The sequence below is a fragment of the Vitis riparia genome, chromosome 7, assembly GCF_004353265.1.
Source record: "Vitis riparia cultivar Riparia Gloire de Montpellier isolate 1030 chromosome 7, EGFV_Vit.rip_1.0, whole genome shotgun sequence".
Taxonomy (NCBI): domain Eukaryota; kingdom Viridiplantae; phylum Streptophyta; class Magnoliopsida; order Vitales; family Vitaceae; genus Vitis; species Vitis riparia.
This window is the reverse complement of record NC_048437.1, coordinates 22,811,829-22,933,374: the sequence shown is the minus strand read 5'-3', so window position 1 is coordinate 22,933,374 and position 121,546 is coordinate 22,811,829. Positions and strand designations below refer to the sequence as shown.

Sequence of the window (121,546 nt, the reverse complement as noted above, 5' to 3'; positions counted from 1 at the left end):
ATTATTAAATCCATATGACCTTGTTTAGTATGTAAGAATGAAAAGCGGGAATGATCGTCTCATTCATTGTCTTGTCTATTCTTATTTTTTGATAACTCAAGTGATGATGAAAATGAAATAAAATATAATTTCAATGGAAATGGAATCTCATTTATAAGTGAGATAAATTCATCTCTAATGTAAGGCATTTTGATTCATTTGATGTACATTGTTTTATAAAACACTTTCCAGTAAATAAAAAATCAAAAACTTGTTTGATAAGTTATTTTTAAAAAAATTTATTTTTATTTTTATTTTATAAAAAATTATAAATTCAATTTAAATAATATAAACCACATTTAGTTTAAGTTTTATTAAAAATAAAAATAATTTTTTAATTATAAATAAATTAAAAATAATTATTTTAATAAAATATGAATACTAATGTTATAATAAAATAACAAATTATATATATATATATATATATATATATATATATATATATATATATTATAAAAATATGGATATTAACATCCTCACAAAGACATAATTGATGAATTTGGTTAAAAATAAATAATGATGATTTAAAATTAATAATTGCTAATAATATTTTATTTTAAATGAATAAAAATAAATAAAGTATATTTTTTTAAGGTACAAATGAGCCAAACAATTACAGACAAAATATTCTATTTTTTTTTAATCCGTAATTAATTAATCAATTTTTCTAATTTCAAATTATTCTTACAAATTAAAAGATTCATTAAAGAATTTTAAATATTAATTATGTCTCAAATAATTATCCTTCAATTTTTTATTATTTCTTTATATTTTCCCTTACTTTTAGAATAATTTCTACTTGTTCATTAAAATTAGTACTATAAATTTTTTTTAAAAACTTTTTGTTTTTAAAAGTAGAACATTAGTTTTTAAGTCACATTGTCAAACCAAATTTTATTATTTAATTAACAAAACTCTCAAAGATGTTATTTTTTAATGAAAATAAAAATTATTTAAATCGTGCAATTTCAGAGGTTTTTATATAAAAAATTATTTTAAATTATGTGTATGAATATTATTGTCAATTTATTTATTTATTTTTTCATGTTTATTCCATGTGTTAGCCAACATTAAAATGAAAACAAATAATTATTCTAACCTTACATTCCTTGGTGCATTAAAATATAAGAATTAGAATTACGTAATTCATTCTCATTCAAGAGAAATAAGAATAAAAACAAAATATTCATTCTCATTCTCCCATTCACATGCACCAAATATGATCTATATGTATTTAAAGCTTGTATTAGTTCTTGGAGAGGCTTTGAGGAACATTTTGTATTAGGATTGATTGTAAATACTGTTATTTTTGTTTGTCCCAACTAAATGTTGGATTGGGAATTAGATTGTTTGGGACACCACTTAGTTGAACTTTAAATTGATAAATGATATCTAAAATTAAATTTTTGATTGTATAAAAAAATATAAATTGACTAATTGACTGTCGGTCTAGATTAATGTGACTCTTAGGGTCAAATATTTGATTTAAGCTCACAAGTCGAGTTTTGAATCACTAAGATCCAGGTGATGACAAATTAAATAGTAGCATAAGAGCCAAAGGTTGTGATAATACCTTAATGTTTGTATGGGTGCTTGTGTATTTATTCACCCTTCAACATGAATTTAATAACATGTTTAATAACATAGATTTGGTTGAGATTGATTGTAATATTATGGCATATGAGTGTATGCTATGCTATTACATGGATCTGGTTGTGATGTTGTAACTACTAAATTGTTGTACTTGAATCAATTTTGCTTGCCTTCGAGGGTTAACTAGTTTAGGCTTTGGTTGATAATGGAAAAATGTTAGAAAGAACATGAAGGGGAAGGTCAAGGGTTACAAAGATATCAAATGAGATGGATTTGCATAAGAGAAAGTTAGAGAAGTGAGACGAGAATTAGATAAATGACCCAATTTCTTAGGGATCAAGGTCTCAGTAGATTAAGATGTTCCTAGCCACAAGATGATTCAAGTGATACTCAAAGAAACCTCACTCAACAAAGGCAACTATGAATAAGATGAAATCAATAAAGAAGTTCAAGGGAAAGCAACTCTAACCATTTAATGAGGCTCCCAATGCAAAGGTGGTTATGAATTTGCTAAAATAAGAGGATATTAGGAGGGTTACATATTATGGAGGAATATAAGGTACCTTTGGTGCATATATGTTAGTGGATGAGGCTGATTTTTGGTGGGGGATTATAAAGAGGATCTGTAAATTAGTCTTTAAGTACAAACTAATACTTGAGGGGGAAGAACTAGAGAAATAATTGTTTATTATTCACTTGCTTATTAAGAGTTTTAAACTTATCTAAGGACACATTTAAGGAGTGTAGCAAGATGTTTTAGATTACTCCTCAAACATGGAACTAACATTTTTTTTGAATCCTATTTCCAAAGCTTCTATCTCTACTATTTTGAAGGCTTTGGGATGATAACCCACTAGGTAAGAGAAAAAAACATTTTTTTTGTTTAAGTTTAATCTTTTCTACTACTATGCCCTTCTAAGTTTGTGTGATAGTTCCTCTTGAACATGAGGTTTGCAATCTTTTGCTACATCCTTATCAAATCAGAAATATATTTTAGACTTCTTAAGAATCTCTACAATTGTTTTTGGTAGTTTATTTTGTTGAAGAATGTGTCTGCAAACTCTATCATCTTATTTATTGGGCTAATGATTCCCTTACGAATGTAGTGTTCTAGAAATTTGCTTTTCTTTGAAACAATTTTAGGGTCAGTATGCCCATGTTTTTTGAAACTTTTTTTTTTAAAAAAAAAAATTGTTTTTAAGTTAAACAACAAAAAACAATTTTCTAGTATTTTATAAAAGTAATGGTGTTTGACTAGTTGTTTTTTAAAAACAAAAAACAAAGAACTTATTTGAATAAATTGTTTTTAAAAATAAACTTTTTGTTTTGATTTTGTAAAAACATTGCAAATTCAATTTATATAATATAAATTAAATCTAATTCAAATCTTATTAAAAATGAAAATAGTTTTATAATTAAAAAATAAACTTTTTTTTATTAAAACATGAGTAATAATATTATAATAAAATCATAAATTACATTTTTTAATAAAAAATATATATACTATTTTAGTATATGTTAGAAAGATAAGAATATTGTAAATTTTTTTCTTTAAAAATGAATAATAATAATATTTTTAACAATATTTTATTTAAAATGAATAATGAATAATGAATAAAATTTAGTTTTTAATATGTAAATGAGTCAAGTTTTTCATTCCGGGTATATATTTAGTACTAAATTACGAACATAATATTTTAGAATATTTTAATATACGATTAATTAGATTGATTTTTTTGGATTCAAAATTATTCTGAAAAAATTTAAAATTTAAAATTATTAATTGTGTGTTACTTAATTTATAATTTATTTACTTAAATTAATATATATAATTGTATGTATAGGAGAAACAATAAAGTTATGATTCATAATATATCAATTTTGATATTATTTTTTTTAATAATTAGATGTATTTTTTCAATTCCAAATTATTTTTAAAAATTATTAAACCCATTAATTTATTTAAGACAAATTGTCACTTGATTTGAAATTCATTTTTATAGTAAGAAAATTTATGAAAATATAATTATGTACAAAAAAATAATAAAGCCATTGTGAATAAATTTTTATCCATAAATTTATGATATTAATGAGTTTATTATTTAAGTTTCAAATTATTTTTGAAAATTACTAAACTTGTTAATAAATCCAACACATTAGGTTTTGTTTAATTTATAGCTTATTTGCCTAATGAAAAAAAAAATAGAAAATAATGATTTTATGTAGAAGAGAAACAATATAGTTATTTTTATCAATAAATTTTTAATATTAATTGAATCATTATTTGAGTTTTAAGTTATTTTTAAAAATTACTTAAATCATTAATGAATCAAACGTATTAAGTTTTGCTTAATTTGTAGTTTATTTTCCTAATTAAAAAAATTGTAAAAATAGTAAAGAGAAAAACTAACACAAATATTTAAAATAAATTATGATATATGACTTTCTAATGTTATTGAGTTTCATGACTTTTTAGTACTAATTAAATTATTTTTTGAGTTTCTTTTTAAAAAATAATAAATTTTACATATCAAATACAATTTGACTTGAAATTTATTTACTTAATAAATTTTTTTAGAGAAGTTAAAAGAGATTTAGAAGAACATGTGTAATTTGAAGTAATATCATATTTGAAGGTATCACCAATATTAAATCATGGAAAGAGAAATGAAATGATATTATGTTAAATTTTATTTTATTTTTTAAATTTATATGTTTTCCTTTTTGTTTTTAAAAATGAGTGAAAGTAACTTTTGCTTATTCTTTAAAAACTATTTGTGGACCCCGCATTTCGGCTCATGCGTTTCCCACTCGATGGCGAGCTCGATTTTTATTTGAAAATTTGATTTTTATTGATTATTTGAAAATGACTTGAAATCGCCACTTATTTTTGTTTTATTTTTAAAGGAAAAACAAAATAAGAAAGAAAAACCCTAAGTGTGACTCCTTATTTTGGAAAAGGCGGTCTGTGGAAAACCGGATCGGGTTCGGGGGTCAAGTTACTTATCAGGAAGGTACGGTAAAGACCGTAGCACCCCTCTAAGTCCCTAAAGTCGGGTCTCTACTAGTAAAATGAAGCTAACATGGCAACCAATGAGAAAGTCAATGATGCACGTATGAAAATTAAAACAAGTATAAGGAGTGATCATGATGTGAGAAAATACGTACCTGGGTGGCGAACCAATATGCTCTATCAAGAGGGGGGTTAGTAAATCAATATAGGATGAATATATACGTATCACAAAGCAGAACAAATCAATCTCGCATAACAATTCAATCAATCAATCAATTAATCAAAGAATCATATATGTCGGGCCCCCACCAAAGCCCATTTATTTTTGCATGAATTAATTCCACAAATTCCATCACTTGAAATTATGGAATTTAATTCTTACTTATTTTAAAACATTTCAAAAACAGAGGAAGTATGAAAATTACTTGCCAAAAAGAAAAGTGGCAACAAAAATTCTTTTTTTATTGGGAAGTGAGACTTTTGAGACCTAAAAATTCCAAGGAGGAAATATGGGAGAAATGGGATTATTTGAAAATCAGATTTTTGAGAAAATGCTTGCAAAATGGGATTAGGAACAGTTATTAAAACAGAGAATGAGGAAGTAAAAGGTGGTGGCACATGGTCAAAGGCTGCATGTCCTAGGTGGCCATGCAGAAAGTGCGGTCTCCTGTAGCTTTTGTAGGATCCATTCTCTCCCCACTTCTCACCCCATGAGTTCTTTACGATCCAGTAAGGCCTTCTAATCATGTGATGACTCCACTGCGGACTGTTTGACGCATTCTCATATAAGCTCTTAAACACCTGTTGAGCTACAGTCAATGCAGCCTCGTCTCGGCACATATATTTGAGTATTATTTCGGGAATCTGAATGATAAACCCCTGAATTTCAGCATCCCCTGAGTCCTTAGTTAGCAAAGCTTCGAACTCCTGTGCAGCAATTTGGTACTTATCCAATGCATCTCCAGTATTCAACAAGGGTTTAGAGATACACTCCACGGATGTTCTGTGGTAGAAGCAGCAGGCAATGATAGTACAGCAGCTCCCAATCCTTTTCCAACATTAGAGGCCTCCACTGGATGAACTTCAGGGGTAGGAGCCATTGGTATTCTGAAGTACCTTGGGGAAGAATACTATTTTTCAGACTTTTTAGCTTTTTCTATTCCTATCTGCTGCAGCCATTTCTGCCTCTGTTGGCCACGTCTGTTCTCCTTGACCATTTCAATACCCGAAGACAAATCTCCATAAGGTGCTTTCAGCACTGTTGTCCTCAGTTTGTACTCGGAAGAAGCAACCGTAGAGAACACGGATTCATCTCCCCCAATGTAAGAGGATTCAATGATGCCAACTATTTCTTGTAAAACAACAATAGATTATTCACCTATTTTCCTTATCGAGTGCCTTGCCTTCATACTGTTGCTGAAGGAAACATCTGCCACGTTAACTAATGGAGTGTCTTTACCTTCTTTCATGTTGTGTCACAATAGTGACATCTCTTCATCACATTCAGAATTCAGGCATCTCAGCATCTCCATCCTCAATGTGACGTTTCTGCTACATGATCCAACTCTCCTATCAACCCATATCTGAACTTGGCTGCACCTTAGCAAGATGCTTCACAGTGAAATTCCTTAGAAGGTGGGTGATCTTGGTTTGGCTGCAAACCAGAACAAAGGAAAGAACCCGATTCTGTTTCGGCAATGGTTGCAACGTCCTTACCTTGTAATGCAATTCACCTTGATTATGCTTGAACTAAGGTAGAAGAAGAGAAATTGGCACTGTATACTTCTCTTGCAATCTCGGATGGAAAACCCGTAGCTTCAGATGATGCAAGAGAGTGAAGAACATCACTTCTTACAACGGTTGTTTCATGTCAGTGACAATAAGACCCTGCTGATGCGCCACTCCTTGAATCGGATGATCCATATTCTTTAACGGATGTCTCTCCATTCCCATGGTTTCGATTTTTAAGCCCTAGCTTCACTAGCAATTTGGCCATTAGACGCTGACCCTATACCATCACTTTCAGCATTATACTTAACGGAATGCCAGTGGGCTGTTCAAACGTACCATTGAGAAGGTCCTGAGAACTCAGTATGAAAGGAGAGACCTCGACCTGGACTATCATGTTCTCAAGTGAACTGATAACCTGACTTTTGCAGTGCTTCACCCGTTTCTTGTTGTTGCTACCAGATGTAACTTCAGTTTTTGAAGTTAACACTGCAACATGATAAGCACCACAAGCCATCTCCTCCATAAAACCCTTGGCAAGTTTTCCGCCAACACGGGTTGGGAATTTCTCATCAGTACCACTTTCGGCATCCTAAAGTGGAGGGCAAACGGATATTGAGTGCCCAACAAAACCACTTGCAGCTGTCCCTTCAAAGACCGCAATATTCGACCCTACTTCCCACTTCTCATCCTCAATATATGGGTTCATGCATGGAAAGTAGGGTGGTGAACCAATCAGCGAGAGGAGGAGGAGTTGGTGGTGTTATTCAAAAATGGCATGGATGATGGGAAGTGTAATGTGAAAGATGGGTTAGTGAGGCGGTTAGGGAAGATGAAGATATGGGTATGAAGGATAGAGAAACGGGTTTGGTAAGGTAGGTTTAATGAAAGGTGAATGAATTCATGAGAGGAAATGGGTATAGGATAGGTGCATGGAGTTAATGGAAAGGGTAGTGGGTACTGACTGTCCACTTCAGTGGCTGCAATCATGACCAAAATGGTGTACACTGCCATCACAACATCAAACGGCGCCAAGGAGAAGCTATTATAGTTAACGTCCATGGTACCAATTCTTTACTGTGTGAGTACTTAGGCTTCCATCTCTTGCTGCACAAACCACCAAAATCCTATGTGCCACAGCATGGAGTGGACCAATAAAGAAACCATCAAACCCAATATTTTCTATGGACCGGATGTCTACAAAACGGAGTGGGATTGATAACACACCCATTCCGTCATGCATGGCATTATCAAGAAATTTCAATATATCAGCTTTTGGGCAGGATTACCCCCAAATTCCAGCACACTTCATACATGGCCAATTTCTCCTCTGTGAAGAATAACTTCAAAAATCTCAATAACATTCCCATAGTAGAACTAACTTCACTTCCATCCCATGTAATGGAAGAGACTTTCCTCACTTTGCCAAGATGATGAACTTTGGAATTAACTTCTAAGGAACTGATTAGGCTCAGAGACATCATCCCCTCGGGTAGTCACAATAGGTAAGCCATGTAACCTACCATAGGTCATGGCAAACACTTCTGCACTAGCTTTGTTGCTGAGCATGAGTTTGGACTGCAAAGAGGCATTGTGGCGTCAATGGACCCAGTGATGAAAAGGAAATTAACAAAGTCATCACTGTCAATGCTTCCCTTGACAATCATAAGGCTCAAAGTCACATAGTGGAGTCCCCAGATGCCGTGTCATATATCAATCTAGGATTATCAATAACAGAGGTCTCTTCGCATCATCAGGAATGACTGAATCACAATACCCTAACAAAGAGGATATGCTTATACTGTTTGCCTAGCCTCGGTTCACACGCCCCAGCCATTGTAACCAACATCTCTGAGTGATCAACTAGAATGGGTCCTCTCTTCAATGTGAGCCTCAGCAGAAACCTCAAAATCTTCAAATCGCGAGCCTCTTTTCATGCTGCTGCCACACACCAACTTCTAGGCCATCTTTTCCTAATCAACGCTCTCACTCTTCAGAAGTGGAGTAAGAACCTCTGGATCCTCATATTCATAACTTTGATTTGCAAACCCAGCAAATTATCCACCCAGTAAGTAATCAGACCAGCGAGGATTCTCAGTTCTTCAAATGCACCAGCAATAGAAGAACAAAAATGGCAGAAAAGGAGCCAAAACGAAAAAGAAAACAAGGGAAGGATAAAAGAGGAATAAAGCAAAAATAAACATGAGTGTATCAAGCCTCATTTCAGGTGATATCCATGGGCTGATACAGGTGAGGAAATCTCAGGCTAGGGTTATAAAATATATGAGAAACAGAGTCCCATTAATCTCAAGCCAAACCATAAGGACAATCAGCAAGATCAACAACAATATAGTATAAAAACGATCCAGAAATCAACAAAATTCAGTACATATGATCCAACACAAATTGATGAGCAATGCAGAGCAAACTAAAATGAGACAAGGGTGAGAAGAATATGAATCAAAGTAAGCAAGAAACTCACCTCAAACTCACCTGCAGACGTTCCTTTCTCTGTTCTCTCCTTCTCTAATCTCCAACTAGCCAAAAACACGCCCAGAATATCCGTCAAACAGCCATCAAAAACCTCCTCCTCTGTAGCCTCCTCTCTCCCAAAACCTCTCTGTCACCTCATGCAGAAAACGTTCCACCTCTCTGCCAGAAAACAGCAACCAAAAGCACCACTCCCACCACCTGCAGCTGGCCTGCTCCTCCACAACAGAAACGCGCTCCTCTACAACGGCTCCTGCAGATTCCCTCATTTTTTCGTGTCTCATCCTCATTGGCTCATTCAATAGCATTAGCTGAATCCATAGCAGCCTCTCTTGAGGCAGCACGTGGCTCTTGAAAGAGCCCTCCACTTGGCAAAGACAATGACCTGCAGAAAAAAATTGAGAACGAGCCCCAAATAGGGGTCTACACTATTGTCTATTTCACTTTATTTTTAAAAACCGTTTCTAAAGAACAATGACCAAGCTGTGTTAAAAAAAAAAATTTAAATAATTTTTATTTTTAAAAATGAAAAACTGTTTTTAAATCACACTACTAAATAGGCTCTAAAATAACCGATTATAGATTAAATATATTATTCATAATATTTTGGGATTTTGATAAGACATTTTTTGTTTTTTTGGATTTTTTTTTTCATGGCATTAGATTCCATTCATTGGCATTTTGAATGTTGTTTGATATCAAAACCTAGGCTCGATAGCATCTTGACTTGATATGACATTTGTAGAAAATTATGGTGCTCTTTCTTGTTCAATGGGCATCCATTGAAATGTTTATGGTTTATCCCCAATCTTGAAACACCTTTTCCCAAACTTTCAACCTTCGAAATATAGAAAGTTGGGCAATCCAAGGGAGAATTTTTCCCTTTCTTTTCAAGCAGGCAATGGATTTCTTTTTGGTAGATTTCTAATAGTTTGCCATCAATTGAATTGGTCTGGCATTTGTAAGAATCATTGTGTCCTTGAAGCCTGCCACATAGTGATACTATTGCATGTTTTTTTGTCCATACCAAAATGCACAAGGGTCTATCACTTATTATGCCAAACATTTTCAAAAAATTATTGAAGTTGCTTTTATTTTTTTTATTTTAAAAACAAAAAAAATCTACTATCAAAGCACACTTATACCTCACAAAAAAAATACTTCTCTCACAATCTCCCATTGAAAATACACTTATCCCTATTAAAAACTACTTTCTTTTTCTTTTTTTCAAAAAATGAGTTAATTATTCTATTTGATTTCGTTAGCTAAAATACTTTTATATAAGGTTAAGGGTAACACAAACATAAGAATAATACATACATGATAAAAACATGAACATGGTAATAATATTTGTAGACCCCTCTTGAACCAACGTTTTTTCTGACACCCGGGGAAGAGTTGTGTTTTTCATTCGAAAGTGGGGGCTGGTTTCCGGAGGAGCTGAGCATGCATGGATGTGGTGGTTGAGATGGTGACATATTGGCTGAGCAAGGAGCAGGGAGCATGTGAAGACTTGTGGGGGGGAGAAAAAAATAAATCTGGAGAAAAAAAACGAGGAAAAAAAAATTGGACGAAAAAAGGGGAAAAAAATATGGAGGGAAGAAAAATCTGGGAGGGGGTCGACTAATTCGGTGGGTGGGGTGTTAGGAAATGTCCCAAATTCCTAATTAGTATAGATTCCTTTTTGTAAAGAATATTATATAGAATATTTCTAGGTTGATATATTATTGTAATATTAGACTTCCTTATAGAATAAGGAAGGTTGTTGGAAATATCTCTATAAATATTCTAAGTCATGAGGGGAAAAAGTTATAAGATGGAGATGGGCCTGTAGAGACTATACAAGGTGGATAGAGATGTGAGGAAGAACGGGAGGTACCCAATGGAGCGAGAAGGCTCGTAGTAAGGTATGGATACAAGGAGTGGGGAAACATGGGATGTTTCGGGAACCCAATAGTTGTATCTGGTTCTGTCCTCTGTAATAAACTCTATTGTATAGTGGAATCATTATCTCTCATCCGTGGACGTAGGCATGGTTGGCCGAACCACGTTAAAACCTCGTGTACCGTATGTGTGATTGTTTTATCTTTGTGTTCTTGAACTAACATTGTTGACATCAAAGCTTTCGTTGGCACTACAACTGGTATCAGAGCTTGGGTTGAAGATTTCTGGAAGAGTAAAAGATCACAAAGCACACAAGATGAAAACAAAAGGTATTTTCACTGAAGGTGGAGTCGACTGCTCTCTCGTGGTGATATGATACAAAAAGGTTTGTGTCATAGAGAGATTGAAGATTAACTTCATGGAATTTGGTCCAAGGTGGAGATTGTTAGGAAGTGTCCCAAATTCCTAATTAGTATAGATTCCTTTTTGTAAAGAATATTATATAGAATATTTATAGGTTGATATATTATTGTAATATTAGACTTCCTTATAGAATAAGGAAGGTTGTTGGAAATATCTCTATAAATATTCTAAGTCATGAGGGGAAAAAGTTATGAGATGGAGATGGGTCTGTAGAGACTATACAAGGTGGATAGAGATGTGAGGAAGAACGGGAGGTACCCAGTGGAGCGAGAGGGCTCGTAGTAAGGTATGGATACAAGGAGTGGGGAAACATGGGATGTTTCGGGAACCCAATAGTTGTATCTGGTTCTGTCCTCTGTAATATTCTCTATTGTATAGTGGAATCATTATCTCTCATCCGTGGACGTAGGCATGGTTGGCCGAACCACGTTAAAACCTCGTGTACCGTATGTGTGATTGTTTTATCTTTGTGTTCTTGAACTAACATTGTTGGCATCAAAGCTTTCGTTGGCACTACATGGGGAAAGAGATTTTTTTGAATAGAAAAAAAAAAACAGAAAGAAACCGGGTGAAAAAGCTTGCGGATCTTTGGAGGATCTGGGAAGCACTTCAGGTATGGTTTCTTTGGGTATTTCTTATTGATTCTTCCTCATTATCATTGGTCTTTATCATCTCATCCTGCTACTTGAGCATCTTTAGTTTATTTTGTTGTGCATTGAGTTGTGTTGGATCCGGATTTACTTTCATACTTGCCCCTGTTTTGGTTCTTCCCTGCATTCCTCTGTTCCGGGTACCCATCACCTTACCCCCTCCATCATCTCCTCAACGAATCCAATATCCACCACCACCCACCCACCAATATCGACAGCCATGGGGATTTTAGGAAAATCGAATCTAGAACAACTCCACTCCTTCAATTCTCAAGGGTTCTTGTGATTGAATTGATTTCGAGCCCTGAAGAGATTGATGTCGTGAGAAGGAGCATGGACCAATTGCTTGACGGCGTTGATTGCTCCACTGCTGCCACAATCTTCTCTACCAAAGCCAACAAAAATTGACAGATGATTACTTCTATGAGAGTGTCGAGAAGATTTCCTTTTCTTTGAGGAGAAAGCATTTTGGTGTGTTGCTGGAAAATATGAAAGGTTCAGATGTTGTTTTTGATGTGGTTGGGGAAAAGTTTTCATGCGTATAAGTTGGTATTAGCTGCTCGGTCCCCTGTATTTCAAAATGAATTTTTTTTGTTAGATTTGAGTGGAGGAAAATGATTGCAATTGGAGGGAGTGATGGGAAGCATTACGTCAGGGAGACCTAATGTGGTTAAAAGACATAAGAAAATGAATTCATGATTCTTTAAGGGACTCTCCACCAACAATGAGGTCATTTTGTACATGGTTTGGTAAAGCCATTTAAGTTAATCCACCACGTGTCTTTTTTTTTTTTTTTTTTTTTTTTTTGTGTGTGTGTTATTCTTCATGCTTTGATATCAAAAGTTAACTTCCATATTTTCAATTTTCCAACTTAATTTTCCAAAACTCCATTTTTTTTTTACTTTTCCAAAATTCCATTCTCAAAGTAATTTTTCCAAGCTTCCAATTTTCGGAATCTAATTTTCAAAAATTTCATTATCAAATTTACTTTTTAAAATAATTCCTCAAAATTCTAATTTTCCGAGATTTCATTTTTTAAAAAAAAATTAATTTTTCAAAATTTTATTCTCAAAATAATTTTCCCAAATCCCAATTTTCGAAATTTAATTTTCTGAAATTTCATTCTCAATTTTACTTTTTAAAATAATTTCCAAAATTTCAATTTTCACATTTATTTGTTTAATTATTATTATTTTTCGTTTTTATTATTATTATATTTATTTATTTATTTTTAAAATTCCATCTTTAAATAATTATTAAAAATTCCGATTTCCAAATTTAGTTCTTAATTTCTAATATTCCAATATTCCAATTTTCCAATTTTCAAACTTAATTTCCAATTTCCAAAATTCCAATTCTCACATTTATTTAGTTATTTATTTATTTATCTATTATTATTATTATTATTATCATTTTATTTGTTTAATAAAAAAATACCACAGATTCCATTTTTTATAATTTAATTTTCATAATTTTATTTCTCAAACAATTTTTCAAAATTCTAATCTCTCAAATTTAATCTCCAAGAATTCCAATCCTTAAATTTAACCCAAGACTCTGATTTTCAAGTAATCTTCGGGATTCCGATTTTCAAATAAATCTAAAAAATCTAGTTTTCTCTCAAATAGTTTTAATTCCACTCTGATTTTCAAATAATCTTTCGTTTTTTTTCTTTTGTTTTTTTTTCGTATTTTTAATAAGCATGAATGAGTTTTTCATAATTTCAAAATTATGGAATTTGTGATATTAATTCATGCAAAATAAAATGAGCTTTGGTGGGGCCCGACATATGTGATGTTATGATTGTTTGATTGATCGATTTGATTGTCATATACGATTGATTTACTTTGTTCCATGATATGCACATGATCATCTTACGTTTGTTCATTAACCTTTGATTCTCATGAGATAAATCAGATCATCACTCAGGTACGCTCTTTGCCTCTCACAATCATTCGGGTATTTTGTCTTGATATCCATTCGATATCCATTGATTTACTAATTAATCGTCATATTTGCCTCATTTTATTAATAGAGACCCATCTTTAGGGACTTAGAGGAGTGCTACGGTTTTTACCGTACCTTCCCAAAAAGTAACCTGACCCCCGAGTTCGATCCGGTTTTTTACAGATCACCTTTTCCAAAATAAAGAGTTACATTTAGGGTTTTCTTTCTTATTTTATTTACCCTTTTAAAAACAAAACAAAAATAAGTGGCGACTCCAAGTTATTTTCAAACAATAAATAAAATCAAATTTTCAAATAAAAATCGAGCTCGCCATCAAGTGGAAAACGCATGAGCCGAAACGCAGAGTCCACAATATTATAATTGACTCATCCACAAATTATCTTATAAAATTATAACATTTTAATTATTTATTGATAATTTTCATGGCATATTTTTAGAAATAATAAAAATAAAGCAAGATGATATATTTTTAATAATGGTTTTGCATGGTAATTTAACTATTGAATTCCAAGTTAAGAAGATTAAGACCTTGTTTGGAGTAGCTTCTTGTTTTTTTGTTTTTTGTTTTTTTGCTTTAATGAGAAATAGAAGGCAAAACCAAAGCTATAATTTTTAATTTCAACCCAATTTAATTTAACTTGTAGCACCAAATGTTGAATTCGAGGTCAAAATGATTAAGATCTTGATTGGAATAGCTTTTTTGTTTTTTTTTTTTGCTTTAGTAAAATGTAGAAGGTAAAACCAAAGTTATAATTTCTTAAGGTGTTGAATATTGTAAAAGTTTTTTAAAATATGAAAGAATTTTTTATATAAATTAAAATAGACTTTTTTTTTTTTAAATTCTATATTAAATTTATTTTATTAAGTTATAAACCTTTTAAATAAAATTAGTTATAGTTTTATTGAATTTGAAAAAGAGTTTTTTGTTTCTAAAAAAATCCAAACAAGTTCTAAGGTTTGGTCAAGAGGTTACACTTGACCACATTAATTGATTGGTTGAATTTGGATTACACTAGTGCTTTGACAGTTAAAAAATAAATGTATTTTTTTAAATGATATAAATAGTGTTATAATTATGATTTGATATATTTTTGAATAATTTTATATGATAATGTAAAATAATAAATATTATAAAAATAATAAATTATTGGGAGAATGATGTAAATATGCTACATGATGAAATAAAAGAAAGAAAACAAAACCCAAAAATGGAAAGTAGAGTTTGACAAAAAATAATTCCCCATTTCATGCATTGTAATAGTGCCCTCCCCGTTGTAACCGAAAACCCAATTAAAGGTGAGTTGCCAAGATAAATTGACAAGTACATTTGATTGACCCCACGTACATAACTATTATATCGTTCATCACCACTTTAGCCTCTATATCAAACATGCATGCCATTAGAGATAATAACATAGTTTTTACCAAAAAGCAACGATGTTAGTAGCTACAAGTATTATTGTAAATAGAATGATGTATTAGTCTATTCATTATTACTTCAACCTTTATATCAAATATGTTACTAAAGATATCAACATTGATTTCATGTAAAAGGAACAATGTACTAACTAAAATAATCATTGTAAATAATAGGATATACTAACTTATTAAGTTTCTTATTATCATTGTTGTGACTTTGACAATGATTATTAAATAATATTGAAAAAATAAAAAACAAATAATGTAATTTTTAAAAACATTATTTATTAAAATAAAAATAATTTTAATGGTTTAAAATTTTAATTAAAGAAAAATGTACATTTTTTTTTACATATTTAATAAAAAAATTAGTTTTTTTTTAAATGTAATATGATAGGAATTGTGAATTTATATTAAAAAATTTAATGCAAACACTTTTAAAATTTTATTTTTATCTTAAATGCTCTTAAAAATGACCAATTACTATTTTTTTGTTGAATGAAATTAAAGGTAAGTTAATATTTTTAATATTAAATTTTTGTTTTTATTTTGAAGAAAACAAAAAAAAAATAGTTTCAACACGTGTGGATAGTGTTTTTTTATTTTTATTTTTTTAAAATTTAGGTTTAATATTCTATAAAAAATTTTAAAATGTAAAATATAAAAAATGAAATCCATAATATAAAAATTTATAAATATTATAAATATAAAAATATTATGAATGCGAAACAAAATAAAATATTATATATATATATATTTGAAATCAATATTATTTAAAATATTAGTATTTGTTTATTAATTCATTAGATTATTAATTATTATAAGTGAATATATTTTTATATTAAAAACTAATTTATTTTAATGTATTAATTACACATGATGTTAAAATAAAATTTTAATAAAGAAAATGGAATAAATAATAAATAAATGAATTGTATTTTTAAAAGAAAAAGTTTTCTTTTTTAATCAAGTAGAACGTAAAAAATTGGAAAAAATGAGAATTATTTCATAAAATTAATTAAAATCTAAGTATTAAAAAAAAGCAAAATTTAATTTATTTAATTATAATATATAACTCAATTTAATTTGGTGAGAAGGTAAGAATGAGCTGGGAGTGGGAAAATGAAAACAAAAATATAAAAAAATAAAAAATGTGGGAGCCCCAAAATTGGGTCGATCAAGTGAGGAAAAAAAAAAAAGGTCATTTTTGTCAAATTGTATTTTCACTAAAATGATCATTTTTGGATTTTATTTTCTTCTTAAAAAAAACTATTTAATTTTGTATTTTTAAATTTCGTAAAAAAAAGAAATTGTTTTGAATCTGATAAAGATATCAAACGAGAGAGCGGAGGATTATAAAGCCTGAGCGCCCCACCACACGAACTCTAATATAAACTTACCCAAGCCCTAATTCATAACTCTCCTTTTCTCTCATTTTCGGGAACGCAAATCCGAACTCTTCTACACACTTCGTCGCTTCTCTCGTTTCAGGTAGCCCCTGTCTCATTCGCTCTTCTCATTTTTTCTCGTCTCCGTCTTTATCACTTGCTTTCCCCCACTCTTTTTGTTGCTGTTTTTATTTTCTGTAATAATTTTGAAATATGTCGCATTATTCGTTCTCGTTTCAAGATTGCATACAGATTGGTTTGGAACCTAGGGTTTTAGTGTATGAAGCCCTAATCTGTGCACAGTGGTAATGGTATTGTGATTTTTATCTGCATATGGGTTTTGTATCATAAACCCTAGAGAGTTCTTAAATTGTTTTTGGATATTCTGTCCCTTTTCTGGCAATAGTTTAGCTATAAGGTAATTGGGATAATTAATTTTTGTGCATTGGAAGTAATTTTCGTCAAATTGATCGTTGGATTGGAGATATTGGTCCCTTTTTTTGTGTGCAATGCTGATTTTTTTTTTATTTTTTATTTTTTTTTACCGATTGATACCTATCAAACAGAATTTTAATCGATTATTCTTTTTTTGGTGGAAATTTCTATGGGTGGACCAATAATTATAAGAGGTTGATCCATGATTTGTGTTGAATGTTGGAAAACTATGTCTTTATTTTTGTTTCTGGAGGAAGTAAAATCTTAGTTGGTTTTTTTCCTAGAAGATCCTTGAAAAATGGAGAATTGGAACTGTCTTATGTGGTGGGTGGCTCAGTGTCAGTATGGTTGATCACAAGATGGACTTGCCTTTAGTCTGGTCCCTGAGTGTTCTGACCATTTTTGGCCACTTTGGGTATGAACCATCTTATGGATCCCAGGAAGGGTTTCACTGATAGAAGAAACCAAATAATGGCTGTGATGGAGTGTGCTAACAAGAATCAATGACTTCATGGAGATATATGGTGGAATAAAAGGTGAATGTGAATCCTGTGGCATTTTCCATAAAACTCTAACATGGGAAGCGGGAAAGGATAAATTCTGCTTAATGATAAAATTTCATGAATAGCTTGATATGAATGGAGAGAGATGACATAGTGCTTGCCTGTACTCAGCATCTCCTAGTTTTAAGTTCTAATTGGTTTAAAAGATACCTGGGCCATTGCTTGCTGCTTTTTATTCATTCATTTATTGTTTGTTTAACTATTTTTGTTTTCTTTTACATATTTGTTTTTAGGTTGTTGGCAGTTATCTTTAAAGTATAATGTTTGCAATTTTTCAGCTTTACTATTAAATCCAACATCTTTTTGGAGAATGGGAGACAGTGAAACGGTGGTTGCACAAACATCTGGAGTCGTGGGGTACACATATTCTTCCACCGAATATGCTGGTACTGGCTCAAATGCTGTTGCTGATGCTGGTGCCTTTGCAGCTGTAGATACCAGAACTTTAGCTGGATCTGCTGCTCCTGCAGATGCAGCATATTCTCTGACTGATGGTTCAAATTTAGGTGAGGGGAACACATATGGCACAGATCCAAATACTGTTATGCAAGAGGCCCCTGGTAGTATAACCTATGAGGCTAGTGCTGGTGCAACTGAGACTAGCTCAAATCTTGCAGCTGCTGAGTTGTCTCAAGCTACTGGTTATGACTCATCTGTAAATGGAAATGCTGTTACTGAAGCTAGGAATTTCCCTTCTGTTGACAATGGAAATGCTTCTGATGTTGGTGGAGCTGCTGTTGAGCCACAGTTTGAGGAAGGTTCTGGTATGTCAGTATCTGGCATGTTTTTCACATGTATAGTTCATACTTGTTGACCTGGTTTCTTTTGTGTGATTGTTCTCCATTAAGTAAAACAAGATAATCTTCTACACCATGGGAGAACCACAAAACAAGGTTATTAACTATGGAAGAGAACTTGCTATACTTGAGTTTGGTGAGGTGGTTACAAGTTAAGTCTGGAAATTTTTTATTTAAAATATATGAATATCTCATTGGTATATAAACATAACTTGATGTGGTCCCCCAGTTCATTTTTGATATCAGAGATGAAGATTATAAAAATTAGAATTTCTGTGCCAGAACTGATGTAAACTGTGAAATGTCTGCCTCTTTCTATATGGTGCACTTAATGTAATTGTGGTTTGAACTTCATGGGGAACTTCTGATCAGGTCATACTACTATTTATATTTGTCAATCTTGCACCTAGTGGGTTCAGTATCTGCTGTTCCACTTCACATTGGCCTCTTTCTAATATTTCTGAGGAAAGAATGCTTTGGAACATATTAATGCATGATACTTAACTAAGTTGAGGCTTTAGTTAACTAAGTGTGAAGCCAAGACAATACAATAGCATTCATTTATCATACTTAGTTGCTACATGGATATGACATCTCATTGAGGCCAGCCATTTAGGTCGACTTAACACATCTCTCAAAACAGAAAAATGTTTTAGACATCATGAATTCTTCTTTTGTACTTCATCTTCTCAAACATATACCATCCAATGTAAGAGGAATTGCTGTATTTGAATGCCAAAAACCAGCTATAATGCGGTTGATCAGGATGGTGGACTGTTTTCCCCATTCATTTTTATATTGATTTCAGAATTCAAGTCACCCAAATGTTTCCCTAATTAGTCTATTTATTTTCATGTTTGGACTTTATGGTATCACTTGTTTCAACCTTTTTTTCCTGCTTGGATTAGAAGCATTTAGGGGTGGCAATGGATCATGTTGGGTTCATGTTGTGTTGAGGTAAAAAATAGTGCAAATTTATGCAAATCGAGGTCGATCCGCTTAATAATCGTGTTAGAATAATTTGATATAAACAACACCTGATGATTACATGTCTAATACAACACAACTTGTTTAACCAATTTAATGAATGTGTTAAGTTGAGTTGTGTATGAATTGATATGAGTAACTCGTTAATATGATTCTAACCTATTAAACTTGTTAACATGATTTCAACCTATCAAAACCCTTTAACATGGTTCCAACCTATTAAACCTGTTGACATGATTATAGCCAATTTAATCTATTTCAAAATGCTTTTTAATTGCTATAATAAGTTTTTTTTTTTTTTTAATTTTAACTATTTAATTTTAATTATACTATGTTTATAATATATTAACAAAATTTAAATTTAAATTTAAAATTTAAGTGTGTTTTTTATTTTATTTAATGTTTTAATTGTAAGATATATTAATCTTTATAATGAAATATTCTTATAAAAAAAAAATAATGAAATATATAAAATTTTACTTCCTTATTTAATTTTTTTAACCATATGATATTTGTAATTAAAAAATTATTTTAAATTTTCCTAATTTTTAAAATGTAAAACAAATAAATTTAAATGATTTAAATGGGTTGTAAATGGGTCCATTTGATATGATCAAGTAAACAGGTTAAACAAGTCATAAATGGGTTGGGTCATTTTGACACGATTATGTAAATGGGTTAAACTAGTTGAGTAGTCAAACACTATTATGACCCGTTTATCAAATGGGTTATACAAATTAACATGATCATGATTACACTCTACCCAAATCCATAAAATTTGTGTCATTTTTGAGTTGTATTGTTGCATTGTATCAACATTGCCACCCCTAGAAGCATTCTTCCTTACATATACTTTTTCAAACATGGCTCTTCTTGAACTCTTTACTTTCTTTATGTATTTGCTTCCATGGGTACTTTCATGTCTTGTGATGCAATTGTGCAATTCTTACTATTTACTAGTCAAGTTCTTTTTGGGTTATATATAAGCGAGGAAAGCATGTATTATGAACCCTAAAAAGGGGCGCACAAGGCACACAAGGCGTATACAAGGGTGCTACAAGGCAAAGAACACAGAAGAGAGAAAACGAAAAGAACTCCCTCCTTTACTTGCAGTCTAACCAATTGACAAAGTCTACTATAAACATAGATGCATCCTTTAAACCCCTGTTGACCCATTCCAAAAAAATACACATAAAAAGGATTTAAGCTCTTGATTTAATAACTCTACATTTTCAAAAGTTCTCATATTTCTCTCTTTCCAAATAGTTTAAAACAAACACAGAGTTAAAATAGTAAAGAGAGGAACATTGCTTTGGTACCTTTTTGTTGCAGTTGTACAAATCCTTAATGTTGAGTCACTTTTCTTTGTATTGTCTCTTGCTGTACCATTTCAAGGTATATTGGGGAAGATTTCTCCATCTCTGTTTTGAGCATCTACCAAACAGCCTTAGATGCCACCATAGAAACTGAAACTTCTTAGCAGGAAAAGAAGCCGACACCCTTGGGATGAAAAGGTGTAGAATAATGTGATCAAGAAGCTGTTGTTATTTGCAAATCATCCTTCCCTGCTTATCAAATCATCCTTTCCTCACTGCTGTGACTTGGATGCAGTGAAGAAAACTACCTGTTAATGAAACTTCTTTGGAAGCGAGAAGATCAATGATTGTTAGCACTTGGCATTCCAAATATTATTTGTTGGAGGGACTTCCATTCTAGAAAAAATATGAAAGTAACACATGATTCTTTTTTAGAGTTTAGAACTTACTCAGATATACTAGTCACTTCTGTGTACCATTTCTAATAAAATATTGCTTATGTGTACCCTTAGATAAGATATTGCACTTATTTATGATTTCACAGCATTTTGGTGAATTTTTGAAATTTGGTTATATATGTGAATAATATTGTGATACAGTTTACCCTTTCTCCCAGTTTTCCAATTGTTTAATGCTCTGATTTATGAAATTTTCTTTCCTTTGTTACTTTTAGTGCCAGCAATGTCTGCTGAAGAAGATCGATTGTGGAGTATAGTGAGAGCTAATTCTTTAGATTTTAATGCATGGACTGCCCTAATTGAAGAGACAGAGAAGATTGCGGAGGTATATCATTACGATTTCTTTAATATAGATTGGTTTTCTCATTGTATTGTCTGTTGGAACCCTTTATGCTTGTTATTTATGATACAAGAGGTGCTTATGACTGGTGGGTATATGCTTTTGTGAAATTAATGCATGTTCCTGAGTTTTTCCAATGTGGATGAGTATATGCTTTGGTGCAATTAATGCATGTGCCTGAGTTTTTCCAATGTGGACATCTATTGTATCTATATTATAACTTGGAATTTTATATGCACTTGTTTATGCCTGTGAATATGCCTTTTATCTGCATATTTTGCAGTTAGAGCCAACCTTCTAGAAATGGAAGGTTAAATGGTAGTTTTAGAACTGATGTTGGGTCATCTATCTCCAACATTCAAAACAAGGACTGTTGCTTATTTCTGCATGCAGGGCTATTTGTCATGGAATGAACTTCAGCTTATCAAATGATAAGAGGACAATTTTTAAAGTGGAGAAAAAAAATACTTCATACAACCAAATAACTGTGATTAAAACAGAAAGAAAGGGGGCCTATAAAAAACAGAAAGAAAGGGAGTAATTGAATACAGGAATAAGGAAAAAAAATCGCAGATAAGAAACGATGCCCTTGTTTTGGCTAATGTTTCCTGCATAGGAATGAAGTCAATATTAACAACCATTGCTAAAATTTTGACTAAGTTTCTTAATTAGAAATAAATAGTAATGTTGTTTATTTGCATTTTATATAAAAACAGTAGGGCTGGATATCCAAGGCAGGCTGAAAAGTCACTGTTGAGCTTGGGTTATTTTCTAAAAAAATGAAAACTAACTTTCTAAATGCCCAATGAGAGCAAAGTTGAATTTCAAACCCCATCATGATTCATATCTATCAAAAAAAATAAAAACCCCATCATGATTCATGTATATTTTTTATGTTTGCTTTGTTTAAATAATGTTTGATAGATACATGCATCGGCAGTTTCTCTGCAGTTTTGTTTTATTTTCCCTGTGCACTAACATCATTGTTGTTAAAAGTTTACAATGCATGGCATAATACAATGATAACATACATTTGTATGGAAATCGATATGTGTTACTAGTTTGCATCCTAAGTACATCATACAGTATGTGATGGAACAATACAAACACCTTTAACTATTTTTCAAAGTTTCTCAAAAAAATCAAACTTGAATTTTTTTTCTCCTTTTAAAAAAATTATTATATTAGTTGTTTTAAAAGAAAATTAAATTTTGATCATAAAAGGGAAAGAAAGGTAAAACAATCATATAAGCTATATGCTTATTTTATTGTGAAAGGCATACATGAAATGTCGAAAGTGAAAAGTAAATTTATTCTTGCAATGAATATTATGAAATCGTCATTTTAATGATTTAAATATTGACATTGAAAATGATTATAATTAGTGAATAAATTTTTTTACTTAATATATTAGGTTTATATATAAATATATATAAACACAAAAATGAAAAGCTGAAACTTTTTAGTGTCACATGAAGGCATACATATCAACACCACATATAAGAAATGCATGTGTAGTTAGAATTGGAACTAAAAATTATAGCCAAAATTCAAGAAGTTTATTTTTGTGGATTTTGTGATAAACTTGTGTATTAAACTCATATTTTCTTAAATTGAACTTTTCAAAACTTTATTGTTAATGTCTTCATATGGTAAGAAATAGTTTAGTTTAACTCTTTAAATCCTAGAAGCTTTCACAAAATTGGTTATATATTATTCTATACTTCATGCTTCCAATTTCGTGAACTTCATATATGTTCTCATATTTCTCCTATCTTTTATTTTATTATGTAGAAACCCTTGTGAGACATGACACAATATGGAAAAATAAAAAAAGATAACGAGTTAACAACAATGACTAACCTACCCATATATATTTCAACTGCAGGACAACATATTGAAAATCCGAAGGGTTTATGACGCCTTTTTAGCAGAATTTCCTTTGTGTTATGGTTATTGGAAGAAGTATGCGGATCATGAGGCACGTCTTGGGTCTATTGAAAAAGTTGTTGAGGTCTATGAACGGGCAGTTCAAGGTGTGACTTATTCTGTGGATATTTGGTTGCACTATTGCATATTTGCCATAAGCACATATGGAGATCCAGATACAATCAGAAGGTAATAGCTTTTCTTTTGTCCATTATCATTGTAGTTATACATAGGAGATCATGATTGCTTGAGCTTCTCGTTGTCACGAGAATCTGGTAATCTTTAATTGCTTTCTAACCTGATTTCAGTATGCGTGCAACAGCGATTGCTCACATGTATGGCGGAAAGGTTTGATGGGAATGTACTTCAGAAATGCAATTTCTGATGTGCAAACCCTTGATATTGAGGCTACCATACAGGGTAGCTTTTTGAAATTTCTTTTAGGATCTAATTCTATTTTATGCCCTCATCGTGTCCGTTTTCATTCTTCTTCGAAGGCCTGTGTCATAGTCATGTAGTTCTCCATGAATTATTGCTGTCTTTAACTTTGACACTCTGAGGTGCATCAATATACAAATTGCTGCTGGGAAGATCTCGTCCAGTTAAGGGCTAAGATGGCCTCTATCTCCTCCATTTCACGGACATAGTATGGTTTTTTCCAGGAAGGTAAATGCAGCGTATTTGAGCCTAAGTTTGGAAGTGTCATATGCTGTTAGAGTGTATTGTTCCTTCTCCTTCAACATTAGTTCCGCTGTCTCGCATTCATGGATGTTCTTGCAACGGCTAAAGTGATGTTATAATGTGTGTCATAATGATCTCTCCTTTTTATGGTGTTTCAGGCTGTTTGAACGGGGACTAGCTTATGTAGGAACAGATTACCTGTCATACCCCCTTTGGGATAAATTCATAGAATATGAGTATACACAGCAGGAGTGGTCGCGTCTTGCAATGATCTACACGAGGATATTGGAGAATCCAAATCAGCAACTGGATCGCTATTTCAACAGGTGGATCTCTTGTTTTAATAACTATATATTTGCTTATTTACCCTTGCATTAGTTTACTGTTGCTTGAAGAAGAGGGTGGATTGAGGTGGAAAGTGTTTTTAGATGGTGCGAGAAGTATTGGTTTGGTTTGGTAACAATCGACAAATTTCCATCTAAATATCATATGTCAGTGATCGGTGAAATGAAAAATGGTGAAGTTGGTAAAAAAATCAGCAAAACATCGGTTGTGTGAGATCATCCAATGGCTATGAATATTTTCAATGATATGTCGCCTATTTATTGCTGATTTTTTGACGAATTTTAGGTGCAAATAATTATGTGGTCAGATAAATTTTTTAAAGAGACTTTTAAAATGAACTTTCAAATAAAATATTTTATATGAAATCTTATTTAAAAATTTTAAATGATTTAATTTTTTTATTCAAAATATATAAGAATGTCTTAGTTGAACTTTTTAAAGTTATCATGTGGTTGGACTTTTTATTTTAAATTTTAGAGGAATTCCACTTAATGTTATTCTACTTAGTTGGCTTTCAATTTGTAATTCGAAGGGGGTTGGATAACTTTTGAGAGAGTTTGATTTTGGTTTTCGAGAGATTTTGTATATGCTTTTATTAGTATTTCTCCTTGTACAGTGGAAGGTATACTCTTACTTTGATAAGGTTTTGTACCTTGTGGGAAGGATCTCTCATCCTTCTCTTCAACTTTATTATTATTATCAATATATATTTTGTTTCTGATAAAACATATATATAAGGATGTCTCAATAAAATTAATAATCTCATTTGTAAATTTTTTTCAATAATGAAATTCAACAAAATAATTTTTTTATCTCCATATTAATATTTATTATTTTATCACTGCATATTATATTCTTAACCAATGTCATTAATTTTGTCATGCATATATTATTTTGTTAAACAACAAGTTTAAATTTTTTTTGCCTCCACATTAGTATTAAGCATATGCTTTCAAATTTCACATTCCTTATCAACGTGCATTATATTATTTCCCCAAATCACAAATTTTATCATATATATATATATTGTTTTCTTAAAAAAACAGCTTCAATACGTGTATTATTGCTTGTTTGATCATTTATTAGTTTTTCCAATATTTTTATGAGTTTTGGTTAATTCCTTCCCATTGAATTTTTTTTCTAGAATTTTTGTTTGATATTTCTGATACTTCCAATATTTCTATAAAATCGAACCACTTATATTTTCCAAATTTTAGATGTTTTCATCCTTGGTTAGGAATGTTGTGGCATGTAAAATCATAAATATACATTTCTTCATATTACTAACAGTATACCTTGTTTTAAACATATTAATTGCAATGGTTCTGGCTAATTATGATTACCACCAATTTTGGGATTATTGAGTACAACAGGGAGTTTGTCCTGTCGTGTGCTTAAGCTTAAAGCTTAAGGGTGCACTAATACTTAATATTGTGATACTAATGGTACTATTGAGACCATGTTGCATGCTTTCTTATAGGAAGTGTTTCTTTTGTGAAGCTCTGTTGTTCAAGGGCTTTCATGCATCCTCATATATCCTCTTGGCCATGACTACAATAAATGGAAAAAATAGAGCCCACTTGGGATATTCTTTGCTGGAGTTGTTGTAAAGGTAGTGGGTGACTTGATTAAAATTTGACTAATTAGCTTATAAGAAATTTAAATTTTAGCAAGTTTCTACTATAGTGGTATTGTATCAACTAGCAAGTTTCTACTCTATAGTGTGGGCTGCTACTATACTTTATTGTGTCTCATGAAGTAAAATAAATAATATATTATGTCTGATGGAGAGAATTTATGTTTTCCCCAGGTTTGTTCTTTCTCTTGATTACTTCATGTCTTTGACAGTTATTCTTTTGTTTTATGTGACTTTCAGTTTTATTTTTGAAATATTTGCTGTTATTTGGACGGTAAAATTTTGCAAGTGTATCTAGTGAATGTATTATTCCTGGGGAAGCATTTCTTTGACCTTTATTTATTCAACTGGGTCCAATGGTGTTACAGCTTCAAGGAGTTAGCTGGAAGTCGCCCCTTATCAGAATTAACTACTGCTGAGGAAGCAGCTGCTACTGCAGGTGCATTTTCAGATGCTAATGGCCAAGGGATTGAGGGGGAGGCTCGTCCTGATGAAGTGGAACAATCTTCTAAACCTGTAAGTGCAGGCTTAACAGATGCAGAGGAGTTGGAGAAGTATATCGCCATTAGAGAAGAGATGTATAAGAAAGCTAAAGACTTTGATTCTAAGATCATTGGCTTTGAAACAGCTATCAGGAGGCCCTACTTTCATGTGCGGCCCCTTAATGTTGCAGAGCTTGAAAATTGGCATACCTATCTGGATTTTATTGAAAGAGGAGATGACTTTAACAAGGTATTTGAGTTTGTTTGTTGTTCATCCATGAAAATCTCAATGGTTTGTAGTTTTAGTTGTCTTTCTTGTTATACATTGACTTACAGTTAAGTAATATCTGCTGCATCATATGCTTTATTGGCTAAACCGTTCGATGAAGCAACTTTTAAAACGGGAAATTGAACTGAGACTAGAGCATGGGCCTTCCATATGGTTTCTATAAGGCTAAGTACTTCAAACCCTCATTTGTCAGTCGACGTTCTGGGTTCTTGATGTGTTGTATAGTAAATTTTATTCTTTTTGAAGTTCCAATGTTATGCATGCAGGTGTCTTCTTATCTTCCTAACCATCTGTCTGTCAGGCAAGGAGGATCCCTCCTTTCGTATTGAGGGGCCTCCCTGTTCCTTCAACGGAGTACTTCTTATGCATTTGTCCTTTGTGTTTGTATTAATCCTTTGATTCATGTAACAGTGAATCATGATGTACCATTTAATCCATGGTGTTATTCATATGAATCAGGTTGTTAAATTATATGAAAGATGCCTAATTGCATGTGCAAATTATCCCGAGTACTGGATACGATATGTTTTATGCATGGAGGCCAGTGGAAGCATGGATCTTGCAAACAATGCCCTTGCTCGTGCTACTCAAGTTTTTGTCAAGGTATGGAATTCTATTTTTACTATGCAATCTTGATACTTAAAACTGGAAATCACCGCTCATGATCTGGTTCTAATAATGTTGAGTTTAAATTATTTTCTTCATGTAGCTGCACCACTTCTGAATTAGATCTTGTAGCACAGCAATATATAGCACCCTTGCTTCACTTCTTACTGGTGTTGTATTGGCAATAGTTATCAGTAATCTGAAGCTTTCACTTTGCATTTGGATTGAAGGCTTTGTTAAGTTGGGTGGAGTGTTCAAAAAGCTTGTTAAAATATGTGCAGAATGAGGATTTATACATTTTAAAATACCATTCATTATTCTGTTGGGTTTAACCCCATGTGTTACCTAAGTTAATTTGAGAGGGATGGCATGTTTGTCCATGCTTTAGGGAGCTCCTCTTTGCCCTTAATTATAGTTTCCATCATAGTTGTAAAGGGCTCACTCAAGGCTTAACCACTCCCTAATTATGGTGCCTTCCTCGTAGAGGCGTGTGCCTTGTTGGAGAGGCTCATCTTGTCTATTTTATTTTTTCTTTTTTAACACTTTTATTCTTAAAATTTCTAATTGTATTTTGAAATTTATATAATTTCCTTTTTTTGGTTGAATTGAATTTCGGATCATATTTTATAAAATTGATATGAATCCTAAGTTGCATTTCACTTTGTTCAGGTGCACGTCTTGTGTTGCACCTAAGCCTAAGCCTTAGGAGACTTTTTTGTCTTAGGTGTGCCTTGCGCCTTTTAAAAGGTTTCTCTACTTTCAGATGGAAGCTTCTCTATGTCCTTAGTGATAGTTTATCTATTTTCAGATGGAACAAAAGGTGATTAGAGTAGGAAGTGTCTACATTACTCCAATATCTAGAATAACAAGGTTGCTGAACAAAAATGGTGGATAGCATAATTGAATGAGTTTCAACCTTCTCCAAATATTTAAACCAAATGGATATAATATCAATGGACTAGAAGTGGTCTGATATGTCTAAATTCTGTCAGATGACTCCCTGCCTGGTAATTGGCACTCTCGTGAGTCCATGGTGATCAATGTAAAAAATCTGTTCTTAGTGAAGGCCAATCAAAGAATGCTACTTTGGTTGGAGCAAGAGTATTCCAAATTGTCCTATCCTGTGCTAAACTCTTGAAGTAAGAGTGCGGAGAAAGCCAATCTAATCTTTGTGGTGTCATCCTTTTATGTGTAGCAAGTCTCTCCTGAGAGAACAGGTCCTCTGTGGAAGTTGTTCCTCAGTCCTGCATATTACACCTATAGTAGGAGTCCAAACTGGTACCACTTTCAACAAAGTGAGAATATTTACTAACAGAAGCTTCTTTGTTGATGGAAAACATAGTTGGAATTGCAATTCTTTTTTAATATCAAATAATCTTTTTGATCAAGAAAGCAAATGAAGTATATCTCATTCACATTTTCTGGTTAGGCAATGGGTAGCCATCAATTCAATGTTATAAGTATGATTTATTTGTCCTATTAACATGTAAGTTTACTTGACATCATATGGTCAATCAAAGTTCAAATTTTCTTAACAGTATACTGAGTTTTTGTTATGACCTCCATGCTGCTCTATCTGTGAACTGGTTTCCTTTTTGGTTCTTTTTTCTATGATTTCCTATCGTATGAATTATCATCATTGTGCTTAACAGCGACAGCCAGAGATACATCTTTTTGCTGCTCGATTCAGAGAGCAGAAGGGGGATATTCCAGGATCTCGGGCTGCGTATCAACTTGTGCATACTGAAATTTCACCTGGTCTACTAGAAGCAATTATTAAGCATGCAAACATGGAACATCGGCTAGTAAGATTGCCTTGGCTATCTGTTGAATATCAGACATCATGATTGTGATATCAAATGTTTTAATTTGTTATTTCTCTGTTTTTTAGGGAAATTTGGAAGATGCCTTTTCTTTGTATGAGCAGGCTATCGCCATTGAAAAGGGGAAAGAACATTCACAAACATTACCAATGCTGTTTGCACAGTATTCCCGTTTTCTATACTTGGTATGTCACCTTCTATATGTGTATTTCTGATGCTTTTGTTGTTGATGGCAGTTACATCATTTCTCCTTGCACTTTCTCCACCTCCCCAACCAACCTCCCATCCCACCCCTGGAGTTCACTTTCTTTCTTCCCCTCTCCCTCTCTAGTATACCATCTATCTCCAATTATCCAGCACATTTGATTTATTGTTGGAGTTAGGATGTCTCCATTTTCTTTAATAGCTTCATTTTCCTTAAATCCCATGACAAACACAATGAAATGCTATTTAATTGGGTCCATGGTGCTATGTAAGAAAGTGGCTTTCATTCTTATGCATGGCTTATTTTGTGCAAAGGCTTGGCTCAGTCTGGCAAAAACATCCAATTGCTAGCCTGACTTGCAAGTAATATTCATAACATCTATTGTGCTTGAATTTGTTAAAAATACTCATTTCCAATGGTATCTGTTCCAGTTGGGAATCTCATTGGATGGGAGGTTTCTTTGGCATGATATTTAACATTTATAATCTAAGGAGATTTATAGAAAAACCTAAACGAAGTGTTTTTATTGAGCATGAAGAAACATACCACGGTATTCAAGCAAGGATTGTATCACTGCAATTTTCATATTTATATTGTAGGCCCCTGTTGGTCACAGAAATGTTATTTAGAATGTACCTTTGATGGAATGATGTGTTCTGATCACTTTTAGCTTCATTTGCAGGTTACTGGCAACACTGAAAAGGCTAGGGAAATTTTAGTTGAAGCTCTTGAGCATGTTCAACTGTCAAAACCACTTCTTGAGGTATTTATCTTGTATTTTAGTGTTCTCTGTTGGATATCACTTAAATGAAGAGCTTTCTTAGTCAATGTGTTACACTGATTCTACTATACATGCAGGCCTTAATCCATCTAGAATCAATTCAATCACTTCCAAAGCGAATTGATCATTTAGATTCATTGGTTGATAAGTTCATTCATACCAACCCTGAAAGCCCCAATGCTGCAAGTGCTGCTGAAAGAGAAGAGCTATCTAGCATCTTTTTGGAAGTGAGTTTTATTATTGGTGTTGAAGTTCATTATTTCTAAAACATTTCTTATAAACTGGAATCAACTTGTGGTGGTCTCTGTCAAATTCTAACTTACAATTAGATATCAGTTATGAAATTGCTCGTCACTTATGAAATTGTTTGAAATTCTGGTTATTTGAATTAAATTGAATTACGTGTGTTAAGACATTGTTATTTTATTTGAATAAAAATTTCATGGTACTCTTACCTGCCTACAAGTTTTTTCTCCCACACATTGGTTTTTTTTGCTTCTTTCTTTCTTTCTTTCTTTTTTTTTTTTTAAAATGCTGTTGGGGTCCTCAATTGTCATTGATTCAGAACTCTTCCTATGGAAATAGAGTACAGAAATCTAAAGACAATAAACATTTATCTAACCTTTTTCTGATTTAGAAAAACAACATTTAGAGTGCTTTTCTGCTTGTAAAATTGTTTTATTTCTTTAATGCTATTGGAGTCTTCCAGTATCAGAATTTGGGCTCATGATGGAAACAAAATCTTGAAATTTTAAATTTTCCTTTAAATATTTGTCTTAAAAGGCTTAATTCTCGAAAGTTGACAGAATGAAAATCATTCAAAATAGGAACAGAACTATATATTGTTTAGAATGGCTGAATGGTTTATTTTATAGCTTTTTTAGTAAATGATATTTATGTGAAGTTGAATGTTCTTACAAAACCCTTTTTTCCCCATCTCCTGGTTGCAGTTTCTGGATCTCTTTGGAGATGCACAGTCTATCAAGAAGGCTGATGATCGGCATGCCAAGCTTTTCTTACACCATCGAAGTACATCAGAGTTGAAAAAGCGTCATGCGGAGGATTTTCTAGCTTCAGACAAAGCAAAACTAGCCAAATCTTACTCTGGTGTTCCCTCACCTGCTCAGTCATTGATGGGTGCATATCCAACTGCTCAAAACCAATGGGCTTCAGGTTATGGTTTACAGCCCCAAGCTTGGCCACAAGCTACGCAAGCACAGGGTCAACAGTGGAACCCAGGTTACACCCAGCAGGTAGATTTCCTCGTGGATGCTATCTCATAAAATTTCTTTAATTTGATTAGGCATGCCTTGAAATTGCATTCTCTGGCCTTGGAAAGAGTATTCTTTTCACCATTAGTACTGGCTACTGGTTCTCGATTAGTTTTGGTTGCTCTTCTTTACTAGCAGGGTGGGTTGGGAGGCTACAAACTTAATGGTCTGGCTAGAGTGTTTTGAATGGAAACAAAGTTAACCATGCATCTCTTAACTGCGCCGTCTGCCCCCAAAGTATGAAGAGAGTTAACCTTGGATTTAAATTGAATGAAGTGTAGAAAATTTGCAAAGCAGTTCTTGTTTGAGCAAGATTGCGGAACTGTTGTATTTCTAATTTTGTTCAGTGCTATTTTTTTATTGCAAAGCTAGACCAAAGTTTTGTTATCGTTTCAATTTGCTATTGAAAATGGTCATTGTGGAAACTAGCTATATCCTGAATCTAGCTATTATTTTGATTGGTCTGTTTAAAACTGACAATAATGATCATTTTTGTTTTATATGGATATGTAGGCTGCATACAATGCATATAGTGGTTACGGAAGCAGCTATACCCACCCACAAATACCGACATCAGTGCCACAGACTGCTGCTTATGGTGCTTATCCTCCAACATATCCTGTTCAGGTACCAGTGGCATTTATTGCATTTATTTACTGTGGTTTCAATCCTCGTCCTGATTGACTTCAGTTGCAACAAATAAATTATGGCGATTTTAATTATGCTATGCAATTTGTTGCAAACATTGTTGACTCTTAGTCTCTACTACTAGTAGGTAAAGCTCATATTGGAGGTGACATTGTAAAATTTTTTCCTTATCTTATCTCTCTTCAAGGTGAGTTAAGACCACCCACGTCTCTATATTTCTCCTTTCTACCAAGATTTTCTGCAAGAAAATAATGTTCAAAGGAGTGTTTTAGAGACCGGATAAACTGGAAGACTGGTGACTCAGCCGGTTTGGTCCTTTGATTGAGCTGTTTTAGGACAGGGAACCAGATGAATTGGTGCTCTTGCTCAAAGTGACCATTCATGTAGCGACTTAGGAGTGAGACCATTGGTTGGATCCTCTTCCAATCAGCCATCTAATATACCAAAAATGTTTTGAAATTCAACCTGTAGGCATCTGGAGTCTGAAATGCACATTGTATTAACTATTGTAATACTTCCCAGCCACTTATATTTCTTTGTTATCATTACTATATAATTTTTAAATATTTTAATTTCATAACATTAAGATAGTAACAAATAATACTAGATGACCAGACAGATAAACTTGGGGGTTGGTCCAGTGAGGCTGTGGCCTGCCATCCTGCATGGGTGATGTCAGGTCTAGGTTCAATAACTATGTTCGGACTGTTTTTCTTTAGCTGGCATAGAAGGAAATTGGGGTTAATTGTTTCCTTAGACAACGAATGTAATCCTCTAGGCTTATGGTTAGAGACGCTTTTGGTGGGTATCTGTCAACATGCTTTAAATGCCTGCTGACTACTTGCCTTTGCTTTCTAGGTGGGTATGATCCATGGGTAACCATGGAAATGGAATTTTTGCATTTCTCTTCTCGTATTATCTGGAGGTGCACCTTACCTTCTGTGGTATTTTTTATGAGAATTTTCATGTTAGTAGAATCCATAAATGATGTCATTCAATTCTAAGTGATTGATTGCCTCTCTTTTTGGTGTCTTGCTTTATTTATTTATATATTTATTGTTTGTGATGACTCAATGGCGTAATGAAATTACTGAAGAATTAAAATGTGAAAACAAAAAGAACAATAGGAAGAAAGTGACAACTGTAGGAACTACTATGTTGCTGCCTACATTTTATTCTCTAAATCGCAACATTTTGGCTTTAATTTTTGCAGGCTGCGCCCCAGCAAGGTTATGCACAACCAGCTGCAGCAGCAGCAGCAGCATTGGCCCCAGCTCAGCAACCAGCTTCAGCATCTCAGGCCTATTATGGGAGTTACTATTGAGCTGGCAAAGATTATTTCCAGCCAGTTTTGCCACATGTACTCTATTTCTCCTTTGTTCATCTCCATACGAACTTGAGCTTTAACTTGGTGTTTCTCAGACATTGTTTTGGCGTAGTTGAGGCACTCCACAAGAGAATTATTGAGTAGTAATATGTTCTAATTGCGATGGAATTGTATTTTAGCTATTTGGGAGTCGTGCTTTGAATTTCCATGTATGTGCATTTATTAGGATGCTCATTTTAGTTACTTGGAAGATTTATCTGGTTGAATTTTTGAGAGGGAGGGAGAGTTGGATGGAGAATAGCCAGCCTCAGGCCATCAGCCATTGTCTCTCCGCATTTCATTTGAAATGATGCTAAAACAGAGGTGCCTGGAGACTCAACTTGCACTGCGTGGCAGGTGATGTTGGTAGTTTTTGTAACCCAGAGAGAGAGAGAGAGACAGCATTATAGATGGGTTGGTGGCAGAGGCGGGGCACATGCCACACCATCTTTTAGACTTCAGTGCCAGTAATGACAGTCATCAAGACTGGGTGTAGTTTTTTCCATCACCCTCCCCTCCCCACCGTACCATTAGACTACCTGGAAAAATGTAGAATAGTTTTTTCCCATTTCTTTCTCCAAATAGAGAATAGACTGGTGATAGTGGTGATTGTGAAGGATGATGACACTACTACGATTTGGACTTCACATAGTGGAGCGGTGGAAGATGGTACGAAGGAGGTTATGACTGTGAGCAATTTTTAAATGAGAAAATATTTGGGAAAGAGAGGAAGAGACGAGGAGTGGGGAAATGGAGGTGATGAGAAGAGAAAAGGAAAAATATCTAAGAGGGATGAAGAAAATGTTAAGAAGGAAAAAAAAAAAATTGAGGGTGAGGGGTGAGTAATGCAAAAAGGTTTAAAAAAAAAATTTGTTTTTCATACTTTAAAATTATCTCGTTTTTGAAATGGATATAGTTTTTTTACTTAAAAATTGTTTATATTTACAATATTAAGTTGATTAAAGAAAATAAATTTTATTTATTTTATAAAATTGTTTTTTATTAATTCAACTAAATATATATATATTTTTAAAAAAAACAAAAAACTATTTTTTAAAATTTAATTCCCAAACGTAATTTTATTTCTAAAAACACTAAAAACTGTTTTTAAAAATTATTTTTTAAAATCATTTTACAAAACACATCCAAGTCAAGCCCTTGATCTTCTTCATTTGTTCATTTTAGTCCTCCTAGCTCACACCCTCCCTAATCTCATGGTTGTGCCCAAATCTCTAAGATACAAACCATTGTGTGCATCTAATTTGTTTGGATGAGAGTGAGTGTTGCAATAAATGAGCCACTAACCTTAATTTGGGGTTCTGCATACACAAGTGTCAGACCCATCTTATCCTATCACATATAATCAAGAATGCACTCCTTTGGATATGTCATAGGAACACAAAACACATAGATGTGGATCCAGTCTCCCTTTTAGGTGGCCATTTCATCACTAGCAGGCCATGCAAAAAGGATATGTTCATATGCTCATGGCTATGGAAAACTCAACCACTTCATACATTAACTACACTTTATGTGTTTGCAACTCCATATGTGCATCAGACTTAAAATGTTTTAAGTATTCTACTAATCCATTGTGTCATCATATAATCATCATCATTTGTAGGAATAGATTTGCTTTGTTGATCGATATGTCCTCTAACATGATACTCATCTTCTTGCATGGTAAGTGAATTGTGTTAGTCTTCGTCAACCATTACTCAAGAAGTCTAAAGACAAAGGTCTTGTTAGGAAACCGATATGAACATGTCTCTAAGATCTCGATATCAAATTGCTAAACGAAGGAAAAAAAAAAAACCTTCTGTGAGTGAGAGATTTAATCTCACTTCCAATCTAATAGTTTCCTAGTGTGAGATTGGTTTTTTAAAGACGCAAATATTATTATTAGTTAACTTTCACAACTAACTTTTTGTTCATAAAACACACACACATACAAATTGAAAGACATATCACTACTTAGGAGTTTTTTAGCCCATGTTGTAGAAGGAATATGATATAATCTTATGATATATATATATATATAGTAGTCTAAAGAGTATAGCTAAATTAACATTATTGTTCTTTGAAAAATGGAAAGGCATATCATTGCTTAAAGACATCATTGCTTAGGAGTATTGCCAAATATAGGACTCTACCATATTGCTTCTACAACATGGGCTAAAAAACTCCTAAGCAATGATATGTTTTTAAATTTTTCAAGGAACAATAATGTTATATTGGCAATACTCTTGGATTTTTTTACAAAAGTACTTTTTTTTTTTTTCCAATCTACCACAATTTGAACCACATCAACTACTAATGTGGAGAAGAACTTGAAATATTCCTAAAAAACCTATTTTTCTTTCTTTCTTTCCTTTTTCTCATTTCTTCCAAACCAAAAAAGTCTTTTTCTTTTCTTTTCTCATTTCCCTCAAACCAAAAAAGCCCTAGTAAAAACCTACTAATGTGGACCACTCTTATGATTTTTTTTTTTAAAATTATATCTTCTAAGGTTAGTTTGTATATGATGACATCATAATAATAAGTATTTAAATAGTAAATTGACAATATTAACAACAATTAGAGCTACAAGCCTCTAACTTGGGTTTGTTTGTTTGATTGGATTTGGAGCTAACTTGAATTAATAAACATTCAACCAAAATTGTAGCTTAACTCAACCTTTAACTAAAATGTTCAATTCAAACTTAATCCATTCCCACATTTTTTAGTCAGAAATTAAGTTCGGATTGATTATATTGGACACAAGTTGAATGAAACATATTTGATTAAAGAGGAGACAAACCGGATGAAACCTATTTGTAATGGTCTTTTTAATTTTATATTTTATACATTTATGCCAAACTTTAAATGGTAAATAACATATCATTTTGAAATAATAAAAAAACAAATCTATTTATCTTTTAAAATTATAATTAAATTTTAATTATAAATAATAAATTTCACATTTTTTCTTTTAAAATTATTTTAAATGATATAAACAAAATATTGGTATAATAAAATAAATTACAATTATTATAAAATATTAAATCAACTTTGTTTTAGGTTGAAGTTGCCAAATTCAACTCAAAATTGAGTTAACATTAAGAAAATTTAACCAAAACTAACCTAGTATAAAAAAATACTTATTCAAACCCTCTACAATATTAAGGTGGGTCAAACCAACCCATCTAAATTGCACCTCTAACAATAATTATGATAATAGTTATAATATTAATAAAATAAAATTAGTTCTACTAATGCTAATAATAATGATAAAATTATTTAACTGAAATTTGCTTAAATTTGTTGTTATTAGTAATAATATGAATAATAATAATTATTATTTTTTAAACTTCCTTTTAAGGACATATTTAGATATTTCTATAACTTGTCAATTGTGGATCATTTTTTTCCAAAATAATATAATCAAATCCAAGGTTGACTTTTGGTTGATTTTTGAAATTGTTCGTATGAAAATTACTATTCTATTTCTTTTAAAAGTTAATTTTCCTTTTACAAATACTAGATTTTTGGTATTTCAACTAAATAAGGTATTGAGATTCAATCATTACTATTATTACTATTATTATTATCATCATCATAGCCATCATCATCATCATTATTATTCTTTCTTTTTTTTCTTAGTTATTATCAATTCAATCTTATATTATCTTTTATTTGATTATTTTTAGGTACATGAATGGATAGTTTGATTACAATTGTGTGTTACAAGAATGATAAAATAATTGATGACCTACCTGTAGTACCACTTGTTGCATCATCACCATAGTGAATAGAAAACTACATTGGTTGATAAGTGATCAACGAGGACAAAAGAATGATCGTGGTCAAGGACATGGTCGATGATGTAGTAGGAGATGTGGTCATCGATCTCATGGGGGGAGGGTACATGTCAACCCCATGAGCCAATAGTGGAACATGCATATCATGGATATCCACAACAAAAGAGGAAAACTCCTTCATGCGGTACACATTGAGGATGTTACCAAATGTGACTTGTATTTTGGATATTGTTAATAGTTTGTTTATTATTGTTTTGAACAAATATTCATGATGTATATTTATGCTTGTTATATTTTGGATTGACTAACTTTTTATTAATATAAGTTTTATAGTATTCTACCTATTTTGGACTTATTTTACATTGGTTTACTTGTTTTGATTGGTTTTGGATCGAAATGTCAAAATATTGATTGTAATGTATACATGTGATAAACTTTAAACATCAAGTTGTATACAAGGTAATATTAATTAAGTGATAGATTTTTTTTTTCCTTTTGTGGAAGGTTTCTCTTCAACATAAATTCAAAATTTTCCGGTGTATGAAGACACCTTCGATATAAATCCAAATTTTTTGAAATTGTAAAAGGTGTCTCTTGAAGATACTTTTAATATAAAATCAAATTCAAGAGACACTTGTAGTATAAATTAAAATTTATGAAATTATGGAAGATGTCTTTTGAAGATACACTTTTAGCATATATTGGATTTTATGGAATTGTGCAATATAAGATACACTTTTAGTATAAATCTAATATTTTAAGGAATTCCAGAAGGTGTATACCTTTGATATAAAATCAAATTTAAGAAATATAAAATATAAATTAAAATTTTTTAAATTATGAAAAATATATCTTCAATTTTTTTATAAATACATGTCATTTGAATTTGAAAATTATGGAAGATGTATTTTGAAAAGACATCTTCGATGTGATAATAAGTGCCGTAAAATTTATGCATATTTTTCCATCTATCATTTTTAAAGAATTATTTTTTTAAAGTTGGCGTGGAAGTTTAAAAACCCCATTGTGTCAGAATCCAATGAGACATTACCCTAAATGGCAACGTAACCAACATTTTTATTTCTCAACCGTCCAAAACCGTTGACTTCAACTCACCAGGAGTTTAACGGCTCTGATTTCACTTGTGAATACGTTATCATAGAGTTGAGTGATGTACAGTATCTTACTGTGGAACACTGTATTAACTATAAATAGTCTCAGAGCCAGTGGAGTTGTGTCTTCTCTCTCTCCAGATCTGCCCAAAGCCTCTGCCTTTTTGGTATTTCTAAAACCCTCGTCTCTCTCTCTCTGCTACCCCCTCTTGCTCCTTCTCTTTCTAAAACCCTGATTTTTCTTCAAGCCTCGTTTTTTCCCTATCTACAAAGAGGTGCAAAACTATTTATCATATTATTGGTGGAACCCTAACTTTTTTTTCTGAAATTTAGGTTTCTGGTGTCTGTTTAGGGTTTTGCAGGATCGTCATCGTTGCATGCTTGTTCTGTTGGGCTGAAGCAATAATGGCGTCTACGTATCCCGCATCTGTCACTGCTTCTGAGGTGATGATTGCCACCTATAAAGCGCAGATTTGGGTGTTGTGTTGTTATGTTGAAGTTGTTGTCTTGATGCTCATGGTGTTTGTTAATTTTTTTCCAGGTCGGTTCCTACTTTGTGTCTCAGTACTATCACGTTCTTCGGCAACAACCTGATTTTGTTCATCAGTTCTACACCGATTCGAGCACGATGATTAGGATCGATGGGGATTCCAAAGAGTCCGCGTCTGCAATGGTGGTATTTCTCTTATCCAGATGCCGTCTATATGTATTGCGCTTTTTTTTATTGATTTTTTATTTGGTGTGTTGAGATATAGAGATTGAGGAGATGTCTGGGATTGGTTGTGTGCTTTAAAATGATGAGATAAATTGAAGTGAGGAAAAAAAAATATCTTTGGTCAGATTTTAGTACTGCGGTTGTATGGGCGGGCCAAAACCCAATCTGATTTGCTAACTCCTATTTATCATTTAGTAGGTTGTTTTTTTCGGTGGTAAAGGTGGCTGATTTCTTGGATCTTCTGAGTGCTGTGTGAACATGGAAAAAATTGGGTATGGGAATTGTGTAACACCTGTCCTAGAAGGCTTAGGGAACCGAGTTTCTGGTCAAAGTAATCTTTTTCGTAAAAATAATTCTCGATCTAGATTTGTGTTCAAAATATTTGTCAAAGTAGTGTGTCCAGACAACACCAAATTCAACTTTATATATTTATTTCCGTTTTAAAACCACAGTGGGTAAAAACCACAGTTGGTAACTGTGGTTTTAAATTTAAAGCTAAAACCACACTTACCAATTATGGTTTTATAAACTCAAAAGTAATCTTTTTCGTAAAAATAATTCTTGATCTAGATTTGTGTTCAAAATATTTGTCAAAGTAGTTGTCAAAGTAGTGTGTCCGGACAACACCAAATTCAACTTTATATATTTATTTATTTATTTATTTATTTTCCATTTTAAAACCACAGTTGGTAACTGTGGTTTTAAATTTAAAGCTAAAACCACACTTACCAATTGTGGTTTTATACACTCAAAAAAAAAAAAAAAGTCACGTCAATGAACATGTAATAGCAAAGATTAGATTGGTAAATATTTTGGAAGGAGATCTACTTTGGTTATTTTTTCTTCAAACAGACTATTTTGGCCTTAAACTCTAGGGAACCCTTGTCCTAGAAAGATTAGGGAGCACCTATAAACTCACATGATTTCTTCTTGAAAGTAATGACAAACTGTGTTTATGGTCTGCTTTTCTTTATTTGTCTTTATTTGCACCTGTATACATTGTGAAGAACAGCATGTTAAATGGATAATTTGGTAGCCTTAACTCCTCTATTACACCTTACCCTTAAATATCCTTGCTTTCGTTATGCATGGATGTGAAAATTTTATACAAGCATAGTTGGCAGGATTTGGGAAAGATATGACTAATAAGATCCTAGGGGTATACAATATAATTTAGTGCAACATCCTGAACATTTTTCATTGTAAAAATATAGGGTCTATTTGGGAATGTTTTTGAAAGCTGTTCTCAAAAAACAGTTTTTGAGTGCAATTTTTGGAAACTGTTCTATGATGTTTTCTAGAACAAGTCTGTTTGGGAACTTAAATATTTTTTACTTGTTTTCTATGTTTCCAATAATTTTAAAAATAAATTTTGTATATAGTGCTTTATCTCCAATTATTTTTCATATTTATCTCATTATTTTTTAAAACAATATTCATAAAACAAGTGAAAATAACTGAAAACAACTATAGTTCATTTCCAAAAAACACTCTGTTTTTTGTTTTCTAATTGCCAAACAGGTTTTCTTGTTTTTTTTTATCAAGCCCATAATTTCTATATGAATAGCATTGTAATTGTCTGAGACCGCCTACAAATAACTGAGACCTCTGCATAGCTGCTTTATGATGTACATAATAAAAAGCATTTATATATGTATTACATCTAAATGAAATATGATATCTGATCATATGCTGATGGCATTTCTGTATGTTCTGAAGAATACTTGTAGCCGTATCATTTTTATGTGCTTGTTGATGGTTGGAACAGTTGTTTGTGTGAGATATTTGATGTGGATATCTACTGCTATTCTTCTTGGGTAACACTTTATTGAAAATTATTGTTCCCATTACTTCCTTCATCCTTGTTATATATCAAGATATGATTAAATCAAGGATGTATTCTTTGCCTCCACCTAAGGCCAATCTCATGGGATAGTGAAGATTCATAGGTTCTTTCATTTATTTTTATAAATCTTGTAAAATTAGATCTTAAGTTTTTCCTTAAACAAATGTTTAAATTTGTTTCTTAGAGATCCAATTTTGTTTCATTTGTTTTCAAATTGAAAAAAAATTTCTGTTTTAAGAAAACCAATTTCTCTTTTGGAAATAGAAAAGGGGAAATGCTGAAAATTCTTTTAACAAAAAGCATATTTAGCAGTGCAGTTTCAAAAGAATTCTTACTGAAGGTGCCATATCTCATTAGAGTGAAAAAAGGTTATTTTCTTATCATATTCTTTTTTAATATAAGAATGAAGAAACATCAGAGAATGATTTACCATCAAAGTGAATTTTTAGAAATGAAGACCTTTTTTCCGATCTGGACCACCCTTACTCTATGTTTCTTTGACAGGATCTCAAAAATTTAAATGGCAGAGGGTATTTCCTTTTATTGATGTTATTTTACTATATGGATGTGCGTATGCACCTTACCTTCTGTGATCTGGAACAACTTGAAAATAAAGATGGAACAAAACTTGCATACCAACTTGAATAAAAAAACAGATGAACTACAAACATTAAAGCCTGTAACACAGGAGATCTTTAAATTAAAACCTCTGGTTTATTGCCTCTAGGACAACTTAAGATCCCCCCTCTTCAACTCTGGAAAAGCAACAAGACAAATACTTAGTCCTCATCTAGTAGCCCAAGATTCACTATATCAACTCCAGCCACCTCTCCAGTGAGAGCTTTATTCTACTGGTGCTGGAGTTTACAAATGTTCTCTCTCTCTCTTATGCATGCATCTGTTTTTTTGCATGTCACTGAATTTTTACTCTTATTGTTGTATTTGTTGAGTGTTCTTTTTTAAATCAAGGAAAACCTGATGAAACTTTTCTTTTCTATATTAGTTTAGATTGTTCACCTTGTGACTGTTGAAATTTTGTTTGGTTAAAAATTGATTTTTCTGATTCCTTCTGTCATCATGATGGGATTGTATTATTGTTGTGGTCGTAAGAGGCAACACCATTATGATTGTGCTTCTTATATTTTTGTTTTTCTTGGCTATATGTTAAACAGTAGACAACTAGAATTACAAAAAATAATTCCTAATTATAGAAGGGCACCGGGTGTTATGCAATCTGAAGTCAGGAAAATTATCTCGGACTAAACAAAAAAGTGAAGTGCACTAAAAGATAATTGTTGAAACTATGTCAATGTTTTTGCAATAATCTGATTGAGTGGACTTGGACAACTATCTGTTTCTTATAGAGGCCTTTTACGACTAAATCAAGATTGTATTACCTTTCCCCCCATGGGCTGTGGAACAAAATTAACTTACTGCATTTTTTTTCCTCTCCAGGACATCCATGCACTTATCACATCACTGAATTACACTGGCATTAATATCAAGACGATTAATGCTGTTGAGTCATGGAATGGAGGCATTCTCGTTGTGGTTTCAGGTTCTGTCAAAGCCAAGGATTTCAGTGGGAGGAAATTTGTGGAGACCTTTTTCCTTGCTCCCCAGGAAAAGGGTTTTTACGTTCTCAATGATATCTTTCAGTTCGTTAATGAAGAAATGATTCCCCAAAATTCAGCAGCCATAGTGTCTGAGAATGAAGTTAATACCCAATCTAGTGCATCGAATTCTATCCCTGAGCCGACAGGTGGTTTTTTGTTTTTTGATAAGTAGGTGTTGTGATTTGGTTTGTTGTTTAAGAACTTTCACTCACTACATTTGTTTCTAGTAATTGTATATGAATGATCAAATTGTTTTCATATGGTCTTTGGTCAAAACTGTGATGATAAATAGTTGTAGCCATATGGACTGCCTATTTGTTTTTATGGCTTCCTATTCACTATTCACTTCGTCAACAAGTTTTACTTGGTCCAGACCATGCTTCTTTTTAGATGTTCTGGGGAAAAATTATAAATTTAGTAGCAAAAGGAAAAAAAGAAAAAAAAAGGATTAATTAGAATTTGTTTTTTATTTTTATTTTTTTTTTCTGAAAAGAAAAATTGCTTCTAGTTGTAAGATTGTATACTTCTATGTATTACTCAGTTATATCATCATGTCTTCATTTTAGCTGAAGAAATGGAAGGCTGAATTATTAGTTAACAGTTGGTAATCTATCCTGGTTTTCAGTTAAAAATTTCTGTGTAGAGTTTGATGTATGTTTTATGTTCCTGTTTCCTTTTCTTTTCTTTTTTCTTTTCTTTTTTTCTCTTGGTTATTGAAATATAAACCAAAGATTTTATTTGTCATTAATGTATTTGGCAGCCTCTAGCTATGCATTGGAAGAAGAAGCCAGGGACTATATCAATTCAGTTCATCTTGAAGATGATCAAGTTGATAATTATAGTCACCCAGAGAATCCAATTGATAACTATAGTCACCCAGAGCATCCAATTGATGACTATAGTATCCCAGATCATCCAGTTGATAGCTACACTCTCTCAGAGCAGCAGCAACAACAAGACTTTGAGGTTGAAAGTTCTGTAGAGGAACCTGCTGTAGAAGAATCATCCGCTTCACTTCAAAATGTGGCAAACATGGTGCAAGAACCGCAGGCTGCTTCTGTGGAGGAACCTGTTGGAGAGCCTCCAAAGAAAACTTATGCTTCTATAGTATGCATCTCTTCTAGTTGTTTTAGATTGTGCATGTGCATCTTTATGTTTTGTGCATGTGCATGCAAAATTGTGCCTGTGCATGTGTTGGTTCTTACTTAAGGGATGAATCTGCTATAACCATCTATCTTGACTGAGAGATGGTTTATTTTTGTGAGCAAAACTCATATTGGACCCCATCAAATTCACTTTGGGAATTGATAACTTCTAAAATCCATGTGTGTATGAGATAAATTATTAAAAGAACCAAATTCTTCCATCTGAAAGCTATGTATATTTAGTGTAACCTATTAAAAGAATCGTGCCATGCATCTCCCTTTCTTCCCCCACTCTCCCTTCTATTCTGTGTCTGCCTCTTTTGTTTTTGGGGATGGTGGGGAGAGGTGGTGGTGGGGATGGTGCAAGGCAAAGCCATGAAGTAAAAATCCCCCCTGTGGTGTGGTCTTGTTGAAAAGTTAGTTCCTTTTCTTTGTTTGAGTAAAAGCTATTGTTGAAAATTAAAGTTGTTGGTGGTTTCTTTTTACTGATTTTTTTTCCCTCCTTGTGGTGTTTAAAATGCTAATTACTATAAAGCTGCGGGCTAAAGGACAACCCTCGTCATCAGTAGCTGCTCAACCAGTTCTTAACAAGATCAGCCCTCCTGCTTCAGAGTGGAATTATACGCATCCCTCTAGTGTCCAGCCATCAAACTATCCATCATCACTTGTGCCTGAATATGGTGTGGAGGCAGTGGAGGAAGGTTCAGCTCTAGAAGAAGGTTGACTTCTTAGTCTTTACTTTATAATTAAATAATTTTATTTCATTGATACATTGAGTATCCTCCTTTCCCATAGTGTTTATTCTGTTAACAATTTTAGAAGACGAACTTCATGCTGTATGTGAGAATTGAGCTGATGTTCTGGTGTGCCAACATGTGACATGTCCCTCTTCCACATACTAGATATCAAGAACCAAAATGTTTTTTGAATATCAAAACCAACCCTTCTAATTTCAATATATGATTCTAGGCATTTGTAAAGATCTTGTAGAAATTCTGAGTAATCTTAAAAAATTATTTACCAAAGGGTACTGTGATGGTTATGCCTTTTAAACTTGACTTTTATATGTCATTCAAATATTAGCATGTTGCAAAACAATTCAAGTGTTAATAGTGCTTCTGGCATCTCCTGAAATGACTATTTTACATTGTCAAGATAATACTTGGTAAGCATTCATAATTGAGGTGTATTGAATTAATTCTTGAGAATCCACCTTTTCAGGTGAATCAGGATCTGTCTATGTGAGAAATTTGCCCCCATCTGTTTCTACTGATGATATCGAGCAGGAGTTTAAGAACTTTGGTAGAATCAAGCCTGGAGGCGTGTTCATTAGAAACCGCATGGTTAATTTCCATCTCTGCTCTTTAAAATGTGTGCCCTTACATTTTATATGTATGCTAACCCTTGCTAACAAATTATTGCTGTGCAGGAGAGTGGAGTTTGCTATGCATTTGTTGAGTTTGAAGATATTCCTGGTGTTCAAAATGCAATCAAGGTTTGAATAGGTTATCATGTTTAAAATTGCTCAGTTCTGTGTTTTAAATCTTCTACATGTGGATAGAGTTCCTAAATTTTTGAGGCCTACTGTTTTACATATTACATTCAAGTTCCAAGCCATGGTCTTTTCCTAAGTTATCTATTATCTTGCTTCCTGAGGCCCAATTTGGGTAAAAAAATATTTTGGAAAAAGCATAGTTGCCTTAGTTAAGTATTTTGTAACAAAAAAGTATCAAGATGTTGGTGGTTACCCTATGCATGCAAGGTGGCCTCTCTAAACAACAAATCTTCCTCTCTTTACCTTGGTTGTATAATTTGTTATCAACCAATATTGATCCTTTTTTATCCATTGTTGAAATTTTGAGTTCCTTACAACCATTTCTAAGATCAATTTCTGTAATAATAGTGGAGCATGAAGGAATTGATTTGCCTTATTTGTTGTTATAACCTTTCAGATAGTCTACTAGCATTTAATTTTGCATATGTTTTCATTGAGGATTCTTTGTAATTTATAAGCCTTATGTACCTTTGGTTTCCTGTAGGCATCTCCAATACAATTAGGAGGGAGGCAAGTCTATATTGAGGAGAGAAGGGCAAACAGCAGCAGCACTTCTCGAGGAGGAAGTAAGTGCCTCGATCTTTTTTCTATTAAAGTTAAATTTCTGAAGTGTTCTAAGAACCTGTTGAGACATGATGTGATTTAGATGTGGATATGGATATGGAGTATGTGTTGGAGGCAGTTGTTGCTGTAGGTCCTACTAAATAGGTGATCCTGCCAAAGTAAAAGAAAAGAGATACATTTCTAGATTGACATGATCTGAGGATTTTTTTTCTTAATTATTTCATGTCTGTGGTAGATGTGAGTTCTATTGAGAGAAAAGGAGATACATAGAGCGAAAGAGCTGCTGTCCTTTTGTGTCATGAATATCTTGAGCAAGTGTAGTTTTTATTGTGGTATGTTACAGAGATACCCCATTAGTGGGAGGGTCAGAGAGCAAAAGTTTTACAAATTGGGCATTTAGCCGTATTCTTCTTAATATTAGGCTGTTACTCGAATTTGACTGCAAGGTGCATACCTCTACTACTTTGCATATCCACTAAGCCCATATGAAAGATACCCATCAAAATTGATGTTAACAAGAGGAATGTTAAATGTATAGAATCACCTGTGCTGGAAGGAAGGATTGAATTTTAAAACATGGTTTAACACATGAATATGTAACTACGTTGTGCTAATTGGAGGGAAGAAGCTCTTAATTTTTTGTAGTATTACCAGGCCTGGTCTTGTAGTGTATTTAGATACAAACTTTTTGTGCTGCATTAGGAATAATGTCTGGTTTAGTTGTTGGAAATTGTGCTAGATTAGGGTCCTTCTGTTGTGGGCCTTAGGTTATTTCTTTAGTGGTGTGCTTGAAGTGCACCAATTTGCAATAAGATAGGCTTACACCACTAGAAGGGTTGGCTTAATAATTAGATGGTGTTGGTTGTGGTTGAATTGAGACTTTCAAGTTTAGGTTGGTGTAACCAGTGCTGATGAAGGTTGTAGACATGATGGTGGATTTGGCAGTATGTATTCTAGTTGTTTTGTTGATAGTATCAGTATGGAGAAGTACCTTTAAATTGTTTCATCAAACACAGTATCTCTTCATCTGTATTTTGGTTTCCAAAAGCAAGAGAAGTGTTTTCACCAGGTGGTGCCTTCTCCTGGTGATTGGATTATCTGTGTCATGATACTCTTGGAAGCAAAGGGAGGAGGTAATTCTTATCCTCTTGGGGCGCTAAGCCAAATTGGTTTGGAAATGTTTTTACTCCAAATTCTACCTAGTTTCTTCTGCATTCATTTTCAAAATGGCATTGGTTCGCTTAATGGAGTAGTTATTCTCCTGTCTATTGTTGAAATGACATGATTAAGAATTAGCTGAACAAGTTAGTTTGGTTAGACATCCTTTTATTTGACATCTGAATTGTCTTGACCAGGAAGGGGAAGAGGCAGAGGCAGTTACCAAACAGATGCGCCAAGAGCTCGGGTGGGCGGTCGGGGTTCTGTTGCTAGAGGCAATGGTTTCCTTCAGCGTGGTTTTCGACAAGATTAAGGGTCATAAGACAATTTTCTAAAGTGGGCAGTCTATTCAGGGTCCATGTCGAAGGCTTCTTGGTTTGTTTCTGGCTGAAGTGATTATTGCATCTATGATTTCTAGAAAGAACAACTGAGGGGTCACTGTTTTGAATGGATGGGAGTGTCGAGAGTTTTCCATTTTATTTTTCTTCTGGGTTGGGTGTATTTATGCTGTCTTCCCCTTGAATGGATTTTATCATGCAATTCAGGGGGAAAGTATTTTTGCATTTTGAAGCCCCATGTGGTGAGTAGTGTAAGAAGTTGTATGGAACTTTTTTAATTTATTTAAAACTTGCTGTCTGGATATATTTTCTATTTTATGGTTCCACATGTTTCTAATCTCACATTTCTGAAAATGGAAATGCATCAGATGTATTACCTCTATCCCTTCCCTACAAAACATGATGCCCCCATTGTCATCTATCCCTTCCCTACAAAACATGATGCCCCCATTGTCATCAGTTAATAGTTCTTTTGATTCAGATTTTCAGTTTCTTGTCTCTCTAGGGCTATTTGTTGAAGACTTGGTAGTTGGGTTTCATACTTTCACAAGATGAATCATGCAAAGTAAGCAAAACCCTGTTGGACTGACATTATTGCTTTTGTATTTGGTTATTTTATATATTGATGACAATAAAAGAAATTTCTTAAGCCAAATGTACTGTGATGCTAGGCAAGTGGTTCTTGGCTAAAAAATTGATTATTTATTTATTTGCGTACTATGAGATGATGTTCATACACATTCCATATCACTAGAATGACTGCCCTAGTTCAACGGCATGGTAACTACTCGGTGCAGAAATTCAACTGAACAAAAGCCATGGAGAAGTGGTGGCATGGTATCCACATGACATATTTCATCATTATCATCATCCTCTGTTTCCAGAGGAAGTTAGTATATTGCCATAACTTATTCAAATGGCTCTCCCTAACTTATATAGGAGAGTAGGAAGTTTGTAAGCCTCTTAAAGCAATCTACAATTATCTATTGAGTGGAGGAGTATGGAAGATTATAAAGAGGCCTAGAGATGTTCACACATCTTTACACAATGTTGGAAGATAAAAGAAGTGTTTTGAGTGTTTGAGAGTTCTAGAGAACTCTTGTATATGGCTTTGTACATAACTTTCATGTAAGCTTTTCTAGAGAGTTCTAAATTAGTGAGGAACCTTTGTGGGTTTCAAATAATTTTTAGGTGACCTTATTTGGCCAAGACACAAGCAAGTCGAGAGCTTCCTAGCATTGCAAAGCATTTTTGTGCAATACAAAACTTCCTTTTAAGTGTTGCCCTCGTTGAGCATCCTAGCTACCAACTCACTTAGCATTACTTAGCATAGCAAGTTAAGATCGGGGAAAGAATGACTTAGCAATATGAAGTATTTTGAATTGTCTAAGTGTCGCACGTGAGTTTAAGAAAGGCTTAAATCTGTGACAATATACTGCTTGAACATGACTACAAACCCCAAAACTGGATATTAGTTTATGATGAAGAATGCATATCTTATGACTTCATTTATGGAGTATTGATGATAGGTGGTCAGCACTGATGCTGTTGTAGTACCGTTTTCTTTCAGAAGAAGATGCTCAGAGATCATAAGGAGCCGATCTAATTAACTGATTTCAAGGATTTGGTTTGTTGTTTAAGAAATTTTAACTTACTACACCATATGTTGGTCAAAACTGAGATGATAAATAGTTTAAGTCAACAAGCTCCCCTTTTGTATCATGAATATCTTGAGCAAGTGTAGTTTTTATGCAGGCAATGCTATCTCACAGAGATACCTCATTAGTGAGAGGGTCAAAGATAAAAAACTGTACAAATTGGGTACAATGGAAGTATTTTGCAATTTTGAAGCCCCATTTTGTGAGTAAGAATATGGTTTTATGAGTAACATGGAACTTTTTTTATTTATTTAAAACTTGCTGTCAGGATATATTTTCTACTATTTGATAGTTTATTCCACATGCTTCTAGTTTCACATTTCTGAAAATGGAAATGTGTCAAATTTATTGCCTTCATCCCTTTCCTACAAAACAGAGTGCCCTGTTACCATCAGTTCAGAATTTCAGTTTCTTGTCTCAGCTTTGCTTTGCCAACTTGTGGGTATTTTAAGTGGAGGTATTTCTCCTTTCTCCATGGCTGTTTCAGCCGGTTTAAGACTTGGTACTTGGTTTTCACACTCTCACCATATGAATCATGCAAAAATAAGCAAAACCCTGTTGGACTGACATTGTTGTTTCTGTATTTGGTTATTTATATTGATATATTGATTTAATCCAGCCCTTCTTCTAAAGCTTTCCTTTTTTTCCCCAACATCAGTAGGAAAATCAAACAATAAAAAAATTTCTTAAGCTAAATGTATTGTGATGCTAGGCAAGTAGTAATTTATTTGCATACTATGAGATGATGTTCATACACATTCCATATCACTAGAATGACTGTCTTGATTCAGTGGCATGCTAACTACTCACTGCAGAGATTCAACTATTTATTTGCAGAATCCTTGGCAAATCCATGGAGAATTGGTGGCATGGTATCTACATGACATGCTCCATCATCATCCTCCTCCTCCTCCTCCTCCTCTGTTTGTAGAGGAAGCTAGCATATGCTGCTCGAACATTACTGCAAAACCCAAATCTCAGGAGGACTTCATTTTTGGAGGAAGCATATACACTGATCTTCAGGGGCAGCTTGAACGACCCGTTTAAAGTAGCTTGAGGCTATATCTTGGTCCTGGTGGAGCTCCCACACTAACTTTCAATATTAAGAAAAGATTTCACCATCTTTTGGATCTGCCAGAATGGCTCGACCCAAGTATTCCTCTGTTCCTTGGAGATCATGCTTTGACTGTCAAAATGACATGTAAGTATGCTTCTGTACTAGAAGGAAAATATTTTTGTTGTGCTTTCTTATGAACTGCTTTAACCAAATTCCTATTTTTTGCCCTGCAAACTGTGCTGATACAGAAAGAAATTGAAGAAGATGAAAGCATTCTCACCTAATACAGAAACTGAGCATAATTCCTCAGAAACAAAGGGTTGTTAGGATTCCCCCCCAACCCACCATCCTTTTGTAATACTCTTCCACTCCTGGCCTATGGTCCGCCGCTGTCCTTGCCAAAGCCTTTTGGAATAAAATTCCCTCCACCACCACTGCTGCCTCGCTGTGCCCCCCCTCCACCCCCCCGTCCCCCCAACACAAATCAACATCACTCACACCGAGTCCTCTTGCAAGATACATTTCTTAACCAACCAGCTCATTTTCCTCTTCAAAAGCCACATTCCTACCTCCATTCTCCCTAATAAAGCCCATCATTTTTATGTTTTCTATGCTGAATTCATCATCTCCCATAGCCATGAATCTCTCTCCATCATTTTCCTCCAACTCTTCCTGCTCTTCCTCATCCTTTTCTTCTTCCTCATCACTGTCTTCATCCTCATTCATGCAACTTAAACTAAAAAATGAGAAAGATGGTAAAGTCTGCAACAGTGAGCAACTGGGTCTCCACAGATTTCCTTGGGAAGGTTTCAGGTACTACTAAACTCATCCTTGTTGTTGCAAGATGCATAAGCCAGGCCTTTCAAATTCCCATCAAATTGAGCTTTTCAAAAGCCTCTATGGTCAACATTAACCGATGGAGAGATAGGAGAGGAGCTGAAAGAGATTAAGGATAGATTCAAAGACCCAGTTTGATGCAGTAAGAGCATGTTGTGAGCTTGATGAATGGTGGTTGTAGGGTGTTTGATAGTTGCATCAGAAAGGTTGTTGGAACTGTCTGAAAAGCATGGCAGGAGGGAACCAAGAACTGGTGTTGAATAGCTCTTGAGCAGCCTTTCTCTCCTTTTAACAATAGCTTTGGTGGCTGCTGTTTGTGTTACATGTGAAGATCTATCAAAAAGAAAACAAGCTGAGAGACGGAAGATCTTTCAATGAAAATACTATGCCTTTCTGCTTAGATTGTGGTAATACAATTTCTACATTCTTGATTGAATGTAAATTATGGGATTTTGCTAGAGCTTGAAAGCTAAATGTCTAGTAAAAATCTGCTTAAAACTTCTATATTTTGATTTTTATATAATTTTATGTTGATACTAATATTTCCATGGGAAAATTACTGAATAAGGTAGGCTGAGGGTGAAAATTACCTGGAAGGGTCACCTAATGGCAAAAGCATCACTTTCCCTCTCTTGACTCCGAATGCTCAATTCATGGAATTCTTCTGTATATTTTTCAATGGACTTGGTACCTTATTTAAGGGAAGACAATTTTGTGTACATGAGTTGTTCATAATCAGTTGGAAGAAAGTGCTCCTTCATATTCAACTCCATCTCGTCTCATGTCTCTATAGGTGGTTGGCTAGTTCTATGAAGTCGATTCTCAATATTATACCATCATAGACGTGTTGCTCCTTTCAACTTTGCCTTCACAAAACGAACTTTTCTATTTTCGGGCATTGCACACCAATCAAAGTAATCGTCCATCAAAATAATCTAATCAAGAAAAGCTATTGGATTTAATTTTCCATAAAATTCATCAACTTCAAGGTGTACCTTTTTTGTCACATCATCATCTTGCTAAAAGAGTTCGCTTCTTCTTTGATTCCCTATCATAAAATTGTCTTGTTCTTTGCATGATCGACTTGGTGATTGTCTAAATTGATGACTTGCAATCTCATCTTCAATTGGTCATTTTTCTTAACTCTTTTCTAATAACTTCATGATCTCCTTAAGTTTGCTATTTAGTTGTATTATAGCATCTTGATGGGACTGTTGTGTGGCTGAAATTTCCTTAAAGCATATTGTAGCGGCATCTCGATTATTAGAAGTTTTTTTGGAACTCATGCTTGCATAAGTTTCTCCGCTCCTCAATTGCATATGCCTTCAAGTCAAGAACTTTTGCTTTGATACCAAAACTGATGTACGACAATCTTAGGATGGTTGCCTACACTCAAAAGTAGGTGGGCTACGGTTTTGTTTTTAGGGTACAAGGAGAGTAACAAGGAATAAAGTTTATGGTAGAGAAAAAATAAGATTAAAAAAATAGAGAGAGAGAAGAAATAACGAAGAAAAGATGGAAACCTTGAGTCTCACTAAGGCCTTCTAGGAGAATTTTACTTAGAAGAAAACCAATGGAGTCTCACCATTGAGGATTGCAATACTTGCAATGACAAAAATATAATATTGTTAATATCAATCAATTCCTTCCTTGGATTTACATCGATTAGTGGCTTCTCTAAGAAATCCAAACTCTACTAAGATTCTAATAACCTATTATAACTCTAATTCTTATTATAACATCCAAAGTTTATTTGGACTCTAATAACCTATCATGATTCAAATTATAATTATATTGTAACTTAACTAACTAATCCTAATTTGACTCCAACAATTCTAATTCAATTCTAATTAATATTAATTCTATTTAAAGTTTATTTATGTCTTCCCTTTCCTTCTTAAATAGACTTTAAAAGACTTTCCCCCATCACTTTTATTTGACATCTGAATTGTCTTGACCAGGAAGGGGAAGAGGCAGAGGCAGAGGCAGTTACCAAACAGATGTGCCAAGAGCTTGGGGTTCTGTTGCTAGAGGCAACAGTTTCCTTCAGCATGGTTTGCAACAAGATTAAGGGTCATAAGACAGAATTATCTAAAAGTGGGCAGCCCTATTCAGGGTCCATGTTGAGGCTTCTTAGATTGTTTCTAGCCGAGGTGATTATTGCATCCATGGTTTCTGGAAAGAACAACCAAGGGGTCATGGTTTTGAATGGATGGAGTGTTGTATTTATTCTGTCTTCCTACTCTTCCACTTGAATGGATTTTATCATGCAATTCAAAGTATTTTTGCATTTTGAAGCCCCGTGTTGTGAGTGTAAAAATATGGTTTCATGGGTTACATGGAACTTTTTTTAATTTACTTAAAACTTGCTGTCTGGATATATTTTCTATGTTATGGTTGAATCCAAATGCTTCTAGTTTCACATTTCTGAAAATGGAAATGTGACAAATGTATTGCCTTTATCCCTTTCCTACAAAACAGGGTGCCCCATTACCATCAGTTGTAGTTGTTCTGATTCAGATTTTCAGTTTCTTGCCTCAGCTCTGCTTTTCCAACTTGTGGGCATCTTTAAGTGTGAAGGTATTTCTCCTTTCTCCAGGGCTATTTCAGCCGGTTGAAGACTTGGTAGTTGGATTTCATACTTTCACTAGATGAATCATGCAAAAATAAGTAAAACCTGACATTGTTGCTTTTTTTTTTTTCTGTATTTGGTTATTTATATATTGATGATAGTCCTAAAAATGATCTTGGTGCAATCACCCCTTTTACTAAAGCTTTCCTTTGGCCCAACACCAGTAGGAAAATAAAACAAAAAAAAAAAAAAAATTCTTAGGCTAAATGTACTGTGATGCTAAGCAAGTAGTACTTAAGCTATAAAATTGACTATTTATTTATTTGCATACCATGAGATGATGTTCATACACATTCCATATCACTAGAATGACTCCCCTTATTCAGTGGCATGCTAACTACTCACTGCAGAAATTCAACTGATCACAGAAGCCATGGCTTCTCCATGGAGAAGTGTTGGCATGGCATCCACATGACATGTTCCATCATCATCATCCTCCTCTGTTTGCCAAAGAAAGTTAGCATATGCTGCTTGGACATGACTGCAAAACCCAAAACTGGATATCAGCATATGATGTGTACATATTGAAGAATGCATATATTGGACTTCATTTCTGGATTATTGTAGAAGATGCATTTGAGGAAGCACATTACCTATCTTCAGGGGCAGCTTGAACGGCCCGTTCAAAGTAGCTTGAAGCTCTATCTTGGTCACGGTGGAGCTCCCACACTAGCTTTGCATACTGAGACAAGATTTCACCATCTCTTGGATCTGCCAGAATGGCACGACACAAGTATTCCTCCGCTGCTTGGAGATCATGCTTTGACTGTCAAAATGACATGTAAGTATGCTACTGTACTGTAAAGAAAATATTTCTATTGTGCTTTCTTATGAATTGCTTAAATCGCATTCCTATTTTTACCCTGCAAACTGAGCTGATATAGAAATTGAAGAAGATGAAACAGTTCTCACCTGATATAGAAACTGAGCATAATTCCTCAGAAACAAAGGGTTGCTAGGATTCTCCTCCAACATCCTCTTGTAATACTCTTCCACTCCTGGCCTATCGCCGCTCTCCCCACCAGAGCCTCTTGGAGTAAAATCCCCTCCACCACCACCACCACCGCCGCCCCCAAAGTCAACACCACTCACACCAGGTCCTCTTGCAAAGTAAATTTCTGAACCAACCACCTCCTTTTCCTCTTCAAAAGCCACATTCCTACTTCCATTCTCCCTAATGCCCATCATTTTTATGTTTTCGAAGGTCAATTCCCTATCTCCCATAGCCATGAATCTCTCTCTATCATTGTCTTCCAACTCTTCCCACTCTCCCTCTTCTTCCTCATCATTCTCTTCTTCCTCATTCATGCGACTTAAACCATAAAATGAGAAAGATGGTATAGTCTGCAACATTGAGCAACTGGGTCTTTTCGAAGATTTCTTGGAAAGGTTTGGGGCACTAAGCTCATCATTGTTGTTGCAAGATGCATAAGCCAGGCCCTTCAAATTCCCATCAGATTGAGCTCTTCGAAAGCCTCTATGGCCAGCATTAACAGACGGAGAGATGGGAGAGGAGTTACAAGAAACTGGGGATAGATTCAAAGACCCAGTCTGATGCAGTGAGAGCTTGTTATGAGCTTGATAAATGGTGCTCGGTGGGTGTTTGGCAGTTGCATCAGAAAGGTTGTTGTTAGGACTTTCTGAATGGCATGGGAGGAGGGAACCAAGAATAGGTGTTGAAGAGCTCCTGAGCAGCATTTCTCTCCTTCTAACAACAGCTTTGGTGGCTAGTGGTTGTGTTGGATATGAAGATCTGTAAAAAAGAAGACAAATTGAGGGACACAAGATCTTTCAATGAAAATACTACCCTTTTGCTTGGCATGTGGTAATACAATTTCTACTTTCATGATCGAATGTAATGTTTGGGATTATGTCAGTGCATGGAAAGCCAAATGTCCCATCTTCATGGTACCCATTCTCAGCACTCATGGCAATATCATACTTAGCCAGAAATTAGCTAAACCCCCACAAAACCCTTCTCCTTTCTCAATCAAAATTTGCAGCTAACATGAAATTCCTACATGCAGAACCAAAACCCAAATACATGGCAGACCCTGAAAATGGAAAGAAGAAACCATACCTTCAATAACCCTCAAACAATGGAAACGCACAAGGCCTCCCTTTCCCAAAAATGTGACAGCAAATGAAGAAATTCGAGAAACACTGCTACTGAACCACACCAAGACCCTTTTATAACCGTGTGAGAGATGAGTTCGATTTAGAATCTGATATTTTCTTCCTTCCTTCCTTCCCTCCCTCTGAATGGTGATTTTATTTGTATGGTTGAGAGAAAAGTAGGAGCAAATATCGGTTTGGACTCTTGTCGAAGTTGAAAGTGCCAGATGGGCCACGTTGAAAAGAAAACATTGAAAGCCCAAGTTGGATGTATGGAGGCTTCTTGGAAGGGCTCCGCTGGATGACCATATTCAAGGTTCTGGAACACCTATAATTCCTTTAGTTTATCCCACAATTTGTCTTGTTAGCCTACCAAAACATGGGAAGAAGAACACGTTTCGTACGGCATTTTGCCTGGCTTCACACAGCTGTCATTTGACTGATTTCAACACTTGTATTATGTCATTTGCTCTCCTTCTCATCATCATTGCTTCGCTCATTAACGTATTTCAAATTTTCAATTATATTTTTTTTCCATTTTATTCAATTTATTAAAAAAAAAAGGAAAGTGTTTTGAATGTTTTAAAGATGTTTATACCCCACTCTCGTATTAGTATGATTTATTTAGGGATAATGGAAAAAATTCCCTCAAAATTACAAAAGTAACCTCTCATTTTTAATAATATAAAAATAACTCAATAAATTAAGTATGTTTGATAAGATAACTTAATATTTTGACTTAAAGTCAAAAGTATTTTTAAGTAATAAGTGAAAACAATTAATTTAATCTTAAGTTCATATCTTTATTTTATTTTTTTACCCTCGTTTATCTTAATTACCTTTATATTTTTCCTTTATTATTTCATAACTTCCACTATTACTTAACCACCTTTACCCTAATTATAATGTATAAAAATAAATATGTTAATTTGATGATTTAAAATATATTTTAAATTAATTTTATCAAATAATACTTAAAGTAATAAATTTTAAATTAACAACCTAAGTATTATTTAACTTAAAGTTAAGTAATTAAGTAAAAAATATTAAGTTTTATCAAACAACAAAATAAAACTTAAAAGTCCATAATAAATAGGTCTGTGATGGAAAATCAACACTGATTAAGTTTTTAAGCAAATTATATACATTCTTTAAATTTTTAAATGTAATTAAATTAATAGGTTAATACGATTTGTAATATGTTTGGTTCTCAAAAGTACTAAGGAAAAAAATATTAGAAAAATAATTTTTTCATTGTTTTTTCTACCATAAAAAATTAAATATAATTAGAATTAATGTAAATTTACATATTTTCAAATTATTTAATTTTTGTATAAAAAAAAAGTTAAATAAATTTATGGAAACATATAAAAATAATTTAGGTTGGTAAGTTTCTTATTTTCTGTCTTTAAAAATAAAAACCGGTAAGAGTTCTTATATTTTATAAAGAAGTTTATATTTAAAAAAAATGTATTCAAACAAAACACCTTAATAAATTTAAATCTTTTTTTTTCTCTATTTTTCATTTTATTTTCATTATCTTACATTTTTCATCTTTTTTTTTTTTTTTTTCAAAAATCAAACATAGCTTAAAGAGTTTTGATTTTGGGTTTAAATGAAGTATTACTAGATTCATATAAAAGCTTCAAATAATTCCACAATTGCTTGAAATTAAATAAAAACTTGCTAAAAGAAAAGAATTAATATATTTTTTTTTCTAATAACTGTGGATGTTTAGACCAGCTTACGCACACCTTGACTAATTCCATAGGCCTGAAGTTAACGATCGGGTAAGTCTCTAGTGACCCTAAATGGACTTGTGGACTTGAACCGGTGCAAAGAATATATATATATATATAAAGGGGTATATGATTTGCTTCAAATCTTGAATTCATATCCTTTTAAGGTTTTAATTGTAATTATATCCAATTGGACAATATTTCTATTATTTTCTATTTAAGTATACTATTTACAAAAAAAAATTATAACTTTAGGAATTATTTTCATAAGATGGAAACATATTTGTGATAAGAAATTCCAAAAAAACAAATCATATCTATTGTTGTTTTCCGTAATGATGTGGCCTTCATTATCATAAAATGTACCATTTAGAGAAAATCAATATGATTAAATTTGACTTTTTCTTCCATTTAAATTTCAGTTGTAATCATTTCATTCAATCCATTGATTTAACGTATGGAAGATTAAGATTAATCAAAATTAAAGAAATAATTAATATTTATTTTTTGATGGTGGAATGAAAATAAACACAAAATAAAAGGTGAAGTAAAACTAGGGACCCGGGAAAAATAACGATTCCAACCAACTTTACCTTTGTTCCCACACAACCAAATCCCTCTCTTGCTCTCTAAAACCTCCAAGAATTCTCAGCCATCAAACCTTGTTGGGGTTCCTCAGAAACAGAGAATTTCAATTCTGTATAAAAAATTTGTGGGGGTACATTTTCTGTATGGTCCCACGAACCCCACCATTGTCAAATCTCACCTGAGTTTTTGTTTTTTGGTCTTTTTTGGGGGTGGGGGTTGTGGGGTGAGAGGTATGTTGTCTTGAAATATTGCATGGATTTCACATGCCGATGTTCATAACCTTGAGAAAATAATTTTTTAGTGTTTTTTTAATCCTTTGAGAATTCCTTTGAGAATTGAGATATTGTAAAATATGTTTGGGTGTCAGTGTTTCCAGTGGAGCAGGATCGCCGAATTGTTGCCGCCGGATACCAAAACATTCTCGCTGCCGGCTCCGATTCCCACATGGCCTCAAGGTTCGTCAGAGCTTGGTTGCAAAAATGTTGGGTTTTGTGTCATTGTTCTTCTTGTTCTTTCTTTCTTCTTCTTCTTCTTATTACTTTGGTGAATCATGCCGTGGGTTTGGGTGATTTTGTGTGGGTTTTTGTTTTCTGGATTTTTATTGAAGCTGGAAGTTTGGATTTTGTTTAAGGAGATTCAATGTGGGAGAATTTGAATTTTTTTTTTTTTTAGTGATCAATTGGATTGTAGGTTTTGATAAAACTTTGCGTAGGTTTTGAATTTTCTTGCTGATGGGTGTATAGTTTTTGTTTAAAGAGAAAGTTTAGTGTATGAGAAAAGTATTTGGATTTGTTGCTTAATAGATTGTGGGTTTTAGTTAGATTTTGGATTTTGGTTGATGGGTATCTGCGTTTTGTTTAAAGAGAATGACAGTATGTGGGGTTGAATCCGGAACTTCATTGTTTTTTCCTTTATAAATTGAACTCTCTGTTCTGTTTAATTTTGGGTACATGTTGGATGGCAGATGTTGTATATTTGTTGATGGGTATGTGCCTTTGGTTAAAGAAACTGTTTGGATCAATTAGGGTTGTAGGTTTTTTCTTTCTTGGTTGATGAGTCTTTTTGGCTTCTTTAACCTGTATGTTGATGGATCATTGATTGTGGTTAATGTTATGTTTCATTTGGTTTATTAGTGATGGTTAAGTGTGTGTAGATGACCTCCATGGTTGACTGGATTCTGTGCACAAAGGTCTTAGTATGTTTTCTTTAATTTTTCATTGCACATCGTTGGTCTTAATTTGGGCTCAATTGCTAGAATTTCCTGATTTTTGTCCAATTGGATGGAAAATTATGCAATTAGGACCAAGCAGCCCCTGCCCATTGGCCATTTTAGGTTTGTACTATATTCTTGTTAGCTATATACAAATTCAAATATGTAAATGCATACTTTGCCCACTTGAATAAGTTTGATGCCTTGGGTGGGCAGCTTAGGTTTGCCAAAAGTGTTACTTTTATTAACATATTGTTGGTGGGAGACTAGTTATGTGAAGCATGATTCATGGCTCTGTATGGGATTTTATTTTATTTTTTTATTAATTTCCAGGTTACTTTTACTTGGTCTTCTTCCTTTCCCTATTTACCTTTTTTTTCCTCCCTTTGAAGTTTCTCAATGAGTACTTTTGGAGTTGTGAAATCAGATACAGAAGGATTTCCACTGAGGCACTTTTAAATTTTTTTGTTCCTTCCTTTGAAGTTTCTCAATGAATACTTTTGGATTTTTCAAATCAGATACAGAAGGATTTCCACAGAGGCACTTTAAAACTTTTCTGTGGATTCTTGGTGCTGCAATTTTGTCTCAGTTTGCTTTCTCAATATTTATAGGCTCCAGAGTTTTGGTTTAATTTCCATTTTCTCTCTCGAGAAATGCGTATGGGACAGATTCAAATTATTACTATGTTATCTTCCTTGTGTTAGATGGGGACTCTGTTTCCTTACACATTTATGTGCTTGGTTCTGAATGTCCATCCTGGTGTTTATTAGGAAATCTTGTCTAGTGGGATTTTGTATTATTCCCTGTTCATGCATTTTTGTTTTATGATTGGTAATTTTAAAGTTTCTCCCATTTGAGCCCATAGAAGGATGTGGGTCATATGACTTGTTTCTTTTTCTAGGTGTGTCTCATACTGTTGTTCATCCATGTGTTAGGATGGGTGTTCCGGATGGCATTTGCATCAATACAAGCCATTTGTTTTCTTGCGTTTAAATGTTATTTAGTGGGTTGAATATAATAAGTCATGTTTATCTATCAGGTCAAGGATTTGCGTCTGGCGTAATCAATCTTGGAGAACTAGAAGTCTTTCAAATATCCAGGTTTGAGTTTGTTTGGGGCAGCAATCTGTCGCAGGACAAGAAAAAGGGTGTTACGTTTTACAAACCAGTGGGAATTCCAAATGGATTTTTCAGCTTGGGTCACTACTGCCAATCGAACGACCAGCCATTGCAAGGATTTGTTCTTGTGGCTAGGGAAGTGGCTTGTTCCAATCCCGAAGTTGCTCAAATTTGCAATCCTGATAAATCTCCACCTCTTCAAAAGCCCCTTGACTATACATTACTTTGGAGTCCAGATGATGGAAGCGAGGAAAATTATGATTCATGTGGTTATTTTTGGCTACCTCAACCTCCTGAGGGTTATGAGGCCATGGGGTTTGTGGTTACCAACAAGCCAGACAGGCCTGAGTTGGATGAAGTGAGATGTGTTCGAGCAGACCTGACAGATTCATGTGAAACTCACCATCTTATATTTAAAACCATTTCCAAATTGTCAAAAGTACCATTTCGAGTTTGGAGCTTAAGACCTTGTCACCGGGGAATGCTGGGAAAAGGTATCCCTACAGGAACATTTTTCTGCAGTAGCTACTGGAGCCATGGAGAAGAGGTGAATATTGTGTGCTTGAAGAACTTAAATCCATCTCTACATGCAATGCCAAACCTTGATCAGATTCATGCCCTCATCAAGCACTATGGGCCTACTATTTTTTTCCATCCCAATGAGGCTTACTTGCCGTCTTCTGTTGCATGGTTTTTCAAAAATGGAGCACTGTTGTACAAAAAGGGTGAATCAGATGGTCAGGCAATCGATCCGGAAGGCTTGAATTTGCCAAGTGGTGGGAAAAATGATGGGGAATATTGGATAGACTTACCAAGTGGTGATAAAAAGAGAAGCCTCAAAAATGGAAACTTGGAAAGTGCTAAACTTTACGTCCATGTGAAGCCAGCTTCAGGTGGGACTTTCACTGATATTGTGATGTGGGTCTTTTGCCCCTTCAATGGGCCAGCTACTCTCAAGGTTGGACTCATGAATATTGCCCTTAGCAAGATCGGTCAGCATGTGGGTGACTGGGAACATTTCACCCTCCGTATAAGCAACTTTACTGGAGAGCTCTGGAGTATATATTTCTCACAGCACAGTGGTGGCATATGGGTGAATGCTTGTGATTTGGAGTTCATAGAGGGGAATAAAGCCATTGTTTACTCATCAAGAAGTGGCCACGCAAGCTTTCCTCATCCTGGGAGCTACATTCAAGGTTCGTCAAAGCTAGGGATTGGAATAAGGAATGATGCTGCTAGAAGTAATTTGTATGTGGATTCAAGCATTGAGTATGAAATTATTGCAGCAGGGTATCTTGGAGACGGAGTTGTTACAGAGCCATGCTGGTTGCAGTACATGAGGGAATGGGGTCCAACTATTGTGTATGATTCAAGGTCTGAACTGGATAAGATGATCAACTTTTTACCAGCAATGGTTCGATACTCGGTCGAGAATATTTTTAATAAGTTTCCATTGGAGCTATCTGGGGAAGAAGGGCCAACTGGGCCAAAGGAGAAGAAAAACTGGGCAGGAGATGAAAGATGGTGAGTGTTTTGCTCTTTTTACTGGTCTGTTCATATGACACACAGAGAATTATAGAGAACTGAATTAACCTTATTGTAACCTATGTAGACTTAAGATTTATTGGAACATTAGTATGATGAACTAGGGCTTCTCATGGGAAGAAGGGGGAAGAAGCATAGGACATTAGTGGGATCTTTTCCAAATTTATGCATCATCTGTATTCTATGCTAAATAAGCTCAAGAAATTAAATAAAATTTATTCCAATTTCAGTAGTTATGTGATCCCATGCTTTGTGTTCTTTTCTTCCTGTTTTTTCTTCTGTTTGTACTTTCTGTTTTCAAAAATAAAAAATAGTTAGGTGGTGTTTATTTTTTTGTTTTTTTACTGAAAGCAATATATTTTCAGAATTTAAGTCGTTTGTTTTTCTACTTTTTCATAACTTATTGTAAATTTTTTACTAAATTAAAAAAGTTAAAATATATAGTTTTTTCTAAATGAAAAAAATAACATATTGGTTTTTCTTTACTTTTTAATACTTAATAGAAATAAAATACTACAAAAACAAATAATCTAGTATTTAACACTATTAAACATTAAAGTTCCATTTAGAATTAAGTAAAAAAATAAACACCACGTTAGTCACACATTCTTTCCCATCATTCGTGGTTGCAGTTTCCCTCATCTTGTGCAAACCACAAGGCACAAGGCACAAGCTAAATATAGTTGTCAATTGACTATTTTCGAGCTGTTCTGAAGAATGGTTTTGGATAATAGTTTTTAAAAACTGTTTTATAATGTTTTGTATAATAAAAATTTATTTTAGAGCTTAATATATTTTTTAACATTAATATTTTTAAATATGCTTTAAAAATAATTTTATATTTAGTGTTTTATTTTTAATTATTTTATACCGTTTGTATAATTATTTTTAAAAATAACACTAAAAAAACAGTCTAAAAACACCATATTTTCTGGTTACTAAATGTATTTTCCTGTTTTTTGTTTTGGAGAATAAAAAATTGTTCTCGAGAACATATACTAAATAAACCCTAAGTAATGCCTATAAAATTTCTAATTTGGTAGAAAAAAATAAGGGTATTTTTCCAATATTAGTTAATTACCAAAATGTTATGCTAAATTTATATTTAATAAAATGGAAATAAAGATGAATCATAGTATTATTGAAAAAAAAATCAAAATTTTTACTTGAAAATGAGTTTTATTTTTCATGAAGATAAATCTATAATGAATAATTTAAATTAAATAAAAAAATACAAAAATAGAATAAATTTTCTATTCCCACTCCCAACGTGCCAAAAAAAAAAATTATAAGTTTTTTGTTTTGGAATGTACAATATTTCTTATTTTTACTTATTTTGAAAGGGATTGCAGCATGTGTTCACTAATTCAACTAAATTTGAATTTAAGTAAAAAAAAAAAAAAACTAAATTTGGCACAAAGCTAGGCCTAGGCCTTGGTTAATATAATGGCCTTTTGAAACTTTTTAACAAAATTAATTTATATCATGTCCCTATAAATCGTAATCTTTAAATTCTAAATGGGTATGTTTGATTTTAGAAGTACTGAAGACAAAAAAATGTTAAGAAATTTATTTTTTTATATTTGATTTCCATATAAAAAAATTAAATATAATTAAAATTAATTAGTAATTTATTTATTTTTAAATTATTTATTTTTTATATAATGGAAGAAGATAAATTAAATGACTTTAAATATTAAAAAAATTAATTTTAATTTTATTTATTTTTTCATTTTTTTTCTTTCCTTTTATTTTCTTTCCTTTATATTTTCTTTGAAAATTTTTGAAAACCAAACATGGCTTATATAAATTTTTTGAAATATTATAAATTCTCTCATTTGGATTTTACCCTTTATTTAAGATTATTTCCATTACTCATTTCCTTCCATAGAGTTGAAAATTTTTGAAAAGGAGTAGTGAGATTACAACTTTAATTTTTACTTGTGGTTTTTTTTCATTACTTTTTGCACATATGGGATTGAAAAAAAAATGGAAAAGTGAAAAAACAGGAAATAAATAAAATAATGAAAAAAATAAAATATAAAGAAAAAAATGTAAAATAAAAATGAAAAATTATATAAGATTTTCTTATTTTATTATAAGATTAAATTATTTGAAATACACATTTTCTCAAAAAGAAAATTAATTTGAGATTTTTGTAGGGAACCCAATAAAAAAAAGAAATTTAGTTTTCAATTTCTTTTTAAATAAATATAAAAATTATAATAAAAAAAATGTTTCAGAAAACAGATAAGATATTGTTTTAATAATAATAATAAGAATAGGATGAGGGTATAATAATAACAATATTAGAAAATTTTATTTGATTAATGATACTTGTAGTCAATGAATTTAGCATTATTGCCCATAAAATTTTATATTTAAATATTTTTCACAATACTAAGTATTATTATTTTATTGCATATTAATTAAAAAAATAGTATTAAATTTAAAAATATTATTTTATGAGAACTAATAAAGAGAAAATAAGACTTTTTACTTGAAAATTGATTTGTTGTAGGATATTTTCCTTTTAAAAAAATTTATTTTGAATTAATTAATTTATTTATAATTTATTTTAGTTTTCATTTTAAGATAATTTTGGTCTGGTGTAAGAATATAAAAAATTAAAATAAATAAAAGTAAAATATGAAATTAAAAAATAGGGTATTACTGAGTTGACCCAAGGTCTGGCCAACCCAAAGTAACTCGCCCGAGTTAGCTGAGGGTTTTAAGCAGACAGCTTGAGGGAGAGCGAGAGGGTTTTAGAGAGATAAAGATGTTGGGAAGGAGGTTGATTTCCTTTCTGAAAAGGTCTCCAGCATCCCCAGTTTCCAGGTTAGATGCTATCGCGCTATCATCTTCATTTTGGTCTTCTTTTGTTATGTTTGAGGGTTAAATTTTCACTTTCCCTCTGTTTGGTTGCTAAGAAAACTGAGGCATAGAAATGGAAAATGTTATTTTTTTTTCATGTCGCTTTGGATTATACAAATTGAACAATGAAGAAACAAATACTCGGTTTATGGTTGCACACAGCTCGGTTCAGTGGAGGTTTTGTTTTCCCATTCTCCTGAATAATGAAAAGATAAAAAATTCGAAGTTTTTAGTTTAGTTTATCTTCTTGCATTTTCTCAGCGACCAAGTGGGGAGGGAGTTGTGTATTTACTAAAGAAGGCGATCATCTTGTTTCTGATCAGACCCTTTTCTGTTGTATTATTTTTGTGATCATGTGCATGAACTTTTGGTTTAAATGATCTCTAGTTTCACAAAAGTTTGAAAATTTAACTACTATTTGTTTGGATGCTGAGAGAAAGTGAAAAAGAAAAAGAAATTAAAATGAATATTTTTTTTGATAGGTAAAGATGGGTATGTAGTTATTAGTAAAAGATGAAAGTACAACAAAGTACAACCTCAACAGAAAAAACACCAAAAACATAGTGACACTCGATGAGACCCTGCCCACTCTACAAAATCAAGCAAAGGCATTGAGCTTTCTCTTAAGTACAAGCTAACCCAAGCTGAAAGATTAGGCAGGAACAAGAGTTTTATAGATTGGTCATTCTGATCTTAATCTTTGGAAGCTCTTTGATTGCGTTCCCATCAAATTGTCCAAAAAATGCAAAGGAGGCAGCTTTCTGCACCTTGATTTTTCCCTACAAAGGAAGAAATTTGGTAGGGTGCTAAATGATGGAGACCGGAGACTTGAAATTTGTTACCCTTCCTACATTTTCTCCACAACAAAACGGAGGATCAGGGAAATTTAATTTTTAACAGATAAAACCACTTCTTGCAGCTTGCACCCAAATGGACCATTAGGAAAATTGAACTTTTAGCTGATAAAATCACTTCTTTGAGTTCACAACCAAATGGAGCATTAGACAGAACTTAATTCTGATAAGCCGCTTTTCGCAGTTCTGTAAAGTCTGGGGAGGAAGGAGAGGGCAAGGGCTTTGGACGTAAGGCAGTGTCTTTCGTCTTGCTTACTCTTTCAGGTGGTGTTGCCTTGAGTGCTCTTGATGACCTTACTATTTATTATGGCTGTACAAGGTATGTCAATTGTTTCTTTTATGTGGAAGTGTATTTATATCAATGGAAATCTAAACTTTTGTTTGATGAAAATGAGGGATTTTGAGAATCTAATCGATGTACCCACTATTTTTCTTAAGATTTTATTGCATCACATATTTAGTGCTAGGAAGTTAAAGAAAATTTTGATTCTTTATATTTATGTTAAAGTTTCTCTTTGAGTGTTCATTTTTTTCGGGAGAGAATATAGATAAGACTTAGACATCCTAGAAAAGCAAATAATTTGAAACTTGGTACCTGTGGCTTCTAATATTTCATTGACTATAAGGTATGGAAATTTAAGAGAATCTGGCTAATTTTAGGGACACTTGGTTTGTTAAATGGGACCTATCTAATGTGGTTTATGATTACTTCAAAAAAATGCAACTGAGGTGCTTATAGGTGTGTGAGAACTTTAATCAAGGGTGCCCTCCTATGTCACCCTCGTTTCTTTCTCTTTCTTTAACTTCCTTTCTCCTCCTTCATGAGCTTCCCAAGGGGTAAAAACTGAGATATTATAGAATGAAGCGAAAAGAATAAAAGATAACTGAAAAAGAAGAAAAGAAATCTTTGACTGTCACACTAAGGTCTTTTGGCAATCAGACATAGGGTTTCCTATGTAATCACACTTAGGAAGAAGATACCCATGCCTTCAAAGGAAGCATAATAGATGCAGAAACTGTTATTATAATTCTCCTTTTCAACTTTGAAAGACTACATGGGTGTGTATATAGACTTTTATACCCTTCCCTAATATGTCAACTCTCCTAATTCCTTATCTTTCCTTGCAAGAATAATAAAAGATATGGGAAAGAAATATTATTTAGAAACTAAAAGAAATCAAGACTTTGCTAATATAATAAGAAGACTAGAAGAAATAGAAACTTGACAAAATGTGAACCATCACCCAAAATAAAAGGCTTAACAAAAGTAAACTTCTAAATATCAAACCTCATATAATAAAAAAGACACTAAATAGGATAATGATACCAAATTACTATTGTCTTCCTTTTTTGTGAATAAACCCTAGGGGTTCATTCCTCATCATTTGGATTATTGCCATATGGAGAATTTTATGTTGGATTATTCATGTTGTGCGGATGGGTCCAGGCATTCATATATCATTGAATTAGAAGGAAAATCGGTTGATGTTTTGAAATAGACGTGTTTTAGTGATAAGTTATTTGAAAGAGAGACAGGGACAACACATTGGCTATATGTTACTAATTATTTGAAGAGATGAGATAGCACATTGGTCATAAATCTGTTTTTAATGTGTGTTTCTGACTTGGTTCTAAATTGAAGGCTGGGTTGATGCTATAAAGGCTTAATCTTAGTTTCCCGTAATATCTACCATCCTTTAATAACAACTTTTAGCCAAAAGTAGTTTTATTTTTTTCCCTTTCCATTTGGGAGATCAGGGTTCAAAGTATCTACCAAGCCTAGTACGACTCACTCGAGTTGTATCCGCCTCGGCTAGGTTCGAGACAATTTCGACACTCGAGTTATGATCTACAAGATTAAACACTGACTCGGTGCTAACTTGCCTCGAATCATCTAACTTGACTGATTTTTTGAAAAAAAAAAAAAAAAGGACTCATTTGACTCAAACCAAGTTTCAGTTTTTGATCCCAATAACCCAAGTTACGTCGTAAATCCCTCTTCTTCTTCTTCATCCACAAAATCGCCCTTCTTCATTGGCTACTATTGCTATTATGGTGATTGAAAGTTAAGAAGTGATGATTCGATGCCGATGTTCTCTCTTCCTCTAATCGTTGTCTTCAAATCCTTTTTTCTATTAGCAACATTTTGAATGGTGATGTGGATTTTTTGTTGGCAACAACATCTCAGTAGTGCCTTGGTTCTTCTTGCATAGACATCTCCGGTTGTACTTCATGGACCTTGAAAGCTTGAGAACAAAGATTCACCCTTTGCTGGAGAAGAAAATTTAGATTTGGGAAAAGAATGAACATTGGGTATTTTTTACATACCAATAATATATATGGTACTATATTATTGTATTATCCGATATTATGCATTATTGATTAGATGTATGGGCCAAAGATGGGATTTCAAAAATATATATGGAAGGTAAATGGGGAAATTTATATGGCTCTAGGCATAAGGGTAAGAACATGAATATGTATATATGGTTATAAATATAAATGGTTAATAAATTAATTGATTTATAATTGAGTTAATTATACTTACGAATTGAGAAAAATAATTAAAAAATGATAAAGTTCATATAAAAGAATATCATCTAATATATTTTAATAATTAATTAATAAAAATATAATTATTTTATCATATTGATTAATTATATTTTATTTTGAGCTACTAAATTAACATATTTCGTGTATCATCCCATACCGATCCGAGTTACTAAGACTAATGTACCTCGGTACCTTTTGAGTCAATGGCCAATACTTGGACTTTGAACCATGTTATGGATGCAACATTTTTCCATGTTTTTTTTTTTGATAGGTACACTAAATAGGATAATGAAACCAAATTACCATTGTCTTCCTTTTTTGCATGTTGTTGTACCTTATAAATTAGCATTGCATTTGCGGTATGGAAATTTTTTTGGGTCATCCATACCAGTTTCCAAGTGGGAAACATACCATGTGGAAATTGCATCTAGCTTTTGTGCGCATGGATATAATTTTCTTTTTCAATATATACTAAAAATTTTGAAATAGATAAGGCATATTACAGGAATTAAGTTTGTACTGGAAGTTGTGTGGCAATAAAACATGTTTTGCCATTAAATAGCAAGATGCATAATTATGTAGGACTTGATTTAGAACAGCACTAGCATGTAGAATCATGCTGTCTAAACACTGTTCCAAATCTTAGGTGGCTTGTGATTTTTGGGTTGTTAATGGTGGAAACAAGTAAGGAGGCTTTATAGATGAATAAGGCTTGGAGTAGGCTCAGTTTTATTGGCCACAAGTTGCTGTAGTTACTAGAATATGTTGCTGCGAGGAGTTTGGAGATGACTAATCTTTCACTACTAAATTTTCAGAAATAAGAAACGTTGAAGTTGTTATATAAAATCATGTCTCATATGTAATATTCTTTTGAAGTTTGCTAAACATTTGGAGGTTATTTCAATAATCCTCACCATTTGCCTGAAAATCTTTCAGCAAGGCCATGGAAAAAGCCAGCAAGAATCAGATTCTCATAGATGCTATTGGAGAACCTATTGTTAGAGGTCCATGGTACAATGCATCACTTGCAGTGGCTCATAAGAGGCATTCTGTATCTTGCACGTTTCCTGTGTCTGGACCACAAGGCACTGGAATCTTCCAGTTGAAGGCAGTTCGTAATGGAGGTTGGTATTTTTCTCAACATTCTGTCTATTTTCTTCATTAATCTTGTTCATTTTTGCAATATGTTTTTGGTAGATATAGGTATATGGGAATTCAGATAAAAAAGATTTCAATAACTAGTATAGACACTTGGACACAGTTTAAGAAAAGGAAAAAAGAAAAAGAAAAATCAATTAAATATCAATAAAAAAGCAAATTAAAGTACAAAAAATAAAAAATAAAAAATAAAAAATAAAATCCAATGGCCAAATCCAAAGCAAAGTAGAAGAATCCAATAAGGATCCAATACCCAAGCCCCCATGACACAAGCACACTACATGAAGCTGAAGAATCTTGGTGTCATAGTAAATAATTTGATTTAGAAAAAGGGGGACTTTGTATAACAATATACTTTGTATTGAAATTATTATAATGTTGCATGGGGATATCTTAATTTAATGAGTAGTTGAAGCAGTTAACATTTATTCTTTCCAAATACTTGCTTTAGTCACCTCTGAAGTACAAATGGAATGGAGGTCAAGATGGCCAAGCTCTATCCCTCCTGGATCATTTTCATATATGTACTGATTGGGAAGAACATTTCTATAATGCAACTTACAACTTATTACCAGGACCAGTTTCATATCATCATCCAATTCTGCTTGACAGTGGAGGACTAAGACAAGGCAAATGTGCCTTTCAGGTTTGAAAACATGTGGCTTAAGGTGGGGTTCAAGAATGTAGTTGCTGACTGGTCAAGCAGTTGTGAGCCAAGGATGTGTTTGCCAATATTGCTTCCCAGAAGGAATCAATTTGGAGGCGATAAGAAGGATGGTTGGCCTCTGATGAAAAAGAAGCTAGGAAGACAGAGACTCAGCAGTACTTAAAGCTGGCAGAGTTGGTGGAAACATCCTGGAGACAAAAATCTTTGGCCCTTTGGCTGAAAGAAGGGGATATAAATACCAGATTTTTCCTTGGCAGACCAATGCTCATAGAATTTTCAGGGGAGAGTAAGATTTGATGGTTCTTGGTGTTCAGGTGAAGCTCACCTGAGAAGAGGCCTTGAAAATTATTTTCAGCATCTGTTTTCTAAGTCAAGGAGGTGGTGGATTGGCATAGAGAGGGAGGTCCTTAAGCAGCTGGGGGAAGAGGACAGTAGGGGGTTTAAAAGGCCTTTTGGTGAGGAGGAAATTTGGATCATTTTCGGAGAGTTGGGAAGGGATAAAGCTCAGGTCCTGGATGGCTTTACCCTTGGTTTTTGGCAGAAGTTGTGAAGTTTGTTCAGGCTGATATGCTGGATTTTTCCCACGAGTTTTACTCCTATTGGACTTTTGAGTGGACATTCAATGCTTCATTTGTAGTCTTGATCCTTTAGAAGGGGGCGCCAAGGACAGAGTTTAGGCACATAAGCCTAATTAGATGGTTGTGTTGAACTTTTGGCAAAGATCTTGGCAAGTAAGCTCAAGTCAATCATTAGTAAGGTGATTTTTGGCTTCCAAAATGCCTTTATGAAGGGAAGATAGAATTTGAATGTGTTCCTCATTGCAAAGAAACCCATTGATTTAAGGGGTGAGAGCTTACGATTAGGAGTAATTTATAAGCTAGGCATAATGAAGACGTATGACCATGTTAATTGAGATTTCTTGCTTTCAACATTGAACTTAACAAGTTTTGCTCAAAAGGGAGTGAGTTGGATTAAATCTTGTGTACCATGGTTTTCTTCTCTATTTAGTCAATGGCACCCTCACGGGTTTCTTCTAGAGCACTTGAGGTTTAAATCGAAGAGATCCTTTATCCCCTCTTTTATTTATTATGGTGACAAAAGTTTCAATTGGCTTCATCCAAAGGGCCCTAGAAGGGGGGTCTTATTAAGGGGTTTAAATTAGGAGTAGGGGTGGTGAGGTTGAGATTTCTCACCTCCTCTTTGCTATTGGCGCTCTGCTTTTCCATGAGGTGGCCATGGAATAATTACCTTATGCCAAATGGTTTCTATTATGTTTTGAGGCAATTTCCTACTTGAAAATTCATAAGCTATCATTTATGAATACCTTTTTGGATAAAGTTAAATTGTATGTAGATGTTAGTCCCATGTCCATGATTAACTTAGTATGGAACCCTAGTGTGCCTTCCAAAGTGAGTTTCTTTGCTTGGGAGGCTTCTTGGGGTAAGGTGCTCACTATGGATCAGCTTAAAAAGAGGGGGTGGGCTGTTGCTAACAGATGTTTTCTGTGCTGTGAGGAAGAGGAGTCAATTGATCATATTCTTATACATTGCTCCAAGGCAAGAGCTTTATGGGATCGCCCTTTTTGGAGTGTGTTGGGTCCTCCCATCTTCGGCTAGAGAGACCCTTATTGAATGGAGGGGCTTTATGTTGGGCAAGAAGCATAGAAAGGTTGGAAGGCAGCCCCGTTGTGCCTTTTTTGGGCGATTTGGATGGAAAGAAACAGGATTGCTTTCGATAATGAGGACTTTTCGGTTCATAGGTTGAAAAATTCTTTTGTTTGTAATCTTTGGGTGTGGACAAAAACAATTGTAAATGAAGGGCCTCTTACTTTACCTAGTTTTATTGATTAGCTAGGCGCTAGATGAGGGTCGGGTTTGTTTTTTCTCTTCTTTTGTGTGTGCCTTAAGGGGCCTTTTGTATACTCCCTGTATGCTATTGGGTTTTCCTCTTGGTGCCCTTTTCTAATATATTTCTGCCTTTGCCTATCAAAAAAAAAAAATGTCCATGATTGACTTAGTAGATTGGGTTAGTTCAGAGTGAGAAGAGGGGGTTTGTTTTTTGTTCCTTTCCTCTTTCTTGTGCATGTCTGTTCTTCAATGTCAAATGTATACTTTGCGTTCATATATGTACTTTCTTATTGCCTATCAACACAAGAGAGAGAGGACATGAGGGGTTGGCAAATGAGTTGGGTTGTGGAGTGGGCTTCTTTCCCACCAAGTATTTGGGCTTATTGTTGAGCACTCATTTTAAGTCTTTATGGATTTTGGATTCCATAGAGGAAAGATACAAGAGAAGATTGACATCATGGAAAAGTACATTTCAAAGGATAGAAGATTTGTGTTGTTAAAAAGCACTTTATCAAGCTTCCCTATATATTTTTTCTCTACATTGTAATTCCAACGAGGGAGAGGAGGATATTAGAAAGAATTCAAAGAGACGTTTTGTGTCGATGAGGTTAATTAGACAAAAAGATTCACTTAGTGAGGTGGTCCATTGTTTGTGCTAAAAAGTGGTTTGGGTGATAAGAGGCTTGAGTCTCTCAACAAAGCTCTATTAGAAAAGTGGCTATGGAGATTCGGTATAGAGCGATACAACTTGCAGAGAAAGGTGATTATAGGTAAGTATGGGGAATTGGAAGGGGGGATGCTGTTCTGAAGAGGGAAGGGAAACTTATGGATCAAGTTTATGAAATCCTTGGTGTGGTGAGGACCTTTTAAAGGATTGGCTCCTGAGTCTCTACAATCTTGCAAGCAATAGGGAGGCTCCATAGCAAACGTTTGGGATGGGAATTGCTGGAATCCGAAATATAGAAGGAATTTTTTTGGGTCAGAAGTTGGAGATGGACTCATTGTTGCAATTGCTGAACCTGTTCTTTATTTTTAGTGACTTGGAGGATGAATTAATTTTGAAAGATTTCTAAGAAGGCTTCCCTCTTTGTCAAAACCTATTACTCATCTCTGGTCTTGGTTGGAGCCCCCTCATTCTTAGCTAAAAGATGACTAGGAAATCAAAAGTGCCCACCAAGGAGGGGTATCCTGGGTGGTATGCAGCATGATAAATAGCTACTGCATTTACAATCAAGATAATGAGTCCATGGACCAAATCCTCATCCACTATAAGTGAATTTCTAGGTCATGATTTTTTATTTTCTCTTCGTCCGGTGTTTATGGATTCTCCCCTAATCAATTAAAGATTTTCCCTAAGTTGGCATGGTGATTTTGTGGGAAACAAGTGGAAGGTAGTGTAGAGGCTGATCCTTCTCCTTTGAAGATGATTTAAGGGTTAAGCTTGGTGACGAAAGATGTAGTTCTTAAGCTTTGTTTACAACTTTACATGGTCAAACAGGAGTTTGGGCCCTTCTTGTTTATCTTTTTTGGATTTTGTTGGCGGTATGGGGATTGGCTAGCTTGGTAGTAGCTCTATTTTTAAGGATATTTTTCAGTCTTCTTCTATTTAGATTTTAGTTAATGGTTAGATTTAATGTTTTTCAACGGCAAGGATTAATTGTTGTTGAGTTGGCATCATCTTATTCAAGTTAGGGGACATCAATTGAGAATTTGAAGCACTAAGCTGTCCATTAAGGCCATGATTAAGTTAATATCTCTAATGTTTTAATGGTTTTACAAATACCTCTTTTGAGTTATAAAATATGTTTAGAATGTTACTCCAAACCTTTTTTTTTTCCTTTAGGGAGGTGTTAAAGCTAATATATGTGATCTGAGAGAACTTTTTTACACTGGGATATCCTACACTTCAAGTGTTGTTTGGCTGAACTTCTTATTTTCTATTTTTAAAAATACTAAATGATAGTTTTTGCCCGTTCTAGATATTAATCGGTCTTTTCAAACAGATGACACCTGGTATTCATTTTTGCGGTCTCGTGACTGGGAGATTCTAATCATGGAAGCCCTTCTCCATGTCCCTGCGAATGAAGAAAAACAACAAACTTTTCGGATTAGTCTCTTGGACAACCTTTCTACTCCAGCTCCTAAGGCCTGCACTGATTGCCAGGCTCAAAGATCGGAGGCTCCTGAGAAGAAATGAAATTCCATTCCATCAGAATTCAAGAATGTTTCCCTTCTTTGCCTTTTGCTATTCAATGCAAGGCCTGATTCTTTCAAATCCATTATAAACTGATTGGGGAGAACCTTCCCAGTTGATGTGTTCATCTGAATAAATTGTGACACATTTTGTAATGTTTTTAAAGTAGAGGAGTAATTCTATGATCGGGAGCAATATTGCTTGTTTTGAGCATATACGTGACTTAATATTCAATCCATTGATTTTGCCCACTAAAGCTAATACTCTCTTACTGAGATATATGGCCGTTAAAACAATGCTGGCACCATCCCACTCAACTGCCCAATGTGCAAAATATCTACAAGATGAATCTCTCAGACGATGCAATCTATATATGGTTGGAGTTTGTTTTGAAGCTTTGAAACCCAGAAGAACAGCAAATGGGAAAGAGACTGCTATCTCTGAAGGGAATACTGAAATAGAGTGGTCACCTAACTCCAGAGCACCCCAGCTAGTATGCCTAGGAACTCCATGGCTGACTCGTGTACTTCCCGAGCCAGTCAGAAAGAGTGACTGCAAAAGGATTCCCTATGTGGGTGGGGAAGACAGGAATGCCCCATCAAGTTAGTTGGGAAAGTGGGCTGAAAGTTGAGGGTGGCCTTGGAACAAGAGGAACCATGTAGGGCAAGTGATGGAAGGACAGACTACAGAGGTCGGAAAAGAAGCCGGGTGTTGGAGCTCGTAAGAAGGTGAGTGGGTCATTTGAAGTGAAGTAGGGTTTGTTTGTTGAAGGCGGAAAAAAAAAAAAACCTTTTTCTGAACTGCCATTGGGTTGCAGAGAGACAGATTGATATTTGTTTCTGTTGAATGGTTATTGGGTCCTGACTTGTCAAGATCCATCACACTTGGACACTGGTCTTGGGCTCAACGATGGGGTCAACGCCCAAGGCGCAAGGTATCACGGCTTTTGAAAAGCGGCCCCCACCCCATATAAATTTAATGCCCCTGTTCCCCCGTCCCGTGACAGCAGTCGTACTCTCTCCTTCTCAGCCTCCTCCCCACATCCGGACTCCAAACCATTTCCTTAACCCCCCGGACCCCAAACCCCTGAGAGAGCCGGGGGTAGGGGGGGCAGGCGGCAGGCGTATCCTACACTCGATCCCCCCTCCTGCTGAGCTGTCCCCGACACCGCCATCGTTTGCTTCTCCCCACCACAATCTCCCTCCTCCCTCCTACCGCCCAGATCCCACACGTAACCCCCTCTTCCCCTCCCCACGTGCCAACCTCAACCACCGCCCCTCACCCCTCCACACACACCACCACCCACCCCCCTACGTGTTTGGAGGGTCAGAAAGTGGCCCCCCACACCCTGTCGGCTTGTCGTTTGGACTGCCTACACGCTGCGCCTCCCACTTCATTACGCCAACAATCTCCCTTCAATTTCTCTCTTTATTGATAATTACTCCGTCAGCGCCCAGACCTCGGTTTGGGCCTGCTGGACCCGGTCAACTCTCCTTCTCTCCTTCTATGCTTTAAATGCTGCTTAATGATCTAATTCAATTCATTTGATGGGAAAAAGCATAATGGATGGATTGAATGCCTCCTCTGTTATATTTATATGGATACCAAGAAAAGAATAATCTTGAGAAAACTCGTTTGTTAGGAAATTAGGGAAAAAGAAAAGCAATGTGGATTATTTGAGATGGGCTGTTAATAAATTGAATGAAAGGGGGGGTTGAAGTAAAAGGGAGACAAGGTATGATGAGGTGGGAATGATGAAGTTGAATGACGGAAGGAGATTGTCCCAATAGTGCAGAAAGGGTCCTAAAATGAATGATTTGGGAATGGATATAGACCCCATAAAAAAAGGGAGTGAGGTGATATGAAAATTTGGCATCATTAGAGGGGACTCTAAGGCACTGTTTGGTTGGAAATTGAAGGCACTTTGTCTGTAAAGAGGACCCCACATAATCATCAACACACACTAAAACCACATTAGAAAAATGAAATGAAAATCAATGAAAATGTCAAATGATTCAGAAAGAGGCCCAGAAAGAGGAAAGGGCCCATAATAGCAGACACATGGGACCCCTGCCACCACCGAACCTACCTTTCTGAACAAACACACCATTCACAACGCTACACTACAAGCCTTCTCTTTTCTTCTGCCTCTGCCTCCCTCCTTCCCTCCCTCGCTTCCTCCCTTAAAACTCCCTTAAACCCTTCTCTTTGATCTTGTTCTTTCTTTTTCTGTGACTGATTTCAATGGAAGGTGGTAGTGGAGGAGGAGTGTGTACAAGTGGGTCGATGTCCACTGTGTCCAAAGAGGACAACTTGATGGTCTCCACTGAGGTTTCTTCATACCCAGATGAAGCAGAGCTTGAGTTGGGCCTTGGATTGAGCCTTGGTGGTGGTGGTGGTGGTGGTGGTGTCAAGCCTCAAGAACAGGGGTGGGCTCAGTATGGAAGGATCTTGACTGCTAAGGACTTTCCTTCTACAGTTTCATCTTCATCTTCATCATCTTCTTCACTGAGCAGAGCTAATAGAACAACAGTTGGTACCAAGAGAAGAGCTGATTCCGTGGCAGCTTCCAATAATGGCAGGTATGATGCTTTTCCCCAGTTGTTTAAACACATAGACTTTCCTCCTTTTGAAGTCTAAAATCTAATCTCTGATTCTTGTGTTTTTGGTATTGTTTCTTTGCTATTTGATCTAATTATTTGTTTTGATGTGTTTTATATGATTTTGATTTAGTAGCTTTAGATGCTTTTTTTCCCCTATACAATTTCTGCATTTGGATGTTCTTTTAATGTCCATTTCCCCCCTTTCCTGTGGATCTTTGTTCGTTGTTTTTTTTTTCTTTTTTAATTTCTTTCTAATTTGTGTTATCCATTTATTGGAATTCGTTGGATCTGATAAAAGTAAGGAAATGGGCTTTTGCTTTCTCTTTCTGATATGTTTTTTTTTTCAAACAAGTGCTACACCAAGATTTACATGGGACGTTGTTTTGTTTGTTAAGAAACTTGATGAAAAGATAAAGGGAAACTGAAATTGAAACCCCTTATCTTCTTCTATTTATGTTCTCAAAGCCTGGAAGATAAACCCAGGTCAACTAGGTTTTGTACAATTATTGGGTCGCATTTATGATAAGTATTGGTCCTATATGGTTTCATCCTTGTGTTTTTCTTGAGAGCCAGCTTATAACTGTAACTGCTATATTTTATATGCATTCTTCTGTCCTTTTCCTCTGTTTTCTCTCCAATCAAACAAAGCATCACAAAAATTGATGAGGAACAACCCTTACTGAGTCATGTTGTTAGTAAATTATTTAATATCTTCTCAAATTTTTTCCCTAATATGTGAGATATTACTAGAAAGTGGAGAATATTCAACAATTCGGAGGAAGAAGAAGAAAGAAAGTGACCTTGGAGTGTAGTTTCTGGGAAACTTACTTTTAGATGGGCGACTCATTATCAAAGCTAGTACAAAACTTTATGGAAATCTTAGGGAGAATTTTATTATAAAGCCTTTTGAGAGCTTTTTGGAAACTCTTGAGAAACTTCCAAGGATCATTTAAGCTAAACACCTACAAAATTTAATGCTCTATTGGATACACTTCCTGTTTTGTGTTTTTAAAAATAGAAAACTGTAATAGCTTTTATAAAAAGTAAGAATTCTTTGAGACTTACCTTAAAAAGATAATGATTTTTAAAAGTTGTTTTAAAAAAAATGAGCTATTGAAAATTTTTTACTTAAATTTTAAAAATTTTAGTAGTAATTTTTTAGAATATAAGGTAAGTTGATATTTTTTTTTATATAAGAGTGACTATATTTTATATAGAAGTTACTAACATTTTATGTTTTAATTTTTTTTTAAAAAAGAGATGGGTTTCCAAATGAGCACCTAGGTTGTGACTTTTACTTTCTTCTTTTATGTCTAATATATAATATCATGCTTCTTAGTGAATCTTAATGTGTGTGCTTCTGATTAAGCGACTTCAGATGGTTTTTGCCCCTAATTTGGGAGTTTTGTATGTTTTCAACAATTTTTTTTTCCTTTCATTTAACTTTTGATAATTATTTATTTCCAATTTTTTGTTATTTATTATTGGATTTGAATGATCTGGTTCAATTAATGAAATTGAATGCCCATAGTTGTTGTTGTTTCATTTCGAAAACTGAAAGAGAAACTCATATCAACTCAACTAGGTTTTTGAATTGTTGGGACTGTATTTCTCCATGGTTCATAATTGTTGCACCCAACATCGATAGCCGAGTCCTAGCTCTTGGGGAACTACAAAACCAAGTTTGCTGAATTAAAATAGAAATGATACAATATATACCCAAGTTTTTCCCTCTAAACATGAGGTACTACAAAAGATTGGATGAGTTGCAAGTATTCCCTGAAAGGGGAAGAAATAATATGTACCAAACCATAGTTGTCGAGAAACTTAGCTTCAAATGGGAAATCCATTTCTGATTTGGGACAAAATGTATGGAAATTTTGGGGAATGCCTTTTGGAAATCTTTGCAATGGTTTAGAGAACTTTTTGAAAACTGTTGGGACCAGTCAACTTCAGAGGAAATGGTTAGAGAGCTCATGAGAATACATTTGTTATTTTAGTGCCTCTAGCCATTTTCCCTTAATGATTTTTTACATTTTTCATTTTAGGCATTTTATTCTATAGTTCCTTCCATTTGATCTATTTTCTGACTTTTTAAGTGTTCATATTAGTGTTCTAAAGCTTCTCATTGATTTTTTTATTGAAGTTTTTATACAAGTTTCTTACTAGATTCCAAAATATTTTCCTGCTTCTTTTCCATGCTGTCTCCCACTTTGGCTTTCCATGCTGCCAGAAAGGCTGTAAACTCATATTTTAGCATGAAAGAAAAACCCAGGGAAAATTTTGTAGAAATCTCCATTCTCTTTTCACTTGTCTAAGAATTTCTTGATCTCTCTACTTGGCCTTTGATTTGGCAGTGATATGGTATATACTCATTTCTGACATAAGAATCTACCATTGTTTTGTGGGTTAGGCTTTGGCAACCATGAGATCCATGCTCTTGCTTCATTTTGTCCATTATAGCACTTCCAAACTGAGTTGGCAGGGATCTAAGTGGATTTCATGATATCCATGTTGCATTGCATCCCAATACTTCCTTGGTTAGGCATGAGAAGTCTTTAATATGAAAAAATCGCACGTGTAGATCAGCCCTAACATTTTGGCTGCTGCCATTTTATATGTGCCATCAAACTCTTGTTTCTTTTTTTCTCTCTTTTTCAAGAATTGTTGACTGGAAAACACTTGGAATGATCATTTGACAATATCTGGGCAAAGTTGAGTACTTTATTGGCAGTAGCAGGATTAGTATTCACTGTTGTTAGAGCTTGTGCCTGACTTTTTAGGAGGTGATTGTCAACATTCATTTACACCAATAGAAAACTTTCTTCTGTCTCAAGCATGTTTCTATTAGGGTTTTACACCATTAGGTACTAGTGGACTATGCCATGCTTTATTCCACTAGATAGCCTTTTCCCCCATCATACATTGTTTTTGTGATTCCCACCTTTTAAGAATTTTTTCATCTGCATTCCTATTTTATAATGTATATGGACTATACAGAGTTTTTGGTGAATGGACTTTATCTATTTACCACTGTCCATTTTACTGACCAATGAGCTGTGGTTGTAATTTGATTCTTAAAGCAGTCAGGTTGTGGGATGGCCCCCTATCAGAGCTTATAGGATGAACAGCTTAGCCAACCAGTCAAAATCACCAGTCACTGAAGACTTGAATTCAATGGTTGAGAAAAGTAAAAGTACAAACACGATGGTAGAGAACACTTATAACGGAAGCAACAACACCAATGGTTATGCTAAGAAGAAAGGGCCCCTCAATACTTCGTTCTTTGTGAAAGTGAATATGGATGGAATTCCAATTGGAAGGAAGGTTGATCTGAGTGCTCATAGTTGCTACGAGACATTAGCAAAAACATTGGAGGAGATGTTTCAGGGACCAACCACAACAGTCAATGCAATAGGTAAGTTATATCTTAAGCTTCCTCCAAGCTGGCTGAATAAAAGATTAGTGTGATTTGGTCGTTAGTTGTTGAACACTGACAAGAATATTACCTGATTCATTAGCTTAGGTGTTGTACATGGGAAGAGTTTTAAGTATCAGTTTCAGACTTGAGAAAAAGAATCAGTTTGTGCCAATCTTGTAAACCAATGATCTTTTTACCGATCAAATTGAAAACAGATTCCTAAATTTTGATTTTTCTTCCAAATGGACTCAACAGTTGAACTTGCAGGGAAAGAGTTGAAATCAATTGGAACTTTGAATTGATGCAAATTTCTAATCAGTCACAGCTTTATCAATTAGCCAACTATTTATGTGGATGTTGCTTTTTCTGTTTTTTTTGGTGAAATTTTTGTTGTCTGTGATTAGGGTCTAGCAATGAGAATTATGATGCAATGACAGAATCAACAAGACCCTCAAAATTACTGGATGGTTCATCTGACTTTGTGCTCACCTATGAAGACAAGGAGGGAGACTGGATGCTGGTTGGAGATGTTCCTTGGGGGTAAGGTGTCTTCCATTCAATACAATGCAGACGTGTACTATTTGTGCCTGTTAATAGATAATCTATGCAACAGTTGCACAATCCATTATTAAATCCTTGAACATCCAGTTTTTGCGCCCATTTGAATAATGTTTCTTATAAACCTAGGTATTAATTCTTAGGCATAGGACATATCACACACACCTAGAGGCTTAAGGCACAGTTTCAGACTATTTGTTTTCAGTACTTCACTGTGATATTAATTGCAAAAAGATTTTCACCATTATGAAAGTATATGAGAAAGCTACAATAGTTCAAAGTCATTTAGCCATCTGAAACTTTCTTGAGGAGGCACTTTCTCACTGGATCCTATTAGTCCTCTGCTTTCATAACAAATGCACATCATATAAGGTTTCAACAGTTTGTGTAGTCATAAATTGCTTGGATGATGTGCCTCTTTTGGGTAGGTGTAGCTGTAGAAACAGAAATATAATTTTGTTTGGGTATCACACAAGCTACCGTGCATGCTGAAAAGAGATACAGAAAAAGGCATGAAGGTGTGACCGAGAGTTATATTCTAACACCTTTACCACTAGGAAAAAGAAAGAAAGAAAGAAAGAAATGGGAGTATATTAAAAAGAGGATAAAGAAACAGAAATATAATTTTGTTTGGGTATCACACAGGCTACTGTGCATGCTGAAAAGAGATAAAGAAAAAGGCATGAAGGTGTGACTGAGAGTTATATTCTAACACCTTTACCACTAGGAAAAAGAAAGAAAGAAAGAAAGAGATGGAAGTATATTAAAAGAGAATAAATAAACACAACTTATTGATATTCTTGCTCAAGCGTGTGAAACTGACAGTAAACATAATTATTTAGTATATTTTTTTATTTAGAAAATTCATGTGCCAATTTAGAAAGTCTATATTCATACTATGTATAGTTATGTAGTGTATTATTTAAAGCGGTTCAACTCCAAAGGGTTTTAACCTAGGAAATCTACATCATGAACACAGCTGAATTTGGACCATATAATTTACTGTTTCATAAGATTATACAAATGGTTTATAATTAGTCAATAAATTTAGCACACGTCAAACAGCCTAAAATCAGGTACCAAAAGCAATTGGCCTAAAATTCATCAGTTGCTGTTTATAACTTAGCTAACTATTTCCTTGGTAAGGATATGATTCTCCTTGCCTTAACTGTGTCAAATCCAATTAAAGTGCTTAAGGTTTGTTATAATCAAATAGCATGTCTAGAGGACTGCTAAAGTGTCCATTCTGTGCGGCCTGTTAGCTTGATTTACATTGTTGGCTCATTACTCTTACATCTCAAGCTCTAGTTGAACATGATTTCAGAGCTGTATTTCCCAAAGTTTCCAAGTTTGAATCTGCTATGTTTGTTCCTCCTTTTATTTGTCCCCAATTGATTAATTGCCTCTTCATCTATGGGTAGCAGTTGCACATTAGAGAGGGCTCTCCGGTTTGGACCTATGTATTTGTTTGTTCCTGCTCATATGTTTCTGTGATTGGTTGTTCGTCTCTTCATATTTGGATTGAGGTCACACATGAGCTAAGCTTTTAGGATAACTGGTAGTTGAGCACAGCCCACCTTGGACTTAATAGTAATGTAGGTAATAGTTCACCATTGGTGAGGTGATGGGAACTCTGGGTCTGGCTCTATGGATTTTAAAGTAATCCCAAAACTGAAAGAAACTTGTGACTGTTACTTTTGTATGATGGACTTAACACCAAAACTAGTTGCAAATATTGCAATAATAAACCATGTCAATGACTAGTTTACTTCTTTGGCCTACCATACCGTGAGAACAATGTTCTATCTCTGAATTGGGAACTGAACTAAACCAATAAAACTCATTCATTTCAATGTCTTTTGTCCTGGTTGAGTACTGTACATTTATGGCCATGTACAAGCTCATCCCCTTGGCCATTCAGTATTTTCCTGAAGAATGCATCTTTCAGCATAAATCTCAAGGGTTGGCTCCATAAAATCTGATAATTTTGTTCCCATGTGTTTATTCCGTGGACATGTTGGGGTTTCTGGGCACATATTCAACTTCCTGAAGATGGAGGAAAGAAAAAGGCCCATCTAATATGAGAAAAGGAGAGTAAAGAAGCAGACTAATTTGTTATACATTGAAAGTATTAGTCTTTTCCTAATACCCTATATGTTCTCTTGTTAGATTTAATTATCTACAGAATTTAGTTTATTATCTAGACTCGGGGGGTCATTTGATCTGGTTTTCATAGTCATCACTCTTTTCTATAATTTGTATTCAGGATGTTCCTGGGCTCTGCGAGGAGGCTCAGAATCATGAGGACATCTGATGCTAATGGACTTGGTATGTAGATGTGTGATCAACAATGTGATTCTCCCATCAAAAGCTACCTTTTTACGAATCCCATTTATCTTTATTCGTCCTCACTTTGCAGCTCCAAGGATCCAAGAAAGAAATGGGAGACAAAGAAGCATGCGAATCTAAATCTTATTTTTGTTGATCATCTTCTGGAAAAGGAAAACTACCCATGGCTCGAAAAGTAAAATATAAGGAAAGAAACACATAATTAGTCAAGGCACTTTGCCAAGAAATGAATGCTGATCGTCCACAGCCCGTCTGTATGTTTTGGTTTCTGCATTTACTTTTATTCTTTTGCGTACTGTTGTATTCACCCATTGTTGGGTAATTATAGCCTTTATTTTTGTTTCATTGAAAGGCATAAAAATCTCAGTATTCAGTGTCATATACACAGTGCATACTTGAATGGTGTGCTACTATGCAATGTGTAAATAGATGGGAGTGCTAAATCACTGGTGTCTGGAGTTTGGCGCACCCAAATATGGAAATCATATTTTCTTTTGTAATGGAAAAGAAAGTTCGAGTGGTTTTTATACCTTCATTGCTGCTGCTTTTCCTTCAGTTCTGCTGTGGGTTTCCACCTTTTGCCATATATTTGCTTACTGAAATATCATTCACCAAAAAATATGGAGAGAAAGACGAGGTAAGGATTTCAGCTCGAGGCATCTTGGAGTTCAAATATAATTTGTTTTTCTTTAAATGATCTGAGGATCCATCTAGATTTGGAATGATCTTGTTTTTCCTTCATTTTGAGAAAGTCATTAGTATTGTTCATCATCATTGTTAGACTTTTGGGACTGGTTAGACTCTTTCTAGCGTGTGGTTTGTGTCTTTGATCCTTTTTTTTTTGGGTCCTTTGGTTGCTCTGTGTGTATATTTTCTTTTTTCCTTTAATATGACCTTTACTTACCTATCGAAAAATAAAATAAAATTGTCCACCATCATTGCACTAGTGCTTATTATTCAATCCATTCCTTTCAATTGAACCTCTTCCAGTATACAATATTTTCAGCATTAACTGGGAGATGCCATTCAAGCAAATGCTTAGACTGTTTGATTGAAACCCAGAAAGAAAAAATTTATTCAAGAGATTGAATCCACTTCGATATACTCATTGATAATCTAGACAACAATGTCCATGATTGATCACAAAGAGGAAGAAAATTCTACATACAAAGGAAGAATCTAAACAGAATGAAAGGCCAGAGAGGAACCGATAATTTGGTTCCTACATAAGGCCATTTACAGGTGAGGTGCTGAACACTGGTCTCGCTTTGTTAATGTCATATCCATTGATGTTGCTACTGCTTTTCCTCCTTGGCTTTGCCTCCCCAAGCATTGTTATCACATCCCTCATGGAGGGCCTGTCCTTGGGGAGCTTAGCAGTGCAAAGAAGGGCTATCCTCAGGACCAAAAGCATCTCTTCTTGAACGTATTTGCAGTTTCCTACATTGGGGTCTAGAGCTTCTTCTAAGGCTCTGTTGTCCCTAATCTTCCACCTAACCCATTCTACTATGTCCACTGATTCCCCAAACTCAGCATCTAATGGCCTTTTTCCGGTTAGAAGCTCCAGCAGTACCACTCCAAAGCTGTAGATGTCGATCTTCTCATCAACCTTCAAAGTATATCCATATTCTGCAATGCAAAATTCATCCATCAGTATAGGTAAAACATCTTCTACTTTCTAGTTTCTGCACTGAAAAGGGTAAGAGAAGAACTAGTTACTCACCAGGAGCAATGTATCCATATGATCCAGCCACCATGGAAACTGTCTCATTCTTCCTGACCATCATCCTCGCCAATCCGAAATCCGCAATTCTTGCCTCAAGATTTGCATCAAGCAGTATGTTATTTGACTTGACGTCGCGATGAATGACAGGTGGATGACAGTCATGGTGGAGATAGGCGAGCCCTTGGGCTACCCCAATTGCTATATTGTATCGAGAAACCCAGTCTACCAGCAGCCTCCCTCCTTGTTTTCCATGTAAGGCTTCTCCTAGGCTGCCATTGTGCATAAACTCATAGACTATCATCACATCACTATCATTATGAAGAAAACCCAATAGCCGGACAATGTTTCGATGCCTTAGCCTCCCTAGGAGGTTCACTTCCCCCACTAGATCTTCACTGCTCCCAGTTTCAATATCGGTTTCTGACCTCCATAGCTTCTTGACTGCAACAACTGTGTTTAGCCTCGGCATCTCAGCTTTGTACACAATCCCAGTGGCTCCCATCCCAATCACATTTGATTCCTTGATAGAAGCCAGAATGTCAGCACTTGTGAAGCCTAGTCTCTGGAATGCCATTAGTCTCCATGGCCATTCTCCATTGCCCACTTCAAATCTCTCTGTGAAGCAGCTTCCATTTGAATACCACCTCTTGTACAGAGACCGAGCACCAAAAAGTGCAACCCCAACAGCTAAAACTGTGGAAATTCCAATGACCCATCCAGCAACAATGTGCTTTGCATGAACCCCTCTGTGTCTTGACGCAGTTTCTGCGCCCCAGGAGCATGGAGGGAGGACACCACCACAGAGACCAGCATTGCCCACGAGATCGTCAGGATTTATTGTTCGAAGCACACCGTTCGTTGGAACAGGCCCCTCTAGCCTGTTATATGAGACATTAAGCGATTCTAAGGCTGGAGAAGTTCCAAAGTTTTCAGGTATGGTACCGGTTAGAGAATTGTTGGAGAGATCAAGAATGGCTAATGTGGGCATGGTGGCAACTGTCTTTGGGATTTGCCCTGTTAACCGATTGTTCCGGAGATTCAAATTGACCATCTTCTCACATGAAGCAATGCTTGCTGGTATGCTTCCAGTGAGCTGATTTGATGACAGGTCAAGCACAGAAAGTGAAGGAGAATCCTGGAACTGGTCTGGGATTTCACCTTCCAAGTTATTATGTGAGGCCATGAAGTTCTGCAACTGAGGAATGGAAAGAATGGTGGAAGGCAGAGACGACTGGAGGCGGTTCCGGGAGAGATCAATGAAGGAAAGGGAAGTAGAAGACGCAATATCACCTGGAATTTGGCCAGTGAGACTATTATTCGCCAACTCTAATCTCTGAAGCTTCTCAAGTTTTCCAAACCCAACTGGGACTGTCCCAGAAATGAGATTATTATGCATTCTAACTCGAACCAATGAGGTACATGTTGATAGCCCAATTGGAATCGGACCAGAGAAGCCATTGTTGAAGAGAATGAGCTTAGTCAGGTTTCCTCCATTGCACAAACTTGGAGGGATCCCACCAGTGAATGAATTGGAGGATACATCCAACCACTGCAATGGTGAATTCTTACCAAGATCATTGGGCAAAGGGCCTGTCAAGGAGTTGTTCCAAAGCTCAAGCACCTCCAACTCAGGCAACCATTCAAGCCCAGAAGGAACTGAACCTGAAAGCTGGTTGCACATGAGATTCAACAGCTGCAAATTCTTCAATTTAGCAATCTCAGCTGGAATTTCTCCTGATAACAGGTTATCAGAGAGATCCAGCAACTGCAGTGAAGTGATGTTGCCAATTTCTGGTGGAATCTCGCCTTCAAAATTGTTTTTATACAAGAAAACTGTGTTCAGCAGCTTCAGCCTCCCCAAGGCAGCTGGAATCTTGCCGCCGTGGTTGCCAACAGCCAAATCCAGATACTTGAGATTGGTGAGATTCCCAAGCTCCACAGGGATTTCACCTTCAAATTCATTGTACCCAAGAATGATAGTCTCCAGTGATGAAAGCTGCCCAATCTCCCTCGGTATTTGGCCTGTAAGATTATTCCCTGAAAGGCCAAGAAACTTCAACTTCTGCAAGTTCTTGAAAGATTTCGGAATTGAGCCTTGGAAGAAACTCCCTCTGAGATCCAGAATCTCCAGTGCAGTCAGGTTTCCAAGATCCTCAGGAAGAAAACCCGAGAAATTATTGCTTGAAGCATTCAGAATCGTCAATCCAGGTGCCCTTCCAAACCCCACAGGAAAGCCACCCACAAAGAAATTCTGACTGACATCAAAGCTCCTCAATGCCAGAAGATTAGACATGGTTTTAGGCAAAGATGAAGAGAACCCATTGCAGCACAAGTTCAAATGAGCGAGACTACGCAGGCGCTCAATCTCATCCAATACCCGGCCACTGAGATTCATGTGAGAGAGATCAAGCCTCTCAACACCTCCTTTAGAGTTGCACCACACCCCAGTCCAATTACAGTGAACTGAACCATTCCCAACCCCATTTTCCTCCACTTTCCAGTCTCCCAACTGGTTCAAAGGATCAACAAGACCCCTCTTAATCGATAACAAAACCGAAACTTCATCCTTCTCAACCCCCCTACCATAACAACCAATGCAACAGTAGAAGAAGAACAACACCAGAAGTGCCTGCACCTGCATCTTGTTCTTCCCCACCATCCTCAATACTTACAATTCCACTAGTTCCCCACCATTTTCGACATCATCTGGAGAAGATGGTAAGAGTTATATGAGAAGTAATGAAGAGAAGGGTGATTGATGAATGTGTTCAACCTATAAATATTAATATAATGGCCATGATTGTGGAGGGTTTTTTTTTTTAATATGGAGAGCTCGTGAGGTTTCGGGTTCTGCAACAGCTGTTAATATGCAGCTAATGACTGTGAAGCTTTGGACTTATTGGAACCTTCTCCGACATTAAACATGGAGAGAATGTATTCTTATTGCTGATGCATTGTTTCTTCTTCTGTTACCTGTGTGTTTATCATGGTCAACTCAGTAAATAATACTTATGAAATTTTTTGGTTTGAAAATTATAGCATACAAGATGGGGGCGAGTGTGTTCTTTTGGTCATCGAAGCAATAATTTTGATCGGATGTTGAAATGACAGTGATAGAATTTGTGAGAAGAGATAGGACTCTTGTTTCTTAACATTGAACTATGATGGTTGAGAATACCTTACTTGTAGGGATATTATTGTAAAATGGATCAATCATAACTTGTCACGTCTAATTAGGTTCCATTATTTCGTATTCCATTCCCTTCCCTTGTTTTAAACTTTATTCTCTAATTTGGTCCTCCATCCCATTATTGGTATCTAATTTCATTTTCTTTTAATTCAATAGCTTCGACTTTATTATGTATATTTTACTATCGAGACGGCAAGTTCAATCATATCACTTTGATACCCTATTTTTTTTTTTTTTTATATTACGGTTAAAATTTTTTAGATTAAGAATATTTACGTATTATGTTTTTTGACTATGATTGTAGGAATTTGAGAATGGATCAGAGGGTGAATTGCATTGCTAAAAATGCGATAATCTACTATATATTATGAAACTCTCTTCTTTAAGAAGGGGAAAAGGTCCTTAAAGCATTGTTAGCTAGTAGATTGGAATAGCTTATTGTCAAAAAGTTTCTTTTTAGGCACATTACATGGGGGGTTGGTTCCAAAGCTCATGCCCAAATGATTTGGCTTTCATCCCAAACTTTCCCACTCTAGTAAAGGGTGACTTCCAAGTATGACTAGGATTCATCATTAAATGCCCAAAGGGTTCAAGGGCTGGGCCCTGCCATCAAACTAGCAATCAAGAGATCAAGGGTGGGTTCCACCAAAATTTTGATGCACATGACCTCAAAGGCTCAAACCCAACTTCAACCCAAAAAAGAATGGAAAAATGACAAGCCCTCTTGATCCAATAATAATGTGAGTAGGTCATTTATCCACTATGTGATTGAATATGAGCATGAGAGAATCTTTCCATGTTATAGGTCAGCCAACTATGGAAACAAGAACCAACAACTAACTGTGGTCTCTAGCTCTCCCCACTTTGATTGGGGCTACACACACCCATTATTTTAGACATTTGCCCCTAGAGTTTAGGACTTCATATTATGAAAATTTTAATATGATCATGACTAATTTGTGGGCAATTTTATTTCTATTAGTTATGGGTATTGAAAGGGGGAAGAGAAAGAAATGTGGGGTGGGTCAGGATCAGTCCTAAAAGTTAAGGGGCATCCTACAAAATGGAAATGGGTGGTGAGTGTGGGAGAATCAAAAGGGAATAGAAAATAATACAAGGGGTATGAAAACAGGAGGAAATGGGAGAAAGTGATGAAGGTTATGAATAATAGAGGGAGCCCACCAACCGCCATTCCTGAGGGATAAGATTAATTTAACTGCCAAAATTCACATGGACACATGTGGAGTGATTGATGGAGAAGTGGGGGATTTGAATAGAGTAGTGAGTTTATAATAGAAATAAAAGAGGGGGCGGAGATGGGGACCATGTGAGAGACCAGGAGGCCAGCTTCATTGGGAAGGAGGGCCTCTTCTTCCCTGCAGAAGAAAACCCCATCTTCATCCCTATTATTAGAGAGAGAGAAAGAGATGAAAAATGGAAGCTGAGGTGCCACCACATGGATTTATGCCAAGCCACACCATACCCAGCATTTTATGTTTTGTATTAAAAAAACCAAAAGAAAACCAGAAAGATGGGAGGGAGTGAAACAAGTGGGTGATTGCACATGTGCCCACCTGCATGCCCTTTTCTCTTTTAGGTCCCACACCTAATCTGCATTTTATACTTAATAAATTATCTTTAACACCATTTTCAATGCTTTTGCCATTATATGTCCTAATAATAATTAAAATTTTACACTGAAAATGGTAATTACTTTGTATTTTGTAATATTATCCAATCATCTTCATGGAATGTTCCAAAATTAAAATTCAATCTCTATGTTTGAAATTGTAGAAATACATATGTTCAACCACAACTTGACACCCACCTATAATATTTTCTTAACACCTCAGTTTGCATACATTCCCTATTTTTTATTTTTAAAAATAAAAATAATAATAATAATTTTTATATAAAAAGTATTGACTTACTTTTTGTTTTTAAAAATTAAAATAATAAAAACTTTTTATTATCTTTTTTTTTTTAAAAAAAAATAGCTTTTACAAATCATTATCCTTCTAAGATCATTTTTTAGAATTTTGCATTTAATGAATAAGTTAACATGTATAAAGGATATTAAAATATTAAAAATATAAACACATAGCAAATAAATTGATTCTTTATTTATTTTAAATGAATATTATGGGTGGGTTGGAACTTGGAACTCTCCTCAGGGCTGGGCTTCAGTTTGACCCTTAAAAGAGTTGAAAGCTCTCTTCCAATCAACCTTAAAGCGCATATAAAGGAATTCAGTTTGACCCACCCACTAAGAGTGGTGGGGTGGGTGGTCTTCATTTTTCAATAGAAAAGTCAGCATTTGCCAACATTCCTCAGAAAGTGCTTTGATTCTAAATGAGATTTCTCGAAAATGGTTTTGGGTTTGGGTTTTATATTCGTTAATAAGAAGTAAAAACACAGCAATGTAGTTGGGGAGTAGGGTCCCAATTCCCAATTCCCAATTCCCAAAAGAAAGACATGCCCTCACCCCCCTTCCCTAAATGCCAATTGATGCCATATGGAAACAAATGGGAATGTAAAATCTCAATTAGCATTTTATGGGGACTTGGACAAGGAAACAACAATTCCAACAGTATACACAAATGGATTCATAAGAACATCTCTGTTTTATATTCCCAATCACACAAAACAGGGTATTTAACCCAACTGTACTTAATGAGTATCAATGGTTCCAAACTGTTCTAATGGAGTATACAAAAGGCCCATCTGCCACCAATCACTCTCCCTCACATTCAAGTATATTCTGAACTAAAAAAATTCCTCATTGCAATTTGTAATGGAGCAACTATCAGAGGAGGAAAGGAGAAAAAAAAAAAAAGAGCATCCACTCACATCCAAAATCCATATAGACAAATCAATTGATACATCTCTCCCCCCCTCTTTTAATCCCCCTCAATGCTTTTTGACAAGTTTGAAAACATTGAGTTGAAGATGAAAAAGAAAGGTGATGGAGATCAACAATGACTATTGCTATCTTATCTAACCTTAAATACAAGATATATGTATACCTCTGGATTGCAGTCCCTGGAGACAAAAAGAAAAAAGGAATACCTGACTGATAATGTGGCGCTTGGTAAAATTAGCCACAATCTATACCTGTATATCCTACTGTAAGAATTTCTTCTGAGTATGTTCTGAGAGAAAGGGGGTTTTCATGATCCTGAAATGAATGCATTTATCTCAGTCCAACTGGAGACTGTGTAAAGAGTGCCAGACAGCCCTTTCCAATTAGGAGAGCCACCTTCAATGAGTTGCTGTTGTTTCTTCACCAAACCAGAGAACAATGGAACAAATGAAACACCAAACTGATCTCCGAGTCTCCTTAGGTTTAGACTTGAACCAATCACAATGCCTATATCTGCCTCAAGCAGGCAAAGTAAGTCACCAATTGAACCTCCAATATAAACTGTCAAGTGCTCCGTGTCATTACTGCATCCCTCCTTTAAGATGTCCTTAAAAGCCTGAAGCTTTTCCATGGCAGACTCCATCTTCTTAATGATTTCACCCGTGGAAATTGATTCTTCATAAGCCAACTCATTTGAATATACTCTCACAACACCCAGATCCCCTGTTTCAGGAAACAGGAAAGAGAGACTTTTAATCATTCATCAATGGGAAAATCAATCTCCATAATCAAAATTCTTTTAGAAAGTAAATAAATACAGTGAAACAAATTTGAAGCACGCAGCAAGGACAGCATTTAAGTTGAAATAATCCAAACAATCCTTGAAGGCATGAACACCATCAACAAAACTCCAAGTAATCCCTTTCCCAACTAATAATCATAAACAACCAAACCTGATTCAACATTAATTTCCATTACAAATGAAATGTTTTATGATGGAAATATTCCAACCAAAATTCATATGAAACTGCCTAGTTAATAATAAGCATGGTTTCAAATCATAATTGTTCCAATTCAGGGGATTTGCATATTTTACAGTACAGAAGTGTCATTAAAACTTACAAATTAAACAAAGCAGTGAACCTGTCCTCAAAGTGAAAATAAAGGCCAATATTGCCAAATAAAAGCCAGGCAGAAAATAAGGAGATCATATGAGTGTGTGTATGTTAGCAGGTGTCTGTTAGAGACAGAGAGAGAGAGCACTAAGCCCAAGTCAAAAAACAATTCATGCACCCAGAAAGGCTAAACAAACAATACAGTCAAACTTTATAAATGGATTTAAACCCCAGAAACACGTCTTATAAATAGCCAAGGAAGAGGTTTTTGATATTTGCTTTCAAGAGGGTAATAGAATCATTTTGCATACATGTAAGGGTGGGGCGTGCATGCATGCGTGCACACGCATACACACACACGTGCATGTGCTTGGCACTCATCTTGAAAAAACTAACCATCAAAAGTAGATTAAGAGAACTTCTAACCAATAAAACATTAATGAGATATAAACAAACAAGCACAAGGTTTAAACACTATACCTTCTATTCAATTTTATCAACTCTTGAAGTTGACAATCATATAAAATTCAATCCACAACTGTCCCGGACATAACCAAACACCAAAAGGAAACAAAATACCAAAATCCCTTAACCATTTAGCACAAAGTTTAACCACTTCATGACTAAATAGTACTACTTACAACTGATATCAAAGTGACATCAATTCATTTTTTCTTAATATCCAACTTGAGAGAAAAACAATCAAATGGGCATGTGCAGCCTTGAATTATGTGTTTTAAACATGTGTTAATTTCATATGCAAGTGAGGAGGCCTTTAAAAAGTAAGCCTATTGCAACATGACCAATATATGTGCATATAAGAAAAGTAAAAAAGTGGAACAAATCCATCTGCCCAAATATCAATGCCTTCAGCCTAAAATATCACCTCAAAAACTTCTTTGAAGTAAGAGACAAATTGATGCATAAATGCTAAATAAATTAAGAAATTATCTTTAGATCACCCACAAACCAGGAAGGTTCATGAGCTCTAAGATGACTGTTCTGACTAACTTGTAACTGTAATTAAAACTTCAAATATTTTTCCTGTGTCTTGGGCAACACCTTTCCCAAATGATTCCTCAGGTTACATACCAGAGCTATTTGCATGCCTCATTGTTTGTCCTCTACTGGCTGGCTTCAGCCTTGGGCATGGGCTTTACAATAGCACCATTCATGTTTATCTTTTTCTGTAGACAGAACTAATGGTGAATTTATCTCTTGGCATAAACCCAGCAGATAGCTGGTAATTGATCATGAAGATTTACAATCAGACATCCCTCATCCCTCCCCTCCAAAGGAAGTCCAGTGGTCCAATGTCTTCATACCTAATAGGCTAATACCATGGCCATTGTCCAATCTATCATCCATGACCTTTGCATCACATTAATCAATTTACAAGCACAGACAGTCATAAGTCCCAAACATAAAACTTAATAGAAACTCAATCACAACCACACAAAGAAGGCACCATTTACAAACTTGACTGGAGCAATATAGATGAGAACTCTTATGTTTGCAAATAAACAAGAAGTTTAGATCAAGCATCAGTGTCAAGGGAAACAAAACTTCAATTGCCGGAGAACTTCAGGGGATCCAATTTCATAGGCTGGAGATGAGTGGTGGAATTGTACGCAAATAAACATATGTTGCACTGAAAAATTCATGACATACAAATATATGTTGTTCTAAAACAAAGATCATACCTGATGAAAATGCTGATCTAATGAAATTGCCATACCAACAGTATGAAAGCAGATGATATATTCATATATATAGGATAGCGGAAGAAGGCCCCACTCCCGTATCATTCTCCAGCAGGTGGGAATTCTGCGGTAGGTGCCAGCTATAAGTGAAGTAAGTTAAGCAAGCACCCACAGCGTTTTGTTGTGGGTCGCGCCTCACCTCAGGCACTGAATGAATGAAATGAGTGGAGATCTTCCTTCCCCCTTGTTTATTGCAAAGAACTTCATTGCCACTAGTGGCAAAGAAAAATTAGACCATCCCACCCAAAAACAACTCAGAGCCTAAAGAGAGTTCAGTCTACAAGAAGCTAGCAGAGCTTTAGCCATAGGACTACATATATATATATATAGATAGATAGACGAGAACTCTTATGTTTGTAAAATAAGCAAGAAGTTTAGATCCAGCATCAGTGTCAAGGGAAACAAAACTTCAATTGCCAGAGAACTTCAGGGGATCCAATTTCATTGGTTGGAGATGAGTGGTGGAATTGTACACAAATAAACATATGTTGCACTGTAAAATTCATGACATACAAATATATGTTGTTCTAAAACAAAGATTATACCTGATGAAAATGCTGATCTAATGAAATCGCCACACCAACAGTATGAAAGGACATTAACATCTGCTTTCAGATTATCATTTTTAAGAATCTTTTGGAAGAAACCTGTGCAACCATCTTGAAGAATTAGACCTTGACCAGCCCGTTTTATATCCTCTAGATTTAAACCCTTCAATACTCCAGACTGAACCACTCTTGAATTTGCCTTTTTCTCAAAATCAGAAAGTTGCTCAAGTGCTTTACATAGGCCTTCATAATTGAATTTTTCCACTGTAAAAACACAGGGGTGTGTATAAGAATAGGGTTTTTAGATTATGTTCTATCTCAGTTACATTTTCCTGTACCGTTTTCAAACAAAAATAAAAAATAAAAAATGGAAACCAACAAGAAGCGACCCTAATTATCAGCTATCATACCTGTTTCACTGGGGACAATGCTTTCCATGCATTTTTCAAGCTCTTCAGTATACTGGGTAGATAGAACACCCCATGTGTTCTTCAGATCAGTTGATGACATCCGAACAAGTTGAGTTTCAGATGCATTTAGATCAATCTTTGGTGCTGTTACAATTGCAATCTCCGCTAACAGGGCAGATGAATCAATGGGAGTGCATGTCATGTCAAAATCACAAAATACAGTAAGATGGTATTTCGCATGATCATGCACTCGAGACAATGGAACTATAGTTTGCTGAACAACTGGTTGGGCATAGAAGAAATCTACTTCAAGCTTTGTAGCTTGGTGGTAGACCTTTTCTAAGATTTCAAGCTCTTCGCCTGTCAAAGAAATGCTTAGTTTATCCAGCAGATCTTCATTTTGCAGAGCTGATGCCTGAATTCAGAAAGATGATAGATGATTGGTTAAAGCAAATTGTATGCATGACAATTTTTTTCAGCCAACAACTAAAGTAGTATACCAATTCAACCAACAAAGGTAAAGACCAAGGAAAATGCTTGGTGCAAAATAACTAAACCAACCTCAAAACTTTGAGAGGAGTAACTGTCAATCCACTTCTTATATTTATGACTGCCATCATTAGGATCTAGAAGAGTTTGGATCTCATTACTTATGAATGCATAGAACCTCATGTAAGGAGCAATAGCAGCAAGTGTATAAGCAGCAACTTTTGTCTTCTCAAAAGGAGTTGCAGTTTTCCCTGAGGCAGTTGCTAGTAAAAAATCTGTGTATTTTGATGTTGCAGAGTTGTAAGGAATCTCTTTTGGTAGGTCAAAGCCCCAGTCCTGAATAGCTGATTCTCTCAGAATACACACAAAAAAATGCTTGCAAACAAGTGTAAATTGAAGGAAAAATAAGATGAGATTGCCACATGCAGTTGAAGCTCAATGCTTATTTAATTCTACTAGTTACAAGAATTCAGGACAAGCAAATGGTGAAATATCTATGTCAAAACATAGGGAAAAAGAGGAAAGGAGTTGGAGGGTGGATTCCAAGAGAAGTGCACATTGCATATGCACATGCTAAACCCTACATCAAAGCCATCAGTCCAAGAATTCGGTGGCTAACGTCCAGCTATTAATAGGGCATGAATCAAGTGGACATGGATATAGATGGATATTAGATTTATCATTTGCCAATCAAGCACAGAAATGGTAATGAATCCCACACCACAGATTTGTGCTTAATGGTGCCAAAGACCAGAAGCCAATTAACTTGAAAACCTTGGATAGCCATCCAACTAAAATCATAATCATAACCGAAACAAAAAGCTTCACCAAAAATGGAACAGAAAGCAATGCTAAAAGCAGAGCAGTTTCATTTTTCTAAATCAATCTATGAACTCTGCTAAAAGGCATACTTAAACCATGTTCAGTCTCTGCACCCCCCTTCTGATGTTTAAGAAACATAAAGAAGTTGTTTAATTAAAGAAAGTGTAATGCCAATCACAAGATAGAGGGAAAAATTTGTTGTAAAGAAACTATGTAGTAACTTTAAGCGCTCAATATTTCTAACTACTATATTTTTTTCTCTTCAAGAACTTTATTTTTTGTGTCAATATATTCATAGCACTTAGACGCTATGAAATTGGTCATGTGCACTTGCCTTCTATGGATTTAACATTGATTCTTGCAAACTACACTATCACAAGCTAATTTCACTATCTTTCCACCATCATAATAATAGCAAGAAGAAGAAGAAGAATAGTAATAACAATGTGATGACAAGAATTATGACAATGAATTTATTTCTTATAAAATAAAATAAAATAAAACAAATGGAAACCAAATATGCTCTCTCTTTTATTTCCTTGTAGAGCACCTAACTCATCAATGTGCAAACCAAAAGAAACAGATAAAAAAGATAAACAAATATAACATCAAATTACCATTTTGAATAATGGTGAAACTAATGACAAACAGAAGAATCAGAATGGAAATGCCAAAAGCAAAATGGCCATAAAATACAAGATTTATATAAATGAGATTATTCCACTTCTGTTTTGCACATCCTTAAACTAATGAAAGCAAAATATTGCAGGTTCACTAAAACCCCTAAAACCAAAATAAAAAAGAACCTTCGTATTCATGTGTGAAAATTTTGAATCCATTTCTTGATTATGCATTTTGTGAATAAATGGAAACTTGAAGAAGCAGGATCAAAATGCCAAGAACAAAACAATCAGAAAAATAAAGATTCACATAAGTATCATATGATCCCAATTGTGCATGATATTATACTACAGAAAGTAAAAACTGCAAAAGCCAGTAAAACCCTAAATACCAAAATACCCATTTCTTGATTATTCCTTTAGAGAGAAAATGAAAATAAAAGAAGCAGAATCAAAATGCCAAAAACAGACCCATCAAACAAAATGCCAAAAACAACCATTGAAAGCAAGATGAAAGAAAGAAAGGCAAACAAACAAAAAAGACCATCGCATCATGTTGGAAGGAATTTTCTCCATTCTGAAAACACGAAAAGCAAGAAGCGATCAAGAACATACTCGAACAGCATCATCGCGCATTCTAAGGGCTTCTATCACAAGTTTCCTCATCTTCCGAATAGCGTCCTTGTCTTCATCATCATCCGCGCAATCATCCGCTATTTCGTACCTGAAAAACCCACAAATCGAGAGCCTCAAAAATCCAAGATTGTCAGGAGAAGCAAACAAGAAGAGGGAGAGATAAAAAGGGAGAATGTTGAATACGCTTGTGAAAAGGCCTTGAGGAAGTGAACATCTTGAGAGATACAATGAAGAAACGCGTCGGAATCCAATTTCCCAGAAGCCAAACACACTAAAAAAGGAGTGTACATGGCGACAACCGAATCGTTCCGGAACTTGATCCAGAACTTCCTGGCTATGCCTTCTTCGTCCACCACCCCTCCCATCCTGAAACGAAGTCGTTTTCAATGATGGACAATAACCACTCGATTCGAATCAAACCGGGTAAGCCAAGAGAAAAAATGTTTACGATGATGATGATGATCTAGAGAGAGAAACAAGAGAGAGAAGAGCAACAGGGAGAGAGAGTGGAAATGGGTTGGTGAATGGATTGTTGTTTACGTCTGATTTATACTAGTCCAATTTTGCGGGAAAATGAGAGAAAGTTTCGAGAGAGGGGGAGGGAGAGAGAGGAGGAGAGAGAGAGGCCGGCGGTCAACTTGGATCATGGAGGCCTCGTGAGTGCAGAGGGTGTATGGGGTGTGATGACCGGCTCAGCCAGTCGCCCGTGTTGCAAGGGTTTTCACTTTTAATTACTAATTGTTGTTTTGGGATTTTTGGATTTTCCTTTATTATATCCACTTAAACTTGTCATTGCCATGTCACCATCCACGTCCGTCCATTTGATTCGGCAAATGTGCCATCCTGGAGTTCTACGTAATCATACGCAGTCTAACTTCCAAGGCCACGTCTGGTGCCACCTTTCACACATTCTATTACATTCTCCACCAATTTGCACGTCCATTCAATTTCCCCCCTCACCTCTCAATAAATAAATCCGGGGACTTCAACAAACGCCAAGAATAATAATTAAAAATATAGAAAATATTTCTAAAAATTTACAATATACATAAATCTTCACAAAAAAAATAGGACCAAAAATCAAATATATTTTTAAAAGTTATGATATATCAAATCTGAGAAAATTTTCATGTATTTTCGTATGTGAATTATTTTATTTTTATGTTTTTACACTCTAATTACTATCGAAACTTTTGATAGCACAGCAAATGGTATCAAAGTCATAATGTGAAGATCGTATAAAAATTATTTTGAAGACTGTTAAATGTAGGACTTCTCGAATCATTATAAGAGAAGAAACTATTGGAGCATAAAGAATAAAAGATCGGGAAGAATTAAAATCAATGGATATGCACGATATTCCTTTTTAAGCCTAATTATTGAAATAAAATATAATATATCGAATGAAAAGTCTATAAATTCGTATTATCATCCAAGAAAAGGAATTTTATCAAGTTTTCATGATTCAAATGTTTAATTATTTAGTATCTCATCTTTTTGACTAAGAGTTGTGGGAATGTGGCATGAAGAATGCTTCAATTATAGTCCGAAGGAAAAATAAAATAAAAATTAAAAAAAGGAAGGTTTTTAGTAATAATTTGAGTCGTGAAGCATACAAAAGTATGATGATTTTTCCATGAGTAGGCCACCAAATAGGACCATCAAGTGGAGGTCATCGTTAAAACATGAGTCACACATTCATTAAAGCTTGAGGACTTTTTCAATCCCATAAAAGCATTAATACGTAGTTGATGATTTAATACTAGTTCACACCACTTATTCAATTACCTACATTTGCATTCAAGTCGATACTTTTTCCATAAGATTCTGTTTGGGAGGGGTAAAAAAGACTTTTCATTTATTCATGCACTAGGTTTTTTAATATACTTTTTAAAATTTAGAAACAATTCTTCAACAATCACTCACAAACTATTTTTCAATTTTTTAATTTTGTTTCGACGCATGATTTTTTTCAAAAACATTTGTTTTTTTTATGATAAATGTGTTTTCTAAAAGTGTTGTAAAATAAAATTTTAATTTTACTTATAGTCTTTGGTCGGTTTCATATTTTTCATATGTTTTCACAAATTAACTTTTCGAGGTAATCGTTTTAAACATGGATATTTTTGAATTCTTGTTTAAAAGAGAAAATAAAATAAAAATTAAAAAATAAAAAGGAGGTGGAGGAGGAAGGAGATGCGAAGCCACCATTTCTTTTTTGCTGTCTTTGTAGCGTGGAAAAAAATGGAAGAAGCAAAAAAGCAAAAATGCAAGAATTCAAGGTTGTTTAAAAGAGAAAATAAAATAATAAAAAGGAGGAGGAGGAAGGAGACGCCACGTCACCATTTCTTTTTTGCTGTCTTTGTAGCGTGAAAAAAAAATGGAAAAAACAGAAATGCAAAAATGCAAAAATGAAAGCAAGCCCTTTTTTAATGTCAATTTTGGTGATGGTGGCATTTTAATGGGGAAATGGCCGCCGAACTTCTACGCGGTTCTAGAACCGCAACTCCTAACTACCATGTTCTAGAATTTTCTATTCTTCTCCTTCACTTGGTCCAGGTCTACCCTTGAATCCAAACAAACTATTCTTTGAGAAATACGACTCAGCCCAAACTTATGGGCTTGACCCAGCCCCTTCAGGCCTTATGAAGGTTCCTAGGCCCTACCCATCACACAGCCCAAGCACATCAAGAGCTGGTCCACACATTGAAAGGTCACTTTTTGCAATAACTGCTCACGTATTTTTATGTACATTTTAAAATATACATTTTTGAATTTAAGTATTTTTTTTTAATTATGATTATATTTTTCGAGGTATAAGTATTTTTTTTTATGATTATCTAAAAATTATAATCAAATTAGATTGGAGAATAAGTCTAGTGTGGCCAGTTCAACTATATACTTAGAGAATAAGTCAAGAAATGTGAATCATGTTGTATACTTTCGGATTTTATAATTTAATATTTGATTTTCATTCATTTATATCTTAATTTTTGATCTATTTTATTTGTACCCTTATTTCACGGTTTTAATTTAAAAGTTCTTGATAGATGTCGTTTTATATTATATTATTTTTTTAATTCTTTTATATGTAAATTTTAAATTATTAAAGAGTTTGTGTCCAATAATATTAAAAATATTTTCTAAAAATAACTATTATTTCATAAAAATATTTCTAAGACATTATTTTATTTTATTTTTATTTTTATCCTAAACAAAAAGTTAGAGCTCAAGCTCATGTACTGTGTGGCAAATGGGAATAGTAGGAAAATGAAATCAAATCTAAGAATATGGGTAGTGAATGGCTGTCCTTGTTACACACCTCTCTCTCTCTCTTACACCACAACCCCACCAACTCCTCTCTTCTTCTTCTTCTCTTTCTCTCTGTTTTTGTCATTCTGTCTGTGTCTTCAATGGCAGCTCTGCAGTCCCTTGCATTCACCTCTCCACTGTCTCACTGTTGCAAGCAATCTCCTCCTCTCTCGGGTACAATCTTCTTTCTTCTCTCTTCTTTCCGTCTGCTTTTGGTTTGTCTGCCCATTTACTTCTTTCCATGTTGTGCTTCATTATTCAGCCTTTCACATCTGGGTTTGATTCTTGTTTGGCTGTAGATGGTGTCTCTGGCCCTTTTGATACATCTTTTCAGAAAATTTAATGTGTTTTGTAGCTTCAAGTGAAGACACATTCAATGGCATGAATTGGGTTTTTTAATTTTCATGAATTGCTTGGATGATTTGTTAGTTTTTCAGACATGGCGTCATTTCTCCTACATTCTATTTCTGAAAAAAGGAAAAAATAATAGAGAACATTGCTTCATCAGATATGGGGTTTTCCAGATGTTGCCTTGTGAGGAATCAATATCTTTTGGGGTCTATATACCATAAAATTTAAGTACTTCTTGATGTGGAATAGGATTCTGGTTCTTGTATGACTTAAAAACAAAGTAGCATCTTCTAAGAATGTATTTAAATGACAATCCATTTTCAGGAAATGTGTTTGAAAATGGTTGTATGTCACCAAATATATTTGTTCATTTCCATTTTTTGTTTGCAAAGATAGAAAATAGTTCCTATTTCCATTACAAAGAGGTTCACTGTTTTGCTTGTATATGTGTTTATACTAGTATATTTTGGATAAACAAACATATTTTTTTCCATTAATGAGGTGTTGTAAGTCTGTAAATGAGACATAAGTACAAACTAGGAGCAATTTTGTACAGTGTTGTTGTGTTATTGAAATGGAGGTAATGGCAGAAGTAGTTGAATCTTCTGCATTCTCTAATTATTGTGCAGAAATATATGGATTCGGATTCGGGTGCATGGTGGCTCATTGCCCCATCCAAAAAGCCATTTAGATTGATTGCTAATTTGGTAAGGTCGGATAACCAATATGGATGTCGAGACTAGCAGATTCAAAATAGTAGAAAATGATCAGTTAACAATGTTGAATTCAATAGGTGTAATGTTTTGTGTCAAAATGGACAGGCTTGAGTTCTTGGGCTGTTCACAGAAGTGCACATTCATCATTCAATGGCCGGTCTTTGCACCTGCCTCGTCCACAGTGGGCTGCACTCAAACGAAGTTCATCAACATCTGGACTCATTACAATGATGGTCAAACCAACAATTCAATTCATCCAAGGAACTGATGAACAGACAGTACCAGATGTGAGGCTGACCCAATCAAGAGATGGCACAAATGGTATGGCTATATTCAAGTTCGAACAGCCTTCTGTTTTTGACTCATCTGGAGAAGTTGGAGATATCACTGGCTTTTACATGATCGATGAGGAAGGGGTTCTCCAGTCAGTTGATGTAAGTGCCAAGTTCATCAATGGAAAGCCTTCAGGAATTGAAGCAAAGTATGTGATGCGCAGCCCACGAGAGTGGGACAGGTTCATGAGATTCATGGAGCGATATTCAAATGAGAATGGGTTGCAATTCGTCAAAAAATGAGGCAATGTATATCCTTCATTCCATCTTATTCTTCCACTTTCATCTGCCACCAAGTTGAGTTTCTTTTTATAATTTAGTTGAAATTTGAGAAACTTGGTTGATGCCCATTTTTATTTGATGCAACTACTGTATTCTCCATCTATGATAATTCAACAAGCTTCAATGTTTTTGCAAAATGTTTTATACACTTTATGGTCTTTTGTACATGTGGAGTAGAGATGGCTCTTGCCTCAAATACTTGTCTATATAACAAATTAGTTTGATTGAAAGGAAACTGGAGAATACAATATGGCATGTTGGATATAATGCAAATAAGCATGGTACTTTTCTCTTCTTCTTTCTTGATGCTTCTCCTTATCTATGCTGACAATGCCTGAAGCCTCATAGCAGAAATAGGGATATTCGACCTTATTAAGCCCATTTGCTTACTTCAAAAGATGGAAGAGAAAATCTTCTACTTTAAAGAGAAATTACATCAAGTAGCAAAAGCTCCAAACAATATCTGTGACAATAAATTTTGTCTTTATTGGATGATAAAAAGGGTTAGTTTTTTATCACTTGTCCCTCAGTGGCAAGGTACAAACAGTAACACTACTCATAAAATCTTCATGAACATCATTCCCCAAGTGAGTAACAATAGGGAAAGCTGGAACACTTACAACTATTATGCTAAGACAACTGCTACAACTACTAAATTGCCACTACTTTGCCCAAGTCACGGAAATCGGGCTTCTAACCTTGTAAGAAGTATGGTGAGAATGCACCCATGTCAAATGCCCTTGTGCAAAGCTGGTCTTCTCCTCCCCTGTTCTCTTCCTTGATATAAACCAAACTCTGTAACTCAAGCTTTGATTTATGTGTTTGAATATCAGATGATGGGGTTTAACTCTCACTTTGACTCCCTCAGGTGCCACTACTTCCACTGAGTAAATGGAATTAGGGACCCCCACATTTGTCAATCGTCTTTTAATCATCTTACTCATCATTCCATGCCTGAAAATGACAGAAATAGAGGGGTAATTAAGGCTGAATCCCTTGTTTTTCTGCACGAGTTCATGGCAGCTAACATTCCCGTGTGTAATAGCAAAGATTTCTGATCTTGTGTATCCTAGAGTGCATAGATGAGTGATATACTCATCTGGCTTGATGTCATATATCAATCCCGGATCAATGGCTTTCTCAGGGTTCACCTGTCCAGCTCCCATGGCAAAGACTCCTGCAGGTTTGTTACTATCCATGATTGGCTTTCCTGTATGGTCGGTTACATCTGCAGTTGTGATCATTGCAGATTTAATTGCAGCTGGGGTCCATGTGGGGTTAGCCGAGTGGATGAGAGCCGCAATTCCACTGATGTGGGGACAAGCCATTGAAGTCCCCGACATGACAGTGAAGTTCACTCTTCTAGAATCTTCAGGAAGGCCAGAGGGACCCAGGTTTTGAGGCCAGGCAGCAATGATGTTCACCCCAGGAGCAATGATATCAGGTTTGAGTATGGTAGGGTTGGTTAAGCTTGGTCCTCTGGAAGAAAATTGAGCTACTGCTGGTGCTCTGGATTTCCCAATCACGGTCCCTCCAAACTCAATTCTAGCTGTGGGTGTTCTTGAGGAGTTCATGTAACTCTTCAACTGAACTGATTCTGCAAAACCAATCAAACTTGCTGGTAGGACATGCACATCAACTGAATCCTCCTCTAGATTAATCTCTGTATTTGCTAAAATCATTGCAGCACCACCAGCTTCCTTCACAGCTTCACCTTTTTCTGCCCTTCCGTTGACACCCCGGTCACAGACCACCATCTTCCCAAGAACTTTTGCTCTGGGTAGAGACCCTTTGAAGCAAAACTCACTTCCTGAGTCTCCTCCTGTCACATAAACCAGCTCAAGCTCCTTTCCAGCATATGGGTTGTGTTTCCCAGGGTACATTGATTCTCCGTAGAGTCTTTTCCCGTTACCCATTCGAACTATAGCTGGAAATCGCCGGTCAAGTGTGCTTGCCCCAACGGTTGTAATCCAAGGTGCCTCATTGGCAACAGAGCTTTGGATTGGACCATTGTTTCCTGCTGCACATATGACCGAAATTCCATGCTCCATTGCTCGGAAACTGCCAATGGCTATGCTGTCATCAAACAGTGGTATTGGAAAGCCACCAAGAGACAGCGAAAGGATGTCGACCCCATCTCTAATGGCGACATCCATTGCAGCTAAGATATCAGAGCTGTAACAGCCACTGAACCAGCACACTTTATAAATGGCAATGTGGGCACGTGGGGCCATCCCCTGAGCCACACCAGCTCCATTACCAAGCACGCTCGCCATGGGAACTGAAGCTCCCCCGGCCGTTGATGATGTGTGAGTCCCATGCCCATGAGAATCCCGGGGCGACACATACTCCACGACAGTGTCTGAGGATGGCGATATTGAAGCCACACGGTGGCCTTTGCTGAAGAACCTGGCACCAATGAGTTTCCTGTTGCAGTTCGAAGAGTTGAAGTCCTGTCCTTCCTGGCAAACCCCTCTCCATTTCTTTGGAACCGGAGGCATCCCATGATCACTGAAGCTTGGACTTTCAGGCCAAACTCCAGTATCAAGCACTCCAACAATGGTTCCATGCCCGAATCCAGACTGAAACCAACCACCTCTGCTTGCAGGGCTGAGTCCTAAGAACTTGTAAGAGTAAGTAGTGTGAAGTTGGAGCCTTGTGTCTGGCCTAACCGCTATAACTTCACCCAACTTTCTCAAGGACTCGAGCTCGGTTTCAGATAGCTGAGCTGCAAAGCCTTCCATTGCAGAATGATACGAGTATAGAAGGCGAGAAGACGGGTCATCCTCTGAGAAAATGATGCGTTCAAGAAAGGAAAGATGCCACTGAACCTTAGAGCTGAAAGAAGAAGCAGTGACCCCATGTGGGTGCAGCTGAATAATATATGTTTGTAGAGATTGAGCATGGACAAAAACCAAGAAGAGAAAGAGGATAGAAAACAAGAGCTGAGCTTTGGCTTCCATGGAGGAATGAGAACACAAGGGAAGTGCTTGGAGTTGGATGCATGCTTTGGAGAAAAGTTGGTGGGGTATTTGAAGGAGTTGCAGAGAATTCAAAAGAGCGTAAGAGGAGGGATATCGGAGGAGTGAGAGAGACGAGGAAACTCGTGAAAATGAAGAGCTCAACGTCACGAGGATCCTTTGTTTGAGGAGGAGCTGAAGAGAGCTTGGGCTCTAGCTTCCTTCACGAGATGTTATGCTTGATTTTAATACAATTCCATTGGCTTTCAAAGAACATGCAGGCGCGCTAGGATTCACATCCCCTGAATCTTTGTTTCTGGGTTTGGTTTTTCCATTTTGGAATGTTCACGAAATCAAACAAAAAAACAAAAACAATTTTGGGGTTTGGAGTAATTGGATGTGGGTGTGGTAGAAACACGATTGGGGGGGGTGTGTGGGTTTGTTGACAAAGGATTGATACTGGGGACTCATTAATTGCTTGTACTGTTTCATTGGGTACACTACATTGACTTGGTCAGGCTCCACTCGCCTATGTTCTTCAAGAAATCATATCTTCCACCAAGACATTCACCAAGCAGGAGAAACCTTTTAAAAGAAACTATTCAGAAACGGATAGAACGCTTTCTACTTTAGGAACAAGCATAAAGAAATTGATCATCCTTAATTCTTAGTCTAATTAATAAATTTAATAATAAATAAAAAAAATGAATATTTAAAAACAATAAGATAATCCTTTATATTAAATATTAAAAAAATGAAATAAATAATAAATAAAAGTGTCTTTGATTTAAATCATTTCAAAATTCTTTATTGATAAAAGGAATTTGTCCATTTTTCGGGATCTCAAAGGGACGTAGAAACACATAAGAACTCTTGAATGGAAATGGAAAAGAGATGTAACTTCAATTCCTTTGGAAATGATAAGATCTTTGGGACCCCATACCTAGGGCTAACATCATATAACCCAATTGAGACATTGTGGAATAGACCAAACTTTTCTTAATATCTTTTTGAGTAAGAGCTAAAGTAACTTGATTGAAGTTTTTCTATTTGGAATTGTTTTAGGTCTAATTCCTATTACTTTGGCTGGATTATTCGTAACTGCATAAAGTCATTGGATCCTTTTCCTCGTTCGAGAATCTCCTCCCCTTTTCCACTCCGTCCCGAAGAGTAACTAGAACCAATTCAGTCACGGCTAATAGGGACGGACTGTAAATTCGTTGGCAAAGCCGTACATACGACTTTCATCGAATACGACTTTTTGTGATATATACATATAAAAATGTATTCAATGAATTGCAAGGTGGATCAAGTATCTAATTTCATATGAAATGAAGAGTAATTTAAGGTATGTTTCATTCAGTTTCTCCATATTAGTTGAGCCATGTTTTGATTAATTTAATTTTTATATTTTTAAAAGATATATTTAAAATTAATAAATTATTTTAAATTTATTTTACTTATTTTAATTCTTTAATATAAACATTAAATAATTTTAAAATATATAAATATTTAATTAATTTTAATTATATTTGATTTTTTTTTTTTGTATTTTTTAAAGGAACAATTTTTTTCTTTCCTTGATGCTTTCATAGAATCAAATATTAAAAGAAAAAAGTGAAAAAAGGAAAAAAGAAATTTCAAATTCATTTCATTTAATTAATTGTAACTATATTTGCTTTATTTTCATATTTTTAATAATTATAAAATATGAAGAAAAAAAAGTCATTTTATTTATCAAATTTTTTTCTTTTTTTTGAAGCACTTTTTTTTAATGGAATCTCAACATTAGAAAAGTTACAATATATTGCCTTAAATTTAGAAGATGCATTAGGTTAGTATTTACCTAAAATAAAAAATAAAAAAGATTGACATGAAGATTTGTACTTTATAAGTTTTATGATATAGCAAAATTATGTATTTATTATTTTATCTCAAAATTATTCATTGAAAACTAATGTTTTTAATTGAATATGTTCATAGGCTTCATCACAGAAACAAGCAGGTGATCAATTGAGGTGCTGATAACAACTGTTGACAGAAAAAAAATGAATCTTGGCAGCATCAAGCCATGGTTTACTAACTTACTACCATACCTCTGCTGCTACACAGCCACTGAGCAATGAAAATTTGACTATCAATAAAGCTTTGATAACTCAATATTGCTTCCTGTATACTTGACTGGGATAAGAGCATTCCGTACATGAAATGATGAAAGAAATCTCAACTATGCAGCAGTACATGTGTTGAATGCATTACAAAAAAAATAATGAACAAAATACATAAGGCGAGAAACAAAAATCCTATAAGAAAATATATTAGAAGCAGAAAATATGTTTCTATGCTTTTGAGTTTAGACAAGGTTGGGGGGCTTCACAACCTGGTAAGTTCACTTGTATGGGTGAGTTCATACCTGCCTTCTAGCCCTGATTTGTAGCAGAGAGTCTTGTTTTAGGCTCCTGTTTCCAGTTGTTAGGCATCTCTAGTACTAGAACTCCTAATCCATGAATCGTTGCCTAGCGGTCAAGATTGATGTCTTTGCTCATTCTTCCAGGAATTTTTAGCTGCCTCTGCAGATGAACCTCCAGAATCCCCCTTCTGGTCCTTTGGTTTTGAGAAGAAAGGATCCCATTCATGAGGTCCCACTTCTCGTTGTCCTTCCTCTAACAAATCATATTTCCAACTGTTCTCCTCCACAAAATTATCATCTGTTTGACCCCCAATAATGTCCTTTCTCAACTTTGTAACCTTCCCAATCACTGCTTGTACGGCTACATCAAAGGCATCCTTAAGAGTCTCCAGTTTAGAGCGAGGATCAGCATATATCAACCTTGGAATCAGACTTATGACCTCCTCCCTCATCGCCTTCACCTGCTCAGGTGGAATTTGGCCAAGTCTTTCCTCTATACTGACATTCCTTTTTCGAATATCGTCCTCCGGAATGAACACTGAGTAACTTGAAAAGTTCTTCGGAAGATGCCAAGTGTATTGTGTGTATGCAGAACCAGGATGGAAAAAGACAGGTATGCACCCGGCCAGCATTGAGTCAAAAGCAGATCTTCGGGTGTATGAATCACCCTGAGGTTGTAGGCAGAAAAGAGAACTCTGGAACATCTGCATGATACTGCTTGGTGAATGGCACTTGCTCTCCCCAAAATCACATTCCAAAAGTTTGCCAACCTTGGACGTCCTGCACTGATCGATGATCTGGCCCCTAATTGACTTTGTGTTACCAGGACGTGGTGCACCAGCAAAAGAGAAAAGCCACTTCCTCTCCAACTTCCTCATTCTGTCCTGCCAAATAAACACATCAGCATCCTTTGCCGGATGGAAGTAGGTTGGATAAGGGATGCCAAAATCATTTGCATTCCAAGGGCTAGATTCAACAACAAGCATTGACATATTCTTTGCAGCCGGCAGAAACAAAAGTTTATTACCCCAGTCTGATTCAAGATCAGTTAGTCTCCTAAAATCCCATGTTATCCTTCCTGCAACAAGAAAATGGTCCTTCCCTCCCATAATCTTCCACTCTGGCCTCTTCATAAGCCAATCAACCAAATCGAGTGAAGCTGCATCCCGCACTGATATATTATAGCCCCAAAGATACCGTGCAATATCGAATCCTGCATAAAAGGGCACAAAAATTGCAGCAGCAATAGAAGAATCCGTTGTCAAGCAGTCATATTGCTTCATCCTGTTGCTGAATATCACATCAACAGCAAACTGATTGGTTGCGTACCACCCTGTATTGGAGAACACACCTTCAACATTCTCAAGTGGAGGACCCAACCCAGCATTACTTGTGAACGTACACATGTTGGTCCAAAGACTAAGACTCTTGCACTCCTTCAGCATATCCTCGTTAAACCGAGGTGGAAGATCATGAACATAAATATACCTTCCACCACATGGATCACTCTTGTTCTCAACAGTTCTCAATGCTCTCATAAAGGGATAATTATCCAGCTCTCGATCATGGCTTTCTTTTTTCATTTCCAGATCAGGGGTTTCTTTTTCTTTACTCGATTGAGCATGAGAGGTTTCCTTTTCTTCACTCGATTGAGCAAGAGAGGTTTCCTTATTCAATTCAGGATAAGGGGATTTTGCCAAATTGGTAACTTCTGGCGGGGAAGTAATCACACTGGTAATGTGCGACTGAGTGGCAACAGGAATGGTGGTCAGTTGTACAGATTCATCAACATTACTATTGCCAAGCACAACAAAATGAAAGTACAGCAACAAAACCCAGAAAAGTGCGGACAATGAAGCTAAGAAACAGAGGCGGGTTTGCTGATTCTTGGGCATTCCCTTATCCATTTGGTCAGGCAGAATAGTCGTCGTTGGACGACGTCTCATCAGATTCCAACCTAACAACACTCCCCAAATTCCTATCTTATCAACCCAAATTCAAAACCCCTAAACCCAAATCACCCCCATTCCACATACACATTCACAACACAATTCTAAACCAACTACACAACAACAGAAAGGGAAAGAAAAAACAAAAATCCAAACCCTAGCCTAACCCAAGTTCAGCTCCAGTTCTGAAATCAGTACCAAAAATACACAATACAAAACCAAAAGAATTCCCAATCAGACCTTGACCGCCGGATCGCGATCGGAGATCAATACATAAACAAGATAATCAAACACGCACCAAAAAGCACCTGAGAGAATGCGTTTGTGAGAATAGAAGCTACAGCAAAAAACACCTGAATTTCATCACAATCCCCAAAAACAGCGAGTTCGTTCGACTAACGGACCCGATTGAACGATTCACGACGAGAAGACGAAGACGATAATGGAAGAATCGAGAGAGAGGGAAAGAGAGGCCTTACATGGGAAACGGAGATGTCTGCAAATGGATCAGACCATTGGCGTTCGCTCACAGGGGAAATTGGTGTAAGCGACAAATGTGGGTGAGAGTATATATAGCGGAGGTGGCAGCCAGGCGCATTTTAGCGACGTGAGCCGGTCATCGCGTGTCGGTAGTCGGTGTATTTTTGCCACGTGGTGCTTCTGGTGCGTCGCTCCTGCAATTCCGTTCATGATTCCCAAGCGTTTCGTTTGATTGAACACGTGGAGGCCAGGCATTCGGTGTGGCTTCAGATGGTGGGCCCCGATACCGAGAGAGCCGTCCAGGACCCGGCTTTAATTTTGTGTGCGGAAACCGAGATTTGTGATCTGTGATTATGGACCGTCGGATTAGGCCCGAGAGGAAACAAGATTGAAAGATGACAGCAAGAATGTAGACAAATTTTTAAGGTGAGACCCAACTTTAAGTTAACTTAATTAACTTGGGTCCAATAAACTTTTCATATTAAAATCTGTTTAAAACCCTAATCATTCTCGAACTACGTAAAGAATTTATAAAACAGGAAGGTCATAATAAATAATAATCTATTTTAATCCAAAAAATAAAAATAAAAATAAAAATATATAAATCTTTAAAAAGTTATTGTATCTTGGATAGTAAGAAAAGGGTAGGAAAGATGAAGAATGGGAAAAGAAATAAAAGGGAGGGATGGGAAGGAGACAAGGAAGGGAGAAGGGAGAGAAATGAGAGGCATTGGGCTTTAAAGAAAATAATTTAATTTTCTGTCCCTCCTTTTTTTTTTTTTCCATCCATAAACAAGTCACCTTTTTCTTTGTTTCTTTTTTATCAGATCAAATTTGTAGCTTTAGAACCAAAAGAAGCTCCATAAAGTTGAATTGATCCAAAAGGTACTCTACTGTAATGCTTTTGCCCTTCATTACATTAATGTTTTGATTCCACAATTAGAAGGGCAATCTTACTCTACTCAGTTTGTACCCTGTCCAATTGGTCAATCAATCAATGGCCTCCCACTCCCCATCCTCATTCCCTCCTTTCCTCCTTAAATCAAGCACCTTATCATCATAACTACAACTCTCCATTCTCATCATTGTGTAACCATTCATCCCCCTTTGATTGTGTGATTAGTATATGCTTTTCTAGCTTATATAATCATGGGTCCCCTACTACATGATATTATTTTGCTAGGTATCCAAAAACACTACTAATACACCAATATAATCAGTATAATTCAAATTTACGATTTTATATTATTAAAATGAATTTGTTATCAATAAATTTAGTTTAATTATATTGGTTAATATCAATGAATTGCTTTTAACTGAATAAAAAAAATTAAATATTTTGGTTTTTTCTATTCAGCAAGAAAACAAACATCACCCGAATCTCATTCGTTTATAACTTATATGAATTTTCATGATTTTATATCTTTGTTATGTTTCTTTACATTTTAACCTTGGTTCTTTGTACCATAGGTCCATAGTTCAATTCTTTTGTATCCTTGCTTAATGATTTAGACTTCATTAAGTCATATCGTGTTATGGGTCTGACCAAAATTTCGAAGGGTATTTTTTTTTTATAGGCATCAAAAAATGCTGCTAATTGATTAGTATCACGTAATGGGTCCTATCACAATATATACAAGTTTTCATGATATTATATTCGGACTTTGGTCTTATTTTTTTGTAATATGGTTCAATATTTTTGTACCCGATACCCATCCAATATTTTTTTTCTATTATTAAATTAAAAAATTATTTACTTTTCTTATTAATTAAAAACATTTTATTCAATATTATATTTGGAATTGTCACCATCTTTTCTTAGAGTGTCTTAGTCAGTGAGGATTAATTAAGGGGCTGTGCATGTGGGGAAGTTGGTGTTTGTGGGTTGGGTATCAAACCCTTAATGAGTAGAAAGAGTGGCTAACCACTAACTTGGTTATGAGTCTTATGACCACATGACATATGGGACCCTCTCTCTCATTATTATTAGGAATATAACACTTGTCACACATCTAGATGTGGACTAGGAAAATGCATCACAAGGCTTTTGTGGTGATAAAAAATGAAATTCATTATTATTTTTCAAAAATCATCTATATGCTTGGAACTACTTTCTTATAAAAATTCCATATATTTTACAAACTTTTAAAAATCACTCGTAAAAATTTCAAACCTCTTCTTGATACCTACTTCTTCTAATTTTTTATTATTGTATAATATATTGTTAAAATATATTTAAAAACTTTTTTTTTCTTTTCTTTTTGTCAATATCATTCTCTATAAATAAAATTTCAAATATAAATGATATTAATAAAAGCGCCACATATTAAAATATCATAAATATATTATAAATGGATAAATTTGGATGGGAATTATTAATTGAGTACTATTTGTACTCCTTCGACAATTTAAATCTGATAGTACATATTCAATAATCTAAATATATTAGCGGTTTTCAAAAACTATACATATATATTCTCATGTATGAATCTTACCATATATATTCAACGGTCTAGATTTTTTATTCAATAAGTATTGTTACATTATATTAGAATTTTAAAAAAACTTTAAGATTATGTTTGGTTCCGGGAAAATACTAGAAAAAGAAAAAAAAATATTAAGGAAAATAATTTTTTTATATTTGCTTTTACAAGAAAATATTAAAAAAATTAAATAAAATTAAAACTAATTTGAAATTTATATATTTTTAAATTATTGCATCTTACTTTAATAGAGAGAAATAAGTAAAATGAGTTTGAAGAAATGTATAAAAATAATTTATTAAATTTAAAATTATTTTTATTTTCCTTCATTTTTTTCTTTCCTTCTACTCTTTCTGTTTCATTTTTCTTCAAATTTTGTGAGAACCAAGCATAACATAATGTTATGTCTGGTTTTGAAAAAGTATTAAAGAAAAAAACAAATTATATAAAAAAATGATTTTCAAATGATTTAATATTTATTCTGATAGATTAAAAGAAGTGAAAGGAGTTTAAATTAGCAAATAAAAATAATTTATTGATTTTTTTAAATTAATACATTCCGAGTGATTGTTAATTTGTTTTATTAAATTATGAGTTTACCTAAATTTTATTTTAGAATGTCACTCATAAATCTTAATTATTTCATAAGTATAAAAAATTGAAATAAAAATAAAAATGAAACAAACCAAAAACATGAGTAAGGTTTTGGAACATTTTGAAATTGTTTAAAAAAAATAAAAATAATAATAAAATTATAAATTAGAGCAAAATCCAAGACTTCAACATTAAACCAAGTGAGAAGAACAAGGAAAGCTGGTGATGGAATGAGGAGGCTAGGATGTGGGTGGGAAGTCTCTTTATTATTTTGACAACCCCATGTGAACCAGGGCCTCTGTTTGGTACCAGGGAAAATGAAAATTCAATAAGTTTCCAGGCAGTGGCATATGCCAGTGTAAAATTGACAACACCTAAATTCTCCTCGCCATAAAGGCTTGCTTGGTGGACCACCAATTAAATGGAAAATTGTTATAAAATTGTGTTGAACAATAATGTTGTAAAATTGGTCCACCAAACATTTTCTATTAATCAAAATTCTAAATTTTAATAAAGATTTAGCCCATTGTTAATCTAAATTTGTATCTCTAAAACTTGATTAAATACTCCATTTTTATAAGAAAATGTGAAACCACTTTAAAATATTAAGAAATGTTTTTAATCCTCAGGTTGTGTTTAGTTCTCGAAAAAAAAATGTTAACAAAAATTATTTTCTCGTGTTATATTGTACTATAAACAAAGTAAAAAAATCAAATATAATAAAAATTAATTAAAAATTTATATATTTTTAAATTATTTAATATTTATATAAAATAGTTAAAATAAATGAAATTTATTTAAAATAATCTATAAAAATAATTTATTAATTTTAAATTTTATTTATTATTATTTATTTATTTATTTGTCTTTATTTTGGCAACTAGACAAAGTCTTATTAAACTATACTTGTAAAAGAGCTCTAAATCAACAAATATTTTTGAATATTCATAAGGGTAACAACAAAATGGGTTTGGGATGAGTCATCCAATTCCAATTTCATCATATTATTTATATTAATTATCATCCTCATCCTAATAATAAATAAATGGGATGGATTTTTATTTATTTATTTATTTATTTTAAATATTAAGAATAAATATAACTTAACATTAGTGTTTTAAAATTGTGATTTTCAATAATACTTTCCCATCTAAATCAGCCCTTAAAATCAGACTCTGAATATGAAATTGAAGAGGGAAGCAGACAAAAAGATGTGTAGAAGAGGGATAGGGGTAGGGTGTGTTATCCTGAACCGAGTGTTGACTTGCCCATATACTTCTCTATTATTAATGGTGACTGCAAACACCTAACGTGACAAGGTACAAGCCCTTGATGCTTGGGAAATTGGGATCATTACACCTTATCCTATGCATTATATCATTTTCATACAACCATTATGCATTTGTTTTAATCAAGTTGAAAGTTTATCATCTTTGTTTCACCCAATTACCTCGAGGGATAAATAGATGTTTAATATTTGTCCAAAATTTTTATTTTTTTTTATAAGTTCCTTGTTAGAATATGTTCAATTGATAAATCAAAGATTTTCGTATAGCACATAGAAAGATATGATTCACGTGAAAAATCATCACAAGGCCATATAAAGCGTTTAAAGTGTGTTTAACAATATATTTATTAAAATGTTTTTAAGAGAATTATTTGCATTTTTCCAAAAAATGTTATAAGTGGTTTTTCAGTATTATAAGTGAATTTTCATATTTTTTAAAATATTTACTAAATTTTGTCAAATATCTATATTTTTTAAAATACTTTTTAAGTTAAAAGTGCTTTCTAAAATCATTGCCAAAAAGATTCTCAAAGGCTTTATAAATTTTAAAGTCATAGGATTAATCGATCTATATCAAATTCATTATATACACATAAATTTTGTGAAAGTCCTGTAAAATTAATGTGAACAAAAATTTATTAAAATTGATAAATTGAATGCAACAACTTTGTATATCTTGATTTCTTGATATGAATTCTTTTATCTCCTCTAGAATTTCTCATTTCCCCCTTTCTTAAAGGAAATTGCCTTTATTTATAAGTCAAGGTAGAAAATTGAATTTTGACTTCTCGATAATTAGTTGCTTAATTGAAGAGATTGAATTCCTTGATTTTAACAAATTTTCCTTCTTTGTGAGGTTTTTTTTTATTGGAGATTAGTTGTTGTTTTATTTTTTTAATTCTCTTTTGATTTGAAAACCTAATTTTATAGGCTTCCAAAATTGTATCAGGGTGTCCAATGACTCCAAATTTTATTGAACCATGAAATTACCTTTTTTTTTAAGACCAAATTTAGTGGTAATTTAATGGATTAATTTATTAAAAGGGACAAAAAAAAAATCCCAAATTTGTAAAACTAATATCTTCCATTTTTGAACTTAAAGAATAACTCATTTTTATCAAAAATACCCTTCAATATTTTTATTATTTACATGTGTATTTTAAAATAGATGACTATTTTTACAAGAAAAATATGAAGGTATTTTTGTCAAAAATATATAGTTTTTAGATTGAAAAAAAAATATGAAAATTTAGTTTTCCAAACCGGGGATGATGATTGCATCGCTTTTAATCTGTTATCCCTAATTTAATCCACTAATTTTTTTTTTAAATGTGTACACACTAATTGTAACACCCCAATCCTGAGCTTAGGGTAAATTTATAAGTTAATCCAAGAAATGTAATTAACCCAAATACTATAAATGATATTGTATCAGAAGGCGGGTTAGGTGCATCACACTTGTGTCGCCTGGAGCGTCAGATTGTTTGACTTGGACCCCGTCCTGATGCGTTGACAAGTTTATGAATTGACTTTTTGGGGAATTTCAACCAAAATAAACAAATCAGTGGAGAAAGGTCTTCCATTGTTAGGTGCATGAACTACATCAACTAAAGTTGACCCCCAAGAAAAAAAGTTTAATTTTGAAATATATATTTTATAAATTTATTTCTAAAAAATACTTTTAGTATATAAAAACCTAAAAAGAAAATAAAGATGAACAACTTAACCAGATGACTCACTAAGGCTTCAAGTAACTCAGTGAGTTAATTCAATTTTTTGATAGGAGTGAAATTTAGAGAAAGGTACAACTCTGTGTGTTGTTTTGACTCTGGCCCAGCTTCTGCATCTGCTCCCTCATGCAAATTCAAATCCCAAGCTAGAGGAAACACAGCAACAGCAGAAAAGAAATAAATACAAGTAAAAATTTCCCACAAAATCCTAGTTTAGCACCCAATCCCTTCTCATTGCTCTCTCCATTCCTCTTGTTTGTTTCCCGAGAATCCTCATTGAATTTCACACCTCTGAAAGTCAAGTAAACACCAGGGTCCCCCATTTTCACCTGACTCCCAAGCAAAGCTGAGTTGTTGACCCCTTGGACGTTGTTGTTTATGTAGATGTTAATACTGCAACTCTCTCTATCTGGGGACTCATCTGAAGCTCGACGACGCATGACCATCGAAGCCCCGACATTCCTTCCCTCCAAGTTGACACGATGGAAGGAGCCATGGCTGGTTTGTGGGCACATGAGATGATCCAACAATCTCTGGAGATTGATGCAAGCAATCTCCTCTTCTTTGCAGTCCCAGAAGGGTTTCATGGTTGAGTTTTGGTTTAACAATACCAGGCCTAGCTTCTTTACTTGTATGAAGAGTTTTGGGCATCCACTTTTCCACACCCACAAGAAAGCCGATTTGCCTTTAGAATGACTTAACCCTCACTCATACCAAGAATACTTCCTTTAAGAATGAAAATCAGGACATACCAAAGCTGTGGACTTTAAAATGTAGCTGTAAATGAATAAGAATAGCCATTCCAGTTCAAACTGAGACCAATGGGGCATACAAAAGCAAAACAGAGAAGAAAATAAACCGAAAATCGAAAAATACCACATGTACAAATATGAGTGGTTCCCTTCACAGGAATTAAATTCTGGGCCTTGAGGACTACCCAAAACAAGTCAACCCAAATGTCTTACAGAATCACAAATGACCAAAGTATTTCTCAGAATTTTACAACCCTGAAATCATTGAAGGGTGATCCTCTCCATATCTTTATTCTTTCCCTAGTTTGTCTCAACAGAAACTGCCCCTCTCTGGAAACCTATAGTATCAAAACTAAGAACTGATTAGTAGCTCCCTAAACACTACGGAAACTAAGTTGCATTACAGATCAACAAATATGTCCACCTTATTAATCGTAGTCATTGAGATTACAAATTTTTTTATCACAAGTTGAGAGGGATGAGACATGAACCCAAAACCTTCCATTAGCTTAAAGAAATGGAAGACTTAAATACCTGTTCGAAGTCTTTCCAGCTGGGTAGCATTTTTGGGTAGAAAAACATTTCAAAATTAAAGAACCAGAGAGCCTTATGGAAAAGCCTCGGGATCTACTCTTTCACTGATAGTAGAACCAAACTGTGGGCCACCTTTGCGATATGAGAGAAGGAACTCAATAGGGTAACCCTTCAGCTTATGAGGTACAATCCCAAGATCATCAAAAGTTAAAGCTGCAATACCACCAAAAATAATGTAGGCAATGAAAGAATGAGACAACCATAACCGGAAAAGTTTATTCATATCTGACATTAAAAGAAAGATGGTAAGATCTCGCTTAAAACTACTATACCAACCATTTTCTGAAACGACCGTATCTGAAGTAAAAGCGTTGATCAGATCCAGATTGAATAGACCAGGAGTAGGTAATGGAAATGGAACTTTGTTTAGTAATATTTCTCGAGGCAATGTCATGGCCTGAAATCATTTGCAACCCATCCACAGTTATGGCAGAATTCAACATTCATTTGAAGTAACTAATTACCAGCTTCTATCTGATATCAATAAACTAAGAGTGCATTTAACAGTAATTTTGGAAGGGTTAGAAGCTATTTCTAATGCTTAGAAATGTTTTCTTTATAAAAATTATACGTTTCACAAAGTTTGAAAGATTTAGAGAATCACTTGAAGTGATTTTTGAACTAGCACTTGGTAGATGCTTCTACAAAAACTTACTCGCTTGTCATATATCCTATTATCAACACACTTTAAAAACACTTTTTAGGTTTACATCTAAATACAGGATGATTCTCCACAGAAGTGTTCTCTGATAGAAGTGGCACCGACCCTAACAAAGGTGCCAATAAGCCCCCATGATGTGAAATCCCAAAACCAAAAACAGTGCCCATGAAACAAAATTTTATCATGCACACAAACACCAATCAATAAATCCCCCCTCCCACCCACACCAACATGCAGACCCATGTCCACACATGAGAGCGGATGGCCCTAGGCAGTTGAGGCACCCCTTTCATGAGCAATGAAAATTTGTTTTACAGTGAAAGCATTAGACTATTTACATACAATCATACCCATGACTCACATTTGATATGTTGAAGCTCTGAATATAATTTCAGTTACTATAGCAATATGTAAAAGTAGACACATTGTTTCCCATTTTTTTAGAAAGGGAAAGCTAAAGCAATTCTTTTCCTTCACAAAAAAATATTTTCAAAATCCTAACCAACACAGCTAAATTGTTGGAAGGCCTTTTAATATGCATTTAGAAATAAGGACAAGATTTATACTCGCAACATGGAAGTGAAATCATTAAAAGGCAGATTCATGCTGCAATTTAAAATTCTTTTAATATGTAAATTTTTGTCCCCTTTGGAACTTGAGAGTGGAACCTCCCCAACCCTTTATCACTTGAGCCAGGTCTAAAAGGGCTTTATTGTGTAATTTACATTAGAGATGGTAATATAAATTTTATCCAAAAACCTAATAAAAAGAATGTAATCTAAAATAACCATTACTCATGTCAGACAGCAAAAATTCATGTATTGAAATTGTAAATAAGTGCAAAGAAGAATGAAAATGAATTCATCCAGAGCTACAAAAACCAAAATGGACTAACTGCAGCCATTAAAACAAGTTGAGATAAACCCATTGTCCAATGACCTCCAATCACCAACCCGACCAACACCCAAAAGAAAAGGGAAGGGGAAAAAAGGACAACAGCAGCATATTTGTTTTACCTTTGCAATTGGGAAAGGCACTTTCACATAATGAGGCCATTCACGGATCGTGTCATACATTACCGCTGCCTGAAGTGCACTTGGAGTCAGTAAAAATCCACACCATATTATAACTTGAGAAAAGAGGACCAGAAATTACCGCTGCCAACTCATGCATGGTAAAGATGTCAGGCCCACCAAGTTCATAAACTTTTCCCATGCTTGTACCATCATCTTTCAAGGCGGCCATAATTGCAGCAGCAACGTCAATAACATATACAGGTTGGAATCTGAAAAGGTGTCGTGGGAAGCATATTCACGAATGATTAGAAAAGATTTCTATATTAGTGCAAGAAGTAATAACTAAAGTGGTTAAAATGTCCCAATAAAGAATTGTAGTTTCCATATTAGCAATTAATAGATTTGGACTTACTTCGTAGATCCATCACCATAGAGAGGCAAAAAGCCATATTTTTTCGCAAATTGTGCCCACCGGTTCAGAATCCGATCCTCTGTACCAATCATTACAGCCGGTCTCATAATTGTGGCCTGAAAGTGGAAGCATACATTAGGAATTCCGATTTTGAAAGCAGAATCAAGATATTCAGCATCAGGAAATCAAATTGTAAAGATATTCTTTGTGCACCATCCAAGCAAAATTGCAGCAATTAGCATCAAAGCATTATGGTTGTCCATATCAATTGTAATCACTAATCACCAAACTAAAAACGCAACATTTTGTGTCTAACCTACTGTATTTCATCCTTCTCTATCAACTGCAAATAGGCAGATTGCTATAAACAGCTCTCAACTACACTGTCTAATGCATAATATTTGTTCATAATCAATTTCAATCACCAAAATACAAGAACTCGAACTTTTGCTTCCAACCTACTCTTTCATTCCTATTTCACCTGCACGTTGATTCCGAATATTCTAAACAGCCCTCTACTATGCTGTTTAATAAAACTAAAATAGTGAGAAAAAGGTAAGTAGAAGATGACTCTTGATGAATTTGCATGATCATTTTCTGTAAGAGTGACATTGATTGGGAAAGGATTGTTTTTTGTTTTTAAAGATGTATTAACAGCAGAAGAATTGCAGTGTGCTCACCCACTTGGACACCTCTGGTTGGGTGGGATAAATTGAATTAGATGGCTGCTCTGTAGGGAACCTTTGTTTAAATTGGCATTGGTGATTTTGCCGAAATCTTGAAAGTGCATTGTGGGCCTTCTCAATGCTATCATACTGGAGGTGCTAGCTCTGCTTGCAGGCATTAGAGAGGCTTATAACAAGGCTGGGAGCAAATCAAAGTATAAGAGGATTCCTCAACTATCATTCGATGGACAAGGTTTTCTAGGGTTCCTGCATTGATTTAACAAGGTAATTTTTTTTCTCATAGGATGGAGGGGATTTTTTTTTTCTTTTGTTGCCATTGTTGTGGTGTGACGCTGCTAGAAGCACCAATTGAACAGCAATTTACTTGGAAAAAACAGGAGGCCATACACTTGGGAAATTTAGAGGGAAGTTCTCTCTTTGGGATGGTTTTGAACAGAGGCGCTTTAATTCTTCTTTCTTTGTTTTTGATATTTTGAAGGATGCCTTGTCCTTCCTTGTATGGTCTATATTCTCTTGTTAATCAATTTCATATTCTCTATGAAAACAAAAATAAATAAACGGAACATCTGAATGCAAGATAAGGAAATGTATAGCAGACCTTTTTCAATGACATTGCATTAATAAAAAGCAAGCAATTTAAAGGTGCAAAATGACTGCATAACATAAAGAACCAAAGAACTTATTTCATACAGAAATAATCTTTTAATTAATAAAATCATAACTTCAGTAGAAAATGACACCCTGCCAAGGCATAGTAAAGGCTCTGCAACCATTTTCAATGGCACAGGAGATATGGAATTTCATCTGCTGTCAACAAAAAGCGCACATAGGAGAGTGCACCTTGTCTCTAATGGATTTTATTGATTGGTTGAACTCAAAGTAAGGCGAGGGTGGTGTCTTTTGTGCCCTTTCTGACTCCTTTGGCCTTTGGTGCCTTGTACATACCGTGTATACTTTTGTGTGAACTTTAGTAGGGGCTATTAATACAGTTGTTCTTTACCTATCCAAAAACAATCATCTCAAGATTGATGGTCTTCATACCTGACAAGCAAGATGCAACAACAAGCACTCCATCTCTCAGGTTTTCAGTTTGGTCTTTGGTTCTATTTAAAGCTAACCAACTAGGGATGTGCTCCTTTTTCATTTTTCTACGCATATTTACTGTAAAATAAAACTATGCCTCACTTAACAATCAGCCTCAAGCATTAAAGAAGGCAAGACACTTATGACTTATTCTATGCTCATCATAAAAAATGTTTAGCTTAATTAGTTAGTGAGAAAAAAATTGTATGATTCTGAGTGATTTTTTTTATATGTGATCAGATAGTGATTGGTCTTCCAGGAGACAACCTCTGGCAGTTTCTTCTACATGATCTT

The 121,546-nt window shown here is 34.6% G+C and overlaps 13 protein-coding genes and 1 long non-coding RNA gene across 16 annotated transcripts in view; 7 read left to right on the top strand and 7 right to left on the bottom strand.

Annotated features, from left to right (window-relative positions):
* Nucleotides 1–16,589: 16,589 nt before the first annotated feature.
* Nucleotides 16,590–33,757, top strand: LOC117918268 (pre-mRNA-processing factor 39). Its single transcript, XM_034834776.1, has 14 exons — nt 16,590–16,698; nt 17,872–18,357; nt 21,367–21,476; nt 23,380–23,609; nt 24,260–24,427; nt 26,451–26,814; nt 27,313–27,456; nt 29,112–29,264; nt 29,351–29,467; nt 30,170–30,250; nt 30,346–30,495; nt 31,219–31,521; nt 32,053–32,166; nt 33,401–33,757. Exons 2-14 carry the CDS (start codon nt 17,904–17,906, stop codon nt 33,509–33,511), a joined length of 2,499 nt encoding a protein of 832 aa, XP_034690667.1. The 5' UTR covers nt 16,590–16,698; nt 17,872–17,903; the 3' UTR covers nt 33,512–33,757.
* Nucleotides 33,758–38,553: 4,796 nt separating this feature from the next.
* Nucleotides 38,554–47,718, top strand: LOC117919093 (nuclear transport factor 2). Of its 2 annotated transcripts, none has more exons than XM_034836148.1 (10): nt 38,554–38,632; nt 38,818–38,909; nt 39,007–39,141; nt 42,482–42,788; nt 43,403–43,749; nt 44,323–44,506; nt 45,009–45,130; nt 45,217–45,282; nt 45,827–45,908; nt 47,262–47,718. In XM_034836148.1, exons 2-10 carry the CDS (start codon nt 38,871–38,873, stop codon nt 47,375–47,377), a joined length of 1,398 nt encoding a protein of 465 aa, XP_034692039.1. In that variant the 5' UTR covers nt 38,554–38,632; nt 38,818–38,870; the 3' UTR covers nt 47,378–47,718. The 2 variants fall into 2 exon arrangements, with proteins under 2 accessions (XP_034692039.1, XP_034692038.1); XM_034836147.1 differs by lacking the exon at nt 38,554–38,632 and adding an exon at nt 38,639–38,740.
* A 122-nt stretch (nt 47,719–47,840) lies between these two features.
* LOC117919095 lies at nt 47,841–53,353 on the top strand. Its single transcript, XR_004652022.1, has 2 exons — nt 47,841–51,361; nt 52,916–53,353. It is a non-coding gene; the product is annotated as an uncharacterized LOC117919095 (long non-coding RNA).
* Nucleotides 53,354–53,701: 348 nt separating this feature from the next.
* LOC117919094 lies at nt 53,702–55,863 on the bottom strand. Its single transcript, XM_034836150.1, has 4 exons — nt 55,667–55,863; nt 54,499–55,339; nt 54,180–54,352; nt 53,702–54,067 (listed from the first exon to the last, which is right to left on the bottom strand). The coding sequence occupies exons 2-4, from the start codon at nt 55,282–55,284 to the stop codon at nt 53,941–53,943; spliced, it is 1,086 nt and encodes a 361-aa protein (XP_034692041.1). The 5' UTR covers nt 55,285–55,339; nt 55,667–55,863; the 3' UTR covers nt 53,702–53,940.
* A 2,168-nt stretch (nt 55,864–58,031) lies between these two features.
* On the top strand, nt 58,032–62,133 carry LOC117917491. Its single transcript, XM_034833791.1, has 2 exons — nt 58,032–58,483; nt 60,278–62,133. The coding sequence occupies exons 1-2, from the start codon at nt 58,381–58,383 to the stop codon at nt 61,882–61,884; spliced, it is 1,710 nt and encodes a 569-aa protein (XP_034689682.1). The 5' UTR covers nt 58,032–58,380; the 3' UTR covers nt 61,885–62,133.
* A 2,502-nt stretch (nt 62,134–64,635) lies between these two features.
* On the top strand, nt 64,636–74,243 carry LOC117919241. Its single transcript, XM_034836374.1, has 4 exons — nt 64,636–64,739; nt 65,814–65,948; nt 69,119–69,306; nt 73,858–74,243. The coding sequence occupies exons 1-4, from the start codon at nt 64,681–64,683 to the stop codon at nt 74,049–74,051; spliced, it is 576 nt and encodes a 191-aa protein (XP_034692265.1). The 5' UTR covers nt 64,636–64,680; the 3' UTR covers nt 74,052–74,243.
* Nucleotides 74,244–76,191: 1,948 nt separating this feature from the next.
* On the top strand, nt 76,192–83,514 carry LOC117919240 (auxin-responsive protein IAA11). 2 transcript variants are annotated; one of them, XM_034836373.1, is made up of 5 exons: nt 76,192–76,630; nt 79,738–80,069; nt 80,477–80,612; nt 82,897–82,958; nt 83,050–83,514. In XM_034836373.1, exons 1-5 carry the CDS (start codon nt 76,293–76,295, stop codon nt 83,097–83,099), a joined length of 918 nt encoding a protein of 305 aa, XP_034692264.1. In that variant the 5' UTR covers nt 76,192–76,292; the 3' UTR covers nt 83,100–83,514. The 2 variants fall into 2 exon arrangements, with proteins under 2 accessions (XP_034692264.1, XP_034692263.1); XM_034836372.1 differs by having other exon boundaries at nt 79,735–80,069.
* Nucleotides 83,515–84,030: 516 nt separating this feature from the next.
* LOC117919239 (MDIS1-interacting receptor like kinase 1) lies at nt 84,031–87,510 on the bottom strand. Its single transcript, XM_034836370.1, has 2 exons — nt 84,703–87,510; nt 84,031–84,608 (listed from the first exon to the last, which is right to left on the bottom strand). Exons 1-2 carry the CDS (start codon nt 87,362–87,364, stop codon nt 84,202–84,204), a joined length of 3,069 nt encoding a protein of 1,022 aa, XP_034692261.1. The 5' UTR covers nt 87,365–87,510; the 3' UTR covers nt 84,031–84,201.
* Nucleotides 87,511–90,500: 2,990 nt separating this feature from the next.
* Nucleotides 90,501–97,823, bottom strand: LOC117919315 (bifunctional TH2 protein, mitochondrial-like). Its single transcript, XM_034836477.1, has 6 exons — nt 97,345–97,823; nt 97,141–97,249; nt 95,156–95,419; nt 94,595–95,009; nt 94,182–94,448; nt 90,501–91,481 (listed from the first exon to the last, which is right to left on the bottom strand). The coding sequence occupies exons 1-6, from the start codon at nt 97,524–97,526 to the stop codon at nt 91,066–91,068; spliced, it is 1,653 nt and encodes a 550-aa protein (XP_034692368.1). The 5' UTR covers nt 97,527–97,823; the 3' UTR covers nt 90,501–91,065.
* A 2,662-nt stretch (nt 97,824–100,485) lies between these two features.
* On the top strand, nt 100,486–102,389 carry LOC117919068 (photosystem II reaction center PSB28 protein, chloroplastic). Its single transcript, XM_034836111.1, has 2 exons — nt 100,486–100,647; nt 101,646–102,389. The coding sequence occupies exons 1-2, from the start codon at nt 100,575–100,577 to the stop codon at nt 102,113–102,115; spliced, it is 543 nt and encodes a 180-aa protein (XP_034692002.1). The 5' UTR covers nt 100,486–100,574; the 3' UTR covers nt 102,116–102,389.
* Nucleotides 102,390–102,614: 225 nt separating this feature from the next.
* LOC117919067 (subtilisin-like protease SBT1.2) lies at nt 102,615–105,646 on the bottom strand. Its single transcript, XM_034836110.1, has one exon. It carries the CDS (start codon nt 105,115–105,117, stop codon nt 102,817–102,819), a length of 2,301 nt encoding a protein of 766 aa, XP_034692001.1. The 5' UTR covers nt 105,118–105,646; the 3' UTR covers nt 102,615–102,816.
* A 1,597-nt stretch (nt 105,647–107,243) lies between these two features.
* On the bottom strand, nt 107,244–110,021 carry LOC117918695 (xyloglucan galactosyltransferase KATAMARI1 homolog). The gene has a single exon (XM_034835525.1). The coding sequence runs from the start codon at nt 109,468–109,470 to the stop codon at nt 107,638–107,640; it is 1,833 nt and encodes a 610-aa protein (XP_034691416.1). The 5' UTR covers nt 109,471–110,021; the 3' UTR covers nt 107,244–107,637.
* Nucleotides 110,022–116,194: 6,173 nt separating this feature from the next.
* LOC117918167 lies at nt 116,195–116,635 on the bottom strand. The gene has a single exon (XM_034834681.1). It carries the CDS (start codon nt 116,633–116,635, stop codon nt 116,195–116,197), a length of 441 nt encoding a protein of 146 aa, XP_034690572.1.
* Nucleotides 116,636–116,808: 173 nt separating this feature from the next.
* LOC117918614 (NADH dehydrogenase [ubiquinone] 1 alpha subcomplex subunit 9, mitochondrial) overlaps nt 116,809–121,546 on the bottom strand; it is a 9,060-nt gene continuing 4,322 nt past the window's right edge. Inside the window, exons 8-13 of the mRNA XM_034835388.1 lie at nt 119,484–119,599; nt 119,217–119,340; nt 119,072–119,140; nt 117,671–117,791; nt 117,335–117,547; nt 116,809–117,138 (exon numbers count right to left, since the gene is read on the bottom strand). Coding sequence (XP_034691279.1) covers nt 117,408–117,547; nt 117,671–117,791; nt 119,072–119,140; nt 119,217–119,340; nt 119,484–119,599 — 570 coding nt within the window. The 3' untranslated portion in view covers nt 116,809–117,138; nt 117,335–117,407. The remainder of the gene's footprint in view (nt 117,139–117,334; nt 117,548–117,670; nt 117,792–119,071; nt 119,141–119,216; nt 119,341–119,483; nt 119,600–121,546) is intronic.

Excerpts from the sequence above, each read along its gene's own strand:
- LOC117918268 (XM_034834776.1), top strand. The coding sequence starts at position 17,904 with ATGGGAGACAGTGAAACGGTGGTTGCACAAACATCTGGAGTCGTGGGG. Across the intron at positions 29,468-30,169 it reads ATTCCCGTTTTCTATACTTG|GTTACTGGCAACACTGAAAA; the intron begins GTATGTCACCTT and ends CTTCATTTGCAG. Across the intron at positions 30,496-31,218 it reads TATCTAGCATCTTTTTGGAA|TTTCTGGATCTCTTTGGAGA; the intron begins GTGAGTTTTATT and ends TCCTGGTTGCAG.
- LOC117919093 (XM_034836148.1), top strand. The coding sequence starts at position 38,871 with ATGGCGTCTACGTATCCCGCATCTGTCACTGCTTCTGAG. Across the intron at positions 45,131-45,216 it reads TGTTCATTAGAAACCGCATG|GAGAGTGGAGTTTGCTATGC; the intron begins GTTAATTTCCAT and ends ATTGCTGTGCAG. Across the intron at positions 45,909-47,261 it reads CAGCACTTCTCGAGGAGGAA|GAAGGGGAAGAGGCAGAGGC; the intron begins GTAAGTGCCTCG and ends TGTCTTGACCAG.
- LOC117919094 (XM_034836150.1), bottom strand. The coding sequence starts at position 55,284 with ATGCTGCTCAGGAGCTCTTCAACACCTATTCTTGGTTCCCTCCTCCCA. Across the intron at positions 54,353-54,498 it reads ATGCTCAGTTTCTATATCAG|TCAAAGCATGATCTCCAAGC; the intron begins GTGAGAACTGTT and ends TCATTTTGACAG. Across the intron at positions 54,068-54,179 it reads CAAGCTGCCCCTGAAGATAG|TCATGTCCAAGCAGCATATG; the intron begins GTAATGTGCTTC and ends TGGGTTTTGCAG.
- LOC117917491 (XM_034833791.1), top strand. The coding sequence starts at position 58,381 with ATGTTTGGGTGTCAGTGTTTCCAGTGGAGCAGGATCGCCGAATTGTTG. Across the intron at positions 58,484-60,277 it reads GATTCCCACATGGCCTCAAG|GTCAAGGATTTGCGTCTGGC; the intron begins GTTCGTCAGAGC and ends TTTATCTATCAG.
- LOC117919241 (XM_034836374.1), top strand. The coding sequence starts at position 64,681 with ATGTTGGGAAGGAGGTTGATTTCCTTTCTGAAAAGGTCTCCAGCATCC. Across the intron at positions 65,949-69,118 it reads ATTTATTATGGCTGTACAAG|CAAGGCCATGGAAAAAGCCA; the intron begins GTATGTCAATTG and ends AAAATCTTTCAG. Across the intron at positions 69,307-73,857 it reads GAAGGCAGTTCGTAATGGAG|ATGACACCTGGTATTCATTT; the intron begins GTTGGTATTTTT and ends CTTTTCAAACAG.
- LOC117919240 (XM_034836372.1), top strand. The coding sequence starts at position 76,293 with ATGGAAGGTGGTAGTGGAGGAGGAGTGTGTACAAGTGGGTCGATGTCC. Across the intron at positions 80,070-80,476 it reads CACAACAGTCAATGCAATAG|GGTCTAGCAATGAGAATTAT; the intron begins GTAAGTTATATC and ends GTCTGTGATTAG. Across the intron at positions 82,959-83,049 it reads ATCTGATGCTAATGGACTTG|CTCCAAGGATCCAAGAAAGA; the intron begins GTATGTAGATGT and ends CTCACTTTGCAG.
- LOC117919239 (XM_034836370.1), bottom strand. The coding sequence starts at position 87,364 with ATGGTGGGGAAGAACAAGATGCAGGTGCAGGCACTTCTGGTGTTGTTC. Across the intron at positions 84,609-84,702 it reads ATATGGATACATTGCTCCTG|AATATGGATATACTTTGAAG; the intron begins GTGAGTAACTAG and ends TTTGCATTGCAG.
- LOC117919315 (XM_034836477.1), bottom strand. The coding sequence starts at position 97,526 with ATGGGAGGGGTGGTGGACGAAGAAGGCATAGCCAGGAAGTTCTGGATC. Across the intron at positions 95,010-95,155 it reads ACTCCTCTCAAAGTTTTGAG|GCATCAGCTCTGCAAAATGA; the intron begins GTTGGTTTAGTT and ends TTCTGAATTCAG. Across the intron at positions 94,449-94,594 it reads CATTGTCCCCAGTGAAACAG|TGGAAAAATTCAATTATGAA; the intron begins GTATGATAGCTG and ends GTGTTTTTACAG.
- LOC117919068 (XM_034836111.1), top strand. The coding sequence starts at position 100,575 with ATGGCAGCTCTGCAGTCCCTTGCATTCACCTCTCCACTGTCTCACTGT. Across the intron at positions 100,648-101,645 it reads GCAATCTCCTCCTCTCTCGG|GCTTGAGTTCTTGGGCTGTT; the intron begins GTACAATCTTCT and ends CAAAATGGACAG.
- LOC117919067 (XM_034836110.1), bottom strand. The coding sequence starts at position 105,117 with ATGGAAGCCAAAGCTCAGCTCTTGTTTTCTATCCTCTTTCTCTTCTTG.
- LOC117918695 (XM_034835525.1), bottom strand. The coding sequence starts at position 109,470 with ATGAGACGTCGTCCAACGACGACTATTCTGCCTGACCAAATGGATAAG.
- LOC117918167 (XM_034834681.1), bottom strand. The coding sequence starts at position 116,635 with ATGAAACCCTTCTGGGACTGCAAAGAAGAGGAGATTGCTTGCATCAAT.